The 140,599-nt window shown below is 39.2% G+C and overlaps 9 protein-coding genes, 1 long non-coding RNA gene and 1 other non-coding gene across 15 annotated transcripts in view; 6 read left to right on the forward strand and 5 right to left on the reverse strand.

Moving 5' to 3' along the window:
• Positions 1–493: 493 nt before the first annotated feature.
• LOC102793661 (leukotriene B4 receptor 1-like) lies at positions 494–3,670 on the forward strand. Its single transcript, XM_006792435.2, has 4 exons — positions 494–1,095; positions 2,108–2,308; positions 2,420–2,463; positions 3,395–3,670. The coding sequence occupies exons 1-4, from the start codon at positions 517–519 to the stop codon at positions 3,666–3,668; spliced, it is 1,098 nt and encodes a 365-aa protein (XP_006792498.2). The 5' UTR covers positions 494–516; the 3' UTR covers positions 3,669–3,670.
• Positions 3,671–4,887: 1,217 nt separating this feature from the next.
• LOC148097697 (uncharacterized) lies at positions 4,888–7,030 on the reverse strand. Its single transcript, XR_015716771.1, has 3 exons — positions 6,954–7,030; positions 5,873–5,898; positions 4,888–5,061 (listed from the first exon to the last, which is right to left on the reverse strand). It is a non-coding gene; the product is annotated as an uncharacterized LOC148097697 (long non-coding RNA).
• Positions 7,031–10,123: 3,093 nt separating this feature from the next.
• On the forward strand, positions 10,124–15,048 carry sdr39u1 (short chain dehydrogenase/reductase family 39U, member 1). The gene is made up of 6 exons (XM_006792348.3): positions 10,124–10,218; positions 11,604–11,710; positions 11,996–12,078; positions 12,179–12,300; positions 12,413–12,565; positions 14,250–15,048. Exons 1-6 carry the CDS (start codon positions 10,203–10,205, stop codon positions 14,675–14,677), a joined length of 909 nt encoding a protein of 302 aa, XP_006792411.1. The 5' UTR covers positions 10,124–10,202; the 3' UTR covers positions 14,678–15,048.
• A 1,798-nt stretch (positions 15,049–16,846) lies between these two features.
• Positions 16,847–23,093, reverse strand: mettl17 (methyltransferase like 17). The gene is made up of 14 exons (XM_006792347.2): positions 22,924–23,093; positions 21,918–22,059; positions 21,670–21,819; positions 21,481–21,568; positions 21,093–21,174; positions 20,878–20,951; positions 20,701–20,795; positions 20,524–20,594; positions 20,140–20,247; positions 19,967–20,035; positions 19,836–19,886; positions 19,642–19,734; positions 18,399–18,595; positions 16,847–17,105 (listed from the first exon to the last, which is right to left on the reverse strand). The coding sequence occupies exons 1-14, from the start codon at positions 22,990–22,992 to the stop codon at positions 17,012–17,014; spliced, it is 1,383 nt and encodes a 460-aa protein (XP_006792410.2). The 5' UTR covers positions 22,993–23,093; the 3' UTR covers positions 16,847–17,011.
• A 315-nt stretch (positions 23,094–23,408) lies between these two features.
• On the forward strand, positions 23,409–36,517 carry parp2 (poly (ADP-ribose) polymerase 2). The gene is made up of 17 exons (XM_087831705.1): positions 23,409–23,587; positions 24,609–24,818; positions 25,080–25,256; positions 25,436–25,506; positions 26,022–26,072; positions 26,807–26,903; positions 27,010–27,085; positions 29,323–29,425; positions 29,821–29,974; positions 30,103–30,244; positions 30,334–30,397; positions 30,476–30,610; positions 31,434–31,561; positions 31,721–31,820; positions 32,253–32,351; positions 32,696–32,820; positions 35,531–36,517. Exons 1-17 carry the CDS (start codon positions 23,515–23,517, stop codon positions 35,688–35,690), a joined length of 1,965 nt encoding a protein of 654 aa, XP_087687831.1. The 5' UTR covers positions 23,409–23,514; the 3' UTR covers positions 35,691–36,517.
• si:ch211-284o19.8 (protein lifeguard 1) lies at positions 36,433–42,889 on the reverse strand. Its single transcript, XM_006792345.3, has 6 exons — positions 42,529–42,889; positions 41,071–41,336; positions 39,261–39,461; positions 38,189–38,317; positions 37,060–37,203; positions 36,433–36,847 (listed from the first exon to the last, which is right to left on the reverse strand). Exons 2-6 carry the CDS (start codon positions 41,323–41,325, stop codon positions 36,713–36,715), a joined length of 864 nt encoding a protein of 287 aa, XP_006792408.2. The 5' UTR covers positions 41,326–41,336; positions 42,529–42,889; the 3' UTR covers positions 36,433–36,712.
• Positions 42,890–46,059: 3,170 nt separating this feature from the next.
• On the reverse strand, positions 46,060–59,367 carry zgc:66427 (uncharacterized). The gene is made up of 5 exons (XM_006792344.3): positions 58,565–59,367; positions 57,143–57,238; positions 56,666–56,771; positions 54,332–54,434; positions 46,060–48,726 (listed from the first exon to the last, which is right to left on the reverse strand). The coding sequence occupies exons 1-4, from the start codon at positions 59,085–59,087 to the stop codon at positions 54,377–54,379; spliced, it is 783 nt and encodes a 260-aa protein (XP_006792407.1). The 5' UTR covers positions 59,088–59,367; the 3' UTR covers positions 46,060–48,726; positions 54,332–54,376.
• A 230-nt stretch (positions 59,368–59,597) lies between these two features.
• Positions 59,598–96,115, forward strand: tep1 (telomerase-associated protein 1). The gene is made up of 56 exons (XM_087832321.1): positions 59,598–59,792; positions 60,511–61,047; positions 61,158–61,340; positions 61,462–61,611; positions 63,557–63,721; positions 63,807–63,944; positions 64,238–64,309; positions 65,654–65,766; positions 66,253–66,410; positions 66,764–66,873; positions 66,997–67,075; positions 69,039–69,231; positions 69,568–69,844; positions 69,961–70,113; positions 70,278–70,346; positions 70,805–70,923; positions 71,044–71,112; positions 72,045–72,188; positions 72,280–72,571; positions 74,695–74,816; positions 74,968–75,081; positions 75,568–75,685; positions 75,831–76,019; positions 76,795–76,982; positions 77,072–77,231; positions 77,598–77,777; positions 77,881–77,973; positions 78,550–78,685; positions 79,437–79,596; positions 79,910–80,043; positions 80,133–80,221; positions 80,431–80,545; positions 80,693–80,719; positions 80,801–81,014; positions 81,891–82,011; positions 82,322–82,446; positions 82,537–82,636; positions 83,159–83,314; positions 83,654–83,866; positions 84,315–84,371; positions 84,558–84,693; positions 84,906–85,157; positions 85,278–85,429; positions 86,979–87,083; positions 87,967–88,071; positions 88,214–88,343; positions 88,488–88,573; positions 88,676–88,802; positions 90,650–90,780; positions 90,910–91,028; positions 91,320–91,466; positions 91,721–91,820; positions 93,896–94,019; positions 94,587–94,669; positions 95,124–95,228; positions 95,708–96,115. Exons 2-56 carry the CDS (start codon positions 60,511–60,513, stop codon positions 95,825–95,827), a joined length of 7,854 nt encoding a protein of 2,617 aa, XP_087688447.1. The 5' UTR covers positions 59,598–59,792; the 3' UTR covers positions 95,828–96,115.
• Positions 96,116–96,833: 718 nt separating this feature from the next.
• apol1 (apolipoprotein L1) lies at positions 96,834–119,585 on the forward strand. Of its 2 annotated transcripts, none has more exons than XM_087831631.1 (27): positions 96,834–97,102; positions 97,197–97,250; positions 99,378–99,449; positions 100,179–100,244; positions 100,700–100,771; positions 100,905–100,961; positions 101,904–101,972; positions 102,543–102,584; positions 102,678–102,734; positions 103,092–103,157; positions 103,235–103,282; positions 103,395–103,469; positions 104,162–104,224; positions 104,330–104,383; positions 104,474–104,542; positions 107,193–107,258; positions 107,661–107,720; positions 107,944–108,024; positions 108,129–108,179; positions 110,183–110,272; positions 110,571–110,660; positions 110,810–110,860; positions 114,556–114,600; positions 115,339–115,416; positions 115,502–115,538; positions 115,855–115,906; positions 116,627–119,585. In XM_087831631.1, the coding sequence occupies exons 1-27, from the start codon at positions 97,100–97,102 to the stop codon at positions 117,630–117,632; spliced, it is 2,574 nt and encodes an 857-aa protein (XP_087687757.1). In that variant the 5' UTR covers positions 96,834–97,099; the 3' UTR covers positions 117,633–119,585. The 2 variants fall into 2 exon arrangements, with proteins under 2 accessions (XP_087687757.1, XP_087687756.1); XM_087831630.1 differs by having other exon boundaries at positions 96,835–97,091.
• On the reverse strand, positions 102,321–102,439 carry LOC118454280 (5S ribosomal RNA). The gene has a single exon (XR_004843678.1). It is a non-coding gene; the product is annotated as a 5S ribosomal RNA (ribosomal RNA).
• Positions 119,586–121,886: 2,301 nt separating the features above from the next.
• The window catches only part of apold1a (apolipoprotein L domain containing 1a), a 24,488-nt gene continuing 5,775 nt past the window's right edge, over positions 121,887–140,599 (forward strand). Inside the window, exons 1-31 of one of the 4 annotated variants that reach the window (XM_087831778.1) lie at positions 121,887–121,968; positions 123,752–123,804; positions 124,321–124,347; positions 124,492–124,560; positions 125,481–125,534; positions 125,677–125,757; positions 126,558–126,662; positions 126,796–126,861; positions 128,553–128,612; positions 128,768–128,839; positions 128,988–129,053; positions 129,263–129,331; positions 129,493–129,552; positions 132,993–133,061; positions 133,543–133,608; positions 133,758–133,829; positions 134,775–134,840; positions 135,304–135,357; positions 135,453–135,524; positions 135,619–135,690; positions 136,084–136,140; positions 136,631–136,702; positions 136,784–136,852; positions 136,984–137,055; positions 137,255–137,317; positions 137,490–137,552; positions 138,245–138,319; positions 138,403–138,442; positions 138,530–138,581; positions 138,794–139,208; positions 139,928–140,599. The exon at positions 139,928–140,599 is cut by the window's right edge and continues 5,775 nt beyond it. In XM_087831778.1, the coding sequence (XP_087687904.1) occupies positions 123,757–123,804; positions 124,321–124,347; positions 124,492–124,560; positions 125,481–125,534; positions 125,677–125,757; positions 126,558–126,662; positions 126,796–126,861; positions 128,553–128,612; positions 128,768–128,839; positions 128,988–129,053; positions 129,263–129,331; positions 129,493–129,552; positions 132,993–133,061; positions 133,543–133,608; positions 133,758–133,829; positions 134,775–134,840; positions 135,304–135,357; positions 135,453–135,524; positions 135,619–135,690; positions 136,084–136,140; positions 136,631–136,702; positions 136,784–136,852; positions 136,984–137,055; positions 137,255–137,317; positions 137,490–137,552; positions 138,245–138,319; positions 138,403–138,442; positions 138,530–138,581; positions 138,794–139,208; positions 139,928–140,599 (2,898 nt within the window). In that variant the 5' untranslated portion in view covers positions 121,887–121,968; positions 123,752–123,756. Of the gene's footprint in view, positions 121,969–122,404; positions 122,582–123,597; positions 123,805–124,320; positions 124,348–124,491; positions 124,561–125,480; positions 125,535–125,676; positions 125,758–126,557; positions 126,663–126,795; positions 126,862–128,552; positions 128,613–128,767; positions 128,840–128,987; positions 129,054–129,262; positions 129,332–129,492; positions 129,553–132,992; positions 133,062–133,542; positions 133,609–133,757; positions 133,830–134,774; positions 134,841–135,303; positions 135,358–135,452; positions 135,525–135,618; positions 135,691–136,083; positions 136,141–136,630; positions 136,703–136,783; positions 136,853–136,983; positions 137,056–137,254; positions 137,318–137,489; positions 137,553–138,244; positions 138,320–138,402; positions 138,443–138,529; positions 138,582–138,793; positions 139,209–139,927 lie in introns of those variants that run through there. The other 3 variants (XM_087831779.1, XM_087831776.1, XM_087831777.1) reach the window with 3 other exon arrangements.

A 140,599-nucleotide genomic window follows, 5' to 3' on the forward strand; every position in this document is an offset into this window, starting at 1 on the left:
CGTGTTTTGGGTAGTCTCCCATGATTTCTGGATTAAGGTATTGAAGCTCTTTCTTGATAAGAAACATCTGTTCAACGTGGAGAGTCTGAAAATGCAGTTCAAAGGTGCTTATCTTAAAAAGATAAATGAATGATAATAAATAATACTGAAGTGGCAATCTGCTAACCTGACAGAGTCATGCTGAATTAACCACTGTAAACAGTTTCCATGAAGTTAGCATTTATCAAGGGCTATTTTCGTGTTTTGGACCTCATTAGTTTTGTTTATTTATTGATTTATAGAGTTAAATGTCAATCTCATTTATTTCACCTCTGTAATATTCTTGATATTTAAATGGATCTATAGTTATATATATATTAGAGCTATTTCTGATGTTTTGTAGACTTTTTAATACATTGTAATATTAAATTTGTTTAGTCTGTTACTGTCATTGTCTTGGAGCAGCTGTAAGCTACATAATTTCCTTTTGGTGTTCTAATGTTTTTTCCCATCTAAAGGATCAAAAATTCTTCTGCCATGAGCTACTCAAGTCTCTCACCTCTGACTGGACCAGACCCCACCCCTGACCCTGATGATGAAAATGCTGTACAGAACAAATATTCCACAGCCATTGGTGCCCTCATCCTCAGCTTGGTCTTCCTCCTGGGTGTCCCTGGAAATCTCTTCATTGTCTGGAGCATCCTGGCCCGCATCCGGCAACGCTCAGTCACGACTCTCCTCATCCTCAACTTGGCATGTGCTGATGGGTTCCTCATGGCTCTCACCATCTTTTTCATCATCTACCTGGCCATGCAGACGTGGGTCTTTGGTAACACCATGTGCAAAATCCTGTTCTACCTGTGCAACTCCAACATGTATGCGTCAATCTTTCTGATAACCCTGATGAGCGTGAACAGGCTGTTGGCCGTGGTCTTTCCACACACACTGTATCACCTGATCACCAGGAAGGTTGTGAGGAGGGTGATCCTAGGCACATGGGTGCTAGTGATGGCCATTTCCATTCCCTCGTTGGTCTTTCGAGATGTGAAAGAAGAAACTGATGATATGAATCAAAAAATATATGTGTGTGCACCCAATCACACACTGCGTAGACATGTAAGTACACTTGTGTTGGTTATCTGTCTGCCACTGATCTGATTAGATTCATAACCATATTTGTTTCCATCATCAAAATGCCTTCTAAAAACCTTCTGCATGTGAGAGCCCGTGAAATAGTGAATGAGGTATTGAACATGATCACGCTTTGAGCAAAAGGGCCAGAATTCTTCATTCATGACTTAATTAATAAAAGAAAAAATGGTTCTTTAAAAGACTGGTTAAATGTTGTTGGGGAAATCTACACAATGGAAAAAATGACTTACATTCTCAGATTAAAGGAGGATATTTTGGTTGTTTGTTTATTTCTCCTGAAATGTAGTATATCTCTGTGTTTAAACTGTAACTATTGATAAAAACTACCGTGTCAAAAAATACTCTTATAATACTCTACATTTTATTAGATATGATTTCATGAACAATTAGACAGCTAAAACATTTGCCTATTTTAACAGGAACACACTATCTGAAACTGAGAGGAAAGAAATATTGCAGATGTGTTTGTTACTGTGTTTAAGGCCTTGGAAACTGCAGCTTAACTAGTGTTCAAAATGTAGTTAAAATAACTAAAATTACACCAGACTGCACGTTTTTTAAGCCCTTGAGCCCACACACTGTAAATACTGATGCATGAGTAGTGGCACTGCACAAAAGTCTGAAAATCATTTTTGCATTGATCCTTCATAAATGTAGTAATGCTCTTCTGTAAAACATTCCTTCTTTACAGGTAAAAGTCCTCCTTAAGTAAGGTGGCAAAAATATTAGAATCAAAATATTCTAAAACTACATAAAGTAAAATGATTTATTTTTCAGAATGGCCCTTTTTAGATCAAAGACCATAACAACATTATTTGGTTTTAGGTCTTCAGATGTTTCATTTTGTCCTCTCATTTGACAAAAAAGAACCAGAAAAGTTGATCAGTTTAAACAGTTTCATAATTTTGGCTCTATTTCTTTGTTTTTCATTTAATATCTAAGGAAACAGCTTTTCTTTATATCCTCTCATGTGCAGGTGAGGTTTGAGTACGCCTTTCAGACAGTGGCAGGATTCATTATTCCTTATGCAATCATTATAACCAGCTACGTTCTCATCCTGAAACGCTTGAGGGAGACCAGGTTTCAACGAAATTTACGCAGCGAGAAACTTATCCTGGCTATCGTCATAATGTTTGGCCTGTTCTGGTTGCCGTACCACGTCGTCAACATGATACAGGTGTGCAAGGGCGTGTTCTTGACAAATATTCGCATCAAATCTGCTCAAAATTTCTGTTAAGAGAGCTGAGCTTTTGAGTGAATACTGAGTGTGTTTTGTTTTCTACCAAAGGTGGCAGCTGCTTGGTACCCAAAGACCTCACCCATAAGAGAAAGGTGAGTAACTAAAGTTTTCTGTAGAGGCTTTTTCTCCTCTCTGTTACATATTCTTTACTTGGTTGTACATGTGTGTGCTTCTGTGTGGCATCAATATATGGTTAGTGTGTGGTGACAGTGTGTGTCCGTTTACCTTTATGGTGGGAAGCCTGTCTCGGTAGCTTCCCAGGATTCTGTTGCCCTGATCCCCACAACAGAAGAATAAAGTTGTAGCTGCTGTGTCTCTAGCGGCTAGCTGTGGCTAATGTGTTAGCCAGTGAGTGAGACCCTCGGGTCACATCCCTAGCTCAGGACTGATGAGGAAAGTGGATATCTCACAGGCAATGGCAGAATGTCCAGGCCCTTGGGCGGGATCCACTCCCTCATCAGCTTTGGGATCAGACTACAGCGGGCTAGGCCACCACCCCCTCACCCAGGTGATAGGTTATAAAAGTAATACAAAGTTGAGACGCTGTGCAAAACGTAAAAAAATGCACTGATGTGGAAATCTTATGAACCAATATCTTATTCACAATATAGTATATAAAAACATCAGATTTTTCAAACGAGACACTCTTCTATTTCATGAAAAATATTAGATTGAATTTGATGGTAGTAACATGTTTCAAAGCTGGGATAGTTTTCGCAAGAGATTAGAAAAGTAGGTGAAACTAAAAAGAATTAGAGGAACAGGTCAGTAAGAGCATCTTAGAGAGGTATAGTTTTTCACAAGTAAAGATGGGTAAAGGGTCCCCAATCTGCAAAAACTACATCTAAAATATGTGCAGCCATTTCAGAGTAATGTTCCTCAATGTGAAGTTGTAAAGACATTGACCATCCTACCATCTCAAGTACATAATATTATGAAATTATTCTGAATGTGGAGAAATCTATGTGCAATGAACACAGCTGAAAAAAAAAAAAAAAGACTTTTCAAACTTTTCCCCTGCAGATTAGATGCCATCTCTCAGTCCAGCCGTGCAGTGACCTCAGCTTTGGCCTTCATCAGCAGCTGTGCTAACCCAGTCCTCTACACCTTTGCAGGGAAATCCTACATCAAGAAAAATGGTTTTGCCTTCATGGCTAAGCTGTTTGAGGGAACATTATCAGATCAAACAGGAACCAAAAGCACCCGACTCACAACTTATGACAATATCAGAGAGAGTAATGTTGATTGTCAAAATCCTACAGTGGCTTCCACTCCAGAGAATGGGAATCTTGAATGAACTTCATACACTAACAGACTGTATATATAAATGAAAGCACTTAAAATTGTGTAAAGCTTTAAGTGGACTTATAGATTTTATAGCACAGCATTTTTTTATTTAAAATCTGATTTATTCCTTAATGTAAAGATGGATATTGTAAAATAAAAAGTGTGAATGAAAACTGATGCTTGCTACTAAAGTACACTTTAAGAAAACTGCATATTCAATATAAAGACATTTTTAATGCAGTTTACTTTGAGAGAAAAAAAAAACATTTAAAATCTGTAATTAAGTTTCATGAGCTTCTGTCAGATTTGTTACATAGAAGCTCAAGTCAAAGGACTTGTGTTTAACCTGCTGTGTCCAACATTTCTACATAATCTGTTGCATTTATTTTGTCCTTGTTAAAGCCAGAATGACTGAGCCAAGAAAAGGCACCACCAACTTAAATTGTTACTAATGTGGAAGACCATCTCTAAATTAAAGCAAATTGGCTACAGCTGCAGAAAATCCATACCAGGTGCCATTCCCAATGCTACAATTTCCTCACCAAAAATGGTCAAAGTCAGTTTTGTGCAAAAGTGGATTCGCCAGGCTTGCATCGATGCTGGTGATCAATGTTTTAGCGTTGTTAAACACAAGTACACTTGCATACTATTGTTGCTGCCAAGTCACAAGGCTCAGATCATCTCAAACCGTTTTCCTCAACTTGAAAACGAGCTCAATGTGCTCAAATAGCCTCCAGTCACCAGTCTAATACAGCACCTTTGGTATGTGGAATGAAGATTGTATCAGCTGCCAAACCCAAAGCAACTGATTCCATCATATCCAAATAGACCAAAATCTGAGTAGTCTTTTCAGCATCTTGTCTCTGCTATAGTAGCAGGCTGTAGCCAATGACAGAGCCCAGTGAGTGTATACTGAGGTCAAGACCTGTTTTACTGATGCTTTTCATACTTTTCAGTAACACCTTTTCCCAGATTAGGCAACAGGAATTTAGTCATTTTCCCAACTTACTTTAAACATGTTTTGACTGGTCCATTTAGACATGCTGCTACAGTCTAATTTTAATATTCATTTACCCCTTTTGCCCCAACTTCAAATGTACAGCACATTAACCATAATTAAAAAGAAGTCATTTGCACAGTCTAAGCCCAACACATCCTGCAAAAACAATTCAAATTACACATTTTAAATAAAAACCTGCAAAAGTTTGATTTACAAAAAAGATGCTTTATTGAACACACAGATGTACCTACTACAAATTGTTATTACTGAAATATAGATCAAGAGAATTGTATTTGTCAGTAAACAAAGATTTAATTAAAAGAAATTACATTTAATACTTTAAAAATCAGAACATTTCCACCTGAGCAAACCCAGCAGCCAGAGCTCATAAAGGATCCATCACCTGTCAAACAAAGAAAATAATATTAATAGAGCCTCACAGGCATTAATTCAGCATTACAATCACTTTAGAGGGTAAAAAGGGGTGCTGTTGAACTATGTTGTACATGCACAGACTAAGTAACACTTTAATGTTAACCTAAGATTTAAAGTCATCAACTTAATGGCTTTGCTGACTTCATGCGTCACTGACTAGCCAATCAGTGACACGCAGTCTGACGTCACATCTACGGACACATTTTCACATTTCTGCCTCGATTGCTTGGTACCCCGGTTGAGTTAGTACTAAAAATCAAAAGTACCAGGTACTATCACCTAATGGAAAACCCTAAAAAGTGTCCTGACCCGAATAGGGACTAATGAAAACAGACTATTAGATAATACGGTTCTTTTGTGATGCAAGCTTATTGGTCAATCAATGTCAGATTAAGGGCTGGATTTTGATACCCAGAGTGGATTGCATTAACCATTTAATTTCAAAAGGTCAAAGAAGAAATTATCCAGCAGAATTTGACCCTAGTTAAATTTTGACTATAGACCACCTGACTTCAGCATCTTAAATTTCTTAAATTTATCTTAATTGCATCTCCTTTTCTGTCTTCATTTATTTGTATTTTATCTGCTCTATTTCTATTGTATATCTTAACGAGCATCTGAGGGTGGACAGCAAAGAAACAATTTCATTGCACAGAGAAATGCCTTTCTTTGGACACATGACATTAAACACCTTGGATCTAAAGCTTGGAATTTCCACACTTTTAAACCAACAGATACTGTGATGCAATTTCAGCAAACACAAACTGAAGAAACCTTACCTTGGACACACCCAGGTTCTGAAATCCTGAAAGAAAAGGAACATAAGATTATCTTAACCGTGCACTTACACACCAGAGTGCCTGACCTGCGCCCTTACTGTCAAACCCATCAGTGCAGTGAAAGATAATCATGAGGTTTCAGGTGAAACACGGACTCACATGCAACTCATCATCAAGGTTTGACTAAAAGCTGGCAAGTCTGCATCTGCAGCAGGTATAGGATGAGAACTGAAATGGCACAACTGAATTAATGGGCCTAGTGTGATAAAGCTAAGAGTAAAGAAATAATTTCTTATTTTTATAAAAATGCGCAGTTTAGTTGATGCATTTTAAAATGTGTGAATATTACAGCAATGTTTAGAACTTACAGAACCTATTTAGCTCATTTAGGAATTTACACTCTCAGATAGGACAAGACAGGAAACCCTTTGTTTTACAAGCATAAACAAAGGGAACACGCCAACTCAAGTTCTTAATAAAACGGATTATACCCTTTGTAAACAAGGCCTTAGTGCTTGACCTTTATATTAGTTTTAACTTTGTTACTTATGAAGTTCATAGTGGACGTTAGTCGACCCAATATAGTAGCACGGAGGTCTTTCAGATGCACGGGTATTGTCTTGTTTGACGCAACTAAAATTCACTTCCAACTTTAATCAGTTTCGTTCAGTTCTCGGTGAAGCAAGCCAGCTTCATTTAGATAGTTTTGCATGTGATGTTTGAAGTACACACCAACCCTGACTCACAGGTCTTCCTCCTATCGGAGTCATTAACCTCAAACACATCAACCTAAACTGTTATAACATTACAGAACACAACCCCAGCATCTTAAAGTTCACTGGGCTCCCAATAAAAGCCTAAACTGCATCATTCCCTCGTATGTATCGTTTAATATTCAGCTGCATTTTCCTCATCAGCGGAAACCACGAGGTGCATTTGGCGCTACTGAAGCTGCGAGCTAACAATGTGCGGAAATAACGGCAAGAAACGCGCAAACGCATAAATATAAACACGACACCTGCGACAATAACGAAGTGAATCATCGCTAAATGTGAACATTTAGAGTAAAACAAGGTTTCACCTCGTCAGTTCTCGTGTCTCCAGCACCTCACGTCCGACCTGCATCACCGCAACAAGGAAGAGAGGCCGTTAATGAGCCTGAGCCGCAATTTATCTCTTTATCAAAACCACGTGTCCCCTGCTCTCTGCCGTCAAGCAAGCAGCTTCCGGGTTTGCCTGTGCAATACAAAAGCAATACAATAAAAAACATCGTTTAACAGTATACTTTCAAGACATCTTCTCTTTAATACGCATCCTGCATATTATTACTGAAACTACTACCGAAATGTAAACATAATGACATAAAGTAGCAGCATAGAGGCACAGCCTGAATATACAAGTAAGGAAAATAAATACAGTGGCATACAGTACATTTTCCCACATGACTTTATCAATCTCTCACGTCATTTTGGAGGAATTTAGGCCCACGCGTCCTTACGGTGTTGCTTCAGCTAATTGACGTTAGCAGGCAAACTTTTATGCACAGCTCTCTGAAGGTGCTGCTTCAATATTTTAATAAGGTTGCAGCCTGGACTTTGACTGAGCCAATGCAACATCTTTTTTTAGCCATTCTGTTGTAGATTTGCTGCCAAGTTTTAGCTATGGGACCGATTACTTCTTATTTGACCCTAGAATACTTTTGATTAGCACAGTGAATGCAAGGTGCACAGGCCCTGTGGCCGCAAAACAGTCCTCAAATTGTTACCCCCCTCTACCACCGACAGCTGGTATGAGATGTTTGTGTTTGGTTTTTTGGCAAACATGGTAGTGTGCATTATGACCAACCATCTCAACTTTGGTTTTATCTTTCCAAAGCACATTGTTACAGAGGTCTAGTGGTTTGTAGCAGCTTAGCAAATCTAAACCATGCTGCTTAGGTTCCAGGGAACCCATCCACATAGGCCCAGAAGGGAATTTGTAAGGACACCCTCTCCAGGGAAGATTGTGGTAATGCATTAACACACACACACACACACACACACACACACACACACACTTGACTGTATAGCTAACATAGTCAAGACACAGACTTAACAATGTGGTGTATGCCGTACAGTGCAGCGAGGAATGCCCAGACCTCTACATTGGAGAGACCAAACAGCCACTTCACAAGCGCATGGCACAACACAGAAGAGCCACCTCCACAGGACAAGATTCAGCAGTCCATCTGCATCTTAAGGATAAAGGACACTCTTTCGAGGATGCCAATGTTCACATTTTGGACAGAGAGGACAGATGGTTTGAAAGAGGAGTGAAAGAAGCCATCTATGTCCACTGTGAGCGACCATCTTTGAACAGAGGCGGTGGTTTACGACACCAACTCTCTGCCATCTATAATCCAGTTTTGAGATCCCTTCCCAGACGCCTTAAGGCCCACTCACACCCTGGGCCATCTGACCTCAGGAATTCGCATGATAAGGTGGGGCCAGGTTTCACAATGAACTCACCCGAAACTCTGGCTGATTGGGACCCACACCCAGTTCCACACCTTGGCTCAGGCGATTAGAGGATCATCAGGGGGTCCTTTTGTCCCTCTGTGGGGGGACACTCCCACCAGGGTTATATCTGGGACTCTCCACCATTTGACCTTAGAACTGAAGAAGCCTCTCGGATGAGAGGTGAAACGTCTTCAAGTAACTTAAAGAAGTCCAGACGCTTTTCTTTGCAAGCTCCTTTTGACTACGATGACCTGGATGACTGAGAACCTTCACAGACATATAGCTAACATAATTAACAACATTAAATTATTATTGTTGTTACTGTTGTTAAGATTTTTGTTTAGCTTTAGTTGATGTTGGACTGTGGCCCATGGAGCTATTGTAATATTTACGTTTTGTATTACCCTTTAATTAGCAGAAAATTATACCATAAATGGCATTTTTATTTCACTCATATTCCTGTGCATCTGTGCTAATCCTGCAATGATAAATGTCTGTTACAAGAAACTTAAAAAAAAAACCCAACCTTTTATTTGTTTTAACTATGACCTGCTACATTAATAATTTATTGCCTAATATTACCTAATTTCTTGCCTAATCAAGGGTAAACATTTCTCATTCGGATGCTGTAGTTACGTCACAGGCGGTGTGAGTTAAACTTTTGGTACTTAAAGCTAAAAAAGTTTGGGGTTATATCTCATATTATTCCTTTAAATTTGAAAAGGAACGACATCGCATCACTAAAACCAGCAGGTGTCAGCTGTTACTAAAGAATTCCGACTTCGGCCAAGCCAACTGTGAACTACAAAATGACGTGTTTGCATGGCTAAAGTACGAAACGCCGATTGGTCCAAACTCGCTGAAATTACAGTTTGATAACAGAGCAGCTGGAGAAGGAGAGGAGGGAGGTGGAGATGGGGGAGATGCCTCTAGGACTCAGAAGAACACAACTTGTACTTAATTATTGGGCAAATCTTCAAGGCCATGGACAGGATCACCCACCACAAGCAGTTCTCAACCCTTGCTGGGAGAAAGAAAGGCGGAAATCAAAGAGCTTTGGGTGGATTGTGGGTGGAAGAGCAAGTGAATTTAAACTGGATCAGTTGGACGTTTGTCAAAGAGTTTCGTTACCGGCAATATCTCCCTGAATACTTCCTGAAGCCATAGTTGATTTCACTCTACTGGATAAGAAGACTAAGGACGGGGCGTTTATTTTAAACTCCTATACTGTGCAGGCTTACATTGACCAGTTTTATGGTTGTGTTCAATTATATACGGATGCATCTAAGGATTCAGCCAGTCAAATTGGTGTAGCAGTTGTGGTCCCAGAGTTCATGGTTAAAATAGAAAAAAGGATCACTGATAGACTGTCAGTATTCACTGGAGAACTGCTTGCAATTCTGTTGGCGGTTCAGTGGGTGGAAGATATGAGACCATTAAAAGCTATTGTTTGTTCAGACTCAAGAGCATCATTGCTTAGTTTACAGGGTAGTCACTCAGATGCGAGAGCAGATATTCTAGCAGAAATTCAGCAAACACTGTTCACGATAAACATGATGGGTCTTACGGTTGTGTTTCTATGGATTCCAGCCCATTGTGGAATCATGGGGAATGAAATGGCAGACAGAGCGTTTTTTTTTTCTTTTTTTTCTTTTGGGGGGGGGGGGGGGGGCTCATTCCAGTCCACACTCCATACTAGTGGTGGCGGTAATGCACCAATCAGTTGTTTGCCAACCGCCAATAACATTTAAGAAGAAGAAGACGGAGAGGAGGGACTCGAGTACGGTGGCGTTTAGAGATATAACTCAAAGTTAAAGGGCAAGCTTCTGGCCATGAGAATTTTAATAGGTATGTACATTTTTTTAAAAAGTTACACGTTTTTTAAAGTTGCTCGGAAAGGTCAGAGTGACATTACGATTTCAGATAGCTTACAGCTAATGTTTACGGTGCAGCCAATAATGAAGTGCCTTATATCCATTAGTGAGTTTGTCCTTGTGCATTATGTTGGGCTGTAGCACTATTGCGAACAGAGCCTGGGAGCTTTGAGAAAGCGTGCTAAAACTGTGTGCTTATGGTGTGTTTATTAGTTGAGTTTGCTCAGGTAATGCACAAAGCAATGTTTTGTAAGAATGTACAATACGCATGCGCACCACGCATGCCTGACTTACCTAATTTTGAGGTTTTTTTTTTTTTTTTTTTTTTTTTTTTTTTTTTATAATTTCGAAGCGTTTCTATGTATTTATTTAGTTGCTTGGTTAGTTAGTTATTTTCACCCTTTATTTACATCTGTAAAAATCGGCTAAATAATAGAAATATTTCTCTTTAAGTTAAACTGCAAAAACGAGAATAAAGTTGACCCAACGTCATGAGCTAAAAGGGTTTTTTGAAAGTTGCGACTCTCCTTTGTTACAGCAGTTAAAAATGAGTGTAATTTTAAATTGAACGTAAAACGTTAAAAAATAATAAAATAAAGCACGATATGATAAAACAAATTAGATTTTAAAGATTAATTAAGAAAAAGAAATACCAAAAAAATTACATGAGTGTAATTTTAAAAGAAGAAGCACTCAGAGAATGCAAACCTCCAACAAAGCTGCTCACTATGTGGAATATTAATTTTCTTTTAAGAAAATAGTATTGTATTTTATATATATTCATGCAATTTTCTTCTTTTAAAATGTACTTTAAGGAGTTTGTAGTGCAGGAAAGTGAATACATTTTGGGGTCAATTAGAAAGAAAGGTAGATGTGAAATGTAAAAATGAGGTCATAGGTAAAATGTGATATGATATTTGGATACAAATTATGTGTGACATTTACAATCCCCATTTACCTGTATCATTTCCTAAATGTCCCCAATACAAACAAAGACAGTAGCATTTTAAGCTGTTTTAAAGATACATTTTATCAAAGTTTGACCTTATTTAACCTTGAAGAAATCGTCAGCGCTAACTTGATATTCAAAATGCTCATATATTATTCCCTATGTAGCTGCATGTTGTCAATACAAACAGCAGTTAGAAACCTAGTTTCAAAAAATCCCATTTAGCATTGCATTAGTGTCACCTGACGTAGAGGACAGAGGTCAGCTGTGACATGCTATTTTAAATCTTTATACAGTACTTTCTTTACACACTTGTAAGAATCACAGTTTCTAAGTTGGAGGAAGTGTGCGGCTTTTGTTTTTCAGTTTGTTCCTTTTGATGATTTCTCTGTCTGTTGTGTTTCTTGTAGGAGGGGGATCTGGCTTCGTTGGCCGTGAGCTTACCCGCCTACTTAGGGACAAAGGTCATGAGGTGACACTGATATCCCGCCAGCCTGGTCCAGGGAAGATAACATGGGTACGACCTAAAGTTAATACAAAGTAAAAGGGCAAACCTAAAGCTCATTTTAGGACCTGTTGATTCATCACTGTTAACGAAACATCATATTGGAGCTGATGGTTTGAAGGACTGAGATTAGAGAGGGAGAAGAAATTTATTTAATAATTGGTTCCTCCGGGAAATTCAGTATGTACAAACTGTACAGACAGAGATGTCCAAACTGATAAATGTGGAAGGGGGCTAGTTTACAGATCCAGTGACATTTCTAAACATCTTTATGTTTCTTCCTCTCTGCTCCTGCAGGGTGAGCTGGAGTCTCAGGGTCTCCCACCGTGTGAGGGTGCCGTCAACTTGGCTGGAGAGAATCTCATAAACCCACTGCGATGGTGAGAAATAAATACTCAAAGAGTCCATCCTAATATCTGCAGCATTTTAATGCATTTACAGAGATTGCCACTGTTTTTTCCCTTGGGTTCTGTTTTGAAGGTGGAATGAAAGCTACAAAAAAGACTTGTTCTCCAGTCGCGTTGACACAACTAAAGCTCTTTCTCAAGCCATTGCTGCTTCCTCCAGTCCTCCTCACTCTTGGGTGCTGGTGTCAGGTGTAGGTAAGCATTTAATAAGTGAGATTCTACTTAGCACAGCAGATCAGATGAACTCATTGATAATATAGATAGTAATTCTATTATTGCTTTTTCATTGTTGGTTTTCATGACACAGCTTGCTATAAACCCAGTCTAACAGCTCAATACACAGAAGACAGTGAATGGACTCCGTTTGACCTTCTCTCAAGACTTGTCAAAGAGTGGGAAGCAGCAGCACTACTTCCTGAAAATGTGGCAAAAACCACCAAACAAGTCATCATCCGGCCTGGTTTGTATACGGCACATGCTTATCTTTATTGTCCATCCTGAATCTGTCTAAATCAGGGGTGGGCAACTCCAGGCCTCGAGGGCCGGTGTCCCTGCAGGTTTTAGATGTGTCCTCGAACCAACACAGCTGATTTAAATGGCTAAATTAGCTCCTCAACATGTCCTGAAGTTCTCCAGAGGCCTGGTAACAAACTAATCATGTGATTCAGGTGTGTTGACCCAAGGTAAGATCTAAAACCTCCAGGACACTGGCCCTGGAGGCCTGGAATTGCCCACCCCTGGTCTAAATGGATCAGATGAAGGGCCACATCCATCTTTCTGGTCCTATGTAAGGTCTTTGCTGGATCTTTTTCCTATTTCTTAAGAACATGGCTTTCAGATACTGTTCGTCTGCTGTAGATGGTTTCATTAGGCCTGCCACTTCTTCTTTTGCCCTCACATCTAGTTTCTTCATAATTTGTAAGTGTAACCTGTAGTTCACACTGCAGGTGTTAATGCTCAATTGCAATTTTTTGATCAAATCCGATTATTTATTTATTTATTTTTATTGTTTTTGTCTGGTTGTCCACACTACAAATAAAATGTGACAGCAAACGCGCTCTGGTGTGAACGGTTCATGGCCCTCAAAGAGGTCCGCATGCACAAAAGAAGGCGTCACACACAACGCGCTCTGTTTACAGAAGTAAAAATGGCAGCTGCAGAGCTAGTAGGTGTTGTTGCAGCAGTCTGTCAATTTCTGCACAGTTGTAACCGACAGAATTTTGACAAATTAATTGGAGAAAGACGGAAACTGAGGAAAAAAAGCCCGTGCTTTAACAATGGCCACCATGCTTTCTCGTTTGTCTTCTCTAGCGCTGATAATTGGCGTCCGTCTTGTGTCAGTGATGTAAAAGATGGATTAAATGCGACATGACCATTCAAACAGCAGTCGCTTTCTAAAACATCAGATATGTATCGGATTCAGTACCACATACGAAAGTGACCTAGGTCGGATTTGAAAATATCGGATTTGTGCCGTTCAAGCTGTCATACCATGATCGGATATGAGTCGGATAGGGTCAGAAAAAGTCGGATTTGATGCGCTTTCGCCTGCAGTGTGAATATAGCCTAAGTGTTCTGCTCATAGTTATTTTGGAATCACCAAAAATAAAATTTTTATGCCTGTCAAAATATGTTAACTTTGGCATTTTTCAGAGATTGACTAAATTGACTTAAAGCAATGTGGAAAAAATGTTGTTTTTATGACTGGCTGCTAATAACCATATAACCAAGGATACATTTTACAAACAGTGGTTCATTTCTTGAATTGGGTGCCTTTTTCATGCTTGAATGATTCACAGGTCAGTGTTAACTGGTTTAACAAACTAAAGAAAGAAAGAAATTGGGGCAAAAATTTCTACTTTTGCATTTTGTACATGCATACACAACATGTGAAGATTTAAGTATCTTATCTCTGTATTACTTTTTTTTTTTTAAAATCTTTTTCAGTTTTTCTAGCATGAATTAAAATTTTCTCGTGGGCAATTTCACAGCAGATAATCTGACTAGATTGACCGAATGGACAGCATAAGCTAGAACTAATGGTTTCTCAGTTATAAAGAGTGTCCCAGTAAATCATCATTAAACAAGTTAAACGGGTGCAGTGAAAAACATATATGCTTTCTTCTTTTCCATGCATTCCCCAGGGGCAGTGCTGGGTCGTGATGGTGGGGCCATGAAGCAGATGCTGCTGCCGTTCTGGCTCGGCCTCGGGGGTACCCTGGGATCTGGAAGACAACCATTTCCCTGGATCCACGTTTCAGACCTGGCAGGAATCATTGTCCGCGCACTGGAGCCCCCTGCTGACACTCCACCCTCCTCATCACCACAAGTGTTCAACGGAGTCGCGCCGGCTCTCAACACAAACTATGAATTCACTAAAGAATTGGGTCGGGTCTTGAGGCGGCCCACCATCCTTCCTGTACCTGGCTTTGTCATGAACGCCCTGCTGGGTTCGGAGAGGGCCGTGATCCTTACTCAAGGCCAGAAAGTCATACCTAAGAGGACTTTGGAGTCTGGATTTCAGTACAACTACCCTGACTTGACCTCAGCTTTGAAGGAGATTGTTAATTAACAAGAGAGTACGGCTGTTCATTTTTACTGTAATCAAGAATAAACAAATATGAGCCTAAACGAGTCATTGAAAATGAATCCCAGGATCATGACTCAGTAAAAGCCTGTTGTAAATTACTTATTCATCAGATCTGTGTACTGATGAACTGGTGTTTCTCATATTGCTAAAGAGCAGTTATGGGATCATGTTTGAAAAACTGTGTTTTAAATAAAACGTTATGCTTTGCTTTAAAGTGTTTCTCCGCATTTGGGACAATAACAAGCGGCTCTAAAGCCTGGTGTGACGGCATCTTTGCATTTAGAAAGCACTGGGACGTGATTGTTGATACTGAAGTGTTTCTGTAAAATAAATCTGACAGAGTTGAGTCTTGATGACAGATGTGTCTAAACCTTCTCCTTTAGCAGCTTTTGCTCCTTTTGTTCAAACTCATGAACAGCTACAGAAGATAATCTTGGATGGTTGTACATCTAGCCATTAATGCTGCAACTAGTGACTGTGTTTATTGTTATTAACTCCTAATTAGTGAAAAAAAAAAAAAAAATTGCCAGTGACACAGTGGTTAGTAATATAAATAAAACAAGCCCATTATCATCAATGGAGCTCCAGTGGAGAGGGTGCAGTCCTTCAACTATCTTGGTGTCCACATCTCCTCAGACCTGACATGGTCCGCCCACATTCAGGTCCAGACCAAAAAGGCTAGGCAGCGCCTGTACCACCTACGACAACTGAGGAAGTTCAGGGTCTCTCCAAAGATCCTCAGGATTTTCTATACAGGTGCTGTGGAGAGCATCCTCACACAGAACATCACATCGTGGTTTGGGAACAGCTGTGTGAAGGACCAAAAAGCTCTTCAGAGAGTGATTCGTACAGCAGAACGCTGCTCCAGGATTGCTCTCCCCCCGCTTCTGGACACCTACACCAGGAGATGCCGGACTAGAGCAGCGTAGATACTGAAGGACCCGTCCCATCCTGGCAACAAACTGTTCCAACTTCTGCAATCTGGTAGAAGGTTCTGCATCATCTGGGCAAGGACAGAGAGACTCAAGAGGAGCTTCTATCCCCAAGCCATCCGGGCCCTAAACACACACACACACCCGCCCTCTCACATCATCTATAATTGACTGAGACAGGACTCTCTTCCAGACACTCTAAACCCAGGCACAATGTACATTTCAAATTCCTTTAATTTTAAATATGTTTATATTGTCTATTCTGTAAAATAGTCAGATTGTCTATTCTTACTTAATTCACTTAATGTACAGAATTCACCTGCTCGCTGCTACTACTGCATATTCACCTAATGTATATACTATATATATATAATGTTCTTCCTCTACCCCCCTGCACATGTCGAGGAGCGTGTCAGGTTACATTTCACTGTGTGTTATACTTGTATAACTATGCATGTGACAGATAAAGAACCTTGAATATTGCCACGTGTCAAGAAAGTTCCTGGTTTGAACCCTAGCTTGGGTCTTTCCGTGTGGACGTTGCCTTTCCTCCTTGTGCCTGTGTGCTTTTCTTTGGTACTTCAGCTGCCGTCCACAGTCCAAAAACACGCTTTTTAAAGTATTTAGTGACTCTAATGGTTGAGATTCAGATAAAGTCCCTTAAGTGTAAATAATAATCCCCTGAATCTTTAGTTAAACTGGTCTTGTCGTCTGAAGTGCTTGTTTATGACTCCAAAGAAGAAAGTCTAGCTCGTTTATGGCAGACATGACATCCAGCTGTTTTCATGACCACATTACAGATGGTGAAGCACCGAAACAATTATTGGAGCTATATGTCATAGCCTGGAGTCTTTTTTGTTTGTTTGTTTTTATAAATAGTCGTTTACATAAGTCTAGGTTAATAATCAAGTTTACTGGATCTTTTTTGTGGCCTGCAGTAAATTAAAAATGTTGCTGAAATCTCACTTTGAGTCTCACAGTGTCACTGAATTAACCTGCAACACTGAAACGTGCAAAAAGAAATTTTACCCTTTTTATTTTAAGGCTGTGAAATGTTATGTTACCAAAAAAAAAACCCCACATAAAGCTCATGTTATGTATTGTTCTGGTGAATAAACAACTTTAAGGTTTGTTTGGACCGCATTGAAAGTGAAATGCTTCTCAAGGTAAATTCAATTTCAAAATACTTTTTAAAAGACACATTTCAGTCCAAAGAGCATCACTTTTAAAAATATAATGGTTTATTGGAGGTGGTACACAATAAAGAAAACTGCAGAGAGGAAATGGGTATGTAATTTCCAGCTCCTTTGTCTATAAATCAAAGTATTATCAGTTTCACGATGTATCGCATGTTTCCACAGAGTCTGTCTTTACGGCTGAATCGTCACTCTGAATCACTGTTGACGTCTTCCTCTACACCCTGAATGACCGGCATTTGATCTCCCCAGTCACTGCTCCGAGCGCAGCGGTACATATCTCTGATTAAAATGACATTGAAATAGAACAATTAAACAGAAAAAAACCCCAATACAAAACAAAACAGTCAGGATCACCATACTTACAAAGAAAGACAATTTAGAAGCATAGTCCGTATGACCTGCATGTTTATAGGAGGCGGCACAATTGAATCATTCAAAGCCACGCAGGTGATGGTGTCAGTGGTGTGCAGTTGTGGTTAGTTAGCCCTGATACATCTGGTGTATGTGCCATAAATCTTATTTAAATGATCCATCAGTGACAATAAAACTCATACAACAAAAAGAAATAAGAATATCCAGCAACCAAAGGCTGCCTGTAGCACAGAGTACCGATTATTATGACAAACAGAAGGTTTACAATGAATTTCTGCTCCATTTGGTCTAGTTCTGACACATTTTCTGATCACATAATTCAGAATCAGCGATTCCCCAGTTTGAAGTCCAGGCAAGCCAGATCTTTTGCTGTATTCCTTCCCTTATTCTCTCTTTCTGTATTTCCCGCATCTTTCCTGCGTGCCTACCTGTGTCTAGGAAATCTTTAAACACCCGAGGAGTTTTGTTAATTTTAGAAAACATTGTTGATGAACTGCGTGGCCCCACACTGAATCAAATTCAAACAGTACGCAGCCCTAATAAGCATTTTAATGACATATTTCTTCTTAGTTTATTTTAATGCACCTGGTCCCTAACATCATATCTTAAAAACCCTATGGTATCCGATCTGACCTAGAGTCTTAATATCTCTGGATTCAGGACTGATATCCTCTCGATTATAAAATTAGACTTCAAACGTTTCTTTTTGATGAAACCTGAGCAGAATTTGATGACCCTGAAGAATCCTTTAGTCAGACTGCTGGGGGACTTCCCATGATGCACTGAGCAGTTCTTCTTCACTCTCTTCTTTTCCCTCCCAATGCACTCACCTGTCACTACTGAATGTCAGTACCTTTTGTCTTCTCTCTCCTACAGTGTGCATTTTGTCTTCATCTCTCTATGTCAGAGGTGGGCAACTCCAGGCCTCAAGGGCCAGTGTGCTGCAGGTATCCTTGAGCCCACACAGCTGATTTAAACGGCTAAATGACTCCTCAACATGTCTTAAAGATCTCCACAGGGCTGGTAATGAACTAATCATTTGGTTCAGGTGTGTTGACCCAAGGTGATATCTAAAACCTGCAGGACACCGGCCCTTGAGGCCTGGAGTTGCTCACCTCTGCTCTATGCTAGCATTTAAGGAAAAGGACTAAACCTATTCTGCAGCTGATGAATTTGTGTGACACTGATTTTTCTTTTTACCTGCCGTGTTTACGGGCTGTCACCACCATGTGCTGTAGCTGTCCGTCCGGGCAACACACGTGACAGTGGACATGCCTCGTTCTGCGCAGCACTGGTGCAATCAGCCTGGCCCACTCCACACCCTTTGTGCCTTCCTCCACTGCTTCTGTCCGCCTCAAAATTAGGTAGCTGAACTTCTCGATCTGACGGTCATTGTGCTGGAAAAGAAAAAAAAAGGGTTGATATGGAATTCATTCAGCATTTATCTGAAAAAACAAAAAACAAAACATGTTTGCATATATAGCACTTTCTGTGTAAAGTGTAAATTAATAATACTTAAAAGGCAACAAGAAGAAAAAGTCATGAAGTTAAAAATAACGAATTCAATCCAAAATAAAATCTTGGCACAAGACTTTGTGTCTTTTATGTTTTACATGCTATTAAATAAATATGAGCTTCCTGATAATATACAATAATACGAAATGTCAGCTGTGTTCACAGAAGGGAATAAAGTGCAGCTGATTTTAATAGCAGAGCCTGGTACAGAAGACTATATGTTGTTTTTGCAGATTACACTAAAATGTTTTAGTCTTATTTGGCCTGTTGCTTGATTTGCAGGACCAGTATTCTAAGAAGAAAAGCCTCAGAACTTCCTCTCCTCCCGTCACCCTTCCAGCTCATCCGAGATGTTCCCAAAGCAGCTGAGGCATAATCTCGTGGGTCTGTCCCAGAGATTCTCTAAGTAGAATATGCTCAAAATGCCTCACCAAGGAGGTGTCCAGGTCATATCCTAGTCAGATCCTCAAAAACCCTCAGCTGGCTCCTTTCGAGTTGCGGATGTACTCTGAAGCCCTCAGAAAGGACTCCCACATGACAACAGTGAGCCACCCTGCGGAGGTAGTTGATTTCTACTGCTTCTATCTGTGATCTTTTTGTCACTACTTAGAGTTTGTGACCATAACTGTATACCCACCACTGCTTGCCATCTTTCTCTGAGGGCAACTCTAGACTAAGAGTCCAGCCCCTCTCCAGGAGACCTGTTGCAGAGCACCAGCTGTGCGTTGAGGTGAGCCTGACTATATTAGCTGGTACTACTCAAGCACTAATTTACTAGTGTTGTCTTAGGACAATAAGGATAATTTAAAATTCATGCAGTGCTGCTCCGGTGGAGTCCAAGAATAAAAAGAAAGAGACCTGGTAATTAACAGATTAGATCCCATTTAAAGTGAAAAGCTGTAAACAGACATAGACAGTTGAGTCTTACCCTGGGTAGAGACAGAGGTTGGTAATGCTGCTGGAAGTTGCAGGGTGTGACGGGCTCATGGGCCAGTTTGGGACACACCAGTTCATGCGAACACTAAAATAAATAAATAAATAAATAAATAGACACGCAATAAGACTGAGACACTAATGGCTCTAAGTATGACTTTAATTAAATCTACTGGGTGTTAAACTTACTGGAGCAAACACTGATGCTGGCCTGGAGTCATAAACGGTCTTCTCTTGTTTCTGGAGTCAGAAAACCAACAATTTAGTTTGATCAATAACAACTATTGTGAACTGCTGTCTTATCTAGTGTCTTTAAATACCTTCAATAAAGTATCTCTGGCTTCCATGAGTATCTGATGGCCATCTTTGGTCCCATTTTCCACCAGCACCTAGAACATAAAATGCAACGAGTAATCGTTTTTTTTACTGTTTCCTTTTAAACACCAGAGGCTCACCAATCATTTTCTTAAGTTGTATCTTTATTTGATCTCACCAGATATGAGCTTGTCTTTCTCCAAAGAGTGAATGCTGCCTCCTCTCGGTCTTTCACATTTGGCAGCTCTGAGAGGGTAAAAGCTGCAGTGACTAAATCAAACTGCACCTGAAAGGAGAAAAAGGATGGTCAGGATTTCCAGTTGTTGAGATTATCTGGAACATTAATGACAGCAAATCAAAAATATTGGGATTTTCTTTATTTTTTGATTTTGTCCGTTTGTGTTCTTTTCTAGAACAACGACTAAAAATATTTTAAAAATCCATGTATAACCCAGAATTGAAGTCTAGAATATTGCATATACATTTTTAATAACACACTGAATTGTTTAAACTCTTGACAGTGAACACATTGTGACTTAAATAAAAGCTGAGGGAGTTTTACCTTAGGAGAGACAGGGAGAAACTGCCTGAAATACACTTGTTTGATGCAGGGTTCAGCTCTTTCGTCGTCACCTGCTCAATTCAAAAAATAATAATAATAATACAATCCAGTCAGTTCTTATTAACATCTGTATTTCACATAAAGAAACAAAAATAAATTGTCTAAATGTGTGTCTACCTTTCAGAAGTCGTTCTGCCAAAATGTTCATTGGCCCTGAGCTGTCCACACACACCATCTCCTTCAAAGAGTCACCCCAGCATGCGTGAGATGCCCTGAGGAAACGGCCATTTTATAAACTTAGCTTAGCTATTCAGACTAAAGCATTTACATGTTTTACTAGTGTTGCACACTAACCAGACAACTGTTCCTAACCCAGAACCAAAATCCAGGAGAGTGTGAGGAGCAAAGGAGGGATCCCTCTTCTTTATCTAAATGATGAGGGGGAAAAAACTGCAGGTATAACTGAGTTTAACCACAAAAAACAACTTGTGCTTGGATTCAAGCGATTCTTAAAAAGGAAGCTCCCTGTATCACCACGTAAGCCGGTCACCTCCACAACACTTTGCTACCTCATTCAGAGCTCTCCTCACTGCAGCGTAACCGCCAGCAAGTCGAGCTGCCATGTAGACCACGCCCAGCTCTTCATCGTACCTGAAACACAGTGAGATGCTTGTAAATCTACTGCACGTCAAACTTAAGGACCAAAACTACAACTTCAGGATGGATCATGGTGGAGCGCAACCATTCACTGGGTTTATCTAAAGAAAGCATCTTAAGTCTGTTAAAGGTATAAAATGTTCAGCATTTGTCATAAATCACAGTTTTAGCTTCTCCTATTATGGGTAAAAGAGGCTTTTTCTCCTTTAGGAATGAGTAAATATAACAAAGAGGCATTCAGAACAGACTGAAACGTGAAAAACTGATAATGGATAACACTGTAGTTAAATGACATGTTACTTCGTGGGTGCCCAGTGATATGTCGTTCTTCGGAGCTCTGAGAGAACTTTCCTCCTGATGCGGTCTTCCATTGCTTGCTCGTCTATATCTGCAGAATGAATGTATATTTATTTTTTCTAGCTGCTGCATGATATGATCTTGTTGCATGTGTATTATTACTTTAAAAAAAATTATACATATGTCACCCACCTCCTCCCTTTTGCATGGCTTTCTCCCACAGTTCTTTCTCCAGGCTCACAGCTTTCTGCCTCAGAGTTAAATCCTCGACCGCTCGTTTCCTGCTCCACAGGAAGTTCGTGAGTTTGTGAATGTGCTCGGGAAGCTGATTCACCTGAGCTCCTACAGATGCAGAGATGGATGAGAGGCAAAGGGTTTAAACCAATGAAGCTGGTCAGAAAGATCTGTTATATTAACTGATTTACCAACACTAAGCTTACTGTGAATAATCGACTGTGCAGCCACGTGGAGTTCCTCAGGTAGCCGTAGAGTTTTCAAGTTGGTCACACCTGGGTGTTTTCTGTGTGGTTCACCCTTTAGGAAATCTACCTGTGGCTGTGGGTGTGTAGCTGCACTCATTGCCTGAAATAACAGGTTTAAATGATGCCGTTTTACTGACCTTTGAATTAAACTGAAATATGATTATATGAGGAAAATAAAAAACAAGAAATCCAATTACAGCCAGATTTTAGAAAAAAAAAACAAAGAAACCAAACAAAATCTGTTTCATTTTTTCAAAAGATCCAGTGGCCACTACATTAGGCACATGTACTGTTTGAGTGCTTGTTAACGTAGATATTTCATCAGCTAATCACATAGCAGCGACTTAACGCATTTAGGCATGCAAACATGGACAAGAAGACCTATGGAAATTCAAACCAAGCATCAAAATTTGGATGAAAAGTAATTTATGTCACGTGACGTGGTTGTTTGTGTAACAATATACTCGAGTATTGTTGCTGACCATGTCCACCTACTTATGATCACAGTATTCTGAAGGCAAAAGGATGGCCAATCCAGTGCTAGCAAGGTGTAAATAATGAAGTGGCCAGTAAGTGCAGTTTTAGTTTATTTAATGAAATGTTTGAGTCCAAGGTAACTGGGAACCAGACAGCAGCCTTACTGGCTCCAGTCAGAAAGACATAACCAAGAGATTTTTTATGCTGAGCTTATAATAACCCCAGAAAATCCCATCAGTGTTGTATTCAGAGATGTGTTTGGGCAGTGTTTGAATGAACGTAGAAATCATGTTTTACACCAGCGAGAGCTGGCAGCCCTGACATCTGGGGGACAGGTAGAGTAGATTCACGACTAAATGGTGTATATTATGCCTAAAAAAATCAAATGTAAATGTACAGACTGAAACTATTTTGTTCTCTATAGCTTATGTGTCTGACCTCTGCGATTAAAAAGCTGCCTTCAGTGGTAATATCAATCCGTACTCACTCGGCACACCAGCATCCACAGAGGTGTTCTCTGACAGAGAACACAGGCGCTAAATCTACGTGGTACCATAACATCTGCTTCTAAACGTTACGTTTAAATGGCTTAAAATTCAACTTTCATCCAGCCCTCCTAAAGTGTCACGTTAGAATCCCACTAATCCTTCAACAAAATAATTCCGACCACTACCTAAGGCGGAACACTTTCGCCCCTAATCTCTGTTCCCACCTCAGGAGAACAACGAAGAGTGCTACTCCGCCTACTGTCCAGCATCTGCGACATCAAGTTTACCTCTCGGCCACAGCATAGACAAAGTCGGGACTAAATTAAAACAAGTATAAACCTAAATGTATTTTAAACTTTGAACTGCGTTTAATATAAATCGCCGTCATATTAACCGCCTTCGCACCGGAAACAACAATGGCTTCAGTTTTCACGGCGGAGTGATTCATCTTCACATGAAACAATCGTTTGCCGTGCGGCTGCCGGTCAGAAAACAGTAGTACGTTGGGGAAAAGTTTCCCGCCGTGTTTTAGTGTTATCGCTGAGGTTCCCCTTTAACAGCAGACAGATAATTATTTTTAATAACCCACCATGAGTCGAGCGAGAAGTTCCAGAAATAAACGTGAGAGTGCACCAGAAAATGGAGAAGCCCAGTCAAAAACAGGTCTGTGTGTCGTATTAGCATAATATTGTAGCTGCTGCAGGGTAACTACGCCATTGAACTGTGGACATGTTCGGACAGGAGACAGCATGAAGATCAAAAATATGAAGCTTCACTCATAATTCAGACACCGGTACTGTCTGTGTGAAATAATAATAAAAAATTGTCAGCTTAAAAAACAAACGAAACAATTTTTGTAGCTCGGTTTGCTGATAAATCCGGTTGCGCTTCTAAAATTTCAGGTAAAATAAGTTCCTAAGTGAGCGGTTAAAACAACCAGCAAAAAAAAGTATTTATTTGTTGTGAGCTACATTTATTGCATACCAAAAGCGAAGGGGCCTTTTCTAATGTGACCTGCTTTCTGTCTAATATATACTGCTAACATTCTGGCATGTTTATGTTAAATATGACCACTTTAATTTTAAAATAATGATGCCAATGTGTGTAGAAATGATTATGCTTTAAATTACTGTAAACATTTAGTTTGTGAAATTTTCCCTCAAATTTTTGTTCCAGATGATGTCAGTGAGAGGGTTAGCTCAAACATGATCATGCTACTTTTTAAACCGTCTGTTTGCCTAGAGCAGCCAATCAGAACAAACTTGGAATAAAGGAAGTTTGCACTGAAATGAAGGCGAGAAAAAACAGTTTGTTCTGATGCATTTGCTGAACTAAGGGGAGAATTCGAGTGTAATGAGCTCCCTTTAAAAGTAAGGCTGATTTTTTTTTTTTTTTTTTGCAGCCACTCTTTGTATTGCTTCTGTTAAAATTAACCTAAAATGTTTGACAGCTATCTGCACCTTCCACCTTTATTTTTACTATTTTGCTGTTTATCCAGACTTTTTTTTTCTTTCATTTTTTTAAACAACAGCAGCATTAATACTTTTTTTTTTTTTTTTAAAATACAATTGGTATTTGTCAGGTATTACACACACAGAGTTTTAATAACTTAAAGACTTGTTTCTGATCTCTAAAAGGCCACTGTGTAAGAGTTAGATTTTCTTCTGTGTGTATTTCTAATCAGTGTGGCAGTGGATGGGGGATAATAGACAGTGGGAACCATACTCTCCATCAGCCTGTGCCGTCTTGGACTCGGCCATCTCTTCGGGGAAAACATCTGTCACTCTCTCTCTGGGCTCGGGGACAGCCTATGAAGTTGATCTGAAGAAGATGGTTCAGATCAATCCTGTCACAAAGTACAAACGGAAAGTTCGCTGTCAGACTGTAAAAGCAGGTGTGTTTTTCGTTGTGAATTTTCTGTCATCCTCCCTGCTCCCTGTGTTCTGTTTTCATAAATCCTCATTTTTAAATTGTGTTGCTTAATATTTTCTTAACTGCAGTTTAGTTCATTTTTAAATAAATGTCTTTTGTAGAAATGGTATCTAAAACATAATTTCATGAAATTTATATAGTTTATTTCAGTTTAAATTTAATTGAAAAATCTGAATTCTTGGAGGTACTCACAGTCTTTCCTCTTTTCTCCTGTTTTATTAAGAAAGTCCGAATGAAGCTGGTGACGTTGCTACTCATAATGCGAAACCAGCTCAAGTTAAAGAGGAAGAGGAGGACACAGAAGAGCAGCCTGCAGCTAAGAAGAGAAGAGGACAAAGCAAGAGCCAGACAAAAACTGAAGAAATGCCCAAAAAAGCCAAAGAAGAAGTAAAAAGTGAAGGTAACATGGATCTAATTTCTGTATATACTTACAAAATTTTACAGCCATGACAATATTAGTCATTATCAAAGCACAGTAACTTTTAAAGCTTTTAAGGATCAGGTGAGCATGGAATTGCATCTGAACTGAAGATGTTTCTTCACCTCACTACTCTTTTGTGTTTGATCTGTTCTGAACAGAAGTTGTGAAGACAGTGGTCATGAAGGGAAAAGCACCAGTAGACTCTGAATGTAAAGCCAAACTGGGAAAGGTACAGTGTCTGCATCCACACGATATATAAATCTCACGATTTGTCATGTCAGTCATGCTTGTGGTTTGACACCTGGGTGCTATAAGGCAAAGCTTTCCCCCAGTTACAGTTCCTCTTGTGACAAACTATTCTGATCAGTGTCTGGTTAAACACAAATAAATCTTTCAGTGAAGCTTAAATTTTCTAAATGGTTGTTTTCAACTGAATACCTTATATATGATTGCATTTTTCCACACACTAAACAGATAAGCAATAAATCTGAGAAGTATTGTTACAATTAGAAGATAATTAAATTCATCTTACCTAATTGTCAGTAGATTTACATATGACTGTTACATGAAAATATAAGACGTGGTAATTGGTTCTGTTTAAATTATTTTTTAACATAATTGCAAATCTGTTCTTTTTAAACACAAAAAAGTAAATATTTTATATACAAATATTTATATTTCCTGAATGCAGACATGGTGGGATTATTTTGATTTGTATAACTCATTTTTATATTTCTATTTCAGGCTCATGTTTACAATGAAGGAAATGATGTTTACGACGTGATGCTCAACCAGGTAACACAATTAAAAGGAAATAAATTATGCTCAGTTCCATCTTTATAGTTTTTTTAGGGCTGTGTGCCTTAGATCAGCGGTCCCCAACCCCCGGGCCTCGGACCGGTACCGGTCCTTGAGTCGTTTGGTACCGGGCCGCGAGAGTTGAGGCTCAGGTGTGAAATGTATAGTTTTCAGGGTTTTATCGGTTTTCAGCGTTATTTTGTTATCGTTTTTATCGTTAACTCGGTTTTCCTGGGTCTTTTCATGTGTGTTATGAATAAATCTTCTTTTTTTCGGTACCGGTACTGGTTTTATTTTGTTGTATTTATCCGCGACACCTTAAAGGCCGGTCCGTGAAAATATTGTCGGGCATAAACCGGTCCGTGGCGCAAAAAAGGTTGGGGACCGCTTCCTTAGATGGTCATACTAGGGACTATCCCTGTCTACGACATCATCTAAAGTCAAGAGCTGAAAAACCTGCCAGAAACTGACTGTTTGGAGCAGACTGAACCCTGAGGTTTTGGCTCACAGGGATTATTTGTGCACACGCTGACCTCATTGTTCAGTAAATATGCGATAGCATGATAGATCCATTTTAATAACATTTATTATTATTTCGTCCTGGAGCAGTATAGGTAGTACTTTATAGGTAATAATGAAAAAGTGAAAACTTTAAAACTCACAAATTCAGTTTTTTAGCTTTAGTTTCCAATTTTTAGCCTGCAGTAAACATCATTTGTTTCAATTTGTAGACAAATCTTCAGTTTAACAACAACAAATATTACCTGATCCAGCTGCTGGAGGACGACAACTCCAAGGTTTACAGTGTGTGGATGAGATGGGGCAGGGGTATGTTCAATGTCAACTGACAGTTTTTGTTTGAAAATATTTGTCATTTTGCAGAAATTGTACCACCTTTGTGCATTTTGTTGATTTTTATCATTTGTTTCTGCAGTGGGTAAAGTAGGTCAAAACAGCCTTACGGTCTGTGGTGGAGACCTGCTGAAGGCCAAAGATGTCTTCAAGAAAAAGTGAGTTTTTCTGACGTTTTTAATTTGGTTCTGCCTGCTTCTAATGATGTTGATTTATTAACAAATCGTTTTAATAATTACTGTCTTTCTATTATCGATAATATTTGTCCTATTAAAACTAGACTAGCCCCTGTTGCAAAACCCTCGCCCTGGATAAACGACAGCATTCGCTGTTTAAAGCGTGTCTGTCGTAAAGCTGAGCGTTTGTGGAGAAAGACTCGTTTACAGGTTCATCTCTTTAATTTAAAAGACCTTTTAGTTTCCTTTAACGCTTCAATTCGTGATGCAAGGGCTGCTTATTTTTCAAACCTAGTCTCTAGGAGCAGAGGTAACCCTAAGGTTTCATTTGACACTATTAGGGATATTGTTGCTCCGGCTTCTGCTGCTGTCCCAATTTCTTCGAATGAAGACTGTGAAAAATTTCTTTCCTTCTTTGTTGAAAAGGTTAGCAATGTAAGGAGCAACATCTCTCCCTCCATGTACCATTTGCCTGTTCTGATTTTACTTAAGCCTGTCATATTTGAAAGATTTTCACCAGTGTCTTTACCTGAGTTGTTGAAGCTGGTTACTTCAAAAATGTTTTTGAGTCTATTGGTCCTAGTGTTCTTAAAATTATTAATGCATCTCTACTCTCTGGTCAGGTCCCTGGTTACTGTAAAAGTGCTGTCATTCACCCACTTTTAAAAAAGCCTAAACTTGATCCTTCTTTGCTTTCCAGTTACAGACCCATCTCAAAATTGCCTTTTATTGCCAAGATTTTAGAAAAGGTTGTGGCCGAGCAACTCACAGTTGTTCTAGATGAACATAACAGTCTTGATAAATTTCAATCTGGCTTTCGTAAGGCTCACTCTACTGAAACTGCACTTCTTAGAGTGTCTAATGATATTCTGATGAATTATGATGCTGGAGAGTGCACTGTTTTGATGTTGCTGGATCTGACCTCTGCTTTTGACACTGTTGATCATCTTATTTTGTTAGATAGATTAAACCACTGGGTGGGTGTATCGGGTACCACATTGGAATGGTTTAAATCCTGTTTGTCAAATCGATCTTTCTCTGTAGCTACCTCTAAGTTCAGATCCTCCGTCAGCTCTTTTGCCTATGGGGTGCCTCAGGGCTCTGTCTTGGGACCGTTATTGTTTTTGTTGTATTTACTCCCTCTTCTGCAACTTCTTAGCTCTTTCTCTGATATTTCTTTTCATTGTAATGCAGATGATATTCAGCTATATATCTCTTTTAGGCCACCTTATGTTTCTAAGCTCCAAATCTTGCAGTCCTGCTTAGATTCTGTTAGAGATTGGATGGCTGGTAATTACCTTCAACTAAATGCTGATAAAACAGAAGTCATTGTCTTTGCTCCTGAGAAATTTGTTCCCCTCGTGGTTAAAAATCTAGGCCCTCTTGCTTCTTATATTAAATCCTCCATTAGGAACCTTGGTGTTACACTTGATCCAGCTCTGACGCTGGACACACACGTCAAATCTTTGGTTCGCTCTTGTTTTTACCATTTAAGAAATCTCGCTAAGCTGAGTCCCATTGTGTCACGTTCCGAATTGGAAATGATTATTCATGTTTTTGTTTCATCTCGCTTAGACTATTGTAATTCCTTGTTTACTTGCTTAAGTAATGCCTCCCTGGAACGACTGCAGGGTGTTCAAAATGCTGCTGCTAGGCTTCTGATAAAGCATCACAAATACCCCCATGCCACTCCCCTGCTGATTCAACTGCATTGGCTTCCTGTCAAGTTCAGGATCCATTTTAAGATCATAATCATGACTTATAGGGCCCTGCACGGTGTAGCTCCAACTTACATAAGTGCTCTTCTTCTTCCTTATCACCCCAGCAGGTCCTTGAGGTCTTGTGACCAGGTGTTGCTGGTTGTCCAGCATACAAGGTTAAAAACAAAAGGTGACAGAGTGTTTGTATCAGTGGCTCCCAGACTCTGGAACTCGCTCCCTTTGAGTTTGAGATCTGTGGACTCAGTCATGTCTTTTAAAAAGCAGTTAAAAACGTATCTGTTTAAACTTGCTTTTGGTTGATTTTGTTTTGTTTAAGATTTTAATGTCTGTTTTCTGCCTTTGTAAAGCACTTTGTGATTTTATCTTGAAAGGTGCTATATAAATAAAAATTTTACTTTACTTTACTTTATGTGACTGACAGTGGAAAAAGAAAGGTTTTCCAGGTGCCTTGCATGGATGTGTGTTTGGTGAAATTCCGACTTGTTTGTTTTGCTGCAGGTTCTTTGAAAAGACCAAGAACGAATGGGAGCATCGAGATAGTTTTGAGAAAGTAGCTGGAAAATATGACATGGTGTTTATGGACTACAGCACGAATGAAAAGGTACGTTTAGGAAAAGTCTTACTAAAAGTCATTCTTGGCATTTAGCAGCCATGTTGGCAAAGCCTCTGGGCGTTCTTACTTTGAAAGCAGAAGTTGCACTGGAGAAATATGTTCAGAAATATGTTACATTCAATAAAAGATCACAGTAGATAGCCGCCCCTCCCCGAGCCTTGTTAAAAGGGATTTTTTTCTTCCCACTGTCACCAATTGTTTCCTTATATGGAGGCTGTCTGATTGTTTGGTTTTTTTTCTGTATCTTTTTAGGGTTTCACCTTATAATATAAAGCACCTTGAGCTGACTGTTCTTGTCATTTGGCACTATATAAATAAAACTGAACTGAATTAAAAGGTTGGATGTGTCAGATTGTATTCTTGGATGTTTTTCACCATTCCAGGAGGAGAATCAGACCACAGTGGATACTGTACCAAAAAAGAAAACCTCCGAGCTGGATTCAAGGATTCAGTCTCTCCTGGAGCTCATCTGTGATCTGAAAGCCATGGAGGAGTGTGTGCTGGAGATGAAGTTTGACACCAAGAAAGCTCCTCTTGGTCAGTCTGACTCAAATTAATTATCATAGGTTGATTTGACTAAATGAGAAGATGAAGTTGGTGACAGAGTGACCAGTATTTCCATGCACTGTGTCAGACTTGACATTTTTCTTCCTTTCTACCTTTAGGCAAGCTGACCCCAGAGCAGATCCGAGCAGGTTACTCAGCACTGAAGAAGATCGAGGATTGCTTGAAGAAGAAGAAAGGGAGCAGTCGTGACCTTTTAGAAGCATGCAATCAATTTTACACCCGCATCCCACATGACTTTGGGTAAAAGGATGAAACTTTAGACAAAACCAGAGTGTGGATAGTTACCACGATTCCTGTCTTGCTGTAACTAAAAGGTGTAACCCTTATAGGTTGAAAACTCCCCCACTTATCCAAACAGAAGAAGAGCTGAAAGCCAAAATTTCCCTTTTGGAGGTAAAATGTTTTGATTTTATTCAGTTTGCTTAAAAATGTTTTCTTAACTGAACAATGTCTCCCATCGCTGTTTTAAAGGCACTGAGTGACATCCAGATAGCAGTAAAAATGGTCAAGTCCAGTGAAGACAGCGATGAACATCCTCTGGACAGACAGTATCACTCCCTCCAGTGCAAACTGCAGCCTCTGGACTCCAGCAACAATGAGTACAAGGTCAGTGTGATTTAAATAATTAACTAACCAGTTTTACCAAACCGTGTCACATTATTGATGTTACTTGTTCTTAGCCTCAAAACAATTTGATGGGCTGATGTAGTTGCTTAAGACTTTTCTGCACCTAAATCATTATGCACAGAGAATAGTTTATTCATTTGTAGTCATTTCACTTGAAGTGCTGCAACCTCAGTGTTGACTAGTCGATAGTTTGTGGTGAATCTTCTCATCTGATCATATTCTCCTTGGTAGGGCAATTGCTGGTGTTACTTTATTAATGCCAAACCTGTCAGGGCTCATATATTATTTTTGGCAGCAGGATGAACAGACTAATTGACACTATGTCAGGAACATAGTGTTCCAGAGGTCTGTCTGCAAACACAGATAGTTAGTCTGTCAGCAGAAGCTGCTGCTGCTGAGTTTGTGAAACCTCCTATCATGTCCAAATGTGAAAACAGCACAGGCTCTGTTGTTAGGATTTCAGTTGAAATAAAAAGATATTTGATATGCTGGAAATACTAGCTTTTTAATGTGTGTTTTTTTTTAATCATCATTATTATTATTATTTTTATTTAGACTAAAATACCTATCTGGTGGGGCACTGCTCTGTAAACAGTGGCAAATCTTGTTTAATTTAATCCAGAGATAACGTGCATATATCTCACAGTGAACTGACTGATATTGAGTGGGTACCATGGAGATTTCCTTTGGCTGACTACATTCCCATTCACACTTAAACTTGTGTAGTTGTTAGTCTTCAGTATTATCTTGGATTCCTTTCAGCATTTTGCATTGAGCTAACTTTCCTCCTCTTTGTGTGAAGGTGATAGAGCAGTATCTGCACACCACTCACGCCCCCACCCACTGTGACTACAGCATGACCGTGCTTGACATTTTCTCAGTGGACAGAGACGGGGAGAGCAAAAATTTCCTGTCACAGTTAAGTAACAGGTAGGAAGAAATACTGTCACTGCTTTATGACTTCAAGCTGACTTCAAAATCAGATTTATTATGTTGCATGTTTGCCTTGATAAAAATCCAACATTGATGTCAATGAAAATTGTGTTTTGTTTCACAATGAGCCAAGCTAATCGTCTACCTGTCTGCCAGGACTCTGCTGTGGCACGGTTCACGTCTGTCTAACTGGGTCGGCATCCTCAGTCAGGGACTTCGAGTGGCCCCCCCTGAAGCTCCTGTTACTGGTTACATGGTAGGATGGAATATCAAAATTCCAAAAGACCAGTCCTTAAGAACAGTCTTAGGTCCAACACGGGTTGCAGTACACTAGCGGAAAGCCTGGATATTAAATATTCAATATTTATTGAATATTGAATATTTACAGTACATATTGTTATCATCATTGTTCTTCATTGGTGTCTTCAAAATGTCTTGATTTAAAATTTTGTTGTAGGAACCTCGGTGAGAGAATGAAAGACAAATAAAATATGCAGTTTGACTTTGTCTCAGCTTGTATGTAACAGAAGTTAAACACATTTTTAAGAAAAAATCAATAAAATTGATCTAAATAATTACATTTGATGGAGTCTCTAAAATTTTATCAATTTTCAACATGAAATTATCTCAGGCATTGAAATTGAACTCACATCGGTATATTACATTTTCTCATTTCTCTTTCACTCAGTTTGGTAAAGGTATCTACTTTGCTGACATGTCATCAAAAAGTGCCAACTACTGTTTTGCCAACCAGAACAACAACGTTGGACTGCTGCTACTGTGTGAAGTAAGGGTGGTTTTTGTTTGTTTGTTTTCCATTAATAATTTTCATTATTAAAGTTTTGTTGCAGCTGCTCTGGCCTGCACATTTCTTAAATTTGCTGCCAAGGAAATGTCTTGTCTGTAATCTGCAATGGAGTTTTGTTTTTGCAGGTTGAACAGTTATATTTATAATTTGTATCCAGATACTTTTTTGATCCTGCAATGAGGATGTTTACTGCTGAGGTCTCAGGTAGAGACCCATAGGAAGCCAAAAAAGTTGAATTTGATACCCAGAAAAATTCCTCTGCAAAGTGTAGTGGCCTAAATATAATGCAGCACTGGTAAATATTCATATATTCATGCCCACAGGTCGCTCTGGGAGAATCTAATGAGCTGCTGGATGCAGACTATGAAGCAAACAATCTGCCTGCTGGAAAACACAGCACCAAGGGGCTGGGACAGACTGGACCTGACCACAAAAACTCTGTCACACTGTAAGTCTTTTTAATTATAATGATATATTTAACACAGGCCAGTTACTGCTCAGTTATTTTGTCCATTGCTTTAAAACGAGGCCTTCATACGTTTTAGCTCACTCAAAACACAGCTGCCTATCTTGTTTAACACTGCTCATTCAAGGACAGTATAGACGGGATGTATGCAACCTCTAAGTTCAGTGAAGCAGTTCTCCACCTGCTGTGAGTTAGGTTAGCTGCTGAGCTTAAAGCAGGTTTCCAGAGCCGTCTAAGAACTGTCATTACCAGCTGCTGTTGTAGTCTGTACTACTCCAGGATAACTGACTCTCTGGAGAGCAGCTGAATGACACCAAAGAGCACAACGACACCCTGCTGGTGGGAAAACACCATGAGAAGGGCCAGGAATAGTTGTGTAGAGATCACTTATCGTTTAAAACAAAAGGAAGGGAATATTGTAAATAGATGGGCAAAATAAATAAAAGAAATGCTAAAAAGCAACACAGAATACACTTAGGCAGCTTTAATGTCCCTGTCAAGCCCACTGAAGTAAAGTCTAAAGCTCAATTTGTGTGGGAAGCACTGATTTAAAGTGATACATTTAGTTCAGAGACCCTTGTAACCCATAGTGCTTGTATAGATTACCTAAGCTGTTTATCTAATCTACTTAGACCTCTCTACTGAGGGCTATGTTCAAGCACTTTATATAAATGTCAGTTGTTTATGTTACAGAAAGAGGCAATTTGGAGTGAGACCACTTAAATGAAAGTCAAAATCTTGAATGCTGAACTCTACTGGCTACATGGTGACTCATTCGTTAATGCACTGGCCTTGCTTTCCCCTTGTTTATTCTGCTGTTTTTCCTGCTGTGCTGCTTCTCCTCCATAGCTTCCACCAAATTCTGTTTTTCACTGCAGACCAGTCAGCTGAGCATGAAACACAGCAGTGAATGTGTTTAGCTCCATTTGTGAAAATGAAGTCTGACCTGCCATGATAGAAAATGCAGTTTGTTTGTGGTTTGCTATGACCTTATTAGGTGGTTGAAACTGCTGCAGTCTGTGGGGTTAAACACTCATAGCTTCTCTAGTCTGCTTGTCACAGTTTTGTAATTCCCTTAGGTGTGTAAGGAGCCTGTAAGGCTGCAATAAAACCTATATGAATGTGGTGGGTGATGGTGTTTGTTGTGGTAGTGGCGTGTGTAGGCGTGAAAATAGGTGCACAAAGTTTTCTCAAATAATTTATTAAATAATACGAATAGTTTCTAAATGTAATTGGTAACCTGTCCAGGGTGCATCTTGCACTATGAAAGCTGGCTCCAGCCTTCGTCTGACACTGAATTGGATAAGTGGGAGAAAATGAATGCATGCATCAATAGATTGACCCACTTTGTGAAGAATAAGCAGTATAAATGTCTAACTGTGATCCCATGGTTGGATTTCAAACTCACTGGAGATGTAGCTGGATGAGGAACAGACCAGCAGGAAAGGGCCAGGGGTAGGTGGTTAGCAACATCTGAATTGTTTCAGATGGATTAAAAAACCAAGTTTGAATAAATTGCCAAAGATTGAAGAGGTGTTCACGTAACTGTGCCCCATATAAAATCGATGTGTTTGAAACACTGGGTTGAAGTCACTGTGAGTAGTCAGTGAGACTAGAACGATGCTCCCTAAATGCACTCCATTACCAGTGAACAAATTCATAGTCACAATCTACAAAAACGATAGAGAAGATTCAACAGTGTGAACATTTTAGAGCCATATTTATTTGTCGTTGTTGAGTTGTCTAAAAACAAGAATGCTACAGAAAGTAATTTCAAGATATTAACGCACGGTTTACAGTCCTACATTAAGGCCTGTTAATTACTGAATCCTGTTTCCACTATAACGACTCTGTCATTATATATAGTGACAAGTCTCACCTTAGGCCTACATTTAACCTACATGCCATGAGCAGTAATTATATTCTCTTAGACTGGTATTAACAAACTGCACCTGTCCTGTTAGTAAGTTACCTGAAGCTGAAGAAATTAGTTTATGACTTTTCACTGCAGTTTTTTTAATGCCTTAAAATGCTCTTTAATCTTCACATGATGTACCTAATTCTGTTAAAATTAGCAGGAGGTTTGGAATATATCTTTATCACTTGCATAACAACAGCAGCCCTGCATTTGTCCAATACAAGCCCAAGGTTTGATAACGGAGCTTATTCTATTTGCAAATTAATTGTAGTATACTGCTGCACACTGTTTGACTACAGTTTAAGTGATTTGCAAAACATCCACAAAGATGGATGGCATAGTGGTGCAGTGGTTAGCACTGTTGTTTCACAGCGAGAAGGTTCTGGGTGTGAATCTCCTGGCCAGCTGGAGTCTGCATGCTCTCCCTATGTGCGCTTCCTCGGCTTGTTAGGTTAACTGGTAATTCTAAATTAGCGATAAATAAGAATGTGAGTGGTTGTCTGTCTTGTGTTGGCCTTTGCCTCTCGCTCCAAGATATCTGGGATGCGATTGAGCTTTCCCATGATTCTGAACTGGAGAAGGAGTTAAGAGGATGGATCCCCAAAGATCCTAAAAAATACCAGAAGAAAAAAAAAGAAATTGAAGCCAAAGAGTGCAAAATATTTTCCTTTTTTGGGAAAAAAATTGTTACAATCACCTAGAAGAAATTTTAAATAAAAGTCATTTGTGTTAATCCCACGGATTTATTTTATTGTTTCTCAATTTCTTTCTCAGGGACGGTGTGACGGTGCCGATGGGGCCTGGCGTGAAAACGGGAGTGGGTAAATCTAACGCTTACTCCCTCCTCTACAACGAGTTTATTGTTTACAATCCTGCACAGACTCGCATGAGGTACCTGCTGCGTGTAAAGTTTAACTACGCATCACTGTGGTGAAGCCTTGGGAACTGTGTGCCTTTATGAAATATGGATGAATGTTTAGGTTTTTTTTAGTCATTCTTCATGTAGCGTTAACTTCTATATTTCGGGCCATGGGTGGGGGTTGGATGTTACACCTGAAAACACTCGTTCATATAAGACTGCAGCAATTGCTCAACTGAGAAAAATCATTTACAGCTGTTTTGATAATATAATGAATTGTTTTAGGGTTTTTTCCAAGACAAAAACTGTAGATGCGTCATCACAGGCATGACTGGTGGATGTTTCATTATACAATAAATTATATTAAAAAGGAAAATCTTGCATATGAATTGATTTTTTTCCCCCCCATCTTGGGATTAGTGCCAGCATTTTCACTTCTTTGACATCTTATATAGAATTCACTGCTGGGTTAAAATAACTCAAAATAATCACTGATGCTGGCAGCAGGATTTGCTGAAGGTTCTGCATCTCCATATATAAATGAGTGTCTGAGGGACCAACTGAGGGATAACATCAACTTTGAATTCAACTTTTTCTTGGATTTTCTACAGTTTCTCTTATATCCTGGTATCATTTATAAGAAAATGCTGTTGTTCGACAGAGGTTTGTTATACTAGATGTATCTCTTTGACATGGAGAGGATACACAAAACCTTTTGCACTACTTTTTGTCCCTGTATATGTATATTACTAAACGTCCTTGGATCAGTAGAAGGTCTCATTATCATTATTAAGGGTATGATGGTTTTAGTGTAGGTGTTTGTTGTAACACAAATATTCTTCTGGATCTGTTACGAGGATGAAGGTTTTTAAATTTTGAAGAGTGGGAATAAAAATAAATGACTCAACATAAAGTGTGGTGTTTTTGTTTGTTTGATTTTTAATGGATTTAAATCTGAGACAAAGACAAGATTCTATGCAAACATTGATTTTTTTTTTTGTGTGTGACATGATGCGAGGAGATTATATACAGCACATAATGATAGAGGACATTTTAATCCACAGTCTGAAGTGTCCGTTTGTTTTGTATATGCAGTTTCACCTCCTCCCCAGGATGTAGAGGAAAATTAGGACTACATCTAGGTAGATTCTGAGAGCAGCGTTGATGTAATCTTCTGGATCTGCACTATAGGCCATCCTCCCCATCACCAGCTGACAGTCGATCACCAGGTACTAAGAGAGGCAGAGGAGGAGGCGATTTAGACCAGTGTGAGAAAAATGCGATCAAATTATATTAAAATACGCTATATTTTAAATTAAACAAAATACAGCTAATGCAGATTTATTTAAACTCCTTGAATTAAAGCTGAAACTCTTTGTTGTATTTTAAAAGTGTCCTCGTTCGAAAACCTGTGGACCTTACAGGATCTTGTTCCTTCTCTCACCAATGAAAACAACAGAGCTCCCAGACATCCATAGATAACTTCAGCGATGTAGCTGTAGTAGAATGTGCAAAATATCCCAAACATGGCGACGTCCACGACCAGAATCAACAAAGCACTGTTGCAATAAGTAAAATCATAGCGAGTCTGCAAATAACAGAAAGACATAAAGACATGAATGTCATTATTAAATAATCTATCAGAGTCTAATCTTATTTAGATTTTTTTTCTGTAGTGCACAGTAACCGTGTGACATATGAAATGAACATGTGAAATATTAATCTTTTGAAACTTGAAGCATATGAGAGTCTCATAAAGCAAGGCATTTCAGATCTTTTAAATGTAAGGAAAAAGTGTTTGCATACTCTCCAAGGGACTATGTTGATGTATTTAAATGTCTTGGATGAGAAATAATCTACAATATGAGCAATATTACATTTACTGTGATATAAAAAAAAAAACCCTGCAAAATTAGCAAATGTTTGCACTGAAGGAGCCGGGACCAGTGATTTATAATTTTCTTTAAAATGAAAGATTGCTTAATCATTAAAAAATAGAGGGGAGAATAAAAAAAATTATTGGTTGGGCTGATCAGTATCGGTATTTATAAATGAAAATTTAAAAAATATATATATAATAATGGAATCTTTCAACCATGGTATGAGTGGTGAAGTTGCATAGTTTGTCCACCAGAGGGCAACCTGCAACTTCCCTGCTGGCAACACATGTTGGAAACGCCACAAACAAAACAACCAAGCAGAGTCGGGCAGAACGTAAAGCAGTAAATAAATAACTACAGATAATGAATGTTAGGGGAATCTATTTATGTTTCATGTGTCTCAAAGAAAAAAAATGAAATATCAGAATATTCGATTTTTGAATAACCAAATATTGATATCAGTCTTACAAATATCAGTCTATTAAAATCATCTATGACCAATCAGCTTCCGTTTCACGTTACATTTTTCACTGCATACATTTTGTGTTATTCTGATGTGCTGTGGATTTTCTTTACAGAAACTTTTCAGAGTTTTGACTTCAAAGTCAGCTGAGAAATCTGCACTCTGCTTTTGTGAAGAAGAAGAAGAAAGCTTTTCAAACGCAGCGCTTCTGCACAGCCTGACGGTCTCACCTGCGCTGAAAAAGCGATGATTGAGATAGAAATGGCCAGCGTTACTCCCATAGCGAGGATCACAGCAGTGGTGTTGTGAAAGGAGGCGATGGTCCCCGTCATGTATGACATGCTCACGGTGACAACAAACTGGAGGTAGAAAATTAAGTGCATTAAACATCTCCAGAACACGTGAAACACATTTTCCACTTATTTTCACTCAAAACAAAAAATAAGAACATATCAAATAATGAAAACAGAACAAAACATGTACAAGAAGCAAGGCCAGATAGAAATTGTGTGAACGTGGTCTTCAGGTACGGATGCTTGTTTCCGACATTGAAAAAACAAACTTTTATATTCGGGCAACGTGGCCTTTTGGCCTCTGCTTTTCTAGTTTGTTGTGTTTGCCAGTCTCTTCCAGGAATTGCAGGGTTGAGGTGACCTAGATAAGAAAGCAGAACACCTGAGCAGGTTTGGTTTAAGGCTTTTTCTTTTTCTCTTATACACACACTCATTCATACACTTGCCATGCATTCAGACATGAATGCACTTAATGAGTGCTTTTAAAAGAAAAGGTGCAGCAGTGAGCTTCTGCTTGTGTTTTGCTCTGCTGTACGTGCAGTTTTAACAACAACAGGAACAGGAAGAGCCTGTCCTAAATTAACACGCCAACCAAACCTGAAATCACTCAGTGAATCTGCTGCCCTTTAGATAAAACTTTAGAGGTTTTGTTTTGCAACTTTTCACAAGTCATTTAGAGCTTTGAGTGCTCAGTTAGAATAGACAAGTGCTACATAAGTGCCAGAACATTTACCATCTGTTTGTGGAAGTCTAAATCTTTGACAAAAGTCATCAGTGATTTTTTTTTTGTTGCTGTTGTTCTTATTCTGACCTTTATTTCCTTTTTTTTTTTAAAGTTGTTGCTGAGCACTTAGCACTTATACTTTAACTTCTAGTTTTTAGTTAAGTGGTTCACAAGCTGAGGTGCCATCTTGACTGCATGACCAAAGTATTTCACTTCTCTTTCCAAAATGTGACTGTGCCGTGTTTCATATCCATTTGGTGCATGGTTTTGTTATTTGTGACCCACCAGTGCCACAATGTTCCACGGGTGATGGTGGCTGAAGGACTTGCAGCAAGTGAGGGCGATGGCGACCACAACGAAGACGATGAAGGAACTGAGATAGACCCAAATGTTTGATTGCACTGCCTCTTTGACCACGCTGGAGAAGGTGAACACGCACACTACAGTGAAGGTGAACAGTAGCTGGAGCGTCACGATGCTAAAAACCTGTGCAGGAAAAGAGAAAAAGCTGAGTTTTGTTTTTTAAATTACAACTTTATTACTAAGTAACTACACTAAAAGAAAACTGCAAGAGTTTTTCCTTAAATTTAACTCACATTAACAAAGAAGAACTAGTCCAACAATGTCAGCTGTTTCCTGCCTTAGTCAGAGGCTGCTTTGAAATATTATAGTTCTGGGGCCAGAGCTGGCTCACCAAAGACCCCAGACCAGCCCCCAGGATGGCCCAAAGAAATCTTTGATTTTTCAGTAAAATGCATACAGTACCTGGTGAGGTAACACCAACTTCATCACACTGGAGTCAAAGAATATTAAAAGTTGAGTATTTTTAGATCTCGAGACGTTATTTCAATCACAGAGTAAAATACTATCAATGTTTAGTGCATGAAACCTGTAAATGTGAAGAGTTTGTGCTTTTCAACAGTCGCTGTGAATTATAATGTACAATAAATCAGATATACTGTTGAAATTGCACTTTTTTAAGGTGTATCATCTGCAAAAGCAGGGTTCATTAAATGTTATTGTTTTTAAAACATACTTTTAGTTCTCTATATTAAAATAAAGATGGGTTGTTATACAATTTCTTTACTGGCTAGTCCCACTCAAATTGGGTTGTATGTAGATCATCTATTCATTTTCCTCAACTTATCCAGTTCAGGGTCACTTAGCAGCTGGAGCCTATCCCAGCTGTCATAGGGTGAGAGGCAGGATACAACCTGGAGAGGTTGTTACTCTGTGGCCATCCTAACAGAGTGGCAGCCGATCACATTTGGCCAGTTTAATATCAACAGTTAACCAAAGTGTGGGTCTCTGGACTGTGGAGAAAGCTGGAGTACCCGGTAAGGACCCTTGCAGGCTCAGGGAGAGCGTGGAAATTCAAGGATGCTTGTGTGGTCCTTGAAAATAAGTTTGACTCTCTTTTCTCAAATCAACTTATTTGTGCTCAGGAAGAAAGTGAGAGAAACAGTCTCCTTAATCTTCAGCATACAGGCACAAAATAGTTCCTGATTTTGCCAACTGTAACATGTGAATACCACGTGCTGCAATTACCAGTTCATAAAATAAACAGCTCCCTAAAAGTAAACAGGATTTGAAACACCCAACTTCTCCCACTCCAAGTGGCTGTTGTGTGAAAGACCCGACCAAAACATCTGGCTGCTATGTTGACGTGCCATTACGGCTTCCTGTAACTGGCTGTGAAATTCAGGGTTACTTAAGTTTTGTATGTTTGAATTCCTTTTTGATTCTTTTCCTCTTTTATTGTTTCAGTCTAGTTTTTAGTTTTAAAAATTGCTTTATTTTTATGAGCTTTTGTGTTATTTTCAGTTTCAGAATATAGAATAATATGTCATTTTTCAGGGGCAAGAAAGTTTACTTACTCATTTAATTTAGTCTGATTTTTTTTAAGGTGCATAATATTACTTATTTTATAGCTAAATGGAGTTAAAATGACTGATCATAACAACAACAAAAGAAAGCAATTTTGTGTTGTTGTGTTGCAGCAAATACAAAGAGTACTTGGCGCACATGTCTCAGAAAGATTTTCAACATTTATGGTGGATTCTTAGAGTTATCGTCCAAAACGTAGCGTACAAACCTTTCTAATAAACCCTTTCCTCACTATCTCGTCATCAAAGGAAGATGAGGACACCAGCGGAGTCGTTTCTGATGATATCTGTGGGTTTATGTCATGGAAAGACTCATAACGAGAGATTTGGGGTGGTTTGTACACTGGTGGGGCTTCAGAGTAGGCTGGAGGCTGCTCTCCTTGGTAGGAATGCATCGATGCTGAGGGGACATCAGAGCCGAGATCGTGCTGCGTCTCCTTGGAAGTGATGCAGTCTGCTGACATTCTGGTAAAAACTGAAAGTCAGTGACAAAAGAGGAACCAAATGTAAAAGTTAAATTCAAGTAAACATCAGCTGTGGTATGTATATCAGCACAAGTGCAAAGTGCAAGGTTTAAAAAAATACAATAAAACACGAGGACGTCATTAAAATCAGTAACCGAGCTACTAAAAGAATATTTCTACTCATATATTTGGTTTCAAATAGCTGCAATAATTCTAAATGGGGACAGAAGGGTCATCCACAGCATTGCTTAAGTCAGATGCAGATTGTTTTTAAAAAAATCCAGGCTTGCTGCTGACTTGATACACAAGAATGATGTGGGCACTGAGAAGTAAAACGTTTGATTGTGGGAAAGCTGGTGTTGTGTCAGCTGATGTTGGCTAAAAGATTTATGATACCCAAATAAACTGAACTTATTTTGTAGCTGCATTTTGAGTGTTTGCAGCAAACTATATTGCAGCTTTCACACTAAAATTAGACATGCTGTCTTTACTTAAAAATTAAACACTTGAACACAAATGACCTTACTTTACTTCATTTAAGTTTAATGCAAATTACACAATATTATTTTAGCTAATTTTGTTACAAATGAACTGTTGCTGTGAATATCCTTGATCTTTTTTAAGTTAAGACTACTTGTAGACAATGAAGTGTTTAATGGACAGAGCTCAGTTTTTGCCGCATCTTACATGAATTCTGTTTTTATGGACATTTGAATTAGAAGTCTATAAAGGGAACTGACCCAGAGTCATGGTGGCCTTTTAAACCTTTCAGGTTTTTGGCCACACTACGGCTGGAAATCATATCAGACATCCACAAGAATCTGAACGTCTAAACATAGCAAAACTTAAATAATGATCACAACATCAGTAAAGTAAGAGTCTGAAATTAGACATGATCAGATCCATGAATGAAAAAATGTTGCCTTATTTAGAAAAAGCAGTCCAGATAATTAAATGAAACAAGAACAGTGCAAATTAAGTAAACTATAAAACTTGTAAATAGTTGTTTTTACCAGTAGGAGAAGCACTGGTGTCAGGTACACAGGACGTTGCCTTTTACCTACTGTAGTATAGGTCTATAATAGAGAGTAAATTATTGTTCTTCTTACCTCTGTTGGTTGATAATCCCACAGTACTTTATGTGATGAAGGCTACTCGTTAAACCTGGACAGGCTGACGATGGCAGCTGTATATTTTACTTACGTGCTATCGAGTTTCACTTCCTTCCACTTTAAAGTGGCGAAACCTTCTGATGACTGACAGGGTTTAAAAACTCCTTTGTTTCTTAACAGATCGTTGGCCATTAAAGTGTCCAGGAACTTCCCAGGGTCCTCCTCAGTCTGAACTTCCAGAATTGAGTGCTGTAAAAATGTAAAAGTTGTGTGCCTTCTCTCTGCATTGATTTGGCTTCTGTTTGCCCCTGTTTTTGGACTTGTTTCCTGGACTGCTTGCAACCTGAATAAAGGTTTGCCACGTGTTGCCGTCATCCTGCCGTATCCTTTTTCTCACAGTCTACCTAAACTGCAGTTTGTGACAATATGGCCAGGCTTCTCCTTCTGCAGCAAATTTGCTGAGACCTTACTGCAGCAGTCAGCCTCTCGAATCATCTGATCAGAAGCTACTGACTGTTCTGCTTTCATTTTGAATCTGTTAAACTTTCATTCACTTTAACCTCCTAAGACCCGAACTCTTTCATGGCATGCATTTTTAATTTCTCTTTGCTATTTGGGCTGATTGGGACCTGATGAATGTAAAAACAAAGAATTACGTGATTTTTTTTTTTGTCTGGTTTTATTCAAATTATGAGGAAGTACTTAAAGTATAACACAAATAGTTCTTTTTTAAAAATAGTATTTATAAATGCTAATTAAATACAATATTCATAGAAATCTGGGGTAATATTTTGTCTTTGGAAAGCTTTCCTGAAAATATTCACATATTCAGTTTGTCTGCTGCTGCCAGGCATAGACTGTAATTGCAATAATAAGTGTGCAACCTATTTTCAGACAGCTCATTCAGTGCTCACATTTCCCTCAAGAAAATAAAAGTACTAGGATAAATATTCCTCTTTTGGGACAACACAAAATATTTTGTGTTTACTTCAGTTATTTTTAATGTCTGCTGTCCTTAATTAAAAACAGTATATATATACACACACAACCATAATGAACAAACAGACACTAAGATGAGTTGTTATTTAAGTGATAGCTTTTATTTCACAGGTTTATTATTTTTAAATTATGACATAGCTTATATTTTTGAAGACGGTTGTGGTATATTTTCAGGTCTGTTTACCTCACTGCCTCTTTTCAGTTTCATTTTTATTGTGTTTATACAAAACAACCATAGCGTGTGTTGATATTTAGGAAAATCCATTCTTTCCTCGACGAATGCTGTGATTCTTGTAACACTGGCTGCCGGACACTTCCTAAAAATTTAAAGTTACTTTACTTTCTTCAGGTCAATTTCTGGAGCAGTTCAAGCTTAGAGTTCAATGGTGACGTCGAGTGCAGAAGAGGAAATGGCTGAGGGGCATCATGTGGTAGAGCTGAGAGCTTCAGTTCACAGATACTGAGGGGATGTTGTGGTTTCAACTGTAAAAAGAACTAAGGCACAAAACATGCTTTTAAATGCAACAGTAACATGTTGTGCCCGCCCTGATTTTTAGATTTAATGCAGAATAAAGTCAGAAATTCGGAACTTTGAAATGACCACATCACAAACACAAAGCTCAGATTTTGTAAATGGGAACTGTGTGATGTTTGTCTTCATTGCACAATGACTCATACCATTGCATAATGGTTGGGCTGTGCTGGGACTTGCAGGTACCAGCTGCAGGAGCTACAGCTGAGCTAGTTTAGATACTTGGACGTTTATTTTAAAGCATTATTTCAATTAACTGCAATGTTGGTGGTCACAGGACACAAAAATTGCATGTATGGAATCTCCAGGCAAATCTGATCAAAACTGCTTAAAACGTTTGGTGACTTTCATCTGAAATAAGGATTGGAAGGATTTGATTTGTATTACACCTGCTGAATTACTCATGCATTTAAATTCAGGATTGTTTGAGTGCCACGTCTCGCTCTTATAATGTCTGTGACCTGAACACAGTGTACTGTGCTTTATAAAAGCTCCCTCATTGTGCTGTCTGGCTCTCACAAACCTCTTCTATGCTCAGCAGTGTGCGTCTGCTACATATGCATATAAGCCTGAAATAACTGATATGCTGGCTTGTTACTGATGATTTTTGTAAAGTAAGTGCATTACTTAGTGGCAGTCTTTAAGTCAGCCTACGGCAGTAATACAAATCCAATTATTGTTTCTTTTAGGACTTTAAATATAAATGTGATAAAGCCATACAGCTGAGTAGACACTCTGGTTCATAGGTTGCCTTAAATTGCCTTAAATTTCATTTAACTTATTATAGTTTTGTATTTTTTAATTGGTTTTTAATTTTATTTTCACTTTGTTTTTAATTCAGTTTAAGTTCCAGGGTAGTTTTCCTGTTTCAAGTTAGTTTTTATTGTCACAAAATGTTTAGTTTTATTCGTGCAAGTTTTTCTTTTTAATTATATTACGGAGGGCAAATGTCAGAAGTAAGATTTGGGAGCATCAGTACAGGTATTAAAGTAAGAACACAGAACCTTTTGAAAGCTGATGACTCATAGTCTTGGAGACATCTAGAAACTCAATAAACACGTGCCTCAGCAGGCTTGTTGTAACACAGTTTTTACCAAAGTAACAGATCCTAAAGCTATACGTGTCCTATAAAATGTTTTTTCACATCTAATTATTTTTAGCTAACTACATTAACCTTGCTCTGGGGAACCCTTCCAAACAAGAACCACACTTGTTCAGCTTTTTCTGATCGGACCATCATGAACTGTAATATGTAACATGCTAACTGAGGCCTCTAGTCTCTTAGATTTCAAGTTTCTCAGAGCATTGCAGAGTCAGTCCTTGGGCAGGACCTCGTTGGGACATTTCACTTCTAGGAAGATTGGCAAATGTCTTGACCGTATTCCCACTTGTGAATAATCTCTCACTGTAAAATGTAAAATTACAGACTTTTTTGGGGACATTGCCTTTATGCATTTTCCCTGCTAGCTCAAGTCACATAAATATCTTCTGTGTTTACCTGGTTTCAGTCATGAGAGTTGGACCATGAAGTGTATCTGAAATCGTGCTACTTTTATGCATTTTGTTTGCTGAAATGTGATGTCGTTTTCAAATCTGCTTCAGTAGCTCAGATGCATTTTAGTAGCAATTTTGCATATTTTCAAAATGGTGCATTCTTCTGCACCTTAAGGACATCACCATTGTGGATGTTTTTCATCATGTTTAGGAATTATTTGTTATTGGGAGATGACAACAAACAAGAACAGCCAACGATGGCTTAAGATTAGTTACCAAACACCTTCCTCTGCTTACTTTACATTAATTATTAAAGAACAAGTAATGCCTCTCCTTCTGTTTATAAGATAGAGGAAACTTGGATGAGTGACGAAACGTTTCTCCCACTGAAAACGCTACGTCCACATGAACAGTATCAACTTTTGGAGATTCCTCTCCTTCTGTTCATATGGAGATGACATGTCCAATGTAACTCCTGAAATCTACACATATGCCTAAGCAGGCACCACAGTCAAGCTCCACAAACAAGGAGACACATTTCTGACAACTTAAACCAAAACAAAAATATATATACACAAAACAGACACGGACAAAACATCTGTCACACATATTTATTGTAAAAAATACATATAAAAACAATTTTTGAGACATACAAAAGATCGGAGCTTAGAAACAGTATATTGAACAGACAAGGACCAAGCAATTTTCTTGAATTGTATTACATATTTACAATTTAATAAATAAAACTCAATTTGTTTGTTTTATACCAGAGTAAAGGCAGATTGTCCATATCTTGGGGATGCAGATACCGCTGTGGTGACAGTTTAAACATCGGTCTGTAATCACAGGGCAGGCAGGGAAATGGCACCCTGTGATTCGAAACCAAAGACTTGAGAATATTTATACAAAATACATCCTTGGTTGGAGACGGGCTAGTTTGCACACCGAGCATTTAGCTAGCATTGGTAAAAATTTGAGGTATTGCACCGCACAGCTTAGAGGGGGTTAAGGAAGTAAATCAAGAGTAACGTGGCGGTTTTGGATTGTCTGTAATCTTTATTGACAACCCAACTGCCACCAACACCCCTCTGAACACACACACACACACACACTCACACAAACACCCCCCCTTAAAACCCTCCCAGCCAAAGTATACAATATCATAACTTATCACCACAACAAATGTAATCTGAACATCTAAATGATCAATGCGCCTCCTCTTCTGCCCCGTCCCCCGCAACAACACAGACCTAAATGCACAAACTATTTTTGGCTTTATTTTTCTTTTCTCCGATACAAAATAAGAGAAACATGCACAGGGCTGCCCTCTAATGACGGGACAGGTTATAGCACCGCAGACTGCAGAACATTGGGGTGGGGGAGACATAAAAGACCAACAGAGGCTGGGGTGAACAAACCTGTGAGCGTGGCTCACCTCTTGGCCAACCTCTAAACCGCCCCACACCACTGCAGCGCTGAAAGGTAAACACCTTTAGAGCAGGCAGCAAAAGCAATCAGTTACAATATATTTTTTGTTCTTTCTGCTAGAGTTTCCACTGGCCTACGTACAACCTGTATCAGGCAGCATCTGTTGAGCAGCCTTACTGTTTGGGCTTCCACTTCAGCTCAGCCCCCAAAAACGACACCACAAATACCTCTTTGCACAAGAACCCCTTCACCAGGCAAAAGGCAATCAACACACACACACAAAAAGAAAGGCCAAGGATAGCCATTTAACACATTTAGCAATAAACATGAGCACTGTGATAATAAAATAGCCTAAATAAAACAAACAAACAAGGGGAATGGGAGGGGGGGGCTGCTTATGTAATAATTAACCATCAGCTGTCCGTAGCCTCCAGTGTTATGGATCGAGGCAGATACCACATGGTGTACACTTGCTCCAAAAATACATCTGTCCCTTTATCTCCCCTCGATCTGGCACTTGTGTAACCAGATGGCGAAACTGTTGCGTGGTCCAAAAGCGGAGAAAAAGAATCCAAATTACACCCCAGAGGACAGAGGAGGCAAGGGACAAAAACTCAAAACAGCTTTCAAAGTAGAAGTTTCGACCATGTGAGCCGCCATGTTGCGTACCAAATACAACATTAAACAGGAAGGATGTTGAATGCAGTTAAGCCGGTTCACCAAGCAGACTTCTGGGCAATTTACAGTACACACACACACACACACACACACACACTTCAATTTACAGTCGTGCTCAGGACATAGTCTGTCCCTGGTTGTTATCTAAACGTGCGCACGCGTACAAACACACACACAAACAAACAATCTTATCCTGGATCTTATGGTTTAAACTAAAACAAGCCTGAGGGACAAAAGTGCACAAGTTGGTGCAAAGACCAGCGCTACTATGGCCCTATAAAATACCTACAAACCCTCCTCAACACTCACCAAGTAGCAGCACATTAAACCCACCGCTATTCAACCACCTACAAGAGTCTGACCTACCAAAAAAATGACTTATTTTTCCGCTCCCCAAACAGTTAGGCCCCCAAACATCCCCTGAAATGTTTACATGTAACAGGAGAGGAAAAACAAACAAACAAAGAAACAAAAACAAAAAAAAACACCTAATGGCGGCAGCCCCCATTCACCAAATACAAGTCCTCAACCTCCAGCTCAATCAAAATAAAGCAATGTTTACATAGTAACAGTTTGCGCTTTCAGTGTGAGGTTGGTTCATTTTGGGGTGAGCCGAGAAAAGAAAACATTCATCCGATGTATGACATGGAACGATAATCGTTCGGTTTTGGATTTTGTCTTTTTTTTTTTGCAAAACACTTGATAAAATAAACAATCCCGTTGGGAGGGAGAGAAAATACACAGGAGAGGATCCAGAGTCACAGTTAAGACCATTTTTTCTTTTCTTTTTTAGCCCCCCCCCCCCTTCCCCCGCAGCCAGGTTTAAGTTCGTTCTAGGATGATAATATTTATACGTTCCGCAGTTTAAAGCCAAGTGCGCAGAATAGACGGATAAACGCCGTCGTTTCTGTTCCAACCGGGAGGGGATGTCTCGACCACGGATTTTTAAACTGTCGGGAGTAGTTTGGCTTGAAATGGTCAAGCTCAAAGGGAGCGATCCCAGCAGAGAGCATCAGGTGTCTTCACGTGCAGCTTCCTCTTAGGATCGTCTGTTCTCCGCTCATGTATTTGTTGTCTGTGTCCAAGAGTGACAGTGGGCTTTCGTTTGTTCAATTACACATTTTTTATTGGGGTTTTTTTCGGATTCAGTGTAGTCTCCTGTGAGGGCAGAAAAGACACGAAAGAAGAAGAAAAAAAAGATTCATTAATGCAGGCCGTGGGGACTGTGCTGAGAAACAGACTGCAGCAAAGACAGAAAAAAATGTGAAAATTTATGTCAATTCTATATCTTTTTTGTTGTTGTTTTTTGTGTTTTACAGAAACAATGTGGCCACAGGCAGAAGTTCTTTGTGCTGCCACCATTTATTTTCTATTCAAACACTATTAAGTTCAGCACTGACGCAAAAACTTTGAGGGTGCAGCTTCTCCCAACCCCACCCACCCACTCACACACACACAGTGTTTTGTGAACACTGAGAAATCCAGAAGCAGGGAGTTTTGTGACGCAAATGCTGGATGTCACTATTGGCATTTTTTACAGCAGAAGCCCTTATTTCAGGAGTAGAGCAGCACTCTAAAAATGAGTCAGGGGGGAAAAAGGCTGCCTTTTGGCCTCGATCAAAGAGCAACTTCCAGCCATTGATAACTAGCAGACGTCCCCTAAATGTCCCTTGATGCTTGACAATACAACTGAGTCAATCAAAAAGACTCCCATGTTAAAAACAAAACCTTTACACCGTTTACTAAACAAGAACATTTTGGCCTCCAAGCATAGTTTTGCCCAGAGCAGAGTGCAGTTTTTCTTAGAACTCATCCACCTGGAAAATGGAGTTAGAGGTGCAGCCACTTTGACTGGGAGGTGGAGCTGAGCAGCTTCTACTCAGCCTCATCCACTACTTTGGTTTATTTTATTTTAAATTATATTGGAGCATTTTTTAATGGATGGATCTGACGAACTATTATCAAACTGTAACAGACAGAGGTAGTTTCCTGGTCTGAAACGCGAAACCAGTGCAGCAGTGTCTTAAACCTGCATTATTTCTAAATGGCCACCAGGGTGCAGTCTCTCTGGTTTCTTTTTATGGGAAAAGACGTCTGGGATTTGACCTTTGAACACTTTCCTGACGAAATTATGTGCACAGTCCCAGAAAGTTGAGTCTGTTCAAGTGGATGTATCCACATCAGCATAATCCAAATAAACAAAATCATCTTACTGGGATTTCCTAACCTGGGTGACATGTTGGCTGAGTCACTCATTTTCAAAGCCATGCTGTAAAACTCAGAAACCAGTCTTACTTGTTATCATCTATTGTCCACCTGGGCCTTACAGAGTTTCTGTCTGATTTCTCAGACTTTTTATCTGATTTAGTTCTCAGCTCAGATAAAATAATTATTGTGGATGATTTTAACATCCATGTAGATGCTAAGAATAACAGCCTCAACATGGCATTTAATCTGTTAGACTCAATTGGTTTCTCTCAAACTGTAAAAGAACCCACCCACCACTTTAATCACACTCTAGATCTTGTGTTAACATGTGGTATAGAAACTGAACATTTAACAGTGTTTCCTGAAAACCCTCTCCTGTCTGACCATTTCCTGATAACATTTACATTTACAATAATTGATTACACAGCAGTGGAGAGTAGACTTTATCAAAGTAGATGTCTTTCTGAAAGCGCTGTAACTAAGTTTAAGAATATAATCCACCCACTGTTATCATCGTCAATGCCCTGTACCAACATAGAGCAGAGCAGCTACCTGAACGCTACCCCAACAGAGGTCGATTATCTTGTTAATAATTTCACCTCCTCACTACGTACGACTCTGGATACTGTAGCTCCTGTGAAAACTACGGTCTCAAATCAGAAGTACCTGACTCCGTGGTATAATTCTCAAACACGTAGCCTAAAGCAGATGACTCGTAAGCTGGAGAGGAAATGGCGTGTCACAAATTAAGAAGATCATCATTTAGCCTGGAGAAATAGTTGCTTTATAAAAAAGCCCTCCGCAAAGCCAGAACATCTTACTATTCGTCACTGATTGAAGAAAATAAGAACAACCCCCGGTTTCTCTTCAGCACTGTAGCCAGGCAGACAAAGAGTCAGAGCACTGTTGAGCCAACCATCCCTTTAACTTTAACTAGTAATGACTTCATGAACTTCTTCACAAATAAAATTTTAATCATTAGAGAAAAAAATACCAATAATCATCCTACAGATGTAATATTATCTACAGCTACTCTTAGTACCATTGATGTTAAGTTAGACTCTTTTTCTCCAATTGATCTTTCTGAGTTAACTTCAATAATTACTTCCTCCAAACCATCAACGTGTCTTTTAGACCCCATTCCTACAAAACTGCTCAAAGAAGTCCTGCCATTAATTAATTCTTTGATCTTAAATATGATCAACCTATCTCTAATAATCGGCTATGTACCACAGGCCTTCAAGCTGGCTGTAGTTAAACCTTTACTTAAAAAGCCATCACTGGACCCAGCAGTCTCTAATTATAGGCCAATCTCCAACCTTCCTTTCATATCAAACATCCTTGAAAGAGTAGTTGTCAAACAGCTAACAGATCATCTGCAGAGGAATGGCTTATTTGAAGAGTTTCAGTCAGGTTTCAGAGTTCATCACAGCACAGAAACAGCTTTAGTGAAGGTTACAAATGATCTTCTTATGGCCTCTGACAGTGGACTCATCTCTGTGCTTGTCCTGCTAGACCTTAGTGCAGCGTTCGATACTGTTGACCATAATATTCTTTTAGCACGATTAGAGCATGCTTTAGGCATTTCAGGTACTGCGCTGCAGTTGTTTGTATCATATCTATCTAATAGACTCCAATTTATGCATGTAAATGGAGAGTCCTCTTCACACACTGAGGTTCATTATGGAGTTCCACAGGGTTCAGTGCTAGGACCAATTCTGTTTACATTATACATGCTTCCCCTAGGCAGCATCATTAGAAGACATAGTACATTTTCACTGCTATGCAGATGACACCCAGCTCTATCTGTCCATGAAGCCAGATAACACACACCAATTAGTTAAACTGCAGAAATGTCTTAAAGACATAAAGACCTGGATGGCCGCTAACTTTCTGCTTCTTAATTCAGATCAAACTGAGGTTATTTTACTCGGCCCTGAAAATCTTAGAAATATGGTATCTAACCAGATTCTTACTCTGGATGGGATTACCTTGGCCTCCAGTAACGCTGTGAGGAACCTTGGAGTCAATTTTGAGAGTGACGCTGAAAAACTAGTTCATGCATTTATTACTTCCAGGCTATTGTAATTCATTATTATCAGGATGTCCTAAAAACTCCCTGAAAAGCCTTCAGTTAATCCAAAATGCTGCAGCACGAGTCCTGACAGGGACTAGAAAGAGAGAGCAGATTTCTCCTATTTTGGCTTCCCTTCATTGGCTCCCTGTTAAATCCAGAATTGAATTCAAACTCCTGCTCCTCACATACAAGGTCTTAAATAATCAGGCCCCATCTTATCTTAATGACCTTGTAGTACCATATCACCCTATTAGAGCACTTTGCTCTCGCACTGCAGGCCTCTGTCAGTGCGCCCCAGGGTGGCTGTGGCTACAATGTAGCTTGCCATTGCCAGTGTGTGAATGTGTGTGTGAATGGGTGAATGAATGTAATGTAAAGCGCTTTGGGGTCCTTAGGGACTAAGTAAAAGCGCTATACAAATGCAGGCCATTTACCATTTACTTGTTGTTCCTAGAGTATTTAAAAGTAGAATGGGAGGCAGAGCCTTCAGTTTTCAGGCCCCTCTTCTGTGGAACCAGCTTCCAGCTTGGATTCGGGAGACAGACACCATCTCTACTTTAAAGATTAGGCTTAAAACTTTCCTTTTTGCTAAAGCATATAGTTAGGGCTGGATCAGGTGATCCTGAATCCTCCCTTAGTTATGCTGCAATAGACATTCGCTGCTGGGGGATTCCCATGATGCATTGAGTTTTTCCTTTCCAGTCACCTTTCTCACTCACTATGTGTTAATAGACCTCTCTGCATTGAATCATATCTGTTATTAATCTCTGTCTCTCTTCCACAGCATGTGGCATGCCCCGCCCCTCCCTGAGCCTGGTTTCTTCCTGTTAAAAGGGAGTTTTTCCTTCCCAAAGTGCTTGTTCATAGGGGGGGTCATATGATTGTTGGGTTTTTCCTTTGTATCTACTGTACAATATAAAGCGCCTTGAGGAGACTGCTGTTGTGATTTGGCGCTATATATAAATAAAATTGAATTGAATAAAACATAAACTGTTTCTTTCAATCTGATTATTCTGTTTTAGAAAGCAGGATTAACCAGTGTATGCTGGGCATTGTCTGACTTATTGAGCTCATCTTGAGGTCTCAAAATAGAACCCATAAAAAAATGTTTTAAAAAAAAATAGTTGCTTTCATCTTTTATATTCTCTATGGCTCAGACGCTAACGCTAAACTAAAAGATTCACATTGCATTTCTTTACTTTTCTGAAAAGTACAACTAATAAATCCATCTTGAAAAACACATTTTGATGAACAGTAAATAAATAAATCTATAACACATCCACTAGGAAATTAATGTGCATCCATACCAGACTAGCATTTTACAGACATTGCTGGCATTTATCACACACAATAGCTAATCAAGAAAGCAATCACTGGATCCGTCAATAATGGCATAATTAACAGTCGCAGCTCTTTTGTCTTGCGTCAATTTCACACTCAAGGTGGGGGCCTGTTTCCCTCCAGATAACAAATCTAACGACACATTTTATTTTTTTAAACAACTTGCCAACAAGTCGTGGATACTGGCACTCTTATTTGGTGTTGGCTCTTGTTGTGGCAATGTCTCACTTCCTGTTCCCGTTGCAACGAACCGCAGTGCTTATCTGTAGTCTAATCTGTAGCTTGGTTAATTACAAGCATGCACAAAGCCACTTATTTCATTGTGTAACATACACGTGGGTTATCGGAGCACACTTTTTGCAAATTAAATTTACAGCTTAATGTGTCTTCAGGGGTTTGAGGGGCTTGTAGTTCTCCGTCTCACCAGCACTTTCCTGCTCAGTGTATCCAATGTTTAGTTACACCTAGGCCTCCTTTAGTGCTAATAGGACTCATAATAAATGTCGTTCTTTCATAGCTTTCAAGGCCTGGTTCTTCAAAAACACAATTGCTGATGCAAAAAAATCCACCAGCTCAGCTGTAGTACTGGCAACATTTTAAATGACTGTGTGACCTAAATACATTACACTTAATAATTGTAGTTATGCGTAATTTGGTGTACCACAATTGTGTCAATTTGCGTATGCATCTCCCTGGGGGGATGCAAACATTCTCCACTGCAGTCCTCCAAAATCCCAAATGCATGCTGCTGGACGCGGATGACGCCGTGCATCGGTAGAATGCTGAGTGGTTGGTAAGAGGGCCAGAACAGGGAAGGGAGCAACAGCAGAGTTAACCACAAAAGTGAGAGGCATTGTCTTCAAAGAGCTGAAGTGAAACTGAGTCTGTTATAAGTTTGCTTTTCTCCACAGCTCGCTGATGGACCAACGGCAGCACAAACAGGGGAAATCCACAGACTGGTTGTGCCACATACATCACATGCTGCCCCTATTGAAACCAGGCGCTCTGTGCAAGTAGACTGGCACTCCGGACTGCACACACGCTACCACGGCTGAACCATAATGTCACCATTACTCTTCACTGCAGGCAGTACTAGCTGCACGTTTTGGTCATTTATCAGGTCAGCAGTGCACGTACCTGAGTCAGGTTGGTCACGGCATGGAATACATGTGACCCCATGAGTCAATCAAAGGGATGTTCAGGGCAGCAAGGCTTCACCTTTGACCAGGAATCAATGCAGCTGCAGGGAGACAGAGCACACTGAGAATGTGGAGACACCAAGACGATATACTTGAATCAACTCATGCGAATGTGGGAGAAACTCAAAGGTCTGCTTGTGGTTGTAGCGTCTCCCACAAGGCCTAATCCACTCACAGGAGGTGTGAAACCAAAATAAAAGGGTAAACATTCAGCAGTCAATCCTTTAAGGCCTCGTTGTCTCCCTGAATTTAAATGGAGCAGAGATAAGACGCCCGAAGACCTCGGGGCCTCTTTTGGCTGTTTGCCTTTGTCTTTTTGTTTTGAGTTGCAAAAGTCTGTTAGGAGGTTTTTTCCCCCTTAAGTTAATGGCCTCTTTACTTTTAACTCGTGCCCTCTCCTCATGTTTTTCAGATGGTAATGACTTTTATTTTTATTGGCTTTAAGTCACTAATCTGGAGCTGAGACAAACAGTCGATACTTAATGAGCCTGGAAGGAAAAAAAAAAATAAAAAAAAGGAAAAAAAGGGAGCAGCAGCTAAAGCAAAACATTTACCAGCAGGAGATTTTAGGTTGTGCTCCCTTCTCCCTCATTTTTTTGGATAATTAAACTGAATGTTTTGGGTGATGCTACTACTAAAACAAAATGAAGTAATTGCATTGAGCGTTGGGTAAACACATTGAATAATGAAAACCGGTATAAGATTAATCAACAGTAAAAAATTAAATACTTGTATAGTCTTGTATAAACTGTTTAAAATGATTGATAAGACACTCAATCAATACAAGTAGTTTTATATAAGACACACACAATGTATTCACATAAGTAACCGACTGACTTTCTTTATTCAGTAGAAATATTCAATGATTTTGGGTCTGTTAGCAGTGTAGCTAGTAAAACACAAAACAACATTATGGCAGATTGTCCTCATATACCTCAGACCTGATTAGTGATCCTATTCGTCTCCCGGCTTGGAACCGGCTCTAGCAGCGCGTTCCATTTGAAGTTAGAAATTTTCAAACTTAGAAAGCCGGAGCAGCCTCACCGACCCAGACTTAACAATCCGAGATGGCAGCAGCAGTGCACGTAAACATTCATAAAACTGCAAAACTTGCAATCTGTACAACTAATGTACATTTGTTATTCACCAAATGAGCCACACGCAGAGCACTGACCAGACTCTGTCCATGACTGTGCTTACAGTGGTTTTAGTCCTGCGCTCTACTTTTAGTGATGCACAAAAAGGCCTGCCTTACTATGGAGCAAAACAAGTCCCACTCAAAACGCTACGTCCAGATGAACAGAATCAACTTTTGGAGAACTAATTATGTTATCTGTAATTTTTTTAAAAGTTACAAAAATACAGCAGGCTGGATCTTGAGTGATCGATTACCTAATCTCGGTAAATCGGCTGTACTGAGATTAAGGGGAAATCAGTGGCTTCTTGGAAACTGGGCAAAAATCAAGTAATGAACATTGCAGTTTGTTTTAATCTGTCAATGTGGGTTTTTTTTGTTTTTTTAAATAAATTGGCTGAAACATACAACATAAAGGATCACAGTAAAAAAAAATCTCCTAGAAATGTCATTAATTCCTTGGAAGTTACAAAAAAATAAAGCGTTGAACATTACAGCACGTTTTAAAAATGTCAAATGGGCTGAAACACATTATGAAAGTTGATAGTCATTTAGTTTTTTCCTAGAAATGTCATTGCCACTTAGAAAACTCTGTGCTCACATCTGGTATTTGTGTAAGAGTGTCAAATTAAAATGCAATAATCCAGCATGTGTTTTCACAGTTGTAAAAGCTCTTACTGAAAAATATTTAAAGTCTTCCCTTTTTTTCTGTCACATATTTATAATGGAGGATGCTCTTATTAAACGTGGCCAAAGTTTAAATGAATTAAAAACATACAGCTGGAAATTCGCATAATAATAAGTCAAAATAATGTGAACACATGTTTGGCTTTAATCCATTTTATCTCAAATTTCAAAACAAGGCTTCCCGATCCCATCACTTTAGCAAAGATTACAGAGTTGAGTCTGGCACATCCTATCTGGGACATGAGCAACCGATCTGTAATTCTCAGAAAAGTGTAGCTCTATATACGATACACACTAGTACAGAACAACTTTTGCGTCCTTGTTTCAGATAGATGTCAGCTCTGGAAACCACCACATTTGCCCAGTGAGTTTACTTTTAATGTCACGTTTTGTCCCAAGCGAAGAAACAAGCTTATCTGCCCTATATTTTATTTTAAATTTCATCCATACCTCTTGTGGTAGACGCAGAGGCAGGCCAGTCTGGCGATGGTCTCTCCCTGTACCAAATCCTCCAAACAGATGGAACACTCGCCACTGTCTTTACTGAGCACATCCGCTGTAAATGCACAAACACACAAATCAACAATCAGGGTTTTTCCAGGCTAAAAATGGCCCTCTGGGGAATGGCAATGCATGTAACCAGTCCATATATAGCAAAGGCAATGAGTCTACAGAAGTCTGAATTTTCCTCTTATTACGTTCAGTTTGATGTCTTTTTTGACTTGATTAAATTAGAGCCTACTTAAAAATAAAGTGTTGCTCATATTTTTGTCAGAGACTTTGTGATCTTCTCTTCTGGGAAGTTCAAAAGGCACTTTGATGAGTGCCAGAATGGTTTTTTTTATGCATAGGAAAAAACCCTGACATTAAGTCACCAGCCTTTTAATAAACACAGCTGTAGGAGTATTTTAGTGCCACGATACTTACTGTTGTAAGGTAGAGGAGGAGATGTGAGGCAACTCAACAGGTGATCCTCAATCCGACCCCCCGGGAAAGGCTTTGAGCAGAAAGGACAGCGGATATCTGCAGAGGGCACAGACACAACAGACCCAAGATTAACACGGTGTGTTACAGCGCGATATAAATGATAGATGATGCGCGCTGAGCACAAGTGCTGTGTTTGGACATCTAGGTTGCACAAGCTGAAACCGCAAACCAAAGAGCAGCCTGAAACACACATGCTAAATGAGGCGTTCCCATGCCTGAGATGGTGAGAAAGACGTTGCCCTGAGTGTAACTGACCTGAAATAGCGTTATTTGACTGTACTCACTGCTCAAAACACTGACTCAGTCTTGAGGGATGGCCACTGCTCGAGCCATTCGTAGATAGGACAGCCAGGCAGAAACAGTGCCTCGCTGCCCTACATTTGCCTCCTCCATCTATGATTCGCTGCCAGCAGTGAGCAGGCATGTGCAGTTGTGACCCATTTCCCTACACTTGCTAGAGGGCTGGCCTGGGAAATCCACCACACTGCTCTGTGTTGGTTCAAAATGTCACGCTTGCCGTCACATCTCCACCATCTCTATTCATCTGATTATCTAATGCAGACCGAGACAAGTGCAATTTTTTTGGCTTCCTCTGCACACTAATGCTCCAATTTTAATGCAAGTTCTTTTTTTTTTTTTTAAAAAAGGCAGTTTGTTTCTTAAGACTTTCATGCTGCAGGATTTACCACAGACAGCCACTGTCAACAGGCCTTGTGAACTGAATGGACTTGTATATCATCACTTCCAGTTTTATGCCACAGGTCTGCTTCATACAATAGGTTCTCTGATTATTTTAGTCAGCATGTGAGCAGGGGTATAAAAAAAAAAAAAAAAAAAAAAAAAAAAAAAAAAAAAAGATTATCTGTCCAAGAATGTAAATTCCTCAGCAAATCCATTTAATTCCAGACTGGCTTGATTGAGGGTTGCACTGTGGCATTTATGATGTCGTTATATCCAAAAAACATGTCTTTTACTTAAGGATGCAACAGTTGCATTTTTCTCTTAGTCAAGGTTTTAATAGCCCTGTGTTATTATTTTGTCTGACTTCAGATTAACATCAGCTGTCTAATGAAAGCACAGTCAACCCCCACATTTTTTCCCCTTCTCCTCAGGTATTGCGCAATCTTTTCCCGTCATCTTCAAGCTCCAACACATCCATGGATTTTATGTAGCTTCTGTGGAAAAACGCCTAGCTGTATGCAAGCGTTCCTGGCATCTAAAAACGAGCCCAAACCACAATTACTGGTGCAGACCAGCCCCGTTACTAAGGAAATGTCATTTATGTGGCGCAAATGCTACAGATTGTATTTTTAAAAATATATATATACATATATATCTGGTGCTGTTTAGATGTTAACTTACTGCCGTGGCGATTGTTCAAACGGTAAAGGCCGATCCAAGCCTCTGACACCGGCCGCTGGTGTGTGCTTCGAACACGGGCGGACCTTGCGCCAACACGGGCGGCAGAGTGCCGATTCCCGGGCAGCCGCTCGGAAAAGGTGCGGTGTGGTGTGCGGCCTGTCTCCTCAACCTGCTGGTGTTCTGCGTCGACGGGAGCCTCTGGGCTAACATTGCCGTCTTCCTCGGGTTTCCCCTCGCTGTTGTCGTCGTCCCCGGGTGACGCCTGGCCAATGCTAGAGGGGATGCTGTGGTGGTCAGCGGGGCTGCCGTCCGCGCTCGCTCCGAGCTGCCCCGGGTCCGAATCACTACCCTCCTCCGATCGGCTTCGGTTAGCCTCAGTGTCATCGAAGCTCACCGAAAAGTCGACAACGAGGCTGGTGGGCCTCGTGCAGCGAGGTCGCCGACAGGAATCCCGCTTTGTCCCATCTTTCCCGAAAGCTGAGGAAACCGTGTCTTCGTGTAGGCGACTCGTTCTCGTCCCCATCTCTGGTAGGCTAATTGAGCTGGCTAGCCGCGCTGCTTCCTCAAAACAAACTACCACAGAATGAGGTGGACGGATTAACTTCGAAACAATCCGTAATATGGTAAAATACTCGGATGGACAGTTTAAATTATCCCAACTGCCCAGTAACGTGGCCTTGTGAAAGGAGTAGTTGAAGTTCGACGTGTCTCCTCCGGCCTCAGTTCGTCCTCACTATCCACATTTTCCTTTCTTTTTTGATGTACCCGTTCTGGCTGCTGCAGCGGAAATAGAGCGTTTGCGTTTCCTCTTTGCGCCTCAGTCCGGCATTTACGGTAACTTCATCATCCATAATAACTTTATTATTATTTGAACATTAAACAGCTTAGATATGTTTTATGGTGTTATTTGTTTATCTAAGATTGTTATCTTTTTCAAATAAATATATCTGAATTTATTGCGCGTGACAGTTGTTCTTTTCTGGTCGACACACATATGTCCGGTATTACGGTAAAAAAAAAAAAAAAACTCGTATTACGAACACAGTATTCTGACCAATCACTGGTCTTTTGATAGCCGGCTGACAGGACAGGTGTTTGTATGACAGCCGTTTACAGGAAATCAGTGGATACTCTTGACTTGAAGGGGCTTCGAAACAGAAAATAACGTCTGACGGAAACGTTGTATATCAAACTCTCTACCCACGGAGTTGAAATTGTGGGTTTTGCGGTGAGTTTCCTGTGTCTAGCAATCGTCCTTGTAGCTAACCACGCCTATGAAAACTCGAGTCACTGCAAAGAACGAAACATTTGCTCCCATATTGAATTCAGCTGAAAATGTTGTGCTGTGTTTGCATTTGACAGTTCATTCATTGCAGCTAATGTTCTTTCCGTATAACTTATATCAGTGTTTGTTTTATTTCTGACTTTGGTGGGTAATTTTACTGCCCTTATTCTTGTTGTTTACGCATGGATAATTGTCAAATCGATTACATAACATGAGTTGTTGTTTTTGTTTTTTTTGTTTTTGTTTTTGTTTTTTTAATCCAAAACAAACCCTGGAGAGCACCGCACCAAGTTTAAACGTCGTTGTCCCAATTATGTGTCAGTTTAGCAAGTTTTACTTTAGTTTCGAGCTGCGTTTGCGGTCTGCTTCAAGGCCCCTTTATATTTGGATTTATATTTGACATATTTATATTTGTTCGCATTTCTGCATGTTATCCATGCATTATTCTGTATGTTTCCCAATGACACTATCTACAGTCTGTTGGGCATCATGTTTTTAGACTTTGTTCCTGTAATATGGTTCACGCCCTTAGATACAATAAAACAGTGCTTGTTCAAACAGTAGAAGGAATCCTGCCACTCAATACTCTCTAGGATTATATGGCTTGTGACTGAGAGGAGAGGAGTGGCTTTTTGACATTCTGATCTCTCTTTTTCTGCAGATGAATGCTCTGACTTTGCAGTCAGCAAGCCTGGCCCCAGGAGTGCAGAAGCAGCAGCAGGCAACATGTGGGAGAAGTTTGACTTCAAATTATTCTCCCCCAAGTCTGGAGAATAAGTTCTTAGCTCAAACCTCCACAATAATGCCCCAGCTTTCCTCCCCACTCATAGATTTTGCAGGACAGCCTTCCTCTTGCTCCTCTCTCCAACCCTCCAAACTATCTTCCACCTCATCCTCCCTTCTCTCCACTTCTTCCTTTGCAGCCTCCTTCACTTCTCCCCTCCTAAGCACCCAGAACAAGCTCCTAGACAGTAACTTATCTCATCATTCTTTTTCCTTGACCTCCTCAGTCCCTAATGACTCTTTGCTCCCCACATCCCTGGCCAGTGGTGCTCTACTCACTAACTTTGCTCAAACTCCTTCATTCTTCCACCATGATCTCATGAGTAAAGACGAGAAAAGGGATGATGGATGGGATCCAGATGATAGATATGAGATATCTGAAGTGATGCCTTTCAGTTTTGAAGAAACAAGTGTGGTACATGAAATATTCCTCATTCCTCTTTAAACATAAAATCATAACACATCAACTTTTATTAAAACTTTTGTTGTATGTCATTTTTAATTTAATTTGTTCTGCACAAGCAGATTTCTGAGGATGAAGATAATGAGGCTGAAGAAATTGATGCTGAGAAAACTATGGACTTGCCTGTACTGGAAACAGAGTTGATGGAACAAGAACTTGAACAAACTGAGGTTGTCAGACAGGAGGAATTTGGAGAGGTCGAAAGAGGAAACGAGAAGGCCGAAGAGGAGCTGAAAGACAAAAAGGTTATAGAGAATAATTTATTTGTGTTGGTGTCGCCAAGTTTACATTTCTGTAGACCGGTGCTCCCTAATTGAACTCCTGGGTGCTGATTAAAGTGACTCCTTGATTTTGTCTGTCCTTCAGTATTTCCTCTTGAATATTGTGTGTTGCTCTCTGGTCAATGAGAGCACAGCTCCAGGCCAGAAGGACTGGGACTCAGAGGACAGTGTTTGGACCAGAATCACAAACCTGGCAAAGGATATTTCTGCCTATGACCCACAGTTTCTTCTGAAGGTATGCATGAGAACTAAATTTTTTAATATTTTAACTCCACCAGGACTCCATTATCATTTCAATATGGTAGAAAAGCAAATTAAAAAACACAAAACATAAACACTCAACACCATGTGACAACGGGATAAATCTACTATGACTGTATATATCACAGACAATATTAAATTATTGCTCTGTTTCAGGATAATATTGCCTGCACAAATGTGTTGTTATAATGGAGTGCATTACTAGCTACATGCAAATTAGCTAACTCTTTTACAGTCTCCTCATGTAGGTCATGAGGAGATCTGCAAAGACTTTCCAGACCAATTAATTCCCACAAGCCTGTATTGTTGGTTGAATTTACGAATGTCTTTAGTTCAACCCAGGATAAAAAAATAACATGGTTTATCACAAAGTCGCACAGCTTCCAACATGCAAATTGTCAGTTTGCATTAAGGTGTGCCCAACATGTAACAAGAGCTTTACTTTCTTGGATGTTCAGAATATTTTCATAGACTATTTCACTGTACTCATGCTAACTATTTAGAGCCAGAAATGATCCTATTTGGACAACAGGATAGAGCATTGAGTTACCAACTAAAGTTAACAACCTGGTTTGCAAGCTGCATCCAAAAACTGTACAGATAAGACTGTACTGTTAGCATTCAGATGCTAAAATCACACTGATCAAAACTGAAAAAGAAATATCCTCCTCCTACACCAGATCATCTGCCTCCATCTCACCCTGTCTCTAGCATCCCCCTCAGTCACACCAGCCCATGTCCTGCATGTCCTGCTTCACATCATTCACAAATCTTACAGCAGCTGCTTATTGCACATCCTTGGTACACTGTATCTGCTATCCCTCTTCTTCACATCCAGACTATCTCAGCTTTGCTTCTCTAACTTTGTCTCCAAATTGCTCAGCTCAGCTGATATACTCATCTCTAATCCTGTCCATCCCGGTCACTCCTCCTGTCTTTTTGTCAGTGCCACAGACTCCAAACCATACATCATAGTGGGTCTCACTGCCATCTTATAAATCTTACCTTTAACTCTTGCTGCTATCCTATTGACACAAACGACTCCTAACACTCATCTCTCCACCTACTCCACACTGCCTGCACTCTCTTCTTCACCTCTCTTGTGCACTGTACATTGCTTTGGATGGTTAAAGTCAGGTATTTAAACTCATCTACCTTGACCACTTCTTCTCCTTTCAGCTTCGCTGAACAAGCCGTATTATTAGTGAGATAATGTGATTAACAATGCTCAAAGTTCCAGCAGCAAAACATGGTAGAGCAGTCCAGTTCAGTGGCTTAAGTTAGCAGAGATAAGACTTAGAAGATGGCAGTCAGCTACAGCTGTCTATGTTTGCATACCTAACTGTAAGTCTTACCAATATATCGTCAAGATGAACTATGAACCCACTGAACACATGTTGTGTTTTAATCAGATAAGCCATAAAAAATTTCCCAAAGGGTCCAACAGGGTAAAAACAGTAGAAAATCCAGTTTAATCACTCATATGAGAAGTCAGGGATAGCACAATCAGTTTTAGCTGCCTGTCGATTAAATTAGCCACGTCCCTAACTCTATCAAAGCGAGCGAGTTATAAAACAACAGCAACAAAAAATATCACCCCTCTTAGAGTTGTTATGAAGAAGGAAATTACTCATAGAGACCAGAACCTACTTTTTAATGCTAATAGTTGAGCATTTTTAGTGAGAGTGAATTGCTTCTGGAGCCAGGCTGAAGGGCTCATTGAGGGAACTGCAGTTTTGGGTGGTTTTTCCACTTTGGTGTTTGCTTAATTTTTCAGCCCTGATGCACACACATCAGGTATTCTCAAATAACCAATTTAAAGTGGTGCGTCATGAGAGTAAGCACAGCTAATGAATGGTACACAGCAGGGCCATAATCATGTATATCATATATTATATGGTCTGTCTGCTCCAATCTAGGTGGCACTTTACACTCGACAGAAGCTAAATATTCGGATCACTGCGAACTTCTTATTGGCTCTGGCTGCCAACCTGCCGCCCACCAAGCCACATGTCCGCAGATACTTCTGTGCTGCTGTACAGCTGCCGTCTGATTGGCTGGAAATAGTCAGAATCTACAGTACAGTAAGTCATAATGATTATCTGTTGTATGGTCTGGACGATCTGGATGTACCAAGTCTGTCTTCACACTACAATCTGATGTTTCCAGTGCTTCAGCCGCTCTCTGCCGATGTGCCTGAAGAAGGCGATGGCTGACAAGTTCAAGCAGTTCAGCGAGTATCAGCTGGCCAAATACAACACACGCAAGCACCGCTGTAAGCACAACCGCAACAAGCGCAAAGCAAAGGTACACATTCACTGATTATGTTCTCTCCTAAACGTTTAAGGTCTCAATGTGGAAATTAAGGCCTAACCAAGTAATACTAATTTCACCACCTCTTTAGTGGGGAAAAAACTTTAGTACTAGAGATGAACACTTTGCTTTTATTGTTTTTACTGAGTTCTGCCTCACTGACTCAACCAGAAAAATCTGCTTGTGGTTTCTGTGTTTGTGTAGCTGACTCTAAATTCACTTCTTATACATACATGCTTTAAATATCTGTATCTGACCACACTTATTATGGCATCTGTGACTTCCAGAAGCCAACCGATACACAGATGAAGGAGTGGGCGGACTTGATCAGATCAAATACATCAATTCTGAAGAACTTTGTAAGTCAATACACTTTACTGTTGTGTCACTAAATAAGGCGCTTACTTTCAGTTCCTTTCTGTCTTTCTATTTTTTTTAGTTACTGTTTAATGAAGTACTTTCTTAAAATAGACCTATTATGCTGGTTCTTATTTCCTGTCATATATACAAGGATATAACCAGGCTTTACTAATTAGTGAGACGCAGAACTTTTTTTTCTCTTAATGTTTTATATTTAAGTCATAGTGCTTGTGTTTCAGTGACTAGCAGAAAAGGCTACACTTTTGAGGAGACAACATCCTGCTTTTTCAAGAGTAACTGTGTATATAGAAATATGTATATGGAGTTTTGTGTGTATAAAACAATAAATTAAAACAAAATACAGATTCATTCATTCACTAGAAAATAAACTAGCACAAGGGAAAAGTTACTTAATCCATATTTCTGTCTCTCCTGTGCCGGTGGCTCACTCTTCCTTCCTAAACCAAACAATTATCCATTCTTATGAGTCATGCTTCAACCGAACCCCCCAAACACAATCCAGTGAGAGGAACACTACGGTGGGCCGTAACTCTTTAGAATTTCCATGGAGTTATTTTAAAGTGAAAATCATCTTGAGCATCACACAATGATTCATGTCACCAACTACTGTAATAGGCATACTTTGCTAGCACGCAGTTGTCCCGCCTTTTGCCTTGAGCACAAAAGCTCCACACACCTGCTGTTCAAACCAGTTTTTGACAGACGACCAATCAGGAAAAAGTTGACTTAAAATGAGAAGAGCTAAAACAACTTGTTTCATAGAGAGTATGAGTTGTTCATATCATGAAAATCTCCTAACTACTACGAAACTGCAGCTTCTGGCCTTCCAGTAGTGTGCACCTTTATGATTTTATGAGTGAAGCCAGCAGCAGGGGAAGAGTCACCTGACTGCTATCAGAATTATCAATACTGTATTTGTGAAAAGTAAAATAAAATGTGCTTAGTTTTGTCATGTAAATAATTATATTTTGCTGTTTATGTCAATTTTCTACATGTCTTTACTGAGCACGGTTGGATGTGCACCTCCTGCTGCAAGCTTCTGTGCAATGGGCTTAATCATAAACGCAATGGATCTCATAGATTAAGCAAACTCTTTTCTGACCTAAAGGGAAAAGTGCTAAAATGGTTCATATAAAAAGAAAGGACAAGGTTGTGAGATCATTTAGTGCAGATTGAGTTGAAAAAGTTCCTGCTAAACAACTGAAAAAATGAATGACTCATTCATCATTTTTGTTGCTGCTTTTGTTCTCTTGAAGAGCCGTTTCTACTTTTGTTTAAACGTCGGCTATGGCTGCTTTATTTGTGTCTGTGATTGGATGCAGTTGCGGTTAAAGGTGGTGGATAAGAAGCAGAGCGAGTTCAGCATAAAGAAGATGATTAAGAGGCTTCACATCAAAGAACCGGCTGAACACGTTATGGCCATCCTGGGAAAAAAGTAAGACCTGCAGAATTGTTTCCTTTCACGTTGCATAAGCACATTAAAAAACAAAAACAAAAACATGTAATTCTCATGCTGTTTAATTATGCTTCGTCCACAAGTCCTAATTTTTTTCTGGTGATTGACACCTTGTATCTGTTTAGTTGTATGTTTACAGATGCTTGTCACCATATCTGTTCAAGAACCATTTATTAAAATCTTTCTGTACTGGCTATAAATGCTGGAGATAGGAAGTTAAAGTCTCGCTAAAAATATAAATGTATGCAGTGTTTTCATTTTTTTTGCACTAGAGGTGCATTATCCTTTCTAATTTATAAGATAGCCGGTATGTCTCAGAGAAATGAATTTGTACTCAATTCTTTGTAAAATGCAGCACATTTTTGTTGCAGTTCCTGTTTTGACCCTCTTTGATATTTATTCTTTAGAGAAATGAAGGTAGAAATCAGGTGCATATAAAAATGCAGTGTTTTTTGTTGTTATCAGGTATCCAGCTGATGTGAAGGCATTCACACACAGTGGAATGAAAGGCGTGTGGGACAGGGAGAGAGCTGGGCAGCGAATGAAACTTAAGGAGCCGCAGACGTGGGAACGGCTGCTCAGTATGGAGGGCAACAAGGCCGCCACCTGGGAGAAGCTCATAGGTCTGAAAAACAAAAAGCTTAGACGTTCTATTGAACTGAACAACGTGCACGGGCTTGTTGACCACAGCAGTGCAACCACTGAATCACTTTACCAAGCACATGATGACAGGAAAAAAATGCATCATCTTTCCCTCTGTGTGTTCAGTGTGTTTCAGAAGTTCATTCCCTCAAGTTAAAAGCCCTCAATCACTCTTTACAACACATCAATGAATTTTATGTTTAAATTAGTTATTTAATATTTAGTACAGCAGACTTTAAAGTAGACAGAGCATGCGTGTATACATAACCTGCAAATACTCAAAGATAAACATGATTACACACACAGACAGACAGATAATGTCTCCCCTTCGCAGACACCAAGTCTCTTCCATTCATGGCCATGCTGAGAAATCTGAGGAACATGATTACTAAGGGCATCAGTGAGGCTCATCACAACAAGATCCTCAGCAGACTGACCAATGAGGTGAAACACACTATAAATCTTTATTTTAAAGCATATAAAAAGCGAGTAAAAGATGAGTGAAATTGTTTTGCTGTTGAAATTAGCTCATCAGGTTCTCTGTAACTGTTTGTAATTTGTTTACAGAAAGCAGTTGTTCAGAGCCGACAGTTTCCTTTTAGATTCCTTGCTGCCTACAAAGTCATCATGGAGCTCTACGCTATTGGTGAGATGCACTATAGTGCAAAAAACCTTCCATATTCATTATTAAATTAGTATTAGCCTATATTACATCAAATAGGCTATTTAAATTTAGATGATTCATTGGAATGTATAATTTGGATCAAATATTGGGTGTAATGTGAACTCGGGAGGCGGGGTGACCCTACAGTCACAGCTGGGATACTTGGGATATATATATATATATTTTTTTTTTTGCCAATTGACTGCTATTGACTCTGACAATCAGGTGATTAATTGGCACCTTATATTAGGGATGGGAATCAAGAACCAGCTCTTGTAAAGAACCGGTTCCTAGTAGTCCAATTTCTTGGAACTGTTAGTCTGCTTGCCTATCAATTCCCCTAGTATCAGCTGATTTCAGTTCATATGTCTAAGAAGAAAAAGATTGGCGCAGTCTGCAGCGTAGATATGGACCTTGCTTTTATTTTTATTGCACAAAAGGATGAGAGCAGGGCAGAAACAATTGCATTATGCTGCTAACAGAACCTCAACTTATTTCAAGCACTTGCGCTGACAGCATGCTTACACTAAGCTATTCAAGAACCCACAGTGATGTTAAAGCTGAGTGAATGTCAACACAGACCCAGCAGCCTGACCCTGAACTTCAACAGGTTCACTGATGAGACGTAAGGCTTCAGCCTCCTTTTCTGTTGGTTTTTGTTTCTACAGTAGAATTACTGTGGTCATCTCTGCTGGTTTTCATCATTGCTTTGTGTTCATATTTAAATACTAAGGGAAAATCATATGTGTGTCATTATTAGGATAGGGATTTGTGTTTGTATGTGGGGCTCTAGGCTAAGGTTTATGCTATTAACTGGTTATTATGTGACAGTGCGTTTCAGCATGAAAGTTGCACGAAAGTAACAGAACGAGTAGTATAATGAATTACTTAATTGCTCACAGGAGAAGGTAACACACTGCATTACCTTTTATGAAAAGTGTTCTGTGTGATATGTGTAATACATTACATTTTTAAATAATGATCACAACACCATTTACAACAAAGACAGCAAATACCTCCAACATTCACAAACATTTGACCGCAGAGCATGCAATTTATTTGCAAAAATGCAATGCCTTTGATATGCTGCTTAGAGATGGTGTTGGCTGTCAAAGCAGAGCCGATGAAAATCACTAATAAATCAAATTGATAATTGATATTGACAATGGAATTGCAATTGCTGAATTCATATCAGTTCTGATCTGGTTAGGGCCTGTGCTATAGGGCAACTTCCAGCTTTTACTCCCCAAAACCAAATTGCAGCATTATTTGAAGTGAGCCTTAGTACCATCTCCAAATTGAAGGCCAAGTTTCAACGGTGGATGTCAGAGATGGGCCATTAAGAGGGCATCCCAAGAAGACAATAACATAGGAAGACAGTTTCCTCATCCTGGCAGCACTAGGAACTGTAGGCAGTCTTCTACAGTCTTGGGGGGCAATTGGGAACAGCCAGTCTCTAGTCTGAGAGGGTTGCCATGTCTGCCCTTTACTGTTAGGCCCAATTGTACTGGTGTCTGCAACATGTGGACTGTAAGCAATGAGTTTACAATCTGAATCAACTTCAGGCATCCAATCCAATAAACTACACCAAGCAAGAGTCAATAGCAGAATAAGTTGTTTGTGATTAGCAGAGAAATTTTGGGAGGTTAATAAACTCTTCTGCTCAACCCACAAATACATTTTCATTACAAAAATAGGACCATTTAAAGTGAAATAAACAGGCTTTCCAACAGTTTAAGATTTATTGCTAAGAGCATTGTTACAACTAAGAATTAATCGACCACACACAAATTTTCATACTTTTTCTGCTAAGTTTATGTGACCAGTTTTAAACTAAAATATATCAGCAAAATGACGCAAAACCCTCCATAGATGAGGTGTAAACATCTGTGAAAAACAAAAAAACACACATAGCACTTCTCCTTTCAATCTTTTTTTCTTTTAGCCTCTGCAGCACAGCAACAACTACCCTCTGCCAACAAGATCCTGATGGACATCCTGAAGAAGATTCCCAAAAGCCAGCGCTTACAGCGGCTGACGTGGGAAACGACTAAAAAGAGCAGGATCAGGCTGACACTCAGGGTGCCGTTTATCTCTCGAATGTATAGAATGAAGAAGGCCCAACTCATAAAAGCCAAGTATGTGAATGTTATTTGTGAGTTGGTGATAATTACTTTTCCTTTTAGCTTTAGTTAATTTTGGAAAAAAAACAAACAAAAACATTCCTGGTTTGCTAATCTTTACACTGCATTGTTTGGATGTTTTCTATATATAATTTGCTTTTGCAGTGATGCACAGGTTACAAAAGCATCACATGAAGAAAATGTAATTATATACTGCCACAAAACTGCTTATAATGAGATTGAAAATGTTTTATGTTGTTGCAGATCTGTTCAGATTAAAATGTATTTGGTAGTGAGAAAAAGAATCAATCTGCACAGAGTGTAAGACTAAAGTTTTCTGTATGTGTGCAGTCAGAGGAACTACACTGTTGCACTGTTGGACCGTTACCGTAAAGCTCTGGAGACTGCCGTTCAGATCTCCTGTCGTCAAAACGTGCCTCCGCTCCCTGGACGGACACTCATCCTGCTCTCTCCGGGCATCTATTACGATCAGTCTGCGATCCAGAAACTGGACTTCTGCCTGCCTCCTGACCCAGAGGAACAAGAAAATGAAGAAAAAGAGGCAGAAAACCCAAAACCGAAACGCAAGAAGACGAATATCGAGGATCCTGACAAACTCACTCCAAGTGTAACTCCCTATATTTTTATTTATTTGTTTTTTTTGTGTCTGGAAAAAGTTTGGCATATTAAAATGACGGAACCTGTTAACCTCTCCACCCATTTATTTATCATGTATCTTGACAGAAGATGGAGGTTGCAGTTTTGCTCGCTCTGATGATCTCCAGCAGTACAGAGGATTGTGAGTTGTGCATAACTTATTCCAATCAGTGGAAAGAAGCAAAGCTGAAGTCTGATGTCCTGTTGGAAAATGTCAGAAGTGTGCTCAAGCAAATAAAGGTCCAAATTCTGTTTTAGCATCTTATTCTTTATTTGTTTTTGATTTGAGAAATGAAGATTATTGCTATTATTATTGTTCTTAAACCAAACATGGTAAACTATACTTATAGTTGTTGATAGAGGACAACTGTGCAAACTGCTATAAAGTTTGTTTTCTTTTGCAGAACATTTATGAAGACAACTCTGAAGAAGGTGACTCTGCTTACTTTAACAGAATATTAAAGAGCAAAAAGGTTAGTTTATTTTTCATGTGTAGTTTGTGATGATGCGTTTGCCTGCAGAGGTGCAACACAGGAGTTGTTTTCACCTACACTTTCAGTTTTCTGTTTCACGCTTTCTCTAACATCTCTCTGAACTGTATTTTCGTACTCTCTGCCATATCGTTTTTTATTTTTCTAACAAAAATATTTAATATGATTCGTTTTTAAATAATCCTGCTGTATCCCTACTGTTAACTTCTCACCTTTCACTCACAAACAGCAGCTTTAATAATAGACTTAAGTTACTGTTTTCATTGCCTTGATGGGTCATGAGCTTTACAGTTGCAGGATTTTTCTTGCCTGTACATGGCACAGATGAGTGTCTACAGCTCCTGTAAGAAGTTGGCACAGTACTGTTTTTCTGCCTGCTTTTCAGGTTCACTCACATAAGTTTCTTTCTTAAATTCACTTAAATACTTTTGAAACCTCAGGTGAACAACATCATCGTGCTGTCTGAGTCCTGGCTAAGTGCAGAAGTCAGCTTTGTCATCAGAAACTACAGGACGGAAATAAACAGCAGTTCCCTTGTAGTGCACATTTGTTCAGATAGGTAATGGTGTTTTTTTGTTTGTTTGTTTTAATTTTTGCTGTTCTGTCAGGAACAGCAAAAACAGTAATCACTGGGATGATAAAACTCCAATATGCAATAATTTGCAATGTTTGGTTTTAGTAATGGAAACGCAGAAACCCTCGACAGGAACCACGTAGTGCTGACAGGCTTCAGTGAGCAGGTGCTGAGGTAAAATGCATAATTTTGTATTATTCATACAAACGATATAAATGTTGCATCCATTGGCACAGTAAGGTGTTATAATAATACTGATAACAACAAGCGTTTATTTTACTTGATGTTTAGTCATCATTCATCTTTTAGCCAATATGATCATTTACTTTCTTGCCACAATGAAACCATTGATGCCACTTCTATTTTTTTTTTTTTTGGTTGAGTGTGAAACTGGAATCAACAGCTGGTTAGCTTAGCTTAACATGAAGCTGGAGAAAAAGAGCCTCTTGAATAAAATGTAATATCACATTTGTTTAATGTCCTGAAAAACTAATAATAATAGCAGCAGGTTACCCTGTTAAGCCATTATCTCAACACTATTATTAGAGTTACAGTGGAAAGATGCAAAATATATGGGAAGAAACATCGTAAAACTCCAGCTAGGACCTGTACTGAGCACTCACTGTTGAAGATGTTTGTCAATGTGCTTCTGGAAGCACATCACAGGCGTCTGGAAACACCTCGAGGAAGCATAAGTTAAATGAACTTTTATTTTCATCCTGATGTGAAAATTGCACGTTTTCAGCAGTTAAACCAATTTAAAAGGATCCTTATAAGTTTTGGATGAGATTAACAAAGCTTATAAGGATTTTTATTTAAAGTAAGGCTTTAAAACCTTACATTGTATAATGTATTGACAGAATATAAGGTTTAAAAAAGGTTTTTCCACTAGAACGTCCAGTGATGAAGTGGAAGGGGCAGCTGGTCACACCGAAAGTGTGCCCCTCCCATAGACAGAACCTGCCTTTAGTGTTCCTTTGTTTCTAGTTGTTGCTAAGCTAAGATGACCAGCTGCATATTATTGTGTGGATACAACAAATGTTTATAGTTATCAAGAAAGTTGATAAATATTTCCTCCCTAATTCTTTTTTTCACTATTTGACCAGGTTTGTGGCAGAGAGAGGATCTTCCAGGCTGCTCGATCACGTGGAGCATTTGGACAAATTATATAACATTCCTCCACCAGAGGGGGGTCAACACTCTCAGACCACGAGCAATGTGGTCTCAATACCAACAAGCCCAAAATTAAGGTATGTTTATATTTTAAGATGTTTTCCCCCCCCCCCCCCCCCCCCTATTTCTCCTCATTAGTTTAACTGTAGTTCCTCCCTCCATCCTCAGATGGCAAGGTGTGCGGGTGTTCATCTCCTCCACATTCAGAGACATGCACTCTGAACGCGACATCTTGGTGCGGAGCGTCTTCCCAGAGCTACGCCGGCGCGCTGCACCACACTGCCTCTACTTGCAAGAGGTAGAACTGCGTTGGGGTGTGACAGAGGAGGAGTCTGAGCGGGCCTCAGAGTTATGCCTATCAGAGGTGTGTCGCAGCCAGATGCTGGTGGGAATCCTCGGGGAGAGATACGGTCAGGTGCCCCCCAAACCTGACCTACCAGACCTCCCACAGTACAGCTGGGTAAGACTTATGGACAGTGTTGGGGAGTAACGGAATACATGTACCGCCGTTACGTATTTAAAATACAAAATATGAGTAACTGTATTCCGTTACAGTTACCGTTTAAAAAGGTGGTATTTAGAATACAGTTACTTTGTTGAAATAAATGGATTACATGGCGGCACTTCCCTGTTTCATATTGTCGCGGGTCAGGACTGTTTGGGTTTTGTTTGACAGCTACGTTCTGTTGTTTCAGGCGGCAGCGTTACGGTTGCCATGGTTACAGGTTGACGCTCTCTCTCTGCATGTTTCCTGGGTGAGAGAGGCCTTTTTGTTGTTGTTGTGCTAAGCTAATAGGCAGAATGCTACAGGTATAGCTCTAAAGAATGTAGCATCATAGGCAGTGTAGTCCGTGCTGCAGGGAGAATGGACTGCCATACACGTTATGTGTCTGTGAGCGAGGGCGGGAGAAAAAGGAAAGGTACAAGCTGTCATGAGCAGAAACGGGAGCTGGAAGCATGTAAATAAAATAATAACCACTGCAGCCAAGAAGAGTGCCTGACGAGTCCAGTTGTAAGTAAGCTATTAAGACTCGACTGTACACCGTGTTCGTGTTCTCCTCCAAAAACAATAAGTTCCGTTGGAGCAGCCTTTCAACGCCTCTCTCTGTCTCTCGCTAGCAAAGTGACCCAGACAACAAAGTAAAGCTAGTTTTCGGCTAGGAGCCCGACACAGAACCCACCGTATTAGCCAGAGGTCCCTTTACTACGGTTCGGAGCTGCGGACCTTTAGTAACAGTAATAAATCACAGCAATAGTACATTCATGTAGTTGTAAACAGCATGATAATATATTAAGTAATCCAAAGTATTCAGAATACGTTACTCTCATTGAGTTACGTAATGGAATACGTTACAGAATACATTTTGGGGCATGTATTCTGTAATCTGTAATGGAATACATTTTAAAAGTAACCTTCCCAACACTGCTTATGGAACAGACGTAACAGGAAAAGCTCTGTAAATGTGACCGGGAAAATACTGGAAAGTACAGAACAAACAGAAACATATTCTGACCAAACCTGTCACACCGACACTAAACTTAAATGGATTAAGTTATGATCTTTTAGAAGAAATCTTTGTAATAATTAAGGAAATGACAGTTGAGTCCAACAATACAAGAATGAATTATAATCCTATATTCCAGACATTAAACAACCAGAGTTCTACCTACATGAATTATAACATTTGTAGAAAATGGTACCAACTATCTTACTAACAACTTACTTTATGCCATATTTATATACATATAACATTAGATGTTAAATTTTAGATACCAAGAGCAGCATATTATAAAGGCAGTCTCTGTGAGAACCAGTTTGCCTCAAAGTGTTTTATATTGTAAAGTAAAGGCCCTAAAATATTAAAAAGAAACACCAACAGGCACGGGGGTTAGCACTGTTGCCTCACAGCAAGAAGGTCCTGAGTTCAATTCTACCATCAGTCCAGGGTCTTTCTGTGTGGAGTTTGCATGTTCTCCCCGTGTTTGTGTGGGTTTTCCCTGGGTACTCTGGCTTCCTCCCACTGTCCAAAGACATGCACTTAGTGGGGTTAGGTTAATTGAGGTCTTTGTCTATGTGTTAGCCCTGCGACAGACTGGCTCTGTACCCTGCCTCTTGCCCTAAGACAGCTGGGATAAGCTCCAGCTGACCCCGAAAGGGATGAGCGTAAGCGAATGCATGGATGGATGGACCAACAAGCACCTGATCCTCTATAAGGACAGGCTTAGTGACTCTGGGAGGGAAAAACTCCCTTTTAACAGGGAAAAAAATCTCAAGCAGAACCAGGCTCAAGGAGATAAATTAGCACAGTAATTAACTTCATTGATGATAGTTACTTCGATAGGTGTTTAATAACTTTATATAACTTGTGAAATGAGTGATTATTCATATTAGTGATTACATGAAGGTTAAGAAACCTAAAGTGCTGTAGTAGTGCATAACATTAGAGACAAAAACATCAAGCATAACAATAAATGTGTCACATACCTGGCATGTTAAGATGTACAAACTAAATTTAATGATGACTTTTGTTTTAAGTTATAAATCTGAGTTGAACTGAAAGATGAATAATGTGTTCTTTGCAGCTGGCCTCAGCCCCAGCAGGTCTGTCCATCACAGAGATGGAAATCCGTCAGTTTCAGGCTCTTTATCCCGACGTAGCACACCAGCGAATGCTTTGCTACTTTAGAGATCCGAACATCATCAAGTATGTAGTTTAATATTTTAATTTGATGTTTTTATACATTTTATACATGTTGGGTTTTTGTTTTGGGGGGTTGATTTAAGTATAGCAGTCCAACAGCAGTATAGCAGAAATGCATCACATTACTTTATCCGGTATTTCTATTGGTGTTCAGTTCAGTTCCTGTGGCTTGGAGATCACATTTTGCTCCTGAATCAACGGACGCTGCACATAAAATGGCCTCTCTGAAGGGAAGACTCTTGTCCAGTGATGTCAAGGTCACAGAAAAGTGAGTTGTCTCAATCACTCACATGCTTATAACACTAAAGCCATAATCCAAAGTAAGTAGTTTAAAAGTATGCTCTTTCACTGTATGCTCTCTGCTTTTGTTTTTTGGTCTTAAATGTTATGTTTGTACCAAAGTTAAAAGCCTTAAAAGATGAGCAGATAGGGAAAAGGTCTGCAAATTGTACCAGTTGTATTTTACTTATTTATGTGTTTCACCCCACAGATCATAATAAATAACTGATAAGTTTGATGTCTTGATGTTAATTATTGTCAAATTAGAGTCATAAAGGACATCTTTTATATGAACAGAGTCGCCTGGAAATGTCCAGGTTTCTGTTTGGATTTCTATTGGATAAATTAAATATTTAAATTAAATTTAATAAGAAAATTAACTTGTTTTGTTCCTGCTTTTCAATCTTGAAAGAGTCAGTTAGCATTCAGCTTTTAGAAATGAAACCACATTTCACTAAATTTCTCTGTGGTATAGTTATTCGTGTGAGTGGGGAGGCGTTGTGGATGGGAAACCATATCTAAAAAACTTGGAGGACTTTGGCAACGCTGTGCTGGAGGACCTTTGGATGGCTGTCAAAAAGCTGTTTGTCGACGTGAGTCTGATAAGCTCTGATTTTGCTTGTAGAGGTAGAATCTTCTGATATGATCCACTTCCGTATCTTTATTCTTAGATTTTCTGCAATGCTGCACATTACTAATCGGCTCAATAAACACTTTTTATAATTACACATCTCACAGGAGGCTGAGGAGGCTGAGGCTGCATCAGTGGTGTTGGAGCAGGAGGTCCACCAGGAGGCGATGCAGAGGCAGTTTTTTGGCAGGTCGAAGCTCCTGTCTAACGCTGTGGATTTGGTGGAGCAGGCCCAGACCAAAGGAGGGATGATTGTTGTGGAGGCAGGACCTGGAGAAGGCAAAACTGTCTTCATGGTAAATTTCTGAAAGACTTTTAACCTGCTGCACATGTAGGAGGTGGAAGTGAGGAGTGGGAGGTGAAAGAAACACCACATGAAGGCATCAAAATTGATTATGGTGCCTGAACTTTTTGAATGTTTTAGAACGAGGTAGATTTTCTGGCATTTTTGCTTGTAACTAATTGATTAATTGATTGGCAGTTTCCTCTCCAAGTTGCATAACAAGCCAACAGTCAGTTATTATGTTGTGCACTTCTCAAAGACTCAAGCTCAAAAACTAAAACACGTGGTTAACCTGTAACCTTTTAGGTAAGGAAAGGTTTCATTCTCTGTACCAGGCAATCCCAATTATCATAGGAGGCCAAACATCTTCAGATTTTCAGATGAACGGAAATGAAAGGAAATGCGTTTGAGTTCACGTACTTACTTCAATCAGGCTTTTTAGAGCAGCGGTCCCCAAACTGGTATATGTCCGACAATATTTTCATGGACCGGCCTTTAAGGTGTTGCAGATAAACACAACAAAATAAAACCAGTACCGGTATCAAAAAAAGGAAGATTTATTCATAACACACGGGAAAAGACCCAAGGAAACCGAGTTAACGATAAAAACGATTAAAAAAAATAACCATAAAACCCCCCGAAAACCATAGATTTCACACCCGACCCTCAACTCGAACTTTGTATCTTGATATTTTTATTTTGTTTCATTAGCTTTTGAGCTGGTATTCAGAGCTCATATGGTCAAATATATTCTGGCCTAAATGTATATTTATTGTTTCCACACACAGGCTGCTCTAGCTGAGGCTCTCAGGACTGGAGTTAAGTCCAAGAAAAACCTCGTCTGCGATGTAATCTCTTACTCTACAGCCGCCAGCCAATCAGCACACTCTGTGGAAAAACTCCTTCGGTGTCTTGTTAAGTGGCTGAGAAAGATAAAGGGCACAGAGGAGGAATCGCCTTTTCCTCACTCGTATAAGTAAGTAACTTTTTGGTCATGTAATCTGTTCCCTTACAGTGGTTTCCAGCTGTCTGTTTCATGACCGATTTTTTTCTTCCTTTTCTCAGAGATTTGCTGTCAGAGTTTCACTCCACATTAAGTAATATAAAGAGGAACAAACCTCTGGTGCTGCTAGTTGATGGGGCAGATCTTGTCCAGGATGGCAGAGGTCAGGTCAGCTCTGATTGGATCCCACAGCAGCTTCCACGGGTCACCTGGGGAGAAAAGGTGCTTCATCATACATAAAAAAATAGCAAAGATTTGCAACTCAGATACATTTATTTCAAGGGACCTGCTGCAATTTTACTTATTATAAGTTCAGATACAGCCCATCTTAATCGAATAGATCCCTTTATTCTCTGGTGTGCACAACTTTTATTTTGCATTAAAATATTTGAAAGTTGATGACCTGCAAAAACGAAATCTTATGTGCAGGCGAAAAACTCTCCATAATTTTTTTCATCCCTGTCTTCATAAACTTATAAACACATAAACTTTATATGTGTAATGTGCAGGGCTGCTCATCCATTTATTTACTTTCGTTATGTTTCAGTTTTAACTGCAGTTAATCTCAAATAATCCTGGTCTTAACAGGGTGTCTGTTTGGTGGTGAGCATCACATCTAAAGCAGCTCTGTTACAAACACTAACCAAGAAAAAAGGGATGCTCCTGTTTACACTGGGGCAGCTTACCTTGCCAGACCGAAAGGAGATCATTCAGAAGGAACTGGATGCATTTGGCAAGAAACTCAGCGACTCTGCTTTCAACAACCAGGTTCTTCTTATGATATCTTTGAATTCAAAACATTCTCTGGATGGTTAAATTTGTCTTTTATATCCATCTTTACACTATGTCATGCTTGTGTGTGTTTGTCCAGCTCCAGACACTAATATCCAAGAAGGGAGCAGTCAGTCCTCTTTACCTGCACCTGGCTTGTGAAGACCTGAGGAACTTTGCTTCTTTTGACAAGGTTCGAACTCACTACTTTAGCCCCCTTCTCTCTGGTATTTTAATTTATGTGAAAATTTAATCTAACACGTAACTACAATAAAGGTAATAAAGAAATGCTGAAATATTAATACAGTGTTTAGTGGAAGATTACTAAAATACTTGAATATTTATTTAATTTTACATATAGGAACATGGAGGTGGGTAGAAAAGTAATTTAACCAGTAAATCGACACATTCACACTCAGCTCTCTCTTCCACAATAAACCAGTGCAGGATCTGCTTGACTGCAAATGAACTGTTGTGCGAATTATTTTGCTTGGTATACATTTCCTCTAAACTTTAGACTTCACTGTCAGCCTCCATATCTGTCAACTTGCCGGTTCCTTATACCATGTGATGTCCAGTAGTCCATTAGAGTAACCAACTGCCAGGAGAATTTGTTGTTTACCTGTTTGGCCTTTATCCTGCCACCTCCTGTGTGCAGAGGTAGCTTCTTATGTGCACACTAGTTGCATCCTATATTTAAGAAAAGGCATCTTTCTACATCATTGTCTGGAGTTCATGTGTGAAAGCGGCTTCTGTGTTTGCGTCCTAGCTGAAGGAGAGCCTGCAGGACTTGCCGCAGTCGCTGAGACAGCTGGTGCAGTACAGCCTGCAGAGACTCTGCTCACAGTACAGAGGCATGCTGGGACTCCGCTGGGCCCTGGCTACACTCACTGTCAGCACCACAGGTATGATTGATGTCCCAATATCATATGTTAATTGCACATTTATTCTTGAATAAGAATAGATAGATATAGAATAGGAGTGGGAGGAAGTGTTTAATCCCACACCTTCTCCATAAGTTATCGTTTATTATTTATCCAGCTTCATTACTGATATGAACTTCAGTGACAACAACATACATATTTTTAATAACAGAGTACATACACGGTGTAAAATACAAATTACTATCGTGTCATCATGTTTTTACAACACCATAACCTCCACTCATCAAAGTTAAATACCTTTACTTTTGGAAATTTAATTGTAAATCTAAATATGAAGTAGTAACTTACTAAACAGAGACATTCACTGAAATTCACCATTTTCCTCTTTCTATCTTATTAGTCGCCTGATAACCTCTTTTTTTGAGGTCATTTATGTTTGGATACTGCGTCAACTCCACACTTAAACTGTTTCACAGGCTCTGTCCACACACAGAAACACAAATCTTTTCCTGGCTGTATACACATTGAATGCGTTGTACCTTTTATAGTTGTTGCCTCAGACTTTTGGAAAACACTTCAAATAAGATGAAACCTTATTTAAAAACTTGTTGCTGTTGTTTTTAATAATAATAACTTTAATAAATCTCATCTTATATGTATAATAGCTCAATCAATGTTTACACACTCCTTCTAACCAGAAGTCTGATTTGAGGAGTGAGCATAAACTAAAGTGACCTACTCTGCCTCAACATTTCCTCCTTTTTATCCACAGGCCTGAAGGAGAGAGATTTATACTCTGTGTTGAACACATGCAATGATTTGTCTTTACGGGATGGACGGGTCACATGGCAGGAAGTGCTGCAGTTGTCCAGAGAGCCCAAAGGACGCATTCCTATGGCAACCTTCACCCGCATAGTGCAGAGTTTACAAAGGTATAAGCCCAGAGCATATAAGCATATTATTTACATTTTTGTGACATATTACGTTGTGTTCATGGAAAAAGAGGCAGTGGTCTGTGTGGTTTCTTGAATTTCCTTTAATAATTGATAATACTGTATTGTTATTATGTAATTATTTGCATTCTCTTTCTTTACAACTCAGATATTAATAAGAATAAACAATATCCTTTATTTTCCCTTTTCTTCCCTTTAAGTTTTGTCTCAGGTTTTGATCCGATTGTGTTTAGAGTTTTAAGCTATATTACAAAGTTTTAAATAAGCATTGCACTTGAATCTTTTCCTGCAGTCTGATTGGTCCATCTCATTGCCACAACACTGACGACCTGCTGGCTTTAACCAATCCGGAGGTGAAGCGGGCCTTTGAGGACTTTTTTCTCCCCACAGAAAGTGACAAAACCAGAGCTCACCTCACACTGGCAGGTAAAGTACTCATAATTAGCTTTTAGTACACTGAGTGTAAACCACTGTAAATGTATTGGTGAGTTTTTTGTTTTTTGTTTTTCCCACAGCTCATCTGTGGACACAAGCTGACCCTCGGGGCCAAAATACCTTCCTTCACTGTGAAGCCAACTCTATCACGCACCTGCCTTCTAGCCTGGTTAGGAATCTTCCATCATTAATTCATGCTGCGCAACATGAATATTAATAAAATTCAGCAAAAAAAACACTACAGTAATTTATTATAATTACCGCAGATAAAGTACAATATATTGTATTGTATAAGTCCTAATCTTGTGGGAATCATAGCTACAGTTGATATTTCTTAAAGATTTTAACTTCTCACTGCTTTTGTTTGGCTTTGTTTAGATTCAAAGTGGACAACTGGGGGAACTTTCTTTCCTGCTTTCCAGCTATTATTTCCTTTACGCTAATGTGCGCCACGGCTTCCTGCACCACCTCCTGGAGACATACAGCTGGTATGGTGAGTAACTTTCTGAAGCCTGTTAGGTGGGTTTCCTTTTAAACTTTTACATCTCGTCTGTGTGCAGCTGTGTATATTTTAAAATGTGGTTTTTTGAGATTACACTCCTCAAAAATTCCTGATATTTATATCTTGTAATTTCTGCAGATAAGAAGCAAGAGTCTGTACCATCATGTAAGTGCTTAAAAGTACTTTACCCACAAATCCTTGCCAGGTGTTTGTTTTATTCATTCCAGTTTCTTTTTGTCCTCTCAGCTTCCATCCAGGACGATTTAAAGGATTGCCGTAAATTCTTGCGGCGTCATGCCTCCACACTCTCCTCCTGGCCAGCTCTTTTCATTCAGCAGGCCCTCAATGAACCTCAAGAGACCTCCGCTCACACCTGGGGAAAAGGCATGGTGGGCAAAGGAGGAGTGCGGGTAATTGAGTGTCTGAACATTGATGGGAACAGTGATGGTGAAGAAAAAAGGTAAGGGGTTCTCCTTCAAGGTGATTTTTTTTTTATTGTCAGTAGAAGACTTCTTGATGTCTCTTACTGTAATAAAAGTGGTCATGCAGCACTTTAAAAATATATTAAGACAAAGGTTTTAGCACCAACATGAACTTAAAAGTATAAAAATAAGTTTCACCTGGAGAAGTCATACTTTAAAGCAGGGATGGGGAACTCCAGGCCTTGAGGGCCAGTGTCGTGCAGGATTTAGATCTCACCCTGGGTCAACACACCTGAATCAAATAATTAGTTCATTACCAGGCCTCTGAAGAACTTCAAGACATGTTGAGGAGGTAATTTAGCCATTTAAATCAGCTGTGTTGGATACAGGACACATCTAAAACCTGTAGGACACCGGCCCTTGAGGCCTGAAGTTCCCCTTTCCCTGCTTTAAAGGGATGTGCTATTTTCAGATATATTTTATACAGAAAATGAAGAGAAGGTTCATAATTCTGTGTTAACTGGGGTCTAATCCTCTAAAAATAAAGGAAAGTCCATTGTGTTGTACCACCATGTTTCTGCAGTAGCTTTGCAGAACGTGATGGTATCTCCGGACCACTAGAGGTCACCAACTGAATTTTTTTTTCCTGAAGGCTTTTTGCCTGTTGTCCAAGAGTACATATTTTTGGGGCTTTTTTTAAAAAAATTTTTTTTTAAGTAAAATAATCTTTCTGCATCTTTTATGCAATGTATACTGTAAATTGTATATGCTTATATTATAGGAAATTGTAAATGTACTTGTGGGATCAGTAATACCAGCAGAAGTGCAAAACAAATAAAATGTATGTGTATGTTGGATAATATAGTTCATATTGTTTTATTGATATTCTTGTGCGTTTGAACTCCTGAACTCAGCGAGCTGTGGTCAACCTTCCCCTCGGAGCCCACCTCCCTGGTTGTGAGCCAGGATGACCAGATGATGGTGGTTGGTACCGGCGAGGGAACTCTACATTTCATCCACACGCAGACTGGACAGGTACAAATGTGTTTGTTTTAAACACATTTTATAACGTTGTGGATTAACTCAGCAGCTTGTATTCATGCTTTGAATTTGTGAGATCAGTAGCAGACTGGATTCATTGTCCATGTTTGTGTGTAGTTAATTTCCAGTTGGTATTTATTGTCATTAATGTGAACTTTATGCGTTTGCTGTTTTTATTTCTAGCTGAGACATTTTCTACCCTGATTAAACAAAAATAAATTACATAAATATTGTGCTGTCACACTTGCTGAGAATAAGAAGCCTTTAAAATGTCTAATATGCACTTTCTCCTGGCTGTGAGCAGGAGGTGAAGTCTCTGATCAGCAGCTGTGACGGCATCTCGAGCTGTGTCTTCCTGAAGGACTTACGACTTGCTACCACCTCCTTTGATGGGCAAATAGAAGTGTGGGACATTGAAAATGGATGCAGGTGAGAGAAGGGTTAAAAGAAAGGTTTAGATTTAATTTTTTACAAATATAGCACCGAATCTTTATAATCATTTTACTTGTGTTTCTGTAGAACTGACGTTATTGATGGCCACACTAATATGATAACAGGAAGCGATGTCACTGCAGACAAGAAACACCTCGCCACGGTTTCCCTCGACTGCATGATTAAAGTAACACTTTAATGTTGATATGTTTGTGTTTTTCTGCCTCGACTTCTTTCTTGATTCAGTATCATGTGAAATAGGACCTCAGGAATGCCAGCGCATGTGGATCAAAACAAATGGTGTTATGTAATTTAGTTTTGTAGAGTGTTCATTGAACAAAATAATCTTCAATATCAGCTAGGTTCTAATTAAGGTTCACAGAAAGGTATAATATGTCCACTATTTTTCCAGCGTCTGTGTATAATAATGTTCAACACTTATGATTATGAGTTTTGCCAAAGTTGAGCAGCCCTAATGTAGACAGTTGCATAAAAAAGTAACTTTGCTTTCTTTTTTTCATAATCATTGGAAGTTGAAATTGTTCTCTAACTCTAGTCTGTCTCCCTGAGGGTGAAAGTGATGATTAAGCCAAGATGTGTTGTTAGTCATTTGTGCAGCTGCTTTGTTATGGTTTACAGCCTGACGCTGCACTGCCAGGTTTGACATCGTTCCTCGACTGTATTAATCAAACCTGCTTCTTTTCTTCAGGTGTGGTCTTCTGATAAAGGTACCGAAGTGTCGTCCGTGCTCAGCAGAAGCCCTATGAACTGTGTGACCTTTGACCCTAAGGGTCCCCTGCTGGCTGCTGGCTGCTGGAATGGGAATGTGATCATGTGGAACTGGCTCAAGAATAAAAAACTAACAGTGAGCTCAATTCTGTGAATGGTGCAATGTTATTTCATTTTCACCATGAATGTATGTTAAAAATACACAATCAGTTCTGCTAAAAATCTACAGGTGAAAAAAAAATTGGACCATAAATATAACTGCAGTATGGAATATCGGAACCAATGAAAACATGTGTCTACAAAAGGGGGTGTGGTCTATTGAAACTGAGATATTTATTTTTAATTTTAGTTCTTTAGCAGAAGAGGGCTTTTTTGAAAGTTTTATTATTATTATTATTATTATTATTATTAAAGAACAGCTGAAAGAAGAACTACTTCAGATAATGCACTCACTGTTTTTCTCTCTCTCCATCAGTCCCTGTGCGGCCACACACGATCAGTGCGCAGCCTCTCTTTTTCTCCCTACTCCTCCATGCTCTGCTCTGGCTCTGTGTCTGGGGAGGTGAGGGTGTGGTCAGTGCCCACCTCCACCTGTGTGGGATGTTTCCAGGCTCACTGTGAAGCCACAGAGTCCCTCACCTTCCTGGCGGAAGGATCCATGCTTCTGAGCGCTGGCTCTGATCACATGGTGAGACATCAGTCAGCACATAATAAAGCTTCTGCTTTTCCCTTCAAATGTTGCTTATTTTAATCACCATTTGGTTTTGTATAACATAGCCTTTGGTTTAAAACGTCTTGATGCATTCTCAATCATCCAGGTAAGTAAATCTCCGAACGTTGATTCTGTTCATCTGGACGTAGAGTTTTCTGAAAACTCTACGTCCAGATGAACAGAATCAACGTTTGGAGATAGCCTTTGGTTGTTTTCTGATTTATCTGAGGTAACTGATATGACACTGCTGTTTATTTTCTCAAAAATGACCTCAAAAAGCACCACCTCTGAAGCAGTCTTAGTGCAGTTATCAGGAGAAAGTCAGTGCAGGAACAGGCACCAGTATCTTCTCACAAACAAAGATTTCAGTGATTATAAAGCTAATCATCACCACCTCCCATTACTGTTTTTTCTGTTCAAACAGCTCAACCTCTGGTCTGGAGGACTTGGACGATCTGTCACTGCATTAAAATGTGATGATGTAAGTTCTAATATTTTGCTGGACCACTTTTAACTTTAATGATGCTGCACATTTACAAGGATCTTGTACTGATGATGTTAATTGTTAAGGTGGGGCTCTATTGATGGAAAAACCTGTTCATTCATATATTCATAAATTTCAGCATCTTCATGTTCATGTTTTTTTTTTTTTTTTCTTTTTTTTCAGTGGATGCGGGAACCACCTCTGAAAAAGCTGAAGGCTGTAACGTCTCAACCTGCTGCTCTGTGCGTGGCTGTGAATGGAGACTATGTTGCTGTGGGATACCACGCTGATGGCATCAAACTTTTCAGCCTCAGATCAGGTGTGTTGTGAGCTACGAATGTTTCAAAAATGTTTACCAGATGGAATCACTACAAGAGAGTGTGTGTGTGTGTATGAAGTGGGGCCAGTAGCTCAAAAAAGACATCTCTGGCATTAAAATTCAAAGCATCTCCTCTAGGTTTTTTCCTTTCTTGCTCTTTTTAAGTGTGTGCACTATAAAAGAAACAAACTGTACCAAAATTAATTTTTCAGGTGAGAAGATTTGGGCCTCCGTGGACCTGGACGTGTCTGTACCGTGCATGCTGTGGGTCATTTTAGAAGCAGAGCAGACCGACACCGATCTGCTGGTGTCTGGAGGAAGTGACAAATTTCTGCGGGTGTGGAAGAGAAAACAAGAAGAGGAGGGAATGACGGAAGTCCTGGAAATGGTGGGAGTGTTTGGTGTGCAATCGGGCACCATCCAGGCACTCGCACAAAACTCCACGTACCTGGCGACAGCTTCAGGTAGGTGTGATTGGTGGTAGTGATTATGCTTTCTTCTCAGGGTATTATCAAAAGTTCCTCAAGTTCCAGTCAGTTTGACTTATGTCTAGAAATGTTTTATAATGTTGCTCTTTGAATTAGATGACTTCACCATTGGGCTGTGGTTATTGTCTGATCTGACCTGTGACCCTCCGATCCAGCCAAATTCAATACTGAGGGGCCACAGTGGCGGAGTCACGTGTCTGGCTTTCAGTCCAGATGGTGCACAGCTGCTGTCTGGTGGAAAAGATCAGGTACCTGTAACTCCTCCTCCTCCTCCCCCCCCCCCCTCCCCCCCCAGCTTTCAGAAAATGTTGAGAGGTGCCTTCACAGTTACCCAGAGAGGTGAAACCAATGCTTATTTTGTTGAACCTCGTGAGAGGTTAAATAATCAGTAAAAGGTTACAACTGTGAAATCAGTATGAGAGGGGGGAGAACGTTGTCTCATTTGAGAAGGTAAAATCATGAATTCTGGGTTATTCTTACTTAAAAACATAATAATAATAATAATAATAATAATAATAATAATAATAATATCATGTAGTTGCAGTGCTTCATAGATTCAGATTAGGGATACTGCCCAATTTGGCACAGTGTGCATATGTGCCTTTACCATGGAGTTGAACATGTAAGATTTTTTGGTACACTCAAATTACCTTATAAGGTAACTAAAACTCCATCCATCCATCCATCCATCCATCCATCCATCTTCTTCCGCTTTAGCGGGGGCCGGGGATAAAGAGCTGGTCCAGTGTTTCGCAACCAGGACAAAAACTGCATTGTTCCTCCTGTATCTGAGGTTCGACTAGCGGACGAACTCTCCTTTCCAGCACCCTGGCATAGACTTTCCCAGGGAGGCTGAGGAGTCTGATCCCCCTGTAGTTGGAACACACCCTCCGGTCCCCCTTCTTAAAGATGGGGACCACCACCCCGGTCTGCCAGTCCAGGGGTACTGCCCCTGATCTCCACGCAACATTGTAGAGGCGTGTCAGCCAGGACAGCCCTACAACGTCCAGAGCCTTCAGGAACTTGGGGCGGACCTGATCCACACCAGGGGCTCTGCCACCAAGGAGTTGTTTAACTGCCTAAGTGACCTCGCCCCTGGAAATTGGCGGGTCATCCCCCTCATCCCCAGACTCTGCTTCCTCCTCGGAAGACGTGTCAGTGGGATTAAGGAGGTCCTCGAAGTATTCCTTCCACCGCCAGACAATTTTCTCAGCCGAAGTCAGCAGCGCTCCACCAGCACTATACACAGTGCAGGTAGAGCAACTCTTTCGCAAATTGGCAAATTGGTCCTGGATGAGGGACCAGACAAAGAGTGATTCAGAAGACCCTTATGAAGAGAACATCGAAGGAACAGTTTAGCCTGACGGGATAGGGATACTGGGCCCCGCCCTGGAGCCAGGCCCGGGGAGGGTGCCCGAGGGCGAGCGTGCCCGAGGGTGAGCGTCTGGTGGCCGGGTCTTAGTCCATGGGGCCCGGCTGGGCACATCCCAAAAAGGGGACATGGGCCCATCCTCCCGCAGGCCCACCACCCGCAGGTGGTGCCGTAGGGGTCGGGTGCATTGTGTGCTGGGTAACAGCCAGGAGCGGAGGCCCTGGCGGACTGATCCCCGGCTACCAAGACTGGCAATTGGGAACTAAAACTCATGTAGTGTAATTAAAAGTGTAGTGTTTCAGTGTGGAATGCAGAAAAATAAAGGACATAAAACATAAACACTAACAGTAGCTGATTAAATGCACTCTGGAGAGAGCTACATTGGTTTTCTCTTCATCTGTTTCATAAACATTTGATTGTTTCAGGCTCTGATGGTGTGGGATGTGACTGCTCCTGCTGTTCGTTCTAAGACTCTGCCTCATGCTCACCGAGACTGGGTCACAGGCTGCGTTTGGACTCCAGACTGTGTGGTCGGTCTTTTTTTTTTTTTTTTCTTTTCATATTTTGTTTGTGTCATAAAGCAGTGGTTCTGAAAGTGAGATCTGTGGTCCACAGCCAAGAGATCAAAATAATTATATATACAAAGCTGTGATGTTATATTAAAATGGGAATGGGGGCATGTCGAGACCAACCAAACAAGCGTCCTTTGTCCTTTACTACAATCACAGTTATTGTAGGCCAGTGGAAAGAAAAATGCAAATAGTGGCCTTTGCCTGATCCTTGTCAGGGTTTTGAGTGGTGCTTTGAAAATTTTCTCCCCTGTTTAGTGTCATTGGTGCTAAAATGTCTCACACCTGACTCCATATTGCACTGCTACCTCACAGTACAACAAGATCAAATTCAACAGGGCAACTAAGGAAAGGCAACAGGTGGCATCACAAGATTTCATGTAAAAATGCTTTAGTCGTATGTACTGTATTCATGATAGTTAAACTGTTTATGGTCAAGTCTTTCAATTTAAAAATAAAAAATAAAGAAACTTAGTCAAGAATTGCTGTACAGCTACATTGTAGAAAGGTTTTGTGGAAAAATTTGGCTCATTTAGTTAATAAACAGTGTATCGAAGAAGGTTGCTGTACATGTTTGGGTTGTTGTTGTTGTTGTTGTTGTTTTTTGGGTGGGTGGGGTCTATGTGTTTGTTTGTTTTTTTTAAACAAATTTTCTGTTTTTTTGTTTTGTTTTGTTTTTTTTAGCCTAAAGTGTCCACATTTGGCTAAGAAGATGGAGTATTAATTTATCAGCTAAGGCTAGGGCTAGCAAGCTTGGGAGCAATGCACAGACACGCATATCTGATAATTACATCTAAGTAACATACAAGTGCTTTCAAAAATGTGTTTTTTGTTTTTGTTCCAGTTAAGCTCTTCAAATGACGGCAGACTTTGTTTGTGGGACCTTCAGGCTGGGCAGTGTCTGAGGGAAATCTCCTGGACAAGTCCACTTACCTCTGTCTGCTGTCTGGTGAGTCACTTATGCAGCTTTATAAATAAGCTCTCTATATTGTGTACAATGTAAAGAAACTATAGCACGAAATTGTCTTTTTTCTTTGGTTTTATAAATTATTTTCTTTGTTGACCTGCTCTGTCGTGTTTTCTATGGGCAGGGACAATATGTGATAGCCAGCTGTGCAGAGGGGGCACTGCATGTCTGGAAGTGGGAAACAAACACTGAAATCTGCCATATTTCTGCTCACATGAGACGCATACACCACTGCTCTCTCCTCCCAAATACAGGTACCACTCCTGAGAAAACATGCTAGGAAGTGATCACACACATAGTCTCCTCCTCTTTCCATCATTCAGTACGCTGTATTGACTTAATACTGCATATTTTGAAATTAATATTTGATATTTCTAAGCCCACTCTTTGTTTTTAAGACAAAGGGAAGGAAGTGAAGTCAGAAGAAATGTCCGTTTTCACAGCGTCGGATGATGGCACAGTGAAATTTTGGAAACCCTTACAGGTCTCTCAAACAAATAAAAAAAATTCTTTGAATTTTTTAAGTGCCCTGCTGCTTCTTCAGTTGTATTTTTCTCACTGACTAGATATGTCGGTTTATTTCCAGGTGGAGCACTTTAGCACCTTTCGCGGTCACAGCGGTGCGATTCATGGAGTCGTTTGCAAGGAAAGGATCCCACAATTCTTCACTGTTTCTGAAGACCGCTCGCTGCGATGCTGGACATGGACAACAGGTAAAAAAAAAAAAAAAAGGTTTAAATTGAGACTTTTTGTTTTTTTTACCATTTATATAAATGATACAAATCATAATTATCAACTCACAAGTGTCTACAAATCTGTTGGGAAGGCACCTAAAGAAAGCTCAGCAAAAACCCGTAGTGCAGCCATTCCCGTATGTGTCAGGAGTATTGACAGTTTAACACAGTGTCTCTGTGGCTTTTAAACCCCAAAAACTGCGCCAGAAATTGGTCCAGACACAAACAGAGTAACATAGTGTACGTTGTTAAGTGCCAGGAGGATTGCCAGGATTTATACATCAGGGAAACCAAACAAACTCTGGTGAAGCGGATGGCACAACACAGAACAGCTACCTCGTCAGGCCAGGACTCTGCAGTCTGTTTACACCTACAGGCCAGTGGACACTCTTTCAGTGATGAGGATGTACACATCCTGGACAGGGAGGAACGCTGGTTTGAGCGCAGAGTCAAGGAGGCCATTTGTATGAACAGGGAAAGACCATCTCTGATTCGAGGAGGCAGCCTGAGGGTACATCTTTTGCCATCTTACAGTGCTGGGATTGCAGCCATTCCCCAACTCTCTGTGAATGGTACTCATGGCTATTGATCAATGGTCTTTGATCAGTGGTTGTTGATCAATCGTCATGAGAATTTGCATATTAATAATCAAGGAACCAAAATCCCAGCCCATTGTTCCTTCAGTGGTGCTAGTTTCAGTCACTGTGCAAATGTACTGTGTATAAGATTTGGAAAACCTGCAGCCAGCTGAGACTGAAGAAGTCACTTGGATGAGTGACGAAACATTTCTCCCACTGAAAACGCTATGTCCAGATGAATAAAGCTACAAATCTCTCATTTTTCTTATTTTAGTACCAGCTGTTTGGCTTCAGCTTATGTTTCATAAATTGGCACGGTAAGCCAGTAAAAACATCTCAAATTTGAAAATGGATTTAACTCTCGTTATTTATTTTTTTACTGTATTAAAAAGTCAATATTTATCATCTGCAATTAGGTAATGAACATTTGAAAATTGGTTAACGACGCATTATTATGTGGCCTTTTGCAGCTGTAAGTGCTTATGAGTAATGATGTTTAAAATGCTCCCCTTTTGTGCACTGATAAGGAGGATGTTATATAGAGAGATGCAAAAAGAGAGAGGTATGATGTTAAATATTAATGTCTTTAATTATCTTTCCATGTTCCCATTAAATTTCTCACCAATATTGTGCAAAATTAGCTACTTAAAATGTCTTTAAAACTCCTTATAAGTTTCATTTCCTTTCAAGAAAAACATCCTTACAAATTACAGGTGCACTCTAATATTTTATAAGTATGTTTATGCATGTTTTCTTGTGTTAGAGCCCAGACTTCATTTCAGGAAATCTTGAACCAATTAGCTGCGATGTCCATCTCGGTCATTGTGTTCAAAATGGTGTGCCCACAATCCAGCACACAAATCTATGTACTTATAATGACTGCATTTAAAGTTTACGAGAGTGCATCATTCAGTTTCAGATGCAATTACGCACAAATCAATGTGTCTTTATGAGTACAATATTCTTTTTTATTTTAAAAAAAGCCTAAAAAAGTTATTGTACCTTTTTAAAACATAAATGAATGATGGTGAAAAAGATTGAAGAAATTCTAATTGATACTCATATCTCCCAGTGTTGAATTAATCAAAGAAGATTTTTTAAATCTAAAAATAAAATAAGTACTACTGAACACATGCTGGGAGCTAAACTGGTGCCCTGTGTAGCCTTATCTTTAAAGTAATTACAGTGTTATTAAGGGTCCTTATGCACATTTTGTTATGAAAACTGTGTTTCTTCTTTTTTCCACAGCAAGTCCTCCAAACCTGAAAGGCTCGGTCACAGCTCTGTGCTTCTGTCAAAATGATGACCTGCTCGTCGCTGGGTATAAATCTGGTTTGCTCGAGTTGTGGCAAAACAACTCAGTGGTTGGCCACAAGCAGGTGAAGAAGTGTACAAAGAAAAATAGGTTTTTTTAAACTCTTTTTAAATGTTTTTTTTTTTTTGACCATGCCATCCATCTTTGTGTGTGTCTGTGTGTGTGTGTTTGTATGTGTGTGTGTGTATGTCAGGTATTTGATGACCCCATTACAGCGGTCTGTTTCATGCCTGATAGTCAGATCGCTGTGGCGAGTGTGAAACTTATTGGTGTTTGGAAGCTGGTGTGGAATAAAAAACATGAAACAGCAAGGTAAACACCAACAGCTAATACATAAGATGCCCAAGCACTCTCATCTGCATTAGTCCTATAAAGTTAATGACAATAACTAATTTTGCCTAGTTTGCTTAATAAAAAACATGACTGTCTAAGCGCTGTGGTAAACTGGCACGTGAAAGCTGTTTTGTGTTGATTAAGATTGTGAAGTTTAACTGATTCTGAGCTTCAGTGCATCAGCAGTGGAGGGAGACATCACATGAGGTATTATGAGTTTCAGTCTTCACACTAACTAGTTCTTCTTTAATTTTTGTCTCTTGCTTCCAGCTTGGTGAATGTAACCATCTACAAAGACAGTGAACCAGTGGTGTGCCTCTTCTACTGCACTGCTTTATTTGGGGTGAACAAAATTGGAGAAGTATTTGATGTGGCACCCAAGAACAACGAGGGCACCTGGCACAATAAAGTCAACAAGTAATGTATTTTTCATGCTTTTTTTTTTTTTTTTTTTTTTTTTTTAAATCAGCCATTCAGCATAATAATCCTCTCATACTGGACTACATTCTAACACAAGCTGTATTAGCTTCTTTCCTCAAACTGTAGCAGACCTTGGATCAAAATGCTTATTTGATATTTGCATGACCAAAATCCAGTTCAACAGCTCTTTGATGGAATCCTTGTTGCTTGTTTTTTGGTTACTCTAAATGTGGGTTGTCTCTTGTTATCAGTTGGCTCTATGAAGTTGAATTTCACTGCGTGATCCACAATGATAAGAAAAGTGTGTGGCTGGTGGGCGAATCAAAAGGAGAGATTTACATCGGCTTCCTTGTGAGTATACTAACCAGCATTACTCCACATTAAGCGTTAATTCACCATCAAAACCATTCTGAAGATGAAAAGAATTGGTATTTTAGAACTGGTGCAAGCACCATTTTAAAATTTAAGATAACTGAAATTATGAACAGTTGAAAGATTTCTCGTATATAAATGAAAACAAAAAACTGTACATATTATTAATTTTGAATACAGAATTACCCCTTTAGTTCCTGTATTATAGTGAGTTCCCGAGATCAAAACAAAAACCGTTGATTTGAGCATGTTCCTCATGTAAAAGACAAACTAAGGGTGCTTTCAAGAAGGAAATAATCCCCTCCCTTGAACTGGGGACACTCATCATCTCTTGTGAACAGATTTAGTACATGTCTATAGGGAGAGATGGGCAGTAACACGTTACTGTAATCCGATTACTTTTTTAAAGTACTGAGTAATGTAAGGCAGCGGTCCCCAACCCCCGGGCCTCGGACCGGTACCGGTCCGTGAGTCGTTTGGTACCGGGCCGCAAGAGTTGAGGCTCAGGTGTGAAATGTATGTTTTTCAGCGTTTTTATCGGTTTTCAGCGTTATTTTGTTACTGTTTTTATCGTTAACTCGGTTTTCCTGAGACTTTTCACCTGTGTTATGAATAAATCTTCTTTTTTTCGGTACCGGTACTAGTTTTATTTTGTTGTATTTATCCGCGACACCTTAAAGGCCAGTCCGTGAAAATATTGTTGGGCATAAACCGGTCCGTGGCGCAAAAAAGGTTGGGGACCGCTGATGTAAGGGATTACTATTGCAAAAAAATGTAATTAGATTACTGTTACTTTCCCGTAGAGGTGGGAATCACCATACATCCCACGATACGATATTATCACAATACTTAACGCACAATACGATATTATTGCAATTTTTAAAAATATTTTGCGATATTCAGATTCTGTACATAAAGGTAAACTTTATCAATATTCATTTTATCTAATATCAAAGTCTCCCACTCAGTCTTTCTTTCATTTCAGTCAGTTTTATTGTTGACAAACTGAACGGTTTGTATCACAGTCTAGTCCAACTTAACTGAATGCAACCATCTGGTACAATTATAGCTATTCTGAACTATGCAGTTTATGAAAACTATGCAGCCCCTTCAGCAACTGAAGAATTTGAAAGTAAATTAAAACAAAATATAATTTTACATTAAATAAAAAAGTTTTAAACTTAATTAAAATAAAACATGTCTTAAATTAAAATAAGTAAACTGTCATGTTTATTACTGCCAAAAGAAAAGTTAAACACATTTGGACAGTGAAGGAATGTCAGGATTCTTGCTCAGAAAAAGGATCAACATGCTCTGAAGTCATGTTCCAGTCCACAAAAACTTTTTTTTGTAACAAAATATCGATTTCTGCTGTCCCTGTATCGATACATTATTAGCAAACAAAATATCACGATACTACACAGTATCGATTTTTTCCCCCACCCCTACTTTCCCGTAAGCACACTGCGTTACTAAACCCTGATTTTTGTTTGTGAGAGTGTCTCATGACAACGATGTAAGCGCGTGCAACGTCCGTGGCAGCAACAGACGTGTGTATATCAACAATGGAGTGCGGGAGAGAGTACGACCATGCAGCGTTTAAAGCATGGAAGTACTGACATTGGTAAATGGTAAATGGCCTGTATTTGTATAGCGCTTTTACTAGTCCCTAAGGACCCCAAAGCGCTTTACACATTCAGTCATCCACCCATTCACACACACATTCACACACTGGTGATGGCAAGCTACGTGTAGCCACAGCCACCCTGGGGCGCACTGACAGAGGCATTACTTTGAGTTTGATTCCATAAAAAGTGACAAAAACATTAGCATCCATTGTGCACTCTGCGTGGGAAGAAAACTTCTTTCTACAGCGAAAATTTTAACTTCAAATCTGAGCAACCACGTAGCACACTGCCACAGGAATGTGAAAATCACAGAGAAACCCCCGGATCCCCCCACTGATATGACCGTTGAGGCACCGGTGATAACACTGAGTAATAAGACACCGATGAAAAGACAGAAGCTGACAATCATATCCTCTTAATTTTCAGTTTCCCATGAGTCGGGAAACATGCCTTCAAACAGCTTTCAGTACACTGAACATGAAATGTGACGAGGAAGAGGAGGAGGGGAAGAAGAAGAGGACCCTGATAACAGCTGTGATAATGGATAACGGTAAACATCAGACCTGGAAGTAAAAGATGTTTACTTCAGATGATTTTTCATGCTAATTTGGTCTCAAAAAATAGTCAAGATATTCACTTTTCTGCAGCATATGACTAAAACATTGTATTGCTATGCATCACTGCCTAGATTTTGCACCCTTGCTTTAAAAATAATGGTCAAGATGATGCAGGGTATTCAAATATTGTAAATAAGAAGACGGTTAAGTAGAATTCCACCACACTGTTTTGCTTCCTGTTGGTTAAATTCATAAGGTAACTAAGCACATAAGGTAACTAGGCAACACCTCTGCTCTCCCATACCATATATACACATATAGGAAATGAACCAATGATCCCAACAGCCAATCAGAGGACAACTGAGGTTAATCTGATTAATGAGTATCTTGGACACGTGCATTAGGATTCAGACATCATTAGCAAATCCATATAACTTCCAAACTCTGAAAAGTTCAGAGCACAAAACAAAACTTGTTTACACATGAAAGCATTGCAATATCAAGCATGTTCTATGTGTATATGGAGATTCTGTCACACCTGAAATGTTTGTCTGTTTTAGATTTTGTGGTGTGTGGAGATGCGGAGGGCAACATGTGGTTCAATCGCCCACCAGAGCTGTCCTCATGGAGCAAAAGAAAGCCTGTAAGAGTTCAAGAGTGAGAGAAGAGAGTGACTGACATGAACATATGAAACTGAACATTTCAAGCAGTCTGAAACCTGAGTTTTTGGCTCACATTGATTATTTGGGCAAATGGTGACCATACACTTAATATCAAGCTTCACTATTGTAAAAACGTTTTCTTATTTTCTTCCTGTCTGACAGAGGAAAAAAAGAAAAAAGCTTAATAAGTTCCTAGTAACGTCTGAGGTCTTTTAACAAAGCAGAAAGAGAGAAAACTGCCCAAAAAAAAGCTCAAAATTCTCATATTTCAGCACGTAAAATTACAAATCTGGCAATTTTTCCTCTGAATTTTTTTAATTTATTTATAGACAAATCAAATTTGGTCATCTTGATTTAAATGTACAGAGAAAAGAAAGCAGACAGCAGACATGATATACAACTTTCCTCCTTGTAATTGTGATGCTTTATCCTCAGGCTCACAGTGACAGGATCAGTGTGCTGAGACTCACTGACAGCACCATCATCTCAGCCTCCTATGACCGGACAGTGAAGCTGTGGGACAGAGACACCAAGAATCAGGTACTCTACAAACTCCACAAAACAATCTGGTCATAGATTATGTTTGTCTCCTTATCATATTCTTGCTGACTTACTGTGTTTACAGTGTTTTTGCAGCTGAAAACAGTACCCAGCAAATACACTTTATAGTTATCTCTACTATAGTAAATTACAGTCTCTACTTGTGAGGTGTGTTAAATCTTTTAACTTAATTTCCTGAATAGGAATAAATTGATTTATGCCTCAGCTTTCCCCTATAAAAACAACATTTGATATTTTCCCCTATACCAATGATGTGTTTTGACATTTGATTATATATATGAATTAAGACATGGTTTGTCAACCATTAGAATAGTTTCTGGGGTTTTCCAAGGGTAGCAGCAAAGTTGTAAGATTCCTGGCTTTATATTGTAAAAATTGTGAGATTAATTGTCAAATTATTTTAACTTCTCTTAAAGCAAGGATGATTTTCTTCACCCCGTCTCTTTTTCTTTCTGCAGGTGGGCTTGTTTGTGTGTGGAGGTCCTGTTCTGATCTTGGAGGTGAATCCACAAAGACCCACTGAGCTGGTCTGCAGTGACGGAGAAAGAAAGCTCTACTTCCTCTCTTGGAGAGAGTAATTCTCTCTGAGTTACACTCTAAGCTTTAGGAATTCAGGATAGTTTGTAACAAGTCACAACACTAAGCAAAGACCAATAGGAATGCTTTCATTTTGGCGTCGAATGTACAATAAATTCATGTGGAGAAAAAAAGAAACTGACATGTTTACCTAGCCACATTTGACCTACCTTTAATTTAGATGGAGAAACTTGCAAATATGACAAGCAAGGTTAATAAAAAAATAAAATGTTAGTTTATGTTTGTGAAAGATCTCTTTAATTAAAAATTCAAGCAGAATAAGAGAAAAATGTGTTTGCGTCTTTTTTAAATTCTTCCCATTGTGTTATTTTGGGGTATTTTGGTGTATATTTTATTAAATATTTTTACATATTTTTCAAGTGTTTACATGATTTTCCCTTGACAGTTCTTCAAGCGTTAGATGATAGCAGATATGGGTTGTTTGTTTTGATTTTAATTACTTGTTATTTCACAGTTGTTTTACCTATTTAAAAAAAAACAAACATTTTATTTACTCACGTTTTAATGGAAATTCTAGCAGAGACCCCCGGATATTTTTAATTAATGTTTGTACAGTGACTTCTTTTGACCTTCTCAAAGAGTCAGTATATAGAGGGATCAAAAGTGGTGTCGGTATTAATGATTTTCAACACAGACTATACTTTTTGAAGGGATTTTCTCTAAATGTATCTAAGTTTTAATTTTGAAAAAAAACGCACGGTATTTAATGAGCTATATTTTGTGTAAATTTACACAAATTCTAAAACGCCAAACATTGTTTAAAGTAGCTTTAAATGTCACATATTGATTAAGAAGAAGGTTAAAATGTACAGTAAGCGTGCTTGCCACAGCTGTTGATAGTATAATAGGTGCTTTTATTTTTAGTACACAGACAATTTTTCACAATTATTTGAGAGACATTAACTTAAGTACTTAACCTGCTGATATCCTTCTAGTTGTATTTTTATACCCTAAGGCTGTAAGGGGAATTTCCGAACTGCTCCCGAATGCAGCAGAATCGGGTTGACCGCTCCCAGATGAGTGGCTCCCAGCCAGTTTCTTTTTCCTTCTGTTTTGTAATTTTTTTCCTACAAAGGAGGGAGGATCCTGACCTGCGCAGCTCGCTGAGTGAAAACAACCGACAGTATCAACAAGCAGAGGACACAAGGTCCTTCTGAGGAGCGGGACTTTTATATTTATATCCGTTAACCTCTGACAACAAACGGGACAAGTTCACCGTAAGGGAGACAGCAGTTCCCTGTAATGGTACGTTAATGGTACGGTGGCCGTTACACGTCTCGCCCTCTATGGTGAACGCCTTTATAAAACTAGAGTTAATACAGTAAATATGTAACCTCCTGTCTGTTACAGGAGCGGTACGGTAACCTTGATTTGGACCTGGAGTGTCATGAAGGAGCTGTCTCTGTGAGTACAACTTTAGTTTGTCGACGTTTGTTTTGTTTCTTCCTGAAGTCAGCCGGTAAGCATGTTCAACACTTGACTGACTTTTACCACAAACTGTGCTACCGCAAACAGACGCATAAGTATGCGGAGAGTTTACGTTGGCTCTTCATCGCAAAGAGACATCGCAAAGTAACGCCTGCAAGGTTACTTTAAGGGTTTATTTTTAAGCGACTGTAACTTACTCGGGTTGATCGAAGGCGAAAATAACCCTCCGGATCCCTCGTTAACTCTGCCTTTCGCTGTTAAACTCCCATACTTTTAAGGTTTGTCCATTAGGACAAACTCATAAAACTCATTAAAAATAGTGAGTAAAGGTAAAAGAAAATCTGCTTAGGTTGCTCAAAGCTCAGACATATGATTTTTTTTTTTAATTCAAAAGTTTTCTCACTTTTTTACATGAGAGATTGTTAAGCACACCAAGACAGTAGTCTGCTATCAGTCTGCAACTGAACAGGGTCAAGTTGGCAACTGCATACAATCTGTTTCTGCTAATTTAGATATAAACTATTTGTTGAAAATCATATCTTGCTATGTGGACATAAATTTGCATTTAACAGAAATTCACATGAATTGTTGCATTTATACACAGCAACCTTTCTGTTCTATAGGAATACACCATAATACAACCAGTTGTCTGTCAGCCAAAATGAGCCCTCTTGTTCGTAGTATCCACAGAGTACTATTTTAATATATTTAATAAAATATTGATGTTTGGTCTCCTTGCATCAATACCATATCTCCGTGCAAGATATCGTGATACTGTTCTAAATCAATTCTTTGCCCTGATCCTACAATTATGAGACGTTGGTTTAAATGTCCTCTAACATCACCCCAGTGAGTATGTACCATTCACTAAACTAGTGATGTTTAACTAAAAGAATAGCAGTCCAAATCTATGGTGACTATCACAAAAGGTGGCACTTGTATGATACATGATCCTGCGTCATGCCCAATAAAGCCAGTTTCTTACAACAGCTGACCTTGGAATAATATCCTCCCTCTGGAATAAATAACTGCCTGAATGTGTCACCAAGACGGCATGACTTGCCCAGAAGGACCTTGCCCCAACTAATCTACAAAGAGCACATTCACAATAATGAACAAACATGTTTTTTTCTTTTTTCCTGTGACGCAGAAGAATATTTCCAGGCCTGCTGTTTTCTTCAGCCAGAACATTCGAGTAGATCCACTGGGCTCATATCAAGCACTATATTTGTTTTCGGACTCTAGTGTTTTATTGTGTAAAATAATGCCCATTTTCCTTATCAGAGTTTTTCAAAACTCCAAGTTGGGGCAGTGACTGTGCATGTTCCCACGATTGGTTGAGATATAGTTGTAGTACATTCACATTCTAGTCTTTAATGTACTAGCACATGCGTGTCCATTATATTCGATATAGATACATACAAATTACTTAATAAAGATTTTAAGTTAAAATAAATTTAACTTATAACAAAAACTGTTAGTAATTTTTTAATTCTTTTGTTTATTATTACTTTTTTCTTTCAAAATCAAAGCCTTTTTTATAGTATATTTGATTTTTGACACTTTTATGGTTTATGTGCTATTAGTGTAATGCACAACTTGGACAGTATGAAGTTCTGTACTAAACAAAGTAGTTCAAAACACAGAAAATCAATAACTTTTCTCTGACATGTCACCTGTAATATAAATATTAAACAATCTGATTATGTCTGAGCTGCTCGGCAAATTTACCGTGAGGCCCAAAGGAAGACTTTGCTTCACTTAAGTGGTCAGAAGCCAGAAGCATTGTGGTCCACTTTTAACTTGTACGTACGCATGCTGTAAATATAAAAATCACTCATGATGTTTTCCAAGTCCAGACATGAAATCAGCTTCAATTCCAGATTTTAAATTCAAACATGAGATTGGAGTGAGACCCTTAAATGTGTAAGTGTATTAGTAAGAATTGCATTAGTTAAAATCTTTTCAGTTTTGAGTCCTGAGAGCAGAGCTGTAATCAGCGAGGCATCTTTTTATACTGCAGATTTACATCTTTTAATGGCAATGTTTCTTTGAGATGGATTTCAGTAAATGAATGTCTCTCTCTTTTTAATTTTCAATCAGCAAAAAGCCTCATTATTCAGTGGGATATTCAAAAAATCCTCCAAGTCTAAAGAACTGCTTCCATCTGCACAGGTAATGTTGCGGCTTTAATTATCCTTATTATGCTTATTTGTTTATTTATTTTGTTGTCTTTTCAAAAGCTTGGATCGAGGACTGACTTCCAACAGATTGCAGCAATTAGCTGTAACTAATTTTAATTAATTAACTTGAAACAGTCAAATTTATGTATTTGTAATTACATTTAAAGCAACTTTTTAAAAAAAATAATTACACACTTGTATCTCCAATTAATGAATCATATTATTCATTAATTGGATATTTTCATTAGTTCAGTGAGTAATTTTATTAAATCTATTATTATTATTCATATTTGTGGTTGTAATTATGCTGGAATGCTTAAAGGAATGCCTAAAAATCTGCCAAAGAGGATCAGACATGACATTATACTACAAATGCAAATCCTGTCAAGTCAAAACTTTATGTTATGAATGTCCCAAACAAGTAATGTAATGAAAATTATCCCACAGGAATTTTCTCTAAACCAAAAGTAGTTCTTAAGGTTGTATACAGAAGAAAAAAAAATGATTAAGCCCTAACAGTAAGTTTGGATAATCAGTACCACATTCATTGATAAAAGTAATATTTTCCTGTTTGTTTCCTCTTTTCCTTCAGGTTTCTTTTTGTTTTGTTGGTAATGTTTTTAAATATTTATAAGATAACCGGGAATAAAAGTTTTCTGCCTTTGTGGCTTTAATTTCCTTAGTTTCATATAACCAAAACCACCTTTTTTTGTTTTTGCAGGCTGCCTTGACATTACAAAATCCTGAACTGTCTGCCAGCAATGACAGTTTAACCAGCAAGTCAAAGGTAAATTTGCTCTCTTTCTGTGATATACATATTTTTTTAATTCAAATTTTGCTTGTATTTTAACATAAGCATAGAAATGATGATGTGCAGAATTTATAGCAATTGCTAGTTTTCAATCCTGTCCCTATTTAACTATCTGCAGATCTTATATATGTATAAACTATAACTACAAAACTCCACTAAATGCTTGTAACTGGGGAAAATCTTCAAAGCTACAATGAAACAGAGTTAAAAAAACAAACAAAAACATTGCAATGTGGTTCATTGAAATAGCTGCTGCTAGGATTTGCTTTTAGCCAATCATTAAGCTGGACTGTTAAATATTTAATACCTATAAATGATTTGGTTTTAGTTGGACTTCACAGAGAACAACGACTATCAAAAGTCATGTAATCTCTGTGGATTTTCTACCTAGTGCTATGTTTTGAAATTCTTTTCTGTACATTTCTCTTCAGGATAAATCAGGTGTGCTGGGTGGATTACAGAAACTATCTCCCAAACCAAGACATGTGCAGAGGTCTTCGCAGGTTAAACACAATCTTTTATTACATGTCCTCCACTCACTGGAGTTTCATGCAGGAAATGCTACTAATGACTAACTGGCTAAACTGTATATTATTGTGTTATTTGTTATTTACTGTGCATTCTTGTGTGCTTCAGGATCTAAAGGACGTCTCAGCCAGTAATGACAATCTGTCTGAGGACACCAATGCAAAGGTAGGTCTGATCAGCAAACAGCAATTTGAGATTCCCTTTTAAAGTTCCCATTTATGTCTTTATTAACAAAACTACATTACATCGACGAGAGGTCCATGCTAACATCAAAAAGCATTAGTCAAAATCTCTACAACAGATACAATCAAAACTCTACAACATAAAAAATGCAACAAAGAAATACATCTTAATAAAAATGGTAATATTATCATTTAAATAACAGTATAGTGAATGCCTCCTTCTACTGATTATTTCTCCAGTTAACTAACCGCCTCTGTCGCTTGTTATTAAAAGTGCATTTACCACTTCATAATACAAAAAAGTATCCAAATTGAATGAATGAATGAATTTGATTGAATCTTAATGGTAACTTCAAACACCAAAGGAAAAAGGGACCTGATAAATGTCACTTCAAGCACAGATATATATACTGGGAAAGAGCATGTTTTTCAGAGATTTATGAAATGGTTATCTGTTAAAACCTTTTATGTGTGATTTTTCTAGTATCATCCCCTGGAAAATCCAAATGTGCTTTATTAGTGACTTACAATACGTTGGTGATTTTGAGCTACAGTAGCAATGTGCCTGAGTGGACAGGTTTTTGTTGTGTGTGTTTGTACGAGGGGGGAAAAACCTGCATCAGCTATCTGGAAAAAGTGCTGGCAAATGTTTGGGGCGCTGAACCCTCCCTGTCCATGTGACTGATGTACCAGTTTAAACAAAGGAACTGCTACTTTATTCATTTAAAACTTAAAAAAATGTGTTTTTTATACTCTTTATGTATCTTTGCACATCTCTTTTTGTTACTTTTAGGAGTCAGGTGGATGACAAGTAGAATTTTAATTATTCTTTTTAAAAGGACTCCAAAATGGGTCTCACTCCTCTTAGTTTCACCTGTGTTGAAATACATATTAAGTGGTCAAAAGGTTTTGTTTCTCTTGTTAGGAGGATTTGTCCACAACCGTTAAGATCATAGGCAGCAATGACAATCTGCCAGTGAACAGCAACACTAAGGTGAGTTTTTTTTCCTCCATCTGCAGCAACTGGTTTTAAAGTTTGCTTTCATCCTATAAGCAGCTAGAAATAAAAATAGTGATGGTAAATGGACTGATTCTTATATAGTGCTTTTCTACTCTCCCAGAGTACCACATTCACCCAATCACACAATTCTCACAAGCACTTTCTGTATACATAGTGCTTTCTAAGTACATTTACACTCCGATGGATGCATCAGAGAGGAGCTTGGGGTTAGTATCTTGCCCAAGGATACTTGACATGCAGACTGGAGGAGCTAGCGATCGAACCACCAACCTTCCGATCAGTAGATGACCTACTCCACCTCCTGAGCTAAAGCCACCCCAAAGCTCACAGCACCTGGTATTCCCAGGCGGTCTCCCATTCAAGTACTAACCAAGCCCAACCCTGCTTAGCTTCCGAGATCAGACGAGATCGGGCGTGCTCAGGGTGGTATGGCCGTAAGCCATACCGCGCCGTGATGCTTCCGAGTGATTCTTGTTAAGGTAGTGCGCAGCGTCAAATCCTTGCCAAACACAAATTTTAATGTTATTTGATTTTTTTCTTTAGGAGACAAGTAGCAGTATGTTTAAAAAATCCCCACACCCTCAGGTAAGAGATTAATAACAATGTTACAGTTTATTTTCTGGACTGTTATGAGTATTGTAGTTGATAAAGTTTTTAAACTTTTTTTCTGACCTTCAGGAGGATTCTGCTGCACCAGATGATCTCTCTGGCAGCAATGACAAAAACCACACAAAGGTAAGTTGTTTTTTTCCCCTGTTTGAAAAAAACCAAAACCAAACAAAAGTCAGCTATCATAAGTAAATAAGGTGACACAAGTGTCACTAATTGTCACTCCAGTCATGTTTAAGACTATATATAGTCGACCCCCAAATGCTCTTTTTTTATGCCAGACACAAAGCATGGCACAAAAAAAAATATGGATCGCTTTTGTCTTATTTTCAAAAGTGATTTGGTGATTTGTTGCAGGGCTCAAATGTAAGGACATTGCTTGTATGACTTTAACAATGAATCATTTTGATACTGGGTTGTTTTGGAGTTAACACTGCTGTTTTTGTCTGACTGACCTTTTTGTTTGATTACCCTTTTGTTAAGGATGATTTGTCTGTCGATGATGAACTCCTTGCTGGTAATGACAGTGCCGTGGAGAAGTCTTCAAAAGTAAGTGATAAGGTTACTGTTACAATATACAGGAAATACAATCAGTTTCTAACCTTAACTGCTCTGAATTCTGTCAGGGTGGCGTTGCAAAGGTCTTGAGGAGTCCCTTCACCTCCTCCTCTCAGGTTATTTCCTTTCTCAGTAATATCACGTCATTTCACGTCCTCTACCTGCCTGTGTGATGCACATGTGATTATGCTTTCTAGTTTGTGATATACATACTTTGTATGTTACCAGGATAAGGAAAAGACTGACCACTCAGGAGACTCACAGGAGAACAGTTCTGCCACAGGGAAGCCCAAAACCAAGGAGGTTGGTTGTTTCACCAAGCTGAATTTCAGCTGTCTTTAAAGGAGCCTTAACCCTGAGATTTTGCCTCACAGTGATTGATGATATACACTGACCTCGTTATTTTAACCTTTCCCCGTGCTTAATCAGAGGATGCACGAATATGTTTTAATTTTTTTGAAGAAAGAAAAACAACAGTTTGGCTTGATGATTTACTCTAAACGGTAGCTGTTTTTGTTTTACCTCATAATGGTTTCAGTCAAATGATGAAGAGCACGCTCTACAGTGATAAACAAGTGAGAGGTCGCTTAAAATATATGAGGCACGGAGAGAGTGAATGCCTCAAAAGCATTTTAAAAATGATTATTGAAGACATCCAAGGACACTTAACAATACAATAAAACACATAATAGAGATGACAAAAGGAAGAACAATAAAAACAAAAGAACAAGATAAAATTAACAAACAGTGGGTTCACAGTGAATATGCTGATTTGAACAGATGGGTTTTGAGTTGAGATTTAAACTGAGAGAAAGAACCAATGTTTCTTACATCTGAGGGTAGAGAGTTCCACAGCCTGGGAGCAGAGCAGCCAAAAGTTCTGCTTCCCATGGTGCTGACGCGGAAAGAAGCCACAGCAAATTGGATAGCAGAAGAAGATCGAAGTGAGCGGGTTATTGTGACATTAACTCAATCAAAATTGGCATCATCCACAGGAGAAAAGCTCTAACAACAATGACGAGAAGAAAGTGGACCATGGAAATAACCAGCCCACTCAGGTTTGTGTTAATGCTTGGGTCTTCTTCTTCTTCTTCTTCTCCTTCTTCTTCTTCTTCTTCTTCATCTTCATCATCATTTAAAATTCTGTTTTACCTCATATTCAGAATAGACTGGCTGGGGGAATGACGAAGCTGAATCCATTTCGATATGCAAACAAAGTAAGGATGCTCTTGATTATCTCTTTGGGGGAAATAATCTGAGGATTGTACAGCCACGTTCATCCGTTGATTTCTGTCTGTTCTGTACAGAATGAAAAGGAGGCAGGCTCAATAGAAGAAGATTTAACTGTCAGCAACAAGAAATCAGGCCATAAGCAGGTACGGTTATAGATATTTTTCCCTGTTTAAAGTACATTTGTTTGACATTTCTCACTTTATTTAATTCAAGTTACGTTTGACAGACACTGAGGGGAAGTCTTATTTAGTAGGAAGCTTGCTGCTTCCTGTTCATTCAGTTAAAAGTTGGGTTTAGTTTCACCACCATTGATGTAAATATGGGAATGAGTGAAGTGCATTTTTAATTCTGACAAGCAGTTGTTCCCATAGGCTGTCAGGCTTGTTGAGATCTTCCTACATTAAGTCTTTAAATTAAATGTTGCTGAGACAAAACTTCTTGAATATCCATAATCAGCCAGACTCAGTGTTCTCAAACCATTTTTGTCATTTATTGTGCCTTCATTTACAACAACTCACTCACTAGAAAAAAAAAAAGGACAACAAAAGATGCGGGTGTAGTTCACTGGGTTGAGGAGGTGACCCCTGTTTTATAAAGGTAGTGCCCTGAGGCCATTTACTACATGTCTTTCCCCTGTCTTCTCTCCACTGTCCTGTCTCAACAAAGGCTTAAACGTCCCCCTCAAAAAATCATTTTAAAAAAGGACTAAGACAAAACAAAACCAGGAATGCCACCCCACTGTGGCCATAAGGCTTCCACAGAATATAAATCTGGAGATCTACAGTGGCTTGCAAAAGTATTCGTATTTGAACTTTCCCACATTTTGTCACATTACAGCCACAAACGTGAATCAATTTTATTGGAATTCCACGTGAAAGACCAATACAAAGTGGTGTCCACGTGAGAAGTGGAATGAAAATCATACATGATTCCAAACATTTTTTACAAATAAAAAACTGCAAAGTGGGGTGTGCGTAATTATTCAGCCCCTTTGGTCTGAGTGCAGTCAGTTGCCCATAGACGTTGCCTGATGAGTGCTAATGACTAAATAGAGTGCACCTGTGTGTAATGTAATGTCAGTACAAATACAGCTGCTCTGTGACGGCCTCAGAGGTTGTCTAAGAGAATATTGGGAGCAACAACACCATGAAGTCCAAAGAACACACCAGACAGGTCAGGGATAAAGTTATTGAGAAATTTAAAGCAGGCTACAAAAAGATTTCCCCAAGCCTTGAACATCCCACGGAGCTCTGTTCAAGCGATCAGTCAGAAATGAAAGGAGTATGGCACAACTGTAAACCTACCAAGACAAGGCCGTCCACCTAAACTCACAGGCCGAACAAGGAGAGCGCTGATCAGAAATGCAGGCGAGAAGCCCATGGTGACTATGGACGAGCTGCAGAGATCTACAGCTCAGGTGGGAGAATCTGTCCATCGGACAACTATTAGTCGTGCACTGCACAAAGTTGGCCTTTATGGAAGAGTGGCAAGAAGAAAGCCATTGTTAACAGAAAACCTTAAGAAGTCCCGTTTGCAGTTTGCCACAAGCCATGTGGGGGACACAGCAAACATGTGGAAGAAGGTGCTCTGGTCAGATGAGACCAAAATGAAACTTTTTGGCCAAAATGCAAAACGCTATGTGTGGCGGAAAACTAACACTGCACATCACTCTGAACACACCAACCCCACTGTCAAATATGGTGGTGGCAGCATCATGCTCTGGGGGTGCCTCTCTTCAGCAGGGAAGCTGGTCAGAGTTGATGGGAAGATGGATGGAGCCAAATACAGGGCAGTCTTGGAAGAAAACCTCTTGGAGTCTTCAAAAGACTTGAGACTGGGGCGGAGATTCACCTTCCAGCAGGACAACGACCCTAAACATAAAGCCAGGGCAACAATGGAATGGTTTAAAACAAAACATATCCATGTGTTAGAATGGCCCAGTCAAAGTCCAGATCTAAATCCAATCGAGAATCTGTGGCAAGATCTAAAAACTGCTGTTCACAAACGCTGTCCATCTAATCTGTCTGAGCTGGAGCTGTTTTGCAAAGAAGAATGGGCAAGGATTTCAGTCTCTAGATGTGCAAAGCTGGTAGAGACAGACCCTAAAAGACTGGCAGCTGGAATTGCAGCAAAAGGTGGTTCTACAAAGTATTGACTCAGGGGGCTGAATAATTACGCACACCCCACTTTTCAGTTATTTATTTGTAAAAAATGTTTGGAATCATGTATGATTTTTGTTCCACTTCTCACGTGTACACCACTTTGTATTGGTCTTTCATGAGAAATTCCAATAAAATTGATTCATGTTTGTGGCTGTAATGCGACAAAATGTGGGAAAGTTCAAGGGGGCCGAATATTTTGCAAGTCACTGTAAATATAGTCTCGGACACCACACGAATAAACGCTTTATTAACTTTAAGCTTCAATATTCTCCTGATGTTTTCTCCCTCCCAGAATGCCGTGGTTGGAGCCATGTCCAAACTGATATCTTTCCGCCAAAAAGTAACTACACTGCTAAATATGTTTGATGTTGGTCAAGGTGTTACTGAGGCACTTGTAATCGTGGCTGTTTTTTGGTGATGGTGGTGATTGTTCATTTTTCGCAGTAACGATGTTTTACACACATTAGGGATGGTGGCAGTGGTGTAGATGGTACTATTTATCCCACAGATTTTGCAGACTACATAAAGTGCTGGTGTGGGGTGTATTTTTTCCATTTGGTTCCCTAATTTCATGAAAGTGCCACCTCATTTTTATATTCATAAGCCCAATATTTATTTTCCTTTTGTTCAGAAAGACACAGAAGATGCAGAAACACTCAAGGAGAATGAAAAAGAAGTGGGAGAAAAATCAAAACCAGTAAGTCTATTTAATGCGTCACCGTGAGTCTTCAAATTACCCACCCACATACATGCAGTCAAAAATACTCACACTTCTTATTCCATACCTTTCACCACTTCCTTCTTCTCCTCCCTGCATGACTTCCTCTTATCAAACCTTCCTGTCGTCATGCGCTAGTGCCTTCAGTTACACTGCATCTGTTTTTGGGTTTTTGTGTGTGTGTGTATGTGCCCTTGTGAGGTCAACAGTAACATGAACCAGTACGAAAGAAGGGAAAGGAGTGCAGCTATCCTGGTCCCATCCAGACCAACTCAGGAGGCTCACATGCAGTCAAACACCGCTGCCTCTTTGTGTGACGTGTGGTCTTTGTTGGAATATTCTAACTTCTGCTCTCTTTGTTGATGTGATTTCGTTGAGCAGGAGGTGAAGGGGACGTCGTCACATGACAAAGTAAAACCAAGAAGAAGTGAGGATAACAACGTACGGTTTGCATTTCTCAGGTTTTGCTTTAATTGCCCATAGTTTTATTATATTTGAGGGAAGCTGTTACAATACAGATTAGATCATTTGAGTGGCTTTAAAAGAATCAAAATGTTTAAAATGCACTGCTTTGTATAAATAGAAAGCCAGTACTTGGCATTAACTGGCTGTTTCACATTCAGTTTCAGCTTTGGAACAAGTATTTTATTTTTGTCCTGTACAGGAAGGCAAAGACATGACCTCCAGAGAGAGGAAAGAAAAACCTGCAAAGCCTCCTGCAGTTCCTGCCCGACCATCAGAAGAGGTGAGCTCCCTGAGTTTAGGGAATAGTTTCTGTCTGTGATGATGTGTATTAAAGCACTACTTTAAACCCTTATCGTTTAGAAAACTGTTGTGGTTTAATTTCAGGAGCTGAACAGAATAATTAGACACAGTCGACAAGAGCAGAACAACCAACAGGTATTAACATTTTCATACAGTACAATGATTAGACTCTAAAAAAGGGTTTAATGTTATTTTAGACAAGTATTGATTATCAACTGATTATCAGAAGTTGACTATGACGGATGGTTCTTTCTGACCGCCACTACAAAAAAAGATGAAAAACTTAGATGAAATTAGCCAGAAATGTCTATTCTTCTCTCCTGGATAAGCAGAAGAAAATGGATGGATGGACGTCTTTATTCTTGTGAAGAATTGAAGTTTCTCCTTACGTTTCATTTTAGCATGTGAGCAAACCTGTGGGATCAGATATAACTGATCAAATGTTTGGCTAACCGATTCATAATATCGTTATCTGCTACTTCAGTACGTTCCTGCACAATACAAAAAAACATTGCAATTAACTGATTAGTTTAATTTGCGGCAGAGACCATCAGGTGAAGAAGGTGTGAAAGGAGATGAATCTGCTGTAGCCAAAGACGGCGATGATGAGAAGAACCCTCCGAAGGGCAAAACGTTACATTTGTCTTGTCATCATTGTGGGTCAGACTAGACCCTCTGCATATGCCAGTTTTTTGGGTTTTCAAAATAATACATATCTATATAGATGGACCGATCTAAATAGAATGACGTGTGTGAGCCTGTGGTTGTTGGGTTTTTTGGGGTTTTTTTATACTGTATGGTATAAAAGCTTGTGTGCTGCTACATGCCGATGAAAACAAACCTAAAGTATTTGTGGTGGCTAATCCTAACTTTTCAAGTTCTTGCTTCCTTCTTATCGAGTGTTTCATGTCATAGCAACACATGCAAATGTCTGCATTGTGACACCTCGTGGTTTTTACTCCTCGCGTGGAGTTTTAACCCCTTCGCTACCTTGTCTTTTGCTCATACTAATACTGTTTCATTGCCTGCTCGTGTTATACATTATGTGTCGTGTCAATCATTTATCAAAGATAATAAAAGCAACTTAATTACTATTTCACCTTTCCACCTAAAACAAAGTCGCCTGTGGCAGAATTTACAACAGTAGCAATATTGAAACATTTGAAAATACATAAAATGAGTAAGAAAAACAACAATAGCATGCTCAGACGCGTTGCTATGACAACAAGCAGGCAAACAAGAACTGTGTCCTAATTCCTAGGCCGCATCCTTCGAAGGACCCGACATTTGCGGTCTACGTGGGCTGGAGTAGAGTAATATTAAAACGAAGTAGCTGCTGCCATTGTTGGAAACTGGAATTGGCTGGGCCGCACTATGAATTCTGGGATAGGTTGGGCCACGAAGGATACTACCGACCCATCCTTCAAATCCGGGGAAATGAAGGACACAGTTGTTGGCTGCATTTGGAGCAGCCTTCGAATTGGGACAGCCTACGTCACGTCCCTGTAACATAATAGGCCTTCACTTGCGGCCTCTGAAGGATGCGGCCTAGTAATTGAGACACAGCTAAGGTGCTACTGGGTTGTAATGGAAAACCAGTCAATCCGAGTCGAACCCGGTACTGATGGAAAAGGGGCTATAGTGTTGGGACAAAACCCCCTGAAAGCACCTCTCAGCCCCTCCTTTATTTTAAGCCTTGGTGGGGGAACCTCTAAAAAGATGCACTTTAAGTTTCCAACTCAGGAGTCATGACTTTATTCAGATATTTTACTTGCTTGATAGTTTTGGTATCTTAATAAAGTTTATAGCATACTTTAATAAAAAAAACACACAGTGAAACAGTATCAGCCATGGATTGGCCTCCCCAACCTAAACATTACTGTAGCAGTGTCGGATCATCTGGAAAAAAAACAGAACAGAACGTGATACTTCTTTTTTCACAGACTTAAAGTGAAAAAACACAAGTATCACAATCCATTTATTGCACATTTACGTTCGGCAGCTAAGCGATAGCCGTCATACACCAGACTTGTGTTTTATTTTACATTGTTCATTACCAGGCTGGTAAGTGTATTTAGTTCATTGGGCTCACTTGCATTATTGTGTTTTTATTATTTACTTTTATTTATTTACTTCAGGATGCAACTGATGATGAAGGGCTCAAAGCTGATGAAGAGTCCGCATCCAAAGATGAAAAGAATGAAGAGGAGGGCAAGGGGAAAAAAGAGGTTTTAACCTAATTTCTACATTTTTACTCTTGTGTTTTAAGTGATAAAAATAATGCAATAATTATTTTTTTATAGGAGAAAATAAAATAAAATAATTTGACCTTTTTATTTGTTTTCTTTTTAGACTAAAGATAAGAAAACAAAGAAACACATGGCACATATCTATTTTTATATCTATACTCATCAGTAGAGAAATAGAAAGGTCTGCGGTTGTGACTAACAAAAACCAGGACGTGATGATTATTATTTCATGCTCATGTTGACCTTTTTATTGTTTTGTTTTTCTTATTTACTTCAGGCTGCATCGGATGATGTGGGGCTGAATGCAGATGAGGAATCTGCATCCAAGGAGGAAAAGAATAAAGAAGAGGTCAAGGAGGAAATGGAGGTCGTTAAGCTACATTCCTTCTGTTCATGAACAGCTTTTTTTTAAGTTGGCACAAACATTTATTCATTTTACTGCAGGAGAATTTCAGTGTTTGACCTTTACAATAATTCTGAGATCTGTTTTCTTTTTATTTTATTTTTTTCTTTTAGACCAAAGTCAAGAAAAAAAAGAAGCACAACCCGTTCATGCCTGATGTAAAGGTAACATTCAAACATGCAACATTTACACAACACAACCAAAGCTTTCCCCGACATTCTCATAAAAACTAATAAGTCAGTTTTTGTTGTTCTTTTTGTTTGTTTGTTTTTTTTGGGGGGGGAGGGGGGTGGGGGGTTGACGAGAATGGCTCTGTACCTTTTGTGGAGCTGACACTGAGCTGGAGAAACCAAAATTTGAGCAGACTGATCCAACCTGACATCATGCTACATGCCACTTTTACGAAACGCATATCCACCCATTTATTCTGTGGTAATTATCATTAGAGAAGTCTAATGATCAGAATGACAATCCTCCTGGCACTTAACAGCGAATACTATATTACTCTGTTGAGGGACGCGATCTTTGGGGTGGATCACTTTTTGGCGCAGCATGTTTTGGTGTTTAACCCTTTCATGCATGAAGTATGACAACCTCAATCAGGATTTTGTTCTTAAGTATTTTTATTCATCTTTAGGCATGAAAAAAGATTTTTGAACTTCATTTTTTTAAACATGTACTTTTCAAAGAGTTTTTTACGTGTCCACTTAGGTGGACGATAGGAATAGTAATTAGTTAGATTACTCGTTACTGAAAAAAGAAACGCCGTTAGTAACGCCATTACTTGTAACGCCGTTATTCCCATCACTGGTCCTGTCACATTAACACCCTGGTTAAGAAAGCCCGCCAGCGTCTCTTCTTCCTCAGAAGACTTAGAGACTTCCATCTGCCACTGAGGGTGCTTAAAACCTATTAATCCTGCACCATTGAGAGCGTCCTGACGGGAAACATCTGCACCTGGTTTGGGAGCAGCACCAAGCAGGACAGACGAGATCTGCAATGAGTGGTGCACTCGGCCGAACACATCATTCGATCAGAGCTTCCTGACCTGCTGTCCATTGTTACGGATTCAAATATTGGGGATGGATACAAGAGGAAAACCAAAATAACAACACTGGTCCGGCCGGGTTGAGTCAAACGATGATTTAATGAACACACGCGTAGGAGATGGACACCATACAGCAGACAGCATCAGATCTCAAAATGGTGGAGCCTTGATCAAACTCTTATAGCCTCTAGTGGCCCCCACCTAATCATAAAAGCCTAAACATTCACATTCTTTCTCTCACACAGCGCCTAAGCTACGACCTTGGCTCCCTGTTTATCTGCTCCTGCTGAGATGGGGCAGTATGCTCTGTTCTCTTCTAACCAGACAAATAAGGTGATGACTTTCTGCAAACAGTATTTCTTATAACTCAGCAGTATAATGCATCATAAAACAATATCATTCATTCACAATAAATCAACAGTCTAATGTAATGCAAATCAATTTACCAAATGTAATAGTTATCACCTTCTTCTAATTCAGGAGAATAATTCAAACTAAAACTACATGGTAATTCACAATCTTTAATTAGGGGTCTAACATGGCATAAAATAATATTATAATCCGACACCATCTACACCAAGCGGTGCAAGACCAAAGCTAGGAAGATTTTGATGGACCTCTCCCATCCCAACAATGGACTCTTCTCACTGTTGAGTTCTGGGAAGCGCTTCCGCTCCCTTAAGGCCAAAACAGAGAGAATGAGCAGGAGCTTCTTCTCCCAGGCTATTCGGGCACCGAACCAGGTGTAGGACTGAACTCTTTCACACACATCTCATCTCCACACGCACTCTGGTTTTTCCTTTTGCACACTTCTTACAATTTATAATTTCCTTTTATTAATAATTTCTTATGTAAACTGTTATTTGCACATCTTGCTGTAAAAAGTTAATCTGTAAATATTACTGTCAATTCTTACTATCACTTAATGGTCGGGCACAGCAACAAGCATTTCACCTCATGTCATACTGTGTATAGTTGTGTGTGTAACAAATAAAACTTGAATTTGATTTGCCAGCTTTGACAAATGTCCAGATGGGGTAACCACATTTACTCAGGGCCTTCTTGATGTGATGTTCTTCTGCTTCCCTGGCCGCTGTGTCCGTGGAGATGGTGTTCGCTCTATGTTGTAGTGTCCTGATGACACCCAGTTTGTGCTCCAGTGGTTGCTGTGATTGCAGCCATTCCCCAACTCTCTGTGAATGGTACTCATGGCCATTGCTCAATGGTCTTTGATCAATGATCAGTGGTCTTTGATTGGTGGTTGTTGATCAATGGTCATGAAAATTTGCATATTAATGATCAAGGAACTGACCTCACAGCCCATTGTTCATTCAGTTGGCTGGTTTCAGTCATTGTGCAAATGTACTGTTTATAAGATTGGGGAAACCTGCAGTCAGCTGAGACTGAAGAAGTCACTTGGATGAGTAACGAAACGTTTCTCCCACTGAAAGCGCTACCTTTTGAGATTTACTTAAATAGATTATTGAGCATGCATCAAGCTGAAAATATGCTTGACTTTGTGCCAGGGACTGACTGTTCTCAGCTCTCCCAAAGATCTAAATGCCTGTAACAACAGACCTGAAACCATATACTGCCAAGAATTCCACAGGTTCCCGAGACGAACCCAGTCATAAACTTTCTCCAGGTCTAAAAAGCACATATAGACTCTAAGTCAAACTCCCACGATCCCTCTAGAAGTTGTCCGATAGTAAAGATCTGGTCTACTGTTTCATGTCCAGGACAGAATAAGCATTCCTCCTCCTAAATCCAAGGTTTGACAGTTAGCCTGTGTAGCATTCTGACATAAACTGTCCTATGGTGGATGAACAGTGTGATACCCCAATAAATAGACCATACCCTCCAAACCCCTTTTTGAAAACCACCACAGCACTGTAACACAAAATTAAAGAGGCACGTCAACCAAGACAGCCCTACATTGTCCAGAGCAGGGGTCTCCAACTCCAGTCCTGGAGAGCTACTGTCCTGCAGCTTTTAGATGCATCCTTGTTCCAATAAACCTGAATCAAATGAATGGCTTGTTACCAGGCTATTGCCAAACGTGATGGCATGCTGAAGAGGTAATGCAACCATTTTCAACTGTGTTGGAGTAGGGATACATCTGAAAGCTGCAGGACAATAGCTGGGCTACTCCAGTAGGATTGGAGTTGGAGACACCTGGTCCAGAGCCTGTATCTGGTGGCCGATCAGGGAGCTTTTCAACTACCCCAGTGACCTCTGCTATTAACAAATGGTGAAGCTTCCCCCAGGCTTTCAATCTTGCATGAGCTTTGAATGGCATAAAAATTACCCAAAGACAGAAATAGAACAGTGTAACTTGGCTCTAACTACGATGTCTCCAAAATTGCTTCTCCCTTAAAATCTTGAGCACTGAACTCCGTTTGAGCTCATAAAGAATTTTGATTAAGGTGGTAAAAAAAAATCTTCTGATATACTGTTACACAAACAGAATTTGTTTATTTATTTATTTGAGAAATGAATAAACAAACTAGCTCCAAATTTCTCTGCTGTTCTTAAGCAAAGCATTATTTCTGTGTTGTTTTGGCAGGTAAGCTTACATAAATGAATTACCATGGCCTGCCTTCTTGAGCAATTCACTGACCTAGTCTTAAACCTGAATACCGAAGAAAAAATTGTATGTTTTTTTCCTTCTTCAGCTATTTTTTTCCTTGAAGAAAAATTACTTATTTAAATGATTTATTTATTTTATGTCTAAGATCATAAAACATCCAGATAAGTCCTGTGTTGGTATTACAAACGATTGAACTGTGTGTCTGTGTTTGTTTATTTCAGGCCAAAGTGATACAGAGACGTGCACAAGAAACAGCCCAAGCAGAGGTAGACAATATAATCAAAATAATATGTCAAGAAACTTTCTTTCTTTTCTTTCCTTCTCCCTCTCAACCCCTCGCACATCAAACTTTAAAACCAAAAGCAACTTTTTAACCTCTTTTGTTTTTTATCTCAGAGTCTCACTGTTTTTGCCCACTACATTGACATTTTGCTGGTTTAACCACTGCTGTTCAGGACTTACAAATAACCATTACAAAAAGCCTGTTTTTGTCACCGAATGCCTCCTTCTTCCACTCTGAAAACAAAAACTTACAGTCTTTGCAGAACTTGTCTCTAGAGTGTCTGCTCACCTTCCAACAGACTCACTTGTGGTCTACATGTTTTTCCCCTTTTCAGTGCTGACATGAAACCCACACACAACAGCCGCAAAATGTTTGTGCATGTCTATGCCATGGAAGATGCGACGAGATTAGGCTACAATATGCCCAGACTTCTTTCTCTGCTTCCTTTTTCCCCTGTTGAGTCCTTTAACTTCTGCAAAAACAGCAGAAATAAGTCACTATTCCCAGAATCCCTTTCACCAAAAACTTCCTCCTCTTTAGATGCGCAACAGCCATGTAAAAAATGAAACTGACCAAATGTGTTGCATGATAATGTCATTCATGCTCAAGTACTGTGTATTTTTTTCAGTTTCACTACAGACACAATCTTTTGTTGAAGTAATTATGATTAAAATGGTGTTTTGATATGTCATTTTATTATTTACTATTTCTTTCATCTCAGAGTGAAGGTGCGAACAGGTCTGTGTTTGACCAGCTAGAGGACTACCGTATTGGCACTGCCTCAACTGAACATAGTAATGTAGGTTTTTGACATTTTAATGGGGTCTTCACTCATTATTTGGAAAGCAAAAATAACAAACATGGAACCTGATGATGTCTTTCAGGATGTGGATCTTATGGAATGGTGGGAAACTGTGGAGCGTAAGTTGAAAATGAAATGGTTTTTTTTTTTTTTTTAACCACTTATCCCATTAAGCACCTTTTGAAACATCAACTGCTGAGTAATTCTTATCCCTCAGCATTAGAAACTAACTTCACTCATGTTCTTGTGGTGAAATGGAACCAAATTCTTTCAGCCAGATGTTAAAATCAGGTAGAAGGCCTTTTTTAAGAGTTGATGCTGTTATCGCAGCAGATTAATATCATGCATGAGTGTAATAGTTTTGCATTCACATACTTTTGGGCCACTAAGATACACAAAATGATGATAAATCATTATTTTGTTATTTTTTTTCAGAATGGAAAGACCCACCTCAACATAAAGACATGACAGAAAAAGAAGAGGCCAAGTAAGCTTTAATATGCTTTAATATAGGTGTTTATATTTCATTAAATGCAGTTTTTGGTCTTTCAGGGGTCTGTTCTGCTATACTTGTTTTTACAATATATTATCTTGATTTAAATGCATCAATTTAGGGAGGCAGCACATTAAAATGTCTTTGCAGTGTCTCTTAAGAAGATGGTAGCATTTTATGTTGATTTCCTTATTAACCATTAAATCGAGGCTGCTAATTCCTTGTCGCCTGCTATCTTTGCCAGAAGGTTTAGTCTGCTCTGATGGCTAAGATTCAAGAATTGAATATAAAATATTGCTTTGGTATCTTCCTTTGTTGCCATATTGTTATCATATTGTGATGTGAATAAAATGTAAAAAGTTATTCTGGAGCTTCTCAAATATTGCTAGGCCCACCATTGGATAACACAAAATGTATAATATATCTGCATCATAAACATCCACCATGGAGAACTGAAGAAGCTCATACCCCGAAACGACAACACTTAACTTTTCTCCTGAGGAAGGATAATCAATAATCAATTCCAATGAAAACAGTGGTGTGAATAATCTTTAAAAAAAAAGGTTTGATGTTTTGTCATGCTTTGAGAAACAAGATATTTTGCTTTCCTCAAAATCACTAGTTAAATATCATATATATATTTTGGTTAATTAACAAAATGGCCTTTTTTGATGGAGTTACTTTGTATAATAGGACTCAAATTTCTTTTCTCAGGGCCTTTGCTTTGACCGCTGAGAAGCTGCAGAAGGGCATCAGAGTCTTCAACAAACTGTTCACGGAGCGGGCAGAGAGCCTCTGGAAGCATGTCATTGACCTCAACAGCATCGCTGATGGGCTCGACAAGTTCAGCAAGAACACAAAGATCGCTCAAATCACAGGCGGCTCCACCAGCGCCGTTGGGGGCGTCGCCACTGTTGCTGGCCTCGCCCTGGCTCCCTTCACCATGGGAACTTCCTTGATTGTGACTGCAGTGGGACTGGGCATTGCCGCGGCAGGCGGTCTGACATCAGCAGGTGCCGGCATCTCCAACCAGGTCAACAACACCATGGACCGCAAGAAGGTGGAGAAGATTGTGCAGGACTACCAGGAGAAGATGGAAGACATCAACAAGTGCCTGACGTTCATCAAACAGGGTATTGAGAACCTGCGAAGGTTCGATCTGATCAAGATGAAGAATAGCGCATACAATCAGGACTTTCCTTCACTTACTAGCAGATTCTATGAAGATGGCGCCATGGCAGGAAAGGCGATCCTCCTCAATGCCAATGAGATCATGCGTTTTGTCCAGTTTGCCCATGTAGCAGGTAGCACCGCAGCCAGAGCAGTCCAGATTGCTAGTATGGCAACCGGTGTGCTTAGTGGACTCTTTGTAGTTATGGATATCTACTTTGTGTCCAAAGACTCCAAAGAACTCAAGAAAGGGGCAAAATCAGAGTTTGCTGCCAAAATCAGGGAGGTGGCGCAACAGCTGCACGATGGTCTGGTGGAGCTGAACTCAATACATCAAGAGCTGCAGTTCAACTCACCAGAAAAAGACTCTGAGAAGACCACCAAAGATCTGGACAGTGAGAAAAAAGAGAAAGACAACAAAGAAAAGAAAGAGAAGGATGGAAAAGATTTGAACAGTGAAAAGAAGAACAATGACAGCTCAGACGAAGATGAAATCGACCGCATTAAAAAAGCCATCAAAAAGGATCTTGAGAACAGAGAATATGTTTAACACATAACTAGGAAGTACTTTCAGCTTTGCTTCCTTGTTAAGGGTTAAAGGAAAACTCAGTCCAATTCCCAAAAGACAAGCAAATGTTTTGTATTTTACTATCTATGAGGTGGTTGGTGCCAGATTTTTAAAGTAAAACTGCAATCAGGCGTATTTTAATTGTCCAAAAGGAGCCCTTAAAGGTTAAAATATTAAGTTAAATATCTAAACCTGAAATAAAGGATCCAACTTCTTTAAAGATGCATTTGCCTTGATGATATTGGTGTGTTTCAGATAACATCAAGAATGGCTGATTAGTTTTGTATATTTTAATGAAAAGAGCAAATTTAAAAAAAGGTAACTGGATTTTGTACTGCTGCACCAGCTGTTTGGAAACCCTAGTTTGGACTTTGCTTAAGTTTATAGCTTGTTTCCATCTAGTGGGTCATTCCATAAAAAATGGCTGCCCCATTTACCTTCAGGAATGACTTAGCTGCTCGCAGTGTTTTAAAACAGTCGAACCTCTGTAGAGCTAGAAGCTACTGAGCGTGTACACAGGGACTTACAATCTATAACATGACTTCCAAAGCGAACAATTTTAGAGGTTGTGGTGATATGTTAACTGCCTGTCCTTTTGTAAATGTGTTGCAGTTACCGTATTTTTCGGACTATAAGGCGCACTTAAAGTCCTTTAATTTTCTCAAAAATGCGCCTTATAATCTGGTGCGCCTTGTGTATGAATTCTGGTTGATCTTACTGATCTCGAACCGATTTTATGTGGTACACGACGCTCAAAAATGTGTCAAGAAATGTTTTAGTACGACTTTGCTAAGCTACGAAGCCCCACCGCTTGATGGATTGTCGGAGCATTATGGCTACCGTAGTTGGGAGCCTCGCAGAGTGATACGTACGGTGCTTCAACATAATATTGCCGTATTGTGTGTATAAGGACCACAAAATGGCACATGTTAAGAGACATACTTACGAAGCAGATTTCAAAGTCAAGGCTATCAGTCATGCAGTAAAACGTGGGAATAGAGCAGCTGCAAGAGAAGTCAACATTAATGAATCAATAGTAGGGAAGTGGAGGAAGCAAGAAGAACGAGTTGAGTAAAGTTTGACTTATCTGACTGTTTTGTTTGCTTAATGCGCCTTATAATCCGCTCTGCCTTATGGTCCAAAAAATACAGTATACATATATTAAGAAATGCATTTCTTTCAGTTGGTATTATGGAGTTTAGCACTGATGGAAAACTTTTATTTTAATTTTCTATTTAGCTTTTTGTTGTTGTTGTATTTTGTTTTCCTTCCCAGTATACATAATTGGTAAATAATATATTTCAAATCATGTTTTCATGCAAAACTATATTAACTTTAACATAGTTTAGATAGTTAATTAGCAGGTAATTTTATTTGGTTGTCAGTAAACTTCAAGGTTTTAACCAAGCTAAGTTTGAACTTATTAACAGTTGTTCACTTAAACAGTATCAGAAAAGGACTCATCTGAATGAAACTGATTGGTTTGTAATCATGTTTCCTCTCAGATGATTTCATTTTGTCCAGGAGTAAAACAAACATGAGGTTAAAAAAACCAAAGTCTGAGTTGCTTTTTCCTGAGAAGATTAGTTTTTATTATTTTTATTATTTCAGGGTTGAGGGTTAATTAGCTGTCTGCACTGGAAGCTCTGATGGTAAAAGCTCTGTGGGCTGTTTTATAACCGTTAAATAAATGTATATTTTCTGTGCTGGGTGAAGTTGATCGTTTAGTGATGCCTTCTTTGTGCAATATTCTGTTCAATATATGTCCATCCATCCATTTGCTTCCGCTTATCCTTTCTAGGGACATGGGGGCGCTGGAGCCTATCCCAGCTGTCTTGGGGCGAGAGGCAGGGTACACCCTGGACAGGTCGCCAGTCTGTCAACAATGGCAATGATTATTCTGTTACCTTTAAATAAAATGTTACTTGATGTTTATGCTTTTTGTAATTAATCACAGATCTGTCATGTCTGCCACACACACACACACACACACACACACACACACACAGCAGATAAATGCATCCCTTAGGTCCTGTGTCAAGTCTTTACTGGATTTTTTAAAAACTAATTATTGACTTTTAATTACTTCCAAAACATATTTTCTGGTGGCTGTTTTAAATCTAGAAAGTTACCTTTTTACCTAGATTAAAAATCCAAAACAGGAAAGAAACCCAAAACAGCACTACAGTACACCGTTTTCAGAAGAGCCGTGCTCCGTAGCCAAATGTCTGTTTAATAGATTCGAAGTAGTATCTCTTCCAGCCCTCTTTATATATTAAATGATATAAAAGGACAAAGGCTGCAGCCAGTGAATTTCCACTGTTTATTGTTATTATTGTCTCTCTTAATGTATCAGTGTTTGTTTTCCCACCAACAATGATTTTTACTATTTCCTAATTTGCATCTCGTTTAGGATTTCAAATACTTGCATGACTTCAGTGACGTCATATGAAACTGATAACTCAGAGTCCAAGGCTCCCACAGAGGTAGGTAACCCTCTAACTGAACACGAAAGGAGACAAAGAAATTGCATCATCTACAACAGGGAAAACCAGGTGGGATACAGGAACAGTTACTTCATAAATATTTACTGACTGCAAGAACTCCCCAGATTGAATAACGCTTTATTTTCCTGTGAGGATTTAAAGCACAGAAGCTGCTTAGGGCATGTTTTGGTTTGTCCATCTATTCTCTTCCGCTTATCCTTGTCAGGGTCACGGGAGGGATGGAGCCTATCCCAGCTACCATAGGGTGAGAGCCAGGGTACACCCTGGACAGGTCACCAGTCTATTGCAGGGTTGTGAGGATTTGAGGTACAGAAGCTACTAAGGGTGTGTTTTGGTTTGTTTAACATATCTATATATATATATATATATTTTTCAATCAGCAAACAATCTTATCTTTGGGTGGTGTCGAAATACTTGGGCTTACTGAATGAGACAGGCAGATAGCATGCATGAGCACATACTCAGCACAAGCTGAGGCTAGATCCATCGCACCAGGCAAGACGCAAGGTGCAGGCTGTGTAAAGATGTCTGTCAGACTATCCAACACATAACAGCAGGGTGCAAGATGCCCGCAGGCAGGACATAGATGGAACGCCATAACCAGGTACAGAATACAGAAAAATGTGTGCTGAGTATGACCTGAAAGTCCCGAGGTCAAAATGGGAGATACCTGAGCTAAGATCCTGTGGGACTTCCAGATATAGACGGACAAAATGGTGATGGCTAACCAACTGCACATAGTAAGTGGTGGACAAGCAGGGGAAGACGGCAGTAGTGATAGACCTAGCGATACCGAATGACAGCAACATCAGGAAGAAGGAACACGAAAAGCTTGAGAAATACCAAGGGCTCAGAGAAGAGCTCAAGAAGATGTGGCGGGTGAAGGTAACAGGGGTCCCAGTGGTAATCAGAGCACTAGGTGGTGACTCCCAAGCTAGGCGGAGTGGCTCCAGCAGATCCCAGGAACAACATCTGAGATCTCTATCCAGAAGAGCGCAGTCTTAGGAACAGCTAAGATACTGCGCAGTTTTAGTGAAAGTAGAGTGTTATGCTTGAGTCATAAAGCATTATATTACAAAGATTGTTGAAATCATGGAGAGTTTTGTAACACTATTTATGTTATAACATAAACGGCATATACACACACATAGACAGTAAAGTAAAATAGACAAACATGGCAAAATAAATGTTAAAGTAGCTGTGAAATACAGTAACCTGTTTAATGAAAAAAGTAAACAAGACAAAGAATTAGATTTTTTTTGCTTTGTTCTGTTTTGTGCTCAGCAGTAGGCATATATGTTTTTACATGATATCCGTCTTTATTCTTTTTTGATAAACAAAAGAATAATAATCTAATCTTTACATAAAATAAAGTAAATGGGGCTTCTACAGTGGGGCAATCCAGAAAAGGTATGCTCTACAAGGTGTGTTTTATTTGTCTAATCCACTGTATTAGTCTGCCAGTAGTTGCCTGTAGGTGCTACATCTCACTGGAAAATGAAAATGAAGCAGCTAGATCTTTTTCATATTGTTTTTCATTCTGGTAAGGATAAGTAAAGTTCATTTCAGTTCAGAATTGTACTTAAAATTACAAAAACAAAATAAAACCGCTGCGTTCCACTCGAAGATGTGATTTCGCAGCTTTTTGCGGAACTCCTGAACGCACCAGTGTGCAGATGTGCGGATTTGGAGAAGTTTTAAAAACTCCTGAGAATGCCCTGACCGTGAAGGAGTCGTCGGTTCGCTCCGCACTGATTTTGTTTATTACAAATTAGATGTCCACGAGTGTCTGCGGCGTCTTCAAACCTCCGGTAGGTGAAACTGCTCAGTGAGACATCGACGGGACTTTCTGTCTGTGTACAAGCTTCTTGTTTATCATTTACAGTTAAATATACGCACAGTGGAAGCTAACCTGCGTTATTTTTCGTTTCCAGTGTTGACATTGTAGTTGGTCAGGTCCTGTAAGCTTACGGTTTATTATTGACTCAAATCCATTTCTTCAGTTTTGAGAAGCACTGCGAGTATATATTGCATGGCTGTATTTGTAATTGGTAGCGTGAAAACAATTCAGTCAGAATACTTGTGATTAATTCCTTAATCGCAACGCCTGGAGCAAATTAAAACTAAACAGTAACAGCAAATGTTTGTGAGTCAACCCTCGAAAAGTTCAACTTAAAAGCTGCAATAGGAAATGGGGAGCGGGCGTTCAATGAACCGTTAATTTTTTTCCAGATCCGTATTTTAGTTTCAACCCTTTTAGAGTAGCTTTGCGTGATTCACAGTTTAACCTTACTTTACTTTAGCCTTGGTGCTGCAGACCCTCAGTTCATCCTGTATCTGAAACGAGCTCTTTCAGCTCCTCTCCTTTTGAGCTTTCTTTCTTCTGATTGGCTGCCCTTCATGGTCATAAGGTTTGAACAGCAGGTGGGTGGCTTCTGTTCACACAGCCAGAGCTAACATATTATATTACATATAACATATTATTTTTTAAAAACACTATCTAATATTGAGCACTGAGAACAGTCTTAAGCCTGAGCTTTTGATTCAGAGGATTCTACATATGCTGACCTCATCATTTGAAATAAATATGCTTAATAGAAGCATGCAACACTGTAACAGTATGTACATATGGCTGAAAATATTACTTTTCGTGTTTATTTAAAATTTATATATAGCTGAAATCAACAAGCACCATTTATATGTATGTATGTGTGTGTGTGTGTGTGTGTGTGTATATATATATATATATATATATATATATATATATATATAGATATAGATATAGATATATAAGACGTGCTGTGGAAGAGAGACAGAGATTAATAACAGATATGATTCAATGCAGAGAGGTCTATTAACACATAGTGAGTGAGAAAGGTGACTGGAAAGGAAAAACTCAATGCATCATGGGAATCCCCCGGCAGCCAACGTCTATTGTAGCATAACTAAGGGAGGATTCAGGATCACCTGGTCCAGCCCTAACTATATGCTTTAGCAAAAAGGAAAGTTTTAAGCCTAATCTTGAAAGTAGAGATAGTGTCTGTCTCCCAAATCCAAGCTGGAAGCTGGTTCCACAGAAGAGGGGCCTGAAAACTGAAGGCTCTGCCTCCCATTCAACTTTTAAATACTCTAGGAACAACAAGTAGTTCTGCAGAGTGAGAGCGAAGTGCTTTAATAGGGTGATATGGTACTACAAGGTCATTAAGATAAGATGGGGCCTGATTATTTAAGACCTTGTATGTGAGGAGCAGGATTTTGAATTCAATTCTGGATTTAACATGGAGCCAATGAAGGGAAGCCAAAACAGGAGAAATATGCTCTCTTTCTAGTCCCTGTCAGTACTCTTGCTGCAGCATTTTGGATTAACTGAAGGCTTTTCAGTGAGTTTTTAGGACATCCTGATAATAATGAATTACAGTCGTCCGGCCTGGAAGTAATAAATGCATGAACTAGTGAATGCAATGAACTGTGGACAAGTCGATATTTGCTGTGCTGAATGGTGGAAGGTGGTCTCTTACTGCTGCTGCTCCCGTTGGCATACAAATGGCGATGCTGCCATCACAAAGAAGTTAAACCCTTTATCTCTCTCTGCAGGCAGGATGGAGGCGTGTATGATGAAACCAGAAGTCAAGAAGAAGCCAAAGTCGGTGAGAACATTTACAGTTAACACAGAACAAACACAAGCAATGCACAACCCCAACACATCACCCATACGGTGCTGTAAATGTATATACAGCCTGCAGTGCAGATGTTTTAAGTGTTGAAGTAAATTGAGAGTACTTGCACAAATGAGTCAGTGTACAAGCTGCATTTTCCACTGAACAAGTTTTCCTGTAGAATTTTTCAAGTACTTTGCAGGAACGATGCTGGATGAGTTATTTTGTCTGTGTTTTCAGGTCATCTTAGTGTGTACTGTGTCTTCTAATCCTGGACTGACTTCATCACAAAAAGCTGCACAATATCTTGTTCTTGTTATGGCTGCAAATTGTTATCTATGTATGCTGTATGTCTGAGCTGCTGCAGAGAATATTAGAGACTAATCAGACATCTTGTTAATATTTGCCTAATAGGTTACAAGCTAAACCTTTAAACGCCCAAAGCCCAAACATTACTTAGCATAGCTAACAGCTTCTCTTTTTTTTCTCTCTCTTCTCCATTTATAGCCCAAACCTCCTCCAAAGCCCACAGAGGTAGAGTGATAAACACATAAATAAATAATTAAGCTGGTGTTTAAAATAATCACATTTGGTTGTTTGCCAAAGTGTATGTGTGGTGGGATAAGGATATTTTAAAGTATGTCATATGCTGTAAATATATTATAAACATATTTTCAGATAAAAAGAAATGAACCACAGAGACCTGAGAAACCCCCTCCTGCTGTTCCTCAGAGACCGACAGATTCTGTAAGTCCTGCGTGTGCACAGAAAATAAAAGATTTCAAATGTATTGACATCAAATGGTTAATGATAATAATACATGCTGACTTATTTGATTTTCCATTGAAATGATGAAGCTAACAGGAGCTGAACTGTTCAAAAACGGCTTCTTCCCGTATGGACGTTAGGTGTGAGATTATTTTTGAATGGGGTGACCTCTGAGTACAAAAGAAATATCTGCTTTATTATTTTGGTCATTTATTAAAAGCCAATAAAGCTTCTTCTGTAATAAAATAAAAATTTGTCACCTGTATCAATTGGACTTTTACTAACTGATCATTTGATCACATCTGATTAGTTTTAGTCATTTTTAAGATCTTAAATTTTATTATATTTTTTTCCTTTGTGTTAATTTTTTTTGTGTACATTGTTAATTTTTACCTTATATCGTTTTACTTTATGGGCCATTCTTATTTATTTAAACTATTATGTTATTTTTTTGTTTTTTGGGAAATCTTATCTTATTCAGCCTAAACATTTTTCTGAAGCTGTTTTCACACATGCCTGCCAGCCTTGAACACAAGTGATGTGAGAACAGTCAGATCGTTCATCAGCTGGTCTGTAACCTGCCAGCGCTCGAGCACAGTCTTTGTGATGTCACCGATTTGTACCAGTGTGAGATTAGAACAAATAAGTGTCAGGTGACTTCACAGGTAGTGAGTGTCTGCCTGTGAAAAGCATGCAGAGCATTTCCAGTAATCAAATTTACTCCTGCTTTGCCATGAACGTAAGAAACATGAACTTTGAATAATGTTCTGACAGGATTCTCTACAGTTTTGTGTGAAAGTGGCTCTTCAGTCTAAAAAACTGTGTGGTTTCTAAAAATCTGTTTTAAATTGTTCTACTGTACTCATTTATTTCAAAGCAGATTTGTATTTTCTCCACAGGAACTAAGTCACACACAATACAGACTGAAAAAAGTCACAGCAGCATACAATGGGGTGTGTACACATTGTGTTGCTTCTCCACTACTGCTGTTTACCACTTACATCATTACAGCTTTCCTTCATTTTCCTACTTCAGATATCTCGCTCATTTGTGTGACCTTTAAAAACAAGTTTACAACTTTTTTTTCTTTATCAGAACGATGGAAATGTGAAGCAACAACAGACAAAAGATAAACCACCTGAGACGCCTGTGGTCCCACCCAGACCCACAGAGAAGGTACATCACATATCAGGCCCTTGTACAGCAAAATTTTGTATTTTGGTCTCGACAACCCAAAATGTGATGTCCACATATGTGGATGCCAGGTCCTAGGAGGTTAATGCAGTCACCATGTGCAGGGATCCAGCTGTGAGCACAGAAGCCCCACCCACCTGATTTTCAAACTTTGTTTTTACAAGGGTCAGCCAATCAGAAGCCAAGTCTATTTGTAAGCAAAACGACAGGTGTTGATAAAACTGCTGTACAGCTGACAGACAGCAGCAGTACCCGGTGAATGTGATACCTTCTGATATACTGATAAAGCTTGTCTTCTCTTTCATTTGAAACTATCTGAATTTTGTCTCTAGCACAAACTATAATGGAGTTGCCGCTGGCCCAGTGGTAATAACAGGGTTAAGAGAGCTGTGCATAAACTTCAATGAAATGAAGCAATGTTGTAAAGACGAGTGGGCTAAAAATGACTCCACAGTGATGAAAGAGGCTGATTAAGTCATACAGACAATGATTACTTCAAGTTGTTGCTGCTAAAAGTCATTCTACAAGCTATTAAGTTACGGGGTCTACTTTGTTTACTGCCTACTAAGTTTTCACATGACGTCACTTCATTTGTAACTTTGTTGAGACCTGCATTTGCCTGTTACAACACTTTGTTTTGGTTAATGAGCAACTTGTTTCATATGTAACAAAATCGTAGATGTTGGCGCCCGTGCTTTAGGGTATAGCCACATTTGTTTTTGTGGGGGTTTTTTGCGTCTTGTTTTTTGTTTATCAATCACATTGTTGGCTCTTTTTTTCAGGCCAGCAGAAAGCAGAGTCCAGATTCTAGCGAAGAGGAAGTGGCCTCAGAAAACCAACAATCTGTAGAGAAAATCAAGCAAGAAAAAAACGCAGAACCCAAACAGGTACAAACTGATAAAAGAATATTAAAAGTAAAGTTCTGCTTTTCCATTTAAAACACACACATTATATGATTAGTGTGTAGACTTAATGTTGGATAAATTTTTTTTGACTCTTTTTTCTTGTGTTTGTTCTCAGGTCAGTAAAGCCGACAGTGATGCTAAAGATGGAGAAGAAGAGGCGAAAACATCAGAGACGTCCCATGTAAGTTTTGTTGCAGTGGCATTAACATTGGGGAAAAACTCCACGGGAGGAAAGAGGCAAAGATGCCATCATTTAAACACAAAGCTCTAATTCTGTGTATGTATTTAGATCCTGTTCATAAGCCGTACAGCAGCTGTCTGGAGTAACTTTGAATTAATTTTGCTGCTGTGTTTATGCCAAAAGAAAAACAAACAAACATTCCTTTGCAGGGAAAGAGAGGTTTCTTCTCTGGTATCCTTAAAAACAAACAAAAAAAATCACCAAATGAGATGTCAGCACAAGTGAGTGTGCACTGTTTCTTAAATAATAAAATAATGTAAAATGTAGAAATAATAATGTTCTTCTGCTTCCCTGGCCACTGTGTCTGTGGGGATGGTGTTTGCTCTGTGTTCTAGCATCCTGATGATACCAGGTTTGTGCTCCAGTGGATGATGAGAGTCATCACTACTGATAGAAATCTCACAGTCTAAGAGGATAACCTGCCACTTTTCATATCCTCCCTGGTGAATTTGAAGTGTTGGTCCACCGAGTTAATGCGATCTGTGAATTGTGGTACATCCTGAGATTTGATTTTCACCCAGACAATCAAATCTCAGGATCAGGAGGGGTATAGGGCTCACACAAATGCACTGTTTATTAAGACGCAAGCTATAAAATTCCAGGATCTGGTGAAGTTTAAAACAGTGCAAATAATATATAAAGCAAGGAAAGGGGATGCTCCCAATCAAAATAAGTAAATGGTTCTTAGAGAGAGAAGGGAGGTATAATTTTAGAGGGAAGTGGAATTTAAAAATACAAAGGGTAAGAACAACTTGGACAACAAGGATGTCTATTTCAATAGCGGGAGTTAAATTCTGGAATGAGTTAAAAGAAGAAATGAAGGTCAGTAGTGATATAAACCAGTAAAATAAAACTCAAAAAATAAATTTTAAATAAGTATAAGAATGAAGAAAATGCAATTAACCCAAGACAGCAGCAAAGTGATGTTTATTTTCCTTTGCAAAATAGTAAATCTAAACATAGTTTTAGTCGAATGTGAGAAAAGCTGAAACCATTGTATACGTTATTGTTGTTTAAATTTAGATGATGAGGAAATGATTAAGATGTAAACCTAAGGGGGTCGGGCTAAATAAATATATACTTCTGTCTACTCCTTTTCAAACAACTGCATGGAATGATATTATGAAATGTTGGTGAATGTATATGTTTGAAATAAAAATGAACTGAACTGAACTGAACAGGTGTCATCCACATACCTAAACCAATGACTTGGTGGTGTTCCAGGGTAGGATAACAAAGCCCTCTTTTCCATTTTTTCCATGTACAAGTTGGACACAATGGGTGAAACTGGGGAACCAATGGCACACCCATTTTTCTGTCTGTAGTACTGACCCTTGTATGTGAAATAGGTGGAGTGAAGACACAGTTCCAAAAGCAAACACATTTGGTCGGTCCTGAGAGTGGTCCTGTTGCTCAGGTTGGGGTCCTGTAATCTCCTATGAACCACCTCCAACGTTTTAGTGACTGGAACCCCAGATGGGGAAACAGGCAGTTAGCTGAGACTGAAGAAGTCATTTGGATAAGTGGCGAAATGTTTCTCCCACTGAAAATACTGAGTCCAGAATCAACTTTTTGGATAATATTAGTGTTATTATCTTTTTTTAAAATCTGAAATCATTTTGATGTTTCAGGAGAATCTGAGTTCTCACAGTGACCTTTCTGCCAGCAGCGACAGCCTGTCTGAAAACAAGGTGAGGCCCTGTAGCTGCTGTAGTGGCAGCAGAGATAATGTTATCTGGAATTACAGTGTACACATACAGCTCAGTGGTATATTTACCTGCAAAATTAGTTGTCTGACTTTGGGTAGAATAACCGAGCATGAGCATGCTGTTCGTGTCTGTTTCAGGAAAAAAAACAATGGTACAGCGGGATGTTAAAGAAGAGGTGGAAACCAACACAAAGTCTTCAAACTGATCAGGTAGAATCATCAAAAATACACATAAAACATACCAGATTATATGCACATGTATTGCGTAACTAGTCACACAATAGACATAAGGTTGCATGATTAGGTTACTGCTTCCATCACCTGATAATCAAATTGCACGCTCTTATTTTTTGGGCAGGACAATAAAACAGACAGTAATTCTGAAGACCTAGAAGAAGAGGAGAAAACATCAGAGATGCCTCATGTAAGTTTTCTTATCTTTAGCAAATGAGGAAATTCTCTGCACAAGAAGATAGAGGCCGAGGGAGGGAGTTAGATAAGCTGCCATGGAGTCGTTTTTGTTCGGAAGCTCTAATTTTGTACATGCGTTTAGATCATCAATATCAATTCTCTTGTGTTTGTGGAAAGATGGAAATGTGTGGTCATCATCATGTTTTATCTAATCTATCTTAGGAAAAGGGAGGCTACTTGTTTGGTTTCCTTAAAAAGCCAAAAAAACCAGCCGCTGAGACGCCAACGCAGGTGAGCTTGCAACAGAACTGTTCAAAATAATAATTTAAATTGTTAAAATAATGGTTTAACTTTTAGGAAAACTTATTTGCGTTAGAAATACGTGGACAGAAATATTCATTTTAGTTTATCGGTATATTTTTTTTCCCTCTCAAATGACTTTGGTGTTTCAGGAGAATCTGAGTGCCCACAGTGAGCTTTCGTCCAGCAGCGACAGCCTGTCTGAAAACAAGGTGAGGTCCAGCAGCTGCTGTAGTGGCAGCAGAGATAACGTCACGTGGAATTTTAATGTACACACAGAGATCTGTGATAAATGAGCACGAGCATACTGTTCCTGTTTGTCTCAGGAAAAAAAACTATGGTACGCTGAGATGTTAAAGAAGTTGCCGAAACAAGCCAAAGCTGAAAGTAATCAGGTAGAAAATCTGATAAAACATTCCCTGACTCCCATGATGTTTTTCATAGCTACTCAAACAAAAGAATTTAATATTATCTTGATGTAATTCCAATTAATTGTTCTGATGTCACCAAGAAAAGATTATTTTTTTATTTTATTTTGAGTTGAATCATTTGCAGAAATCCCAAAATCCTGGAGAAGGGATGCCTGGGCAGGGGATGTGTAAACTGCTGAAATTATTAAATGACAGGCTCTCAATAACTAGTGTGCATTTGGGGAGGCCACCCAGATACATTTGCAGACTTATTTTGATCTATTTCTAGTCTGTATTAGAAAATAAAAAGTGCGAAACAGTCGTCCGTCTAATTTTAAAAGTTCAGTCACTACTTACTTTTCCAACCTAGCCCATCTCTTATGTTCCACACTAGTTTCTACTGTGGCAGCGCAAATATCATTCAGCTTCTTCTCCATAGAGGATCTCATTCCACCATTAAATAGACTCCAGTTCGACCATCTTGGACACGCAGCATGTCCTCATACTGCTCTGGATGTCCGCTGAGAGCTGCAGCACCCATGCAGTCAAGTTGGTGAAGTCAGAGTTCACCCACGTGACATGAGACTCACAGGCGAGGCAGCTGAATTACATCATTCGGCTACATCGTGAAATACACAACAGTTAAAATGTTTGCAGAGGAGAAACTTAAAAATGGCTTTTTAAAAATGTATTTCAGAGTCAGTCTTTTGCAGCACTCAAATCCATTGAGAAATGCAGAAATAATGTTTTTGCACCTTTGGTACATGCACACGCACAAACATCTTAAATCTTACATCTGTCGGAAAAACATGAACTACTGCAAATATTGGTTTATGCTGAAGGAAACTCAGGTAGGGTTCATGTGGTGGTCAGTAAAATACTAAAGGGTGTAAAGTGGAGAACATGGGGGGGAAATGGAGTTTATAGTGTATGTGTTAAGATAAGTTAAAAGAGTAAACAGCACAGTGAGGATAATGGAGGCAAAAGTGACAACGAAAAATAGTTTTTATCAAACGTTGGAGGACTTTGTGTTATTATAATATTCATATCTGAAGCCAGAAATCTGAGGGTGATTGAACCAGACACTGCTAACTGACTGATGAAAACGCCAGTTGGTGGTGAAAACCTTTTTCTACTGTGTATAGGAGAAAGGAGGTGGAGCGTAACAGACAGCTACAAGCTACAGCTGCCAAGGTTGGCACCAACCTGTAATCAAAGCAAACACACCCAATAATGCAAACTAGAAGCTTAAGTCATTTTTAAACAAGAGGATTATGAAAGATTTCACACCAGGACTGCTGAGGAGCTCATCCTGTGGTCACACTCAACCATCTTGGACAACAGTAGTCTTTTTTTCTGCTCTGGACAACCGCTGCAAGGTGGAGGGTCACTCTAATCACCTCAAGGACCAGCACCAGCTGTGATCCAAGATGATGGAGCTGGGGTTTGTTAGGATGATAAAAATTCACAGGCCAGCAGGAGGTTATATTCAGGGCTGCACATAAGTGGTCCGCAGGTGCGCATTCGCTGGCAAAATAAAAGACGCGCACCAGATAAGAAGTTGCAACGCGTGTTTGCGTACATAAGATTTTCTGGAGGAGGACAGACATTTGTTTAGAACTCTTAAAGATGTCGAAGAAGCTCCTTTAAGCAGTTACTTTGGTGTTCCTCCACCTCCAAAGAAATGTCAGAAGGAGTCCGAACCGCAAAAGAAGTGCGTATTCTCGGAAAAGTGGTTGCAGGAGGTGAGCTGGCTTCAAACAAATGATGAACGCACAGAGATGTGGTGCAAAATATGCCGTGAAAATCCCACTCTAGCGGACAAAAACAGGGCCTTTTGCATTTGTATGCAAACGCATGTTAAAACGTCTTATCTGGTCTTTTATTTTGACAGCGAATGCGCACCTGCAGACCACTTATGTGCACCCGTGGTTATATTGGAGTAGCAAATAAAGGTTTTACAGAAGAAAAGTTTATGAATGTTAGTGATTCTTTAAAGATGCTCCCCACATTTAGAATATAAACTGGTTGAAAACAATGTAAATTAAAGTGAAGTTTATATTTATTACTAAAGAATATAAATTCAGGTACTAGTGTTGTTCACTGGTTGAGCAGGTGCCTATATGCCTGATGGCTGAAATGCAGTGACCTGGGCTCGAGTCCCCTTCCCTGGCTCTCTCTCTCCCTGTCAAAAAAGGCAAAAAGCCCCCAAATAAATATTTAAAAAGAGTATAAATGCAGTGCACAGGAGTAAAAAATTGGATTGTGAGAGTGTGCTTCAAGGTAAATTAAAGGATTAGAGAGCAAGCAAAGTGAAGGTAATGGTGGGAAGGTGATAAATGAAAACAATCACTATCTAAACGTCAACACTTTGAAAGGGAGGTGTTTTCTTAAGTTGCAGTGCATTTCACCTCTCAGGTCTACTATAGATAGGCCTTAGAGTTTAAGAATTGGTGCCCTGCATTACAGATATGCTGTTGGCTAAACGTACCAGAGAAAGCAAAACAGAAATGACAAAGACGTGTTTATTATATTCAGGGACAAGCAGAACTTGACATAGGCAGACTAAAAAAAAAAACAATTTTTCTCTTATTTTGCATATTCAGTCATAGGGAATGATACTTTCCTGGTTATACGTATGCATATTTTGGAAGATTTTCTTTTTGTTTTGTCACTGTGGTGGTATTGCCTAAATACTCTACAACTTCCAGAAGTGCTTTGCTTTGGTCTTTAAGTTCTGATGAATGCACACATTGGTTAAGCATCACGTCATGTCATCATGTCATGTCAGACACTCCCTTCTGTCTGTCCTCTTCTGCTCATCTAATTTACAGTCGTAGGGGGCTGAAGCCTACCCTGGTTGTCACAGGGCGAAAGGAAGGGTAAGCCATAGACAAATCAAGTCTGTCACCAAGCCAACACACAGAGTTGATGATTTGGTCTTACTCTTATACGTATTTTTGATTAACCTAAAACCATGAATGTCTTTGGAAGCCACACAGCCTAAATCTGAACCCAGGATCTTTGTTTTGAGGGGGTGCTAACCACCACCCATGAGCATGCTAGCTTCCCAATAAACTGTCTTTAATACAAAAATCATATAAGAAATTCATTTAAAAACTGAATAAAGGCGTTGTTGGATGAGATGGTAAAGACATTAAACACTTAATTGTACCTGCTAAAATGTTCCACCTTCCTATCTATAAGATCTGAGCTCATCCTGTTTATTTTGTCTTTATCAGGAGAAGGGCCTGTTCAGTGGACTCCTCAAAAAGATGCCTAAAGCATCAGCAGGAAGAACTGATTCACTGGTAAATGACAGTTTGTGGATGTGGAGAAAGTCTGTCAAGTGAAATAAAAATAAAATTAAAAAACACCATCTTTATACTAATGGACCACTACCCACGATAATTTTTAATCCTACAACTGTTTATAACTTGCATAGTTCACATTTCTGTATAACTGTATATCTCAGATTTCTGTATAGTTTTTTATTTCATATTTATATCCTGTTCATAGCCTGTACATAGCTTGTACTCACTACAGCCTGTACATACTTATAGTTGTAGAATATTCATAACATACTTCATACCGTGTACATTATAATATACCATAATAGACCCATTTCTGTAATATACTTACATATCTATATTATTGCTAATATATATTGTAATATATCTATATCACGGCTAAAGCACTTCTGGATGGATGCAAACTGCATTTCGTTGCCCTGTACCTGTGCATGTGCAATGACAATAAAGTTGAATTCTATTCTATTCTATTCTGTTTCAGGACAGAGAAGCTCAGAAAGAGCTGTTGGCCAGCAGTGATGACTTGTCTGACAATAACATCACCAAGGTCAGCGATTTAAAAAAAAAAACCCAACTTCTATGGCAAATCTCTTCATCTGCAACTTTTACTGAAACCAGTAACGAACCAGGTCTTATAATCAAACACCAAGCTACAGAGGAGACGTTGGTTTTTATTGTTCTTTTCTTTTAATTCAGGAGTTGGAGGTAAATACTGAGGCTCAGTTATCTGCCAGCTGTGAGAATGTGAACGACACAACCGTCACAAAGGTACTCTTCTCCTTTAAAAAACAAAAAAACCCTTCTTCTCCTTTAAAAAACAAAACAAAAATCAACAGTAGCTGCTTTTGTCATGTGAACATGAACTGAAACCTGGCCACACACATTAGATCTGATGCCGTGAGTGCAATGAGTCATTTACTGTTTTCAAATATGTGTCATGAAATATTGATACTTATATAATAATCTACATAATTAAAACCTCTGAGGATGTGCCAAAATCTTTATTACAAGTAAAATCTTACAAAGAAAAGAATCTAAAGTACTTACAGTTGAAGTAGTAATTAAGCAGAAAATGGTCCCTTTTATTTTATTGTGTTTTTTAATACATTTAGTACTCTACATGTGTATAACTGAGTCCTAAATACTGTATTTACATATAATTCTTTGGTTTGTTTTACAATTTTTGCAAGAATTCTTTGGACACATCACATCTCGTCTTCACAACTGCACATTGAATTGAAATAAAAATCGATTTGACATGTTGACGTTCTCGTGGATCCACATTAGTCCACTTCTAAGCAGCCAGTTTCTCAAACTCTCCACCTCCCTGCTTGTAGTATACGCTTATGTGAAACTTAACTCAAGGAGTAAAATATTCGGGTGAAGACATTTTGCACACACTGTGTGAATGGTGCTTTTTTATTTTTTATTTTACTAACTTAAGTGTGTTTTTAAGAAAATTAAGCAATAACTTTAGATGTCAAATAAATGTAAGGGAGTAGAAGTATAAGAGGAAATTAAAATACTAAGCAAGTACACTTCAGTGAGGGTTAAACTTCAGTACAGTACTAGAATAAATCACACTGACATTGAGGCTTACTGATATCGAAAGTCGGCGTGTTGTCAAGTTCCTGTTTTATTTCCCCAGAGACAGTTTTTGCTACTGAATGTTTTAATGAATTTTAAAAAGTAACTTAAATGTGTTTGTTTTAGCAGAAAAAAGGAGGCCTGGCTAAAATTTTAAAAAGATCCGGCAGCATTGACAACCTGTTGGATGAGGTCAGTGTCAGCCCTGCGCAGAGCGATTACATGTTCAGCTTTTACGTTCAGTGTTTATGCTAAATCAGTAATATTCCTCTTTCACACACGGCATCCCGTGTAATCTTGAAACTGTGTATAAAAGCAGACCTCACACTGAGTTGCTTCATTCTTGTCTTGTTTTTTTATTTGTTTGTCAGATCGTTTCCTTTGTGGGATTTCATGTCGTCACAGTTTAACCACTTCCACATCAACATTTTAACTTTGCCTTGGTGCTTGAGTTACCCTTCGTTTTTGTTTTCTCTCTTCTGGATTTCTCAGTTCAACACACTGTTTTATCTCCAATCAACGATATTGATCCTAATAAAAAAAAAAAAGAAAAAAGAAGAAGTCATTGTTAGCCATGTTACTTTTCAGACAGACCTTGTGAAACTGATGTAGTCTGTACTGTCTGTTAGCAAGATTGTTAATTGTCTGATTTCAGGGGGAAAAACATTTCAGTGAGATGTTCAAGAGAGCTCCAAAACCAGCAGATGAGGTGCAATGTTGACCTTTAAATAACTATAATACACTCTAAGATATTCAGTTGTACTTGTGTTGGTCTTTTTTATGCTTTATGTTGTGTTTGTTCAGGAAACAAACGCAGATGAAGAACAGAAATTATCAACCAGCGATGAAAACCTGTCAGAAGCAAACACAGCAACGGTACAGATGTGGACCAGAACATCTGGACAGTCACAGTCATGATCTGTTTCATCCTCATTTATGTCTTTGTTTATTTACTGTTCATATATTTCAGGAAAAAACAGGAGGATTGGCAGGACTCTTCAAAAAGTCTCCCAAACCAGCTCCACGCTCTGTCGCTACTCAGGTGCCAAATACATTTGGATTTTTCATGTATTTTTATGCTTTTCAGAGTTAGATGTAGTATATTATCAGAAGATTACTCTTTGAGGCCAAAACTGTGCTTCTTCCTTCACATTTGTCACTACTTCTTACTTCAAAACAAGAATCAAAATGTCATTTATATTTATTTCATTTCTGAAAATATTCCACAGCAGCTCAAACAAGGATGCAAATAATGAAAAATGTAAACAAACACACAAACAAAAGCAGATGTCACACAGCTAATAAAATCTTATTGTCATGTCATCCCACTCAACCAGACCAACGTTTTGAAAGCACCATCAATCAAAAGACTGTTTTCATCATTTAATACAATAATTTGGACTTTTCCCCTGAATTCACTGCATTTCTTTTCCAGGATCCCCTCTCGAGGCAGCTGTCAGCCAGCTGTGACAGCCTCACAGATGCAGGAAAGGTGAGATTACTACTGAAACAACTGTCGGGATAATCAGGTCGGGAAGTTATCCTTTCTCAGTGTTGTGGAGTTCTACTTGTGGAAATGCATTGTCTGGTTTAGGCTATTTGTGCTGCTGCATGTAAGATGCAGCACACAGAAATAATATTCACTAGTGTTGAATAAACCGGCACATCAGGACAAATCCTAATCATGCAGACTTTGTACAAGGGAGCTAGCAAGGAAAAGACTCAACTCACATGGGTAATACCTGAAAATAAGTTTGTCACTACACTGCATGTGTGAAGAGGCTGTAAAGTCTTTAAATACAACACATTAAGAATGCTCTGTATTAATAATGTGATGCCAGCAAATCTAAATATAAGTTTAGATGAGAGTCTTTGCATCAGAAGTTTTAAACATTATAGTGTAATCTTTACATTTTTGTCCCTGTTTGGTGCACAAAATAAGTGCTAATAGTTTATATAAGACTGTATTGGTCTTTTTAAAGGAGGCGGCTTTGGCAAACAGTCAGCTGTCTGCCAGTAATGACAATCTTTTAGAAGCTTCAAGCACCCCAAAGGTCAGACTTTTGATTTTAACACTGTTTCTGAGGTTTAGCAAATAAATAAATAAATGCCTCGTGGTTTTATTTTGTTAACAGGAGAAAAAAGTCGTGTTCTCTGGGATCACTGGGATGTTCAGAAGGACGCCTAAAACTGAGGAGGAACAGGTAGAAATGACATCAATCACATAAAAATCCCAACTTTTTATGCTTTTTAAGCTAATAATTTGGGCAAGTAATATTTTAGGAAATTTAGCTGATCTCTCTTGAAAATAAGTTATTTCTGTTGTCTGCTGCAGGAAGATGAGGACATGGAGGCTCCAGCAGGAGGCGGGCTTAGACGCAAGAGGACCATCAAAAAGAAAAGACGAGTAAGAGCGCAGACGAGGAGGAATAAGCATGATCAGTGCGACGTATGCTTTTTACTTCCAGTGTCAGCTGCTGTAGTCGGGGTTCATCAACAATAATTGCTGCATATCCAGACGTTTTCTTACATCATTTGAGTTCTCAGTTTTGATGTCAAAGCTCCACTTAAATGAATAAAACATTACTCTTGTTTATTCCTTTCAGGTTGTGTCATTCCGAGTTAAGAAAACTCTTCCTAAAATTCCCAAACTTGGCCTGGCTTCTCAGGTACCTGCATCTGTCTGTTGTTTTTTTGTTTTGTTTTTTTACCTTATTTTTCCACCAGATTTTCCAAAGTTATATTTATTAATAATTTACTTGCAGTCAGTCTGTAACATTTAAAGTTCTTCAGTGTAGATTATTGTGGTCTATGACAATCATCATCATTTTTCCTCCACAGACTTCAGATGAAATGCCTTGCATTGAGGAAACTCTTGAGTTGCAGGAGATGAGCCCAGCACAGGTCAGCATGATGGCATTACAGATTTTAAGTTAAAATATTCATTGTGGTTCATGAATGAAATGTTTAAAATTCTCCACTTGTTGTTCATATTGTTTAATTTAACCTCCAACCAGAACTATGATTTTCAACTGTCTTTAATTTTGATTTTTCTAAATTTTCACACAAGAAATGTTTGTATAGGATAACCTCTGACTTTTGATTCAGACCTGTCACGTATGTGTTATTATATGTATATCGTAATTTACAATGTGTACACCACCGCAGTGGATTTTAAGCAGAATGTAATATGTGGCTGGAGTTCAGATTATCAGCTTTAATTCACAGGGTTTAACAAAAGTGTTGCATTAACTCACTGAGACTGAGGGGGAAAAAAATTAGGAGTGACCGAATCAACAATCTGGTGGATTCGACTACAATGATCAGCTCAGCAACACCACTGAAGAAAACTGAAGTGCATAATGACAGAATATTTTTCTTGGTTTTAAAAAACCCAATATCATAGCATCGAGCCAAGTTGAGAACACTATCAAAGGAAGTAGACACATCACTTTCAAATCAAGAGACGCCTTCGTGAATTCAGTTCAGTTTTATTTATATACCGCCAGTGCACAACAAAAGCGTCTCAAGGCACTTAAATTGACAGGAAACTCGCAACAGTGCAATTAACAGCTGTTTTATTATTTGTTTTCCAGGAGAGCACAGTGGAGGTTCAGCCGGTGGAGATGGCTGCTTATCCGACTGAAGAAAACCCAGTCGAACCTGAGCCGGTGAGCCTCAGAGTTTGTGAGTGTTAGTCATTTATGGTATTTGACAGATGAGTTGTCTCTTCATTCAAGCTCCTTGTTTTCAGGAAGAGGATGAGCTCTTGGAGTGGTGGAACACAGTCAAAGGTTAGTGTGGTTCCAACATTTAGGAGAACTATTATTTATTTTTTATGTTTTCTGTCTACTCGTTGTATTATTTCTGCTGTTTGCCAGGTTGGAAGGAGTGGAATGAGACTTCTGATTTCCAGGCAGAGGATGAGGAAATGTGAATAAAGTTTCTGTTTTTTAATAACTTTACCTTCATGTTTCCAGTAAACATAATATTTTTGCATTTGTTTTTAGGGTATAATTCTTTTTTGATTTGTTGACAACTTTAAGGCTTGAATTTAGCAGTAAATCGAGTATTAATAATAATAATTACAACTTTATTTGTCAGATTGACGAGCATAATGTTTCTGTTTGTGTCTGTTTCTGCAGGGCGATGGAGCAGGCAGCTGACCGCGTCTACATGGCAGCCCGTCTTTTTGTGCGTCTTTTCAACCAGCGCGGGGCGTCCTTACAGCATCGCATCCTGGAGCTTTTGGCTATGGCGGACGCCGCGGATGAGTTCCATAAGAAGACGGTGTCGGCCGCTGTGGGCGGAGGCGTGGCCAGCGTCGCGGGTAGCGTCACCACAATCACAGGCCTCATTCTGGCGCCTTTCACTTTTGGCGCCTCTATTATTGTGACAGCAGTGGGGATCGGTGTGGCGACGGCAGGCAGCATCACGTCAGCGACGGCTAAAATCACAGATACGGTCCACTCCAGCATGGACCGTAAGAAGATGGAGAAAATGATCCAGGGCTACCAGGAGGAGATCAAAGTTATCAGAGAGTGCATGGAGTTTGTGCAGGTGAGGGGATTTTTTCTAAAAGGTTAAGAACAAAGTATTTGAAGCACACTCTCTGAGATCAGAATACATTCCTGAGTCTACTAAAATATGATGGATTTTTTTTGTTTTGTTTTGAAATGCAAAGAAACATGTTGCCTGCCCAAGCTGAAATCTCTTAAGCTTTGCAGTAGTATCACAGATCCCACAGCAGGTGGCATCATACAGCTCCAAGCTGTGTTGACTTGCTGACTGTGCATGGGTATGCGCTGCTCTGGTCAAGTGCTTATATGGCAGTTTACTGTGACACAATACTGCATTACAGTACTGCAACAATGACTGCAGTGTTTTAAATTCCTAGGACTGTAAATCCAGAGTTTTGTATCCCTGAATTTAGACACTCTGAGATGTAATCTAGCCTAGATTCAGTCAGTTAAGTCCATGTTTAACTGATTGTGTATGGTTGGTACTTTATACCCCTTGGCTGTAAAAGGCTGATGGAGTATTGTCGTCACTCCGCTGGTTGGGCAGGAGGGCGGGCAGTGCGGACACCCAACTTTGACACTTAACTTTGGTGAACTCGACCTTTTAAGAAGAAAATAATAATTCTTTTAATAAATGTTAAAAAATGATATCTCAATAATATGTTATCAACAGGTTTGACTTTAAACTCAAATTTACTGTGGGAAATCCTGCAAAGGCAAAAATATCCATCTCTTTATTGTCTCTCTTTTCTGCTGTAGATTGGTCTTGACACCCTGCAGGAGTGGGATTTTGAAAAATACGCTCAAAGTGCTGCCAAAAAAGCTATGAACCACAACATTAAACACGTGATGAAAGAGGGAGGCCGCGCGGGAAAAGCCCTGATGATCAACACCAACCAGGTCGTCAGCACCGTGCAGGTTTTAGGTAGGGCAGGCGGCATAGCCAAGGCCGCTCAGGCCATCAGCGTCACCACAGGCGTCATGTCGGCACTCTTTTTGGCTTTGGATGTTTTCTTCCTCGCTAAAGACTCTCATGAGCTTCGCAAGGGTGCCAAAACCAAATTTGCCACTAAGATCAGAGAGGTATGTAAGGACCTTCAAGATGGTCTCCTGGAGCTCAACAGGGTGAAGACGCAGCTGCAGAAGACAATGGACGGCATTGAGGTGGAGGAGTTTGAGGAGGTTGAGGAGGTGGAAGTAGAGGTTGAGGACGACTTGGTGTCTGATCCAAAGAAGCTGGCTGAGCTGGAGCAGGAGTTGGACCTCCTGGAGGAGAAAGTGGACAAGAAGGTCGTAGAGGTTGAGAAGAAGGGTAAAGAAATGGAGAAGGAAAATTCAAAAATTAAAAAGGTGAAGAAAGAGGAGAAGAGCATAAAAGAAAAAGATGAGAAGGAGAAAAAGGAGAAGAGCTTGAAAGGAAAAGATAAAGAA

Source organism: Neolamprologus brichardi, chromosome 18, assembly GCF_056152115.1.
Source record: "Neolamprologus brichardi isolate AB-2024 chromosome 18, ASM5615211v1, whole genome shotgun sequence".
NCBI classification, from domain to species: Eukaryota; Metazoa; Chordata; class Actinopteri; order Cichliformes; family Cichlidae; genus Neolamprologus; species Neolamprologus brichardi.

What these genes read in the sequence shown, in the direction of transcription:
- LOC102793661 (XM_006792435.2), top strand. Translation starts at nt 517, where the DNA reads ATGAGCTACTCAAGTCTCTCACCTCTGACTGGACCAGACCCCACCCCT. An exon ending in ATCACACACTGCGTAGACAT is followed by an intron (nt 1,096 to 2,107) that starts GTAAGTACACTT and finishes TCTCATGTGCAG; the next exon opens with GTGAGGTTTGAGTACGCCTT. An exon ending in ACGTCGTCAACATGATACAG is followed by an intron (nt 2,309 to 2,419) that starts GTGTGCAAGGGC and finishes TTTCTACCAAAG; the next exon opens with GTGGCAGCTGCTTGGTACCC.
- sdr39u1 (XM_006792348.3), top strand. An exon ending in GTCCAGGGAAGATAACATGG is followed by an intron (nt 11,711 to 11,995) that starts GTACGACCTAAA and finishes CTGCTCCTGCAG; the next exon opens with GGTGAGCTGGAGTCTCAGGG. An exon ending in ACAAGTCATCATCCGGCCTG is followed by an intron (nt 12,566 to 14,249) that starts GTTTGTATACGG and finishes TGCATTCCCCAG; the next exon opens with GGGCAGTGCTGGGTCGTGAT.
- mettl17 (XM_006792347.2), bottom strand. Translation starts at nt 22,992, where the DNA reads ATGGTACCACGTAGATTTAGCGCCTGTGTTCTCTGTCAGAGAACACCT. An exon ending in TGAGGAGAGCTCTGAATGAG is followed by an intron (nt 20,952 to 21,092) that starts GTAGCAAAGTGT and finishes CTCATCATTTAG; the next exon opens with ATAAAGAAGAGGGATCCCTC. An exon ending in CCAGAGATACTTTATTGAAG is followed by an intron (nt 19,887 to 19,966) that starts GTATTTAAAGAC and finishes TTCTGACTCCAG; the next exon opens with AAACAAGAGAAGACCGTTTA.
- parp2 (XM_087831705.1), top strand. Translation starts at nt 23,515, where the DNA reads ATGAGTCGAGCGAGAAGTTCCAGAAATAAACGTGAGAGTGCACCAGAA. An exon ending in ACGACGTGATGCTCAACCAG is followed by an intron (nt 26,073 to 26,806) that starts GTAACACAATTA and finishes TTCAATTTGTAG; the next exon opens with ACAAATCTTCAGTTTAACAA. An exon ending in CCAGCAACAATGAGTACAAG is followed by an intron (nt 30,611 to 31,433) that starts GTCAGTGTGATT and finishes CTTTGTGTGAAG; the next exon opens with GTGATAGAGCAGTATCTGCA.
- si:ch211-284o19.8 (XM_006792345.3), bottom strand. Translation starts at nt 41,325, where the DNA reads ATGTCAGCAGACTGCATCACTTCCAAGGAGACGCAGCACGATCTCGGC. An exon ending in GGAAAGGGTTTATTAGAAAG is followed by an intron (nt 39,462 to 41,070) that starts GTTTGTACGCTA and finishes TTTCCTGCACAG; the next exon opens with GTTTTTAGCATCGTGACGCT. An exon ending in GAGCTCTGTTGTTTTCATTG is followed by an intron (nt 36,848 to 37,059) that starts GTGAGAGAAGGA and finishes TGCCTCTCTTAG; the next exon opens with TACCTGGTGATCGACTGTCA.
- zgc:66427 (XM_006792344.3), bottom strand. Translation starts at nt 59,087, where the DNA reads ATGGGGACGAGAACGAGTCGCCTACACGAAGACACGGTTTCCTCAGCT. An exon ending in TTTGAACAATCGCCACGGCA is followed by an intron (nt 57,239 to 58,564) that starts GTAAGTTAACAT and finishes TGCCCTCTGCAG; the next exon opens with ATATCCGCTGTCCTTTCTGC. An exon ending in TCCTCCTCTACCTTACAACA is followed by an intron (nt 56,772 to 57,142) that starts GTAAGTATCGTG and finishes GTGCATTTACAG; the next exon opens with CGGATGTGCTCAGTAAAGAC.
- tep1 (XM_087832321.1), top strand. Translation starts at nt 60,511, where the DNA reads ATGAATGCTCTGACTTTGCAGTCAGCAAGCCTGGCCCCAGGAGTGCAG. An exon ending in TCAAGAATAAAAAACTAACA is followed by an intron (nt 83,315 to 83,653) that starts GTGAGCTCAATT and finishes TCTCTCCATCAG; the next exon opens with TCCCTGTGCGGCCACACACG. An exon ending in ATGCTGGACATGGACAACAG is followed by an intron (nt 88,803 to 90,649) that starts GTAAAAAAAAAA and finishes TTTTTTCCACAG; the next exon opens with CAAGTCCTCCAAACCTGAAA.
- apol1 (XM_087831631.1), top strand. An exon ending in GAAATAACCAGCCCACTCAG is followed by an intron (nt 104,225 to 104,329) that starts GTTTGTGTTAAT and finishes CCTCATATTCAG; the next exon opens with AATAGACTGGCTGGGGGAAT. An exon ending in CATTTCGATATGCAAACAAA is followed by an intron (nt 104,384 to 104,473) that starts GTAAGGATGCTC and finishes TGTTCTGTACAG; the next exon opens with AATGAAAAGGAGGCAGGCTC.